We start from the raw sequence: 120,450 nt of genomic DNA, 5'->3' as shown, positions 1-120,450 counted from the left end.
GGATGCCCTGCCTGTGGTACCCGGGAACCAACCTTGGTACCACAAGCAGTGATTTTTATTTGCAGCAGCCAGCTGGCAGGCTGCTGCCGACGATGGTGATCGTGCTACGTAATCAAAATAAGATCCAATAGTTGGGAATCATATGGCAATCATGGCAGAAATTTACTTGTAATTACTATTTTATATTTTTAATATTCTAAGGGTTTAAAGTTTGTTAATATACAAAATCAGATCAAACCACTTGAAGAAGGTTCAGTAATCAACTAAGCTCAAGCTCTAAATCCCCAACTAAATAATTAGCTCTTACAAAGGAAGGCCCAAGCTAAATATTTAGCTCCTATAAAGGAAGGCTTGTCCTTGTAACAAGAAAGTTTCTTTTTTCTTCTTCATCATCAATCATCAATAGGGTCAAGGTATGAAGTGTTCTTGAGCATTTGTACACAAGACACTCGCACTAGCTTTGCCAATCACTTCTACAATGCCTTGCTTGATATTGGGATTCGCGCCTTCATGAGGGACAACGAACAAATCCCGACGGAGCTAATCACTTCGATCAAGTAGTCAAGAATCTTTGTCACGTAATTGTTGGGTCTGATTTTGTAACTTAGCAAACTTTGAAACCTTGAAATGTAAAAGATATAAAATAGTATTTACAAGTAAACTCTTGCCTCCTAATTCTCAATCGTTCGATCTTATTTTGATTATGTGGCATGATCATCATCGTCGGCAGCAGTCAACAGCGGCTGTTGCAAATAAAAATCTCACAAGCAAGACATTCAGCAACTAGACGCTCGGATGGATGGCCTGCCCGAATGCCAAAGATTTGAATCCAAGAAGGGGGTGAGTTTGGCTTTGAATGGGATAGCTAGATTTGTTAGAAATCTTTTTTTTTTATTAAGTATAAATTATTAAGTCTCAAATCTTATAAGAGGCAAGCCTAGGTGTAATGGTTGGTGGACTAGTCTAAGGTCATGACATCGAAACAACTTCTCAACAAAACTTGAAAGACTTGGCTTCCACGAAAGCCTACAAGTTGGAAACTTCGGATAAAAGAGAAAACATTTTGTTGGACAACTAAAATGACCCGTTTTTCTGAGAACTGTGATAATCCAGATCCTCTCCACCTAGGCAGACCATCCTCCAACCCTCTAGGTTTGGATGCCCGTGTACCACGAATAGGTCATGTGTTAGCCCAATCAAGAGGGTGAGGTGACAGAGGAACGGCTTGCCCATCTGGAGAGGAACTGGACTCGATCTATGATAGAAACAAAGTTGACAACTCATTGAGTACTCAATGTGTAATCTCTTTTGTGTATAGTGAAAACTATTCTTTATGATGGTAAACATAGTATTTTGCATTGGTATATATCCACATTAAATCTCAGTATTGCTTTTGATTATTGTGTCTCTATATTCATTATTTCTTGGTGCTTGTTTTAACAATTACATCAATCATCCATGGGTCTCCAAACGTTCTATACATTGACTCAACTCATAAGACTCAGATCACTATAGCAACACCGACCAGAAATCAATATATATATAGCTGATATCCCCCCTCTTCTTGGAGATTGAAATTAATATGTGGGCACGTAGTCAACAACAATCAACTTCTCTGTGGTTGCCTTCAATAGATTTGCGAATTCAACATGATCTGGGTGTACATCATACTCATCAACAGCTTCCATACTCTCGAAGGTGGCTTCAAACACATGCGTGAACCCTCCATGCAGGTTAAATGGGCTTATGTCCTTACCCCTGGTTGATTATCAGAACAATTAACCTAATAAGTATCAAGAAGAAAACAATTGCATAAACACACACATACACAGAAACATGGAGAGGTGTTACCCTTGGAAGGACTTCATGGGCTCAATTAGGTTGACGAGATTTGCAAAGTTCTTAATGATCTCATCTACCTTCTCTGATGGCAGATCATCCTTAAACTTTGCCAGCAAAATGTGCTTCACCAATCCCTTTGATCCCTCCATTTCTTGTGGTTCTTTCAGTACTCTAGTGCTGTATTCTGCTTTGTTCATGATCTCTTGGCGTTCTTTGCATCTCTATATATAAAACAGGCTGGCTATTAATGTCTCCCTGGTGTTTTGCCCAAACGGCATGATAAGTGACTCATAAAAGTATGAGAAATGATGGCAAGAGAATGATGGTGTGCTGGGAAGGGATCTCTCTGTCTTCCCATGGAGATAATTTAGCAAAATATTATTATCATCTAGAAACTACATGTGTATTTCCATGCCATAATTGATATTATTCTTTCAAAGACGAAGCACAAGAGGTTGGTCTTCTCTTTGGAGGGTTCTCCTAATGAGTGTCCAAATACGTGTTAAGATTTAGCGAAATTTTTTTAATTGGGCTCTAAACAAAAATTAACTACCACATATCACAATCCTAAATTGCAGGAGATGAGATTTATAGAGAATGTGAACAAATTCCAAATTGAAGGTAATTAAATCCCTTACTCTTCTTGATTGTTAGAAAAGTCCATCAATGCGGTTATTCTCTACCCTTCATACAAAGTTTTTGAGAAGTAAAAACAGTATAACTATCTACAGGTGAGTTGTCTTTTGAAAACATCCCACAAAGGTTACATTGGCATCCTCTCTCTTGATCTCTTTTTGTCATATAAAATAACCTTCTCTATTGCCTGCCTACATTGTCATTGATGTTCTCCCTGTGTCATTTGTTTATAGAACTCCATTCCCTTATACCATACATCGCCAACAGTATAAAGGATATGTCTCTAAATTCAAATTCAAATTCAAATCCATCGTAACTAGTTCTATTATTGATTGATCTTACCTCCAACTAATCAAGAAGAGTTTGAGTTATAATTAAAGTATCAACAAGTTGAAGTTCAAATTCAGATATTTGAATTGTAATTCATATAATATTAATATACATCTCCCACTCACAAATCTGAGTGTGAAAGAATTCTCTCTCAATCAAACGAATTTCTAACTGCAACTATATCAAAATAACCAACATACTTGTTTGTTTTTCAAAAATAATCATAGCACAAAAACCTGAGCCTATGTTTATTGAGGCACTTCAAACAATGGCCTTATCAAAAGTAAGTGATATGCTCTCATTTCAGGCATGTTTCATACCCAAAAAGATTTGACACCCTCAAGTTCCTATTTACATAAAAATTCCCCAAATTACTTAGGCCAAAAAAAAGAAAAAAATCATCATATAACTATAACCAAGGCATTCATTTATGTGATTTGCAAGTTTCTCTTTGCACTGATTGCATGAGTATTCTGTCCACAGATTCTAATATTTATAAGAGCAACTTTTACCAACATTTTAGCCATGAAATGGTGCCCTGCAAAATATTTTTATTAATTTATTTGAATGTATTGCAAGTTGTTATTTTTATGTCACCTTTTAAGGTATATTTCAGAAGGTCCGACTCTTGAGACTGATTAGGGTGGAGAATGTGCAACAGTTTCATCATCTCAGCTACTTTGTATTAATGAGATGAAATGAGGGTTTATCTTTATGGGAAAAAAAAAAAAAAAAGAAAGAAAGAAAAGAAGCGAGATTATTATGAGGTGAAGTTATAAAGAAAAAAAAAACTGCCAATGCAGGGTTTGTCGACTCGTAAAACCTATACTTCTCACTGAAGAGGTCGTAGGTAGGGGTATAAACGGATCCGATTTGGATCAGATAGGGGTAATATCATATCCGCATCCTATTATATTCGGACGGATTCGGATAATATCCTATCGATTTTCGGTTGGATTCGGATGATAATTGATTAATTATTTTCTTAAATAGATTCTTTAAATGGGTATAAATATATATTGAATTCAAGTTTTTGACTAACCTGTTGGCATCTTTACTATTTTATTTGTAACGGTTAGGTTTTGAAATTTAAGAATTTAGTAATTTTGGTATTTATTTTAGTAGAGAATCTAGAAAAATAGTCATATATCTTAAGTAAAAGGTCTATAAAAATAAAAAAATAAATTCAAATAAGTAACTTAATCGGATAATTTTATCGGACAGATAATAACCGGTTAAAAAATGACATATATCATATCCGCATCCTATTAATAATCGGACGGATTCGAATACCCTAAATGGATGCGGATGCAAATTTGGAAACGAAATTCGGTTATCCATTTACACCCCTAATCGTAGATTTGATCCTTACAATTTACAAAAATACTATGATTGTGATACCTATTTGAAGGATATCAAAAATACTACTTTTTATATATATTCCCTTATACCATTCCCTATTTGAAACTTTTACCATATATTTAGTGATTATATTTTTCAAAGATACTACTTTTTTTTTTCTTAGTAAATTCCGGGAGATTTTGTAATTACAAGGAAAATGGTTCTCCCAGCCGTACTTGTAGGTTACATAAGCATTTATGTATCTCCCATATGATTCCATATTAGAGGATAAAAAATGGATACAGCCAATACAATATATATCGATGCACTTCTCTTCTTTTGTAACAGAACACAAACTCGATTGTGATAAAATTTATAAAAATTTTTAGTATCATCCTCTAAAATTAATGCAAGCCCCTGAGTTATCCAATTTATTAATCAGACCCCTTATAAGATAAAAATATATCAAAAACACTCATGACATTATGAAATCATAACTAAGTAATGATGTGAGCAAGTCAAATATGAAAAAAAGACAAGAATAACTTTAAATATAAAAAATAAAAATAAAAAAGCAAATTGCACTGGCACCCCAAAATGGAGGCCTTAAAACACTGACACCCCACTTTATGTTTTAAAAACAAATAGATCCTATTCTGTTAGAAGGGTTATTACTTGGTTAGTCATATTTTTGCAAAGACTATTATACCCTTAAGTTATTATTCAAGAAATCTATTCTCATTTACCAAAAAAAAAAAAAAAACAGATTAACTTTGTGCATGATTGGGAGTTCAACCGTTTCACTTCTCATTTTTCACTTTTCATTTCTCATTTCTCACAATCATTCAACCGTTTCACTTCTCATTTCTCCCTGTGTGCACGTTGTTTTCAAGTTTTTAGTCGTTATCTTCTTTGGTACTCCGTCCTATATATGCAAATCATAATTGTTATTGTAGGCTGATGACTGGATTTGTTGAGGGATTTCAGATTCTTGACAGTTTTAACCTTAACATGGAAAGAGCTCTATGAATCATGTCTTGCCTTTGCGGGAAGCTTGTAAGGAGTTCTGTTACTATCTTGCATCATTAATAAAAAAGAGGGTTAAAAAAACCCAAATCAATTTAAAGAGAGCTGGTCAAACGATCCACCTGAAGGAACTCATCTATACCTTGAGAGGGTTCCTGAAAGAAATGCGTAGGAGACTCCAATGTTGTTGTTCTCTGCGCCATCCAATCGGCAACCATATTTGCTTATCTATTAGTATGAATAGTGAGGATATTTCCATGCAAATCTACCAACTCTCGAATCGCCACAGTAATCCTTGTCGTCCTTCCTTGATTTTGAGCACTCAACTCTCTATTGATACAGAGGGAGCATTGGCTATGACAAGTTTAGTTTATCATCTGGTTGATTATGGGTGACAACAGGGATTTATTTTTAGTTTCCAATCCTTTTCCTTCGAATGAACCAGAACTTCGAATAGGTTCTTCCGCCTACGATGAAGATCGGTTGTGAAGATTGAAGAACGATTGATTTTTCTTTTTTTCTTTTTTTTCTTTCAGATTTAGTAAGGTCATTTTTGGAATTACAAAAAAATTACTAGTGGGTTAACAGTTTCACTAACATAATGGACTAGTGTGTTTATTGAATGTGGGTGTTAGTGTTTTTTAAACATAAAGTGGGGTGTCAGTGCTTTAAGGCCTCCATTTTGGGGTGCCAGTGGAATTTGCTCTAGAAAACAAAACTTGTTGGACTCTTTTTTTTTGTTGCTCTACTGTTTGTAACTACTTCCTCTTCCATTCATAAATCCTCACAAAGTTCGAAAAAATATACATCGTACATAGTATTTTTATACCTAAGATGTAGGGGCAACATTGAAGATTGATAACTAAAAATTAAGACTAATAGGGTTAGTAATAGAGGATCTATCTAATGAATTGAATAACTTAGGCGACAAGAGGTGGTACTGAAATTTGATTAGGACAATATGATATTCAATATGAGATAATAATTCTCTTGAAATCACCTGGCCGATACAATATTCTATATTGAATTACAAACTCTAGAGTCTTCCTGGATTACAAACTCTAGAGTCCCTTCTAGATACTTTTCATCACTTACGTGATATAGTCGATCACAAACTCTAAGAGTTTTTCTGGTAAGAAAAGTTTCGGAGACGGATACCTTTAAAATAATACAATGCGAATTCGAAACGGTTTTCGACTATCCATCTATTTGCACGGAGTTTTTAACACTTGGCGCGGGGACTCTAATGGAAGTTCTCCAATCCAAACAGACTGAAATTCCCTCCGTAACGCGGAAAATAAATCTTTTTGGTAAGAAACTTAATAAAGCATGTTTCTCTGCAATTCCAGTTATGATATACCTAATTTCATGCTATAAAAAAATAAATGCTTCTAATTTCTTGTTTAAAACTCACTCTCAAAACCCATCACAGTGATCCAAAACTTTGAAAAAACCAGATTCCAGATACCAAATTCCATACTCCATCGATGGCAAGCATCGAGAGCGGAAGAGATGGGCGAGTGCAGAATGTCGAAGAGGAAACAGAGAGTCTTTCAGTCGAGCAGGTATTCAAAAGCAAGGAAATTCCATCATGGAAGCAACAACTGACCATCAGGGCTGTGGTGGTGAGTTTACTTCTGAATGTTATGTTCGCCGTCATCGTTATGAAGCTTAATCTCACCACTGGAATCATACCTTCCCTCAACGTTAGTGCTGGGCTTCTGGGTTTCTTCTTCGTCAAGACATGGACGTCGTTGTTGGAGAAAACTGGTTTTCTCAAACAGCCTTTCACCAGGCAAGAGAATACCGTTATTCAGACTTGCGTCGTTGCTTGCTCCGGCATTGCCTTTAGCGGTAATTCTTCAAACCCAGAATCCGATACCTTGCAATATTTATAATTTTCGTAATAGATTGTTCTCTAAGAAGGTTAGGTGATTCTGCAGTCGCCGGCGGGTCGACTGCAACTCGCCGGAGAGGCTGAAACTGTAACGGAGTGTTCACTCCTGCCATGTCTTTTGTTTCTGGATTGCCGTTTTAGGGATTATTTTGATAAAGTAATTGCTACCTGTGTAAATGATATTTATAGAAAGGATGAAATTAATGCGTGAGCAGTGACTTAGCTGTTCACCACTTCAGCAGTGACTTAGCTGTTCACCACTTCACCCAACAAGATTCTAGGTAAAAAGAAAAGGAAAGAATTATGATTTTCGGATTGTTTGAAAGCACTGTATTTTCTTTTCACCCAAAAAAGAAAAGAGTTTCTAATACTCATAAATAAATTTAAATTTAATTTTCTCAACAAATATTTTACAACTAAAAAATGTCCCAGATATAAAACATGCAAAACAAGACTGAAAAGTGCAATTTCATTTTTGAGTTTCAATCATCCTTTCACTAGGCCTTTTGGATCTGCTGGTTCAATTGCTTCAGTTAAAATCCCTAAGAAGATCATGTATTGCCTATAGGGAATTAATAATGATAATGGAGAATAGTATTCCAGACCCAAAGTTAGATGTGAACTCATCCTATGGCCTGCACGACCTTTTGTTCTGTAAATACTTAGTGTACCTCAAAGAATCCTCCCTAGAGGCTAGTTCATCTGCCATTGTAGGAGTCTTGAATTTCTGCTCCTATTTTAAGACTACACAGATGATGATGCTTTTGGAACCTATAATTGATGAGGTGATGATGAAGTTCCTAGTATTTTTATGGTGGAACACAATTCCTTATGTATGTTTTAGACTTTTGCTTACCTGTGTTTGCTTGCTTGAACAAACAGGAGGTTTTGGGGGTTACCTCTTAGGAATGAGCGAGACTATTGCCAAACAGTCATCAGGCTTTAACAATGCACAAAACATCAAGAACCCATCTCTTGGTTGGATCATTGGCTTTCTCTTTGTTGTTAGCTTCCTTGGGCTCTTCTCTGTGGTACCTCTTCGGAAGGTAATTTTTGGGGACTTATTTTTCAGTTAATGTGAATAGAGAAGTGGTAAGGGGCCAGGGACTTATATCAACTTTGTCCCCAAGGTTGTTCATTTGTGGTTTCTATTGTCAGCATTTGGATGGACAAATCCAGGCTATGGTTGGATCATTCAAGTCGAGAGACTTCTTTTTTTCATTCCTTTTCTTTTCTATTTTGGTTGTTGATCAGGTCATCTGTTATCTGGAAAACTGATGATAATTATAAATGTGAGATCAAATGTATGGACTTGGAATACTTATTTCTCAAAATGATGTAGGTATTTGTGGTTTCTTATGGTTTCTCAGATTATGGTGATTGACTTTAAACTGATCTATCCAAGTGGTACTGCAACTGCACATCTTATCAACAGCTTCCACACTCCACAAGGAGCAAAAACAGCTAAGTAAGGCTTCTTGGCTCGGGCATGTTGAATAAGCCACGGAAGGTTTCTTATCAACTTTTTGTTCAACTCTGTTCAGGAAGCAAGTCAGGACATTGGGAAAGTCCTTCTCATTTAGCTTCTTGTGGGCATTCTTCCAATGGTTCTTCACTGGAGGGGATGGTTGTGGATTCTCTAACTTCCCTACATTCGGTCTCAAAGCCTATGATAATAGGTAATTGAATGTTTTGCAGTTCAAGCATAAGTTGTCTCGTCTTAAGGAATCTCCTGAGAGGTGGAATGATTCCCTCTATCAGATGCTCTGATAACATTGCTACATGCAAAAACAGAACTTATTTATTAGCCACATGGACAGGTGCCGATCTAGACGACCTGTATCATCATCTATGCCCTATGCTTTTGCAATCTGTGTGTGAAGATCCATTTTCTTAAAGATCCCAATGTTTTTTAAAATGTTTAATGTTCTTTTTTTGCTGCCATTGCAGATTCTTCTTTGACTTTTCGGCTACCTATGTTGGGGCTGGGATGATATGCCCATACCTGGTAAATGTATCAATGCTAATTGGAGCAATTCTTTCATGGGCTGTCATGTGGCCTCTCATTGCGGAGAAAGAGGGTAAATGGTATAATGCTGGTCTTTCCTCTAGCAGTTCCCGTGGCTTACAAGGTTACAAGGTAAACTGCTATCTCTATTCTCTAAAATATAAAATACAAACTTGTTCATGGGGAATGCCTACATATTTTAGGTCTTAAACAAACAAGAAGCATTACACCAAGAACCTTGTTTGCAATGATCAGGTTTTAATTGACAAGGGTTCATTTTATATTTCAAGAAAAAAGAGCAGTAGTTTGAAGAGTTGTGATTATCCTATAACTCTTACTTGTATACTCAAGGCCTAGTGTGGTAGCATGCTGTGTGTAGAAGCCCATGGCTATCAGGAGCCAGAGTTCTAGTCTGTTGGATCAGATTTCCACATTTTCCCTCCCCATAGACACTGTTTTATCTTGTCCTTGGCCAACTTTCTGCCAGGAGGTCTTGAGTTAAATCTCCTGGTTCACATCTACCTCTTTCCCCTTCTCATAGAATAGGATAAATTTGGGAAAAAGAACCTCATAGGAATCAATCCAGTTCTAAATAGATCATGCACTGAAATGAAATTTTAACACTCAAATTATTTGATACTTTGCGGTACTTAAATAGTTTGCTAAAATCTTCTTTATCAGTTGCGTACTTATTTTATGTTTTGCACTGCAGATTTTCATTTCTATTGCAATGATCCTGGGAGATGGTCTCTATAACTTTGTGAAGGTTTTTATACAAACCCTCTATGGTTTATATCAACAACTCTATGGAAAAAAAGCTAGAGATCTTCCCATTACCGACTCAGGTGCTCCTGCAATCCCACTTCTCTCCTATGATGATCAACGGCGAACTCAGATGTTCCTCAAAGATCAGATATCTCCATGGCTTTCACTAGGAGGCTATGTTATCATTGCTATCATCTCAATCATAACAGTACCTTTGATTTTTCACCAGCTCAGGTGGTACCATGTCCTTGTCATCTACATCTTTGCACCTATCCTAGCCTTCTGCAATGCATATGGTTGTGGGCTCACTGATTGGTCCTTGGCCTCATCCTACGGGAAATTGGCCATTTTTATCATTGGTGCATGGGTTGGAGGTTCTAATGGTGGAGTTTTGGCAGGCCTTGCAGCATGCGGGGTCATGATGAACATTGTCTCCACTGCTTCTGATCTGATGCAGGATTTCAAGACCGGGTATCTAACATTAGCTTCACCTCGTTCCATGTTTGTGGCCCAAGTTCTTGGGACTGCAATGGGTTGTCTTATCTCTCCTTGTGTTTTTTGGCTCTTCTATAAGTCTGTCCCTGATCTTGGTTCACAAGGGTCTCAATACCCTGCACCTTATGCTACTGTCTACCGCAGCATGTCAATCTTGGGTGTTGAAGGTTTCTCCAGTCTACCAAAACATTGCCTTCAACTTTGCATCATCTTTTTTGTTGCAGCTATGGTTGTGAACCTTATCAGAGATCTGGTAGGAAAGAAATGGGCTAGATTTATTCCAATTCCAATGGCCATGGCTATACCATTCTACTTGGGAGGCTACTTTGCAATTGACATGTGTCTCGGGAGCCTTATACTGTTTGTGTGGGGAAAGTTTGACAAGGTGAAAGCACAAGCATTTGGACCTGCAGTAGCTTCTGGACTGATATGTGGGGATGGGATATGGAGTTTGCCCAGTGCAATACTTGCTTTGTGTGGACTGCAACCACCCATCTGCATGAAGTTCCTCTCAAGGAAATCAAATGCTAGTGTCGATAAATTCTTAGGCTCTTAAGTCATGCAATATTTTTAGCTTGCTTCTGGCTATATTAGAAGTTATCTCTGAACGCTACGTATTATTATAAAGGTAGACTGTAAAGTTTTTAACTTGATATAGTTGTTTCTTTTTTTGTGGGCTAAGTCATAGTTGTTCAATTTATAATACATTAGATAATTGGTTTTCTTTTGTGAATATTTTGAGTGCAATTTATCTTTCATGCTAGATTAATAATTACATACAAAAAATATGTGATTTTCTTCAAAAGGGTACATTTCATTAGCTCTATCTATCACACATTATAGTCAAGAGGGATTGGAAGTTGAAGTATTTATTTGACACCCAGGAAGTTCCACTATGGCAGCACCAGCTAACCTTGAGAGCCTTTATGGTGAGTGTTCTGTTTTGCTTCTTAGTCATGAAGCTCAATCTCACCACTGGGATTATACCTTCCCTTAACGTCTCAGCTGGGCTTCTTGGGTTCTTCTTCATTAAGACCTGGACCAAGTTCTTGCAGAAATCTGGGTTGCTCAAGCAGCCTTTTACGAGGCAAGAAAATACAGTCATTCAGATTTGCATGGTTGCTTCCTCCGGCATCGCCTTTAGTGGTAAGTCCTCAAAACCACCACCTCTATCACCAAATAATCCAACCGGGTAGGCTGTACCCCCATCCCCCCTCCTCTGAAAGGGCTGCCCGTGTACTACGGGTTAGAATTCAGATCATTTTCACCCGGGCAGGCCATGTATCAGTCCAGCCGAGAGGTTGGGGTATGGGGGGACAGCTGGCCACGGGCGAGAGGACTCATCCGGAAATGACCAATTAGGAGCCACTATTGGATGATTGGTAGGATCATGAGTCATGCTTTGGCTCCTCCCCTTGGAGAAATTCTACCAATGAGTGAGTTATAAGATTCAATGAAGTGTAATATTCTAATCCAAAAACATTCATTGGATTTTAGGGGAGGTAGTTGAAGAGACGTGTGAGCATATTAATTGAGCGACTCTAAATTTCTATTTACTTAATTAGGAGACTTATGGAAAGGTATAGAGAATGTAGGAAAGATCTTCATATGGTATTTATGACATAGAAAAAGCTTATGATAGAGTCCCTAGAGCGTTAATTTGGCAAGTACTAGAGAAAAGAGTGTTGCAAGTAAATATATGATATGTTAATGATATGTTGATGGTTCGGTGACTAGTGTTAGACGGGGGGGACAAAGTAATGAATTCCCGATAACGGTTGGGCTACATCAGGGTCAACTTTAGCCTATATCTATTTGCACTGGTAATGGATGAATTAATCAAAGACATTCAAGATGAGGTCCCCTGGTGTATGCTTTTTGCGGATGATATTGTGTTGATTGATGAGACCCAAGGGGGGATTAATACCAAATTAGAATCATGGAGATTAGCTTTGGAATCAAAAGGCTTTAAACTTAGTAGATCGAAGCCAGAATATTTAGTTTGTAACTTTAGTCATGATCGGGCAGATGATGAGGTGGTGATACTTGATGATAAAGAGATTCCTCAAGTGATTGTTTTAGGTACCAAGGTTCAATCATAAGTAAAAGAGGCGATTTAGACGATGAGGCTTCCCAAAGAATTAAAATATGGTGGATGAAGTGGAGAAGTGCGTCCGGGGTCTTATGTGATATGCGTGTTCCATGAAAGCTTAAAGGAAAATTTTATAGGACCGTTGTTCGACCAGCTATGATGTACGGTGCAGAGTGTTGGGCTGTTAAAAAGAATCATATAGATAAACTCGGAGCGAGAAATGAGGATGCTAAGATGGATGAGTGGCAAAACTAGGATGGATAAGATAAGAACGATCATATTAGAGTTGGGCTGGGAGTTGCTCCCATAAGTGATAAGCTTAGAGAAAGTCGTTTGAGGTGGCACGGCCACGTTCAACGGAGACCTATAAATGCTCCTGTACGGAGAAGTGATATAATCCATATTGAAGGAACTAGAAGAGCTAGGGGTAGACCTAAGATAACCTTAGGAGAAGTGGTGAGAAAGGATATGTATAGCTTAGGCCTTGTATCTAGCATGGCCTCGAATAGAACTGATTGGAGGGCAAGAATCCATGTAGCCGACCCCATTTAGTTTGGACAAGGCTTATTGTTGTTGTTGTTGTTGTTGTTGTTGTTGTTGTAAATTTATACCGTCAGATCTGTTGACTAAATCTGAATCGTCTAATAAAATTCTTATTTTTTCTCGGTTAATTAAGATAACTTTTAATCACCGGTTAAAGTTTCAAAATGAAAACAACACTCGATTCTCGCTGGTGGTTAGATTAACGGTTAAATGTCTTCTTCCACTGTTCCTTCTCTATCTCTTCCTCTGTTCCCTCTCCATCTCCATCGGCTCTGAAAAAAAATTTCATCTGCATTCATCAAGTTTTGACCCTTTGACTGTAGTAATTCTTTTGCTATCGTCTTAAAGAAATGGAAGAAAAAAAAAAATTCATCTTCTCTAAAATCTCACGACTCTTTCTTGTTTCTAATTCCATTTTGAAGGATATAAACAAGAGTAGTGCATGCAATAAAGGAAGAAGTGAGAAGCTATGAAGGAATTAGATTCCAACATGGTACCAGGAGTTCAACTACTCTGCTGACTGGATCACGAAGAGACCGACCTCTTTAGAGGAACCTTCGCAATTCTTTCTGGATCCACCCCAAGAATTGGAGGAGATCCTAATGGCGGATAAGATTTGTATGCTTGAGTAGTTTTCTATTTAGGGTTATTAAATCCCGTTTATTTATTATCAAAAAACTTAACTAACCCATAAATAATATGAGAAAAAAATATGAATGTTATTAGATGATCAGATTTAATTTAATAAATCTGACAGTGAATATTCAAAATTGTTTAGATTTAATTTAACAAATCTGACAGTGAATATTCAAAATTGTTCAGCTAACCTATTCACACGTCCGTTCAACTACATTTTCCTTGGATTTATCTTTATCTTACGAATTATCTTTCTTTTGAATTAGGATATTTTCAGTAATTAAATTTTATAACTCATTAAACACTTTTTTTTTTTTGTCAAACTCATTAAACACTTTTTAGTGAAGAAACAAATAATAACTCACTGAACACTACTTAACACGATTTGTTTGCTGAATTGAAGTGGGTTGGAAAAAAGGGGTGAGAAAAAAGAATTTTAAAATTAATTTTTTCATGAAATTCCAAAGTTTTTTTTTTTTTTTTTTTTTTTTGTGAGATGGTTACTATTATTCTCCTATAATATAGATTAATTTAACTTATCTCCCACATTTCCTAAAATTACTTATGCAACCTCCGATCTTGCCTGTAATTACTATTGTCCCCCTTACCGTAAACTTTGTTATTTAAATGATAACATGGCATATTTTATTTATTTAAAATTTTCAAATGAACTCTACGGTTTTATATTACTTATTTACACTATATATTAAATTATAGAGTAAATTGCACTTGCACAAAAAAAAGGAAAAAGAAGGTCTTTAAGCATTGACACCCCCAATTTATGTTTAAAAAGCACAAAGACCTCAAAATTGAATTTTCATTGGATATATTTGTTTAATTTGTACTGAAAACTTTCAGACATTATTTATTATAGGATATTTTTTAAAATAAACAGTGATTTAACTGTTTCTAGTGATAATTTGACAAATATATCTAATAAAAATCTAATTTTGAGGTCTCTGTGTTTTTTAAACATAAAGTGGGATATCAATGCTTTAAGAACTCCATTTTGGAGTGCCAATGCAATTTGTTTTAAATTATATTACCATCCTAAGTAATTAGGAAAATTTTAAACCTAATTAAACAATATTTTTTCTAGTCAAAGTAAAGAAAGAAAAGAAAAGAAAACTCATTTTCAATTTTATATATGTACTTTTCAATTTGGTAATAACAAGAATATTAATTCATAATTTTTTGTGTTATTTTTTATTTTTTTTATTTACTTTTAATGTTATCAATTCTAAGAATTTTTTGCTTCCAAAAATTATTTATTTATTTATTGTCTAATTTGATGTTAATAAATTTAAGAAGTTCCTACTACCAATCTGGTGCTTCTTTTTTTTTTTTTTTAAATCCAAAATTATAAAAATACATGTGTAAAATTATTTTATATGATTTTTTTTCTTTCTAAATGAACATAGTAATATTTTTGGCTTTCTTAATTATAAATGGAAAAATAGATATTAAACATTCAATCGTAATGGTCCCTTCACACTAATAGAATTGAGGGGCCAACAATAATTTCATATATTGAGTTCTTGTAATTTGTGGTCAGAGTGCTCCTCATCAGGAGAGACGATCCGGACTCAATCTCGGTAGGCTGCTTTCTACTGTTGGTATTGCATAAGGGTCTGTTTGGTTACGTGAATCTAGATATTTGAAATCTCTGGAATCACAAATAAGAGATTTCACCCCTACCATAAAAGTGTTAAACATTACTTCATAAATGTTTTTTCAAGATGAATCTATATATTTCATTCCAAAGACTTAGGCTAACCAAACATTTAATTTTACGAACCATGACTCCATAAATTTGACATCTATAGATTTAAATTCTCTAAATTTTTGAAATTTTCAAACTCAAGTAACCAAACAGACCTAAATAATCTCAACCATTGAAATCAATTCTCATATAAGTGTTAAATCAAACTCAACCTCAAACAAACTGAACCAACCACCTGATCGAATCCAGAGACTCTCTTCATCTTCTCCATCAAACTGTTCCTCTTCTGCTTCGCAACATTAGCAAAAACCCTAATTTCGAAAAACGGAGTATTGGTGCCAATCTTTTGCTGTATAATTAATTAAACCCCAACCCTCAAGAAAATCCAACGCCCTACAAATCGATGACTTCACAAACCCAAGATTCAAGAGTTCCAGTAATCACTTACCGTATTCAAATTTCAGATAACTGTTCTTTTGGGAAAACAGCGACCAATCCAAAAGCTTTTGCAAACCCTAAATTAGAATTAGAGATAGAGATAGAGTGATCGGTTAGGATTTTAAATGCATCGATATCTACATCCAGGTGCTGAAAAAGATTAGAAGCGATTAATAAAAGGAGAAGGGGAGTTACAGAAAGAGGAGGTGGGTCGGAATAAATTCTGGGTTGACGAGGAAGTGGGATTGAGAAGCAGAAAGAAACAAAATTGTTGGGGTAATCTGGTAATCTTGTATTATTAGTGATTGAACTGAACCGGTTTCTTTTGGTTCATGTGGTTCAATCCTTATTATATTAGGGCTGGGGTTTTGGTTCGCACAAGTTATGCAACTCGTTTTTTCTGATTTTTGGTTTGCTCTCTGCTACGGGTTCTTGAAGCTTCTTGAGGTTTCGTTCATGGCGTTCGTCTTCGATCTTCTGTATCTATGGTTCTAGGTGGTTGTTGATCATGGAAAGATAGGGCTTCTGATCGTATGAGCAAGGCGATTGTTCGATGGTCTTATGAGAACCAGAGACAGTGTATTACAGGTTATATGTTCCTTGCTGTTCTTCTTCTTTAGTTTGTAATCACCCAAACCTATAGTGGATTGGATTCACACTCGAGTCCCGGAGACGTAGGCTCAAGAGCCGAACTCCGTCATCAAACACCTGTGTCTTCTTCTTCTTCTTGCTTCCAATTTCTTGTTAAATCACGATCGGTTGGCTTGACTAGGTTAGGGTTTATAGGTTGCTTAATTCAGTTGATTCAATAGATAATTGATATGAGGTAATCACCTAATGATAACGCGATTTGAGACCTGGGTACATCGTTGGCATCGAGTGGGTTACCACCTTAGCTCGAGCGTGGTGTTTCGGTTCATTTTTCGTGTGATTGATAATTAGATGGATTAGGGCTTTTGTTTAGTTCCTATATCTAATTCGATTCTATGATCTCATATTGCAATAGGTTAAATTATTGAATCATTTTTCCTGATTATATAATCTGTATATGCTTCTGCTTCTGCTGATTATAATTCGGATAATTCTATTGCTGGTTATATAATCTGTTTTTATATAATTTCAGCAAGTGTTAACCTGTTAAATTGATAACCTATTTTCTTTAATATAGATTGATTTATTGCTTCTTGCTTACCATTAGTTGCTAATAATTTTTTTTGGTTCAATTCCAATGTTAATCTATATGAGGATTGGTGATTCTGATTAGATTACTTTGCTGAATTAATCTCATATGAATATAGGTTGATTTCTGTCATATGTTGGTCATATATACTACTGCTGCTCCTGTATGTTACCAGTAGGTATTCGGTTTTAATTTTTTTTATGACCTGTTTTGACTTTGTAATTGTGATAATCTATGTATGAGATTTATTCTGTTTTTATTAATGTTAATTGATCATGGTTATATAATTTCTGCTAGAATTTTATACAAGGCTGCGGTAGTGATCTCAATTGATAACTTAGGCACTTTATTTGGTTTATATTGGCCTATTGAGTTAATAAATGTTTGATTAAATCTGTGACACATGTATATGAGTAGATAATAAAATTGTGATTGATTAATTGTGTTCATTATATTTTTCGGATTGTTTATGTCGGTATTGTGATTTAATTCCAATATATCTGATTGTATGTGATTTATCTGCTTCAAAGTGGAGTTAAGTAAGGGATTTGGTCTACCGGGGGGAGGGCACTCCTCCCGGTGTGGTTAGTGTAGTTACCACGGCTCTAGTAGAGCTGTAGGACTAGGGAGGGATCCTAGTTACCTAAGTTTGGATACTCCTATGGGGAGTTCCAGGGTAGACATTGAGAAGTTCGATGGCACTGGGGACTTTGGGATTTGGAAGAGGAAGGTTCGAGCTTTAATGGCACAACAGAAACTCCTAAGATCTATAGATGACCCGGATGCTTTCTTTGAAAGTATTGATCCGGTCTTGAGGGTGAGTGATGGAGAATGCAATTGGTTGCATGCTCTGGAACATCACGAGATGGGGTTATCGGGTGTCTTGATGAGGATGACAACACTCCTATTAAAGTTTGGAATAAGCTTGAGCGGATCTATCGGAAAGAATCTAGGTAACAAAATTTATTTGAAGGAGAGGTTGTATGGGTTTAAGATGGACCCTACAATCGCCTTGACAAGAACCTAGATATATTTAAGAGCTGATTCAAGACTTAGCTAATACGGGGAGAGACTAAATTGGAAAATCGGGACTTGTCTATTATCCTATTGAATTCACTTCATAATGATTATCTTGTTGTTAAGAACTCAATCAAATATGCTTGTCAAAACATTTCCCTAGAACAACTGATTGATGCCTTAAAGAATAGGGAGTCTGAACTATTGGCTTCTGGTATGACTAAGGGCAGTGGGGAGAATCTGTTTGTTAAGGGTAAAGGCTCTTACAAACAAAGGAGACCCAAAGGGAAGGGAAAAGTATTTGAAAGTCATGAGAATAACAATAAGAATAATAATGGGAACAACAAGTCTGATGTAAACCTCAAGAGATGCTTCTTTTGTAAGAAAGTAGGACATTTTAAGAAAGATTGTTTTGCATATAAGAGAAAACTGCAAGAAAATGAGACAACTAATAATAATGTGCCTAATTCTGGTGAAATAAACATGTTTGAGGTCCTTTGATGACCTAGGTGTTTTCTGTGTTAGCATAAACCTTGTTTTAAGACCTGGTTGTTTGGTTTTCCATTGGGTGCACACTTTGGTTTATCCTATTTTGTTCCTTTGTTAAAAGGAGGTGGTCTATTTATTTTTAAGGTGATATGCTTGTGTAAGGAAGTTGTTTATTTTTCATAAATCTGAGACAACATGTTTTATGCCTGTTTTTCTATTGGTTAAGATATACCTTGTTGTGTGAGAATTCTTGACCAATTATGCTAGTGATGGCATGTTATGTATTTGTTGTTGTTTTGTACTCTCATGGATGCTTTTATTGGCATTGGTATACTTGTCTTGTTTTTTGTAATGCTAGAGTGGTAATAGGTGGTGTTGAGACTGTTTATTACGTTGGTTACACATGAGGATTCCTATTTCACTTGGTATAGCATTAGATATATCCCTGGTTTTTGGAGAGGTATAGTCTCCATGTGTAGCATGAGTGCTAGTTTTTGACACGGTGTTGTCAAGTGTTTGGAGAGGTTGGTCTCCGGGGGGGAGATGTTTGTTCTCCGGTTCGACATTGGTCCTGGTCTTGACATAGGTGTTGTCAAGAGGGTGTGTCCTCACAGGGTTGGGGTTCACATGAGATTCGGGGGATATGGTTTGTCGGCTTGTATGATTTTGATTTGGGAGTAGTTATTGTCGGTTTATTGAGTTGTCCGGTAGAGAGATGACTTGCACCGTTTATTGATTAGGTTATGTCTTGTTTGCAGTTATATTTTTATGTGGTTATTGAGTCTGGTCTTGTTGGTCAGAGTTGTCAAGTCTTATTGAGTTTACTTCTTTTATCTCTGGTTTGGTTTCTACTCTAGGTGACCTAGATGTGTCTAGTTGTGACTTGTACCCGTCATGTGTAGTGAGTGGGTGAAGAGGTCTTGGTTTGAGTAGTGGTAGTAAGCCAGTGATGGATTGAGGAGTGTTATTGCCTATTTGGTTTGTTTAGAATATTTTCATCTTGTTGGTTAAATGTAAGGCTATTAGAATGTTTGCTATCCTGAGTTACTCTCTTCATTATTTTAATGGGTAATTGGATACTTGTTGTCTTTCTTTACTTTAGTGTGGAAGAAAGAAAGATTTGCAACTTCTTTAGGCATTTTAACAACTAAGTTTGGAAATATGACTTGTTAATGAATTCTGTTGTGATTTCATTTGAATACCCTTGGCATTGATATATAAGACTTGATGGTTGAGTTTTTTGCATTGTATTTGCATTTTAGGTTGACAGTTGCCTCTAGTTTCTCATTTCATTTTCTATGTCTTATATCTGCATCTATGTGATTTACATATTGATTGCATGATTGTATTCCTTGGGGAAGGTTTTAAAATCAGAATTTGAAATGAAAATACATGGATTTGTTAGGAATTTCCTAAGTTTTAGAATCTACTGATTGAGGGGGAGAGATTTATGCTTACTTGTTATGTTTTATATATTTGAATTGTTTAAATCTTTTCTCTAGTTGGTTAAGTTCTCTTATGTATCATATGATATGTTTTAGACTTGACTTGGCTTATATTGTAAGCATTTGTAGATTTATGGGCTGTATTGGCATTGACAATTATGTCAGGATCCATGTTGTTCATCTGTTGATGTTGTGAGGTTCTGTTAATCTAGGTTGGTTTTGGATATCACCATGGATTTCTTGAAATTTATACAAGTCTCTTGTTTAAAGTCTTACTTGTTTTAATTCATATATTTATTATGCTTGTGTTGGCATTAGTAAGTCTATATGGTGGGTTATTATCTTTTGTGGAGATTGTATACTTGTTTTTCCATTTATCTATGGTGTGGTGATGTCCAGGTATGTTTGTGTTTGTTTATTAGGTTTGCATATGTTGCAGTTTTAGGGGAGATGCTGCCCAAATTTTTATAACTCTTATTCTGTTTATCTCAGTTTTGGGATATATGCCTGGTGTGTGCATGTTTGCTCTTCATTGTTGTATGAGTGAGTTATGAGTTATGAGTTATGTTTAGGGTTTTCTCTACATGGTGCAGTCTGTTGCATGGTATATCTGCATGGAGTCATTAGTGTTGCATGGTTAGTGTGTCTAGGTATTTTGCATATTCTTTATTTGTTTTATACTATGTTTTTCTTTTGTCTTGTGTGTGCAGGTATACGTGGACGATGACGGTCGCATCCAATTCACTATAGTTAGTTCTTTGGGGATACAGATTAAGGGGGAGAATGTTGGGGTAATCTGGTAATCTTGTATTATTAGTGATTGAACCGAACCGGTTTCTTTTGGTTCATGTGGTTCAAGCCTTATTATATTAGGGCTGGGGTTTTGGTTCGCACGAGTTATGCAACTCGTTTTTCCTGATTTTGGTTTGCTCTCTGCTACGGGTTCTTGAAGCTTCTTGAGGTTTCGTTCATGGCGTTCGTCTTCGATCTTCTGTATCTATGGTTCTAGGTGGTTGTTGATCATGGAAAGATAGGGCTTCTGATCGTATGAGCAAGGCGATTGTTCGATGGTCTTATGAGAACCAGAGACAGTGTATTACAGGTTATATGTTCCTTGCTGTTCTTCTTCTTTAGTTTGTAATCACCCAAACCTATAGTGGATTGGATTCACACTCGAGTCCCGGAGACGTAGGCTCAAGAGCCGAACTCCGTCATCAAACACCTGTGTCTTCTTCTTCTTCTTGCTTCCAATTTCTTGTTAAATCACGATCGGTTGGCTTGACTAGGTTAGGGTTTATAGGTTGCTTAATTCAGTTGATTCAATAGATAATTGATATGAGGTAATCACCTAATGATAACGCGATTTGAGACCTGGGTACATCAAAAATGGACCATCCCTGCTTTGATTTCACATTAAGAGATCTATAAAACGGGGGATCTTGCTTGCAGAGGACCGTCAAGCAAGACATTCTAAACCATTGGATCGAAATCTCGACCAGAAATCAAATCCGACTGTCCGAAATTTTGCAACACGATCCTAATGCACAAGACTGAAACTTTTTCATTAGTCCGAGCTCGGCCTCCACAAGCAAGGTTTAAAATGTCGGTATTGAGTATCGTAATGATCAGGTGATTCCGAGAGATGTATCTTCTCAAGTATTATATCATATGGACCAATGTATTTTGGTCTAATCAAATAGAAAGACATATTAAACCGTTCAAAAATAAAGAAATGTATCGAAATATATCATATCGATTATATCCAACATATCTAATATGGATACATATCAACTAGTATCATATTATGAATACCTTAAACATTATCCACAAGTGAGTGAGTGAAAGGTGAAGTTCAAGTTTGAAATGAAACCATGTTTGTGGTTTGGTTCAGGTTAAGCCATATTGATTTGGTTTTGTCACTTAAAATGAACTCAATCTGTACATGGTATTTTAATGGCTAGGATTATTTCTTGCCACTCATGCAATCCTAGCACTTGGCAGCAAGCGTGGCACCATGTATACTAGGATGCAACACCCTATTACAATCCCATAAACATCCCAAAAATTATATCAAATTTGGAGTTGCTTCCTTTTCCATTAGAATTGTTAATTGGGTAAAAGAAAAGGCAAATTACAGTCGCAGGATTGCTCGGTTAGTAAACCAACACCTCTTAGTTAAAAGGCACTGGATTTAATTATGCCTTATGGTTTATTATGTAGTATGTCCATCCCCAATACATAAAAAATCACATGTTCCAAAGAAAAAAATGACGAATATAAATAGTTTTATGTTCGATCTTTTGTAATATAAAGGTAGAGGAAGAGAGAAGACAAAATGTTTAGGATTTCAATTTACTAGGGGCAACACCATGAAATCACAAGAGATCAAGGGTAATTTAAGAATATAAAATTATTTTACAATGATTTAGTAGAATATGTTAACGAAGTATACCATTGTGCAGATTTAAAAAACATTTTGAGGTGTTATTTTATCAATGTCACATAGTTTTGAAGGTTTCTCTTTGGGGTGTCCTTGAAAAATTTCCCCTTCTTTAACATAGAGTTATGATGACAAACATTTTTGAATTATCGGGATTAAGAATTTATTTATTTGTTTATTTTGGTTTTTCCCAAAACAGGAGGTTTTGGGAGTTACCTATTTGGAATGAGTGAGGCTATTGCTAAACAATCATCAGAATCTATTGGGGTTCTCTTTATTGTTAGCTTCGTTGGTCTCTTCTCTGTGGTTCCTCTTCGAAAGGTACTCTCTTTTGAGCATATCTCCGAGTTCATGTGAAGAGAAAGGTTTTCCTGAGTTCTTTAATGGTTTACTTCAGATAATGATTATAGACTTTAAACTGGTCTACCCAAGTGGTACTGCAACTGCACATCTTATTAATAGCTTCCATACACCACAAGGAGAAAAACTAGCCTAGTAAGAATCTCTTCTTCACCAGACATACTAAAATATGATCCCTGACCCTGAGTACGTAGTTTCTTTTTAATTTTCCCTGCAACTCTTTTCCATTTCCAGGATGCAAGTTCTTCTTATTCAGTTTCTTGTGGGCATTCTTCCAATGGTTCTTCACTGCAGGGGATAATTTTGGATTCTCTAGTTTCCCTACATTTGGCCTCAAAGCATTTGATAACCGGTAAAGCAAATTGTATCTTTACTTGTTGTGTTACAGATCTTGTCCTAAAATGAGGGAACTCTTTTATACATTGACATTAATTTTCTTTCTTTCTGTGTAAAACAGATTTTACTTCGATTTTTCTGCTACATATATTGGAGTTGGGATGATCTGTCCTTTCATCATAAACATATCGTTGCTTGTTAGAGCGATTCTCTCATGGGGTATCATGTGGCCTCTCATTGAAACTACTAAGGGTCAATGGTATTCTGCAGATCTTCCCTCTGACAGCTTGCATGGCTTACAAGGTTACAAGGTAAATTATTTTAGCTAACATGAATTAAGTAGCAGATCATAACAGTACAAAATTATATGATTTTAATTGACCCAGAAGAACACAATTAGCAGGTTAGGCTTAATAATTGAGGAATAAACTAGAGCTAACACCATAATATAAACTATCTGTAACTCTTACCAATTGGGTACACTCAGAAACTTATTAATCATTTGCCAGAAGGTGTTGCTTATCTAGAACTTACCTTTTGTTGCACTACAGGTTTTCATTGCCATTGCTATGATCCTGGGAGATGGTCTTTATAATTTCATGAAGGTCCTAAGCCGAACTGTCTTTGGCTTGTTTTAGGCAATTTGGTAATAAAAGAATTGTAGGTCTCCCCAATTCTGGTTCCTGTGCTCCCGTCAGCTCACATATCTCCTATGATGATCAGAGGCGAACACAGGTCTTCCTCAAAGACCAAATACCAAATTGGGTTGCAATAGGAAGCTATGTTGTCATCGCTACCATCTCCACCATCACACTCCCTAATGTTTTTCACCAACTCAAGTGGTATCATGTCTTGGTCCTCCATATTTTAGCACCGGCCTTGGCCTTCTGTAATGCATGTGGCTCTGGGCTCCCTGATTGGTCCCTAGCCTCACCATATGGCAAACTTGCAATCTTTACCATTGGTACATGGGCAGGGGCCTCTAATGGTGGAGTTCTTGCAGGTCTTGCAGCGTGTGGAGTCATGATGAACATTGTCTCCACAGCTTCTGATCTGATGCAGAATTTTAAGACTGGGTACCAAACATTAGCTTCATCTCACTCCATGTTTATGAGCCAAGTTATTGGGACTGCAATGGGTTGTGTAATCTCTCCTTGTGTTTTTTGGCTCTTCTACCAGGCTTTCCCTGATCTTGGTATTCCAGGGTCAGAATACCTTGCCCCTTATAGTCTTATCTACCATAACATGTCAATATTAGGGGTTGAGGGGTTCTCAACTCTACCAAAGCACTGCCTTCAACTTTGCTACACCTTCTTCGCCGCTGCTATCCTTGTGAACTCAATCAGAGATGCTGTTGAAAAGAAATGGGCAAAATATATTCCACTCCCAATGGCCATGGTTATACCATTCTACCTTGGAGGCTACTTTGCAACAGATATGTGTATTGGGAGCTTTATACTATTTGTATGGCGAAAATTGAACAAACCCAAAGCAGATGCATTTGGGCCTGCAGTAGCCTCCAGTCTGATTTGTGGAGATGGGATATGGATTTTGCCTAGCTCAATGCTTGCTTTGGCTGGTGTGCAACCACCCTATCTGCATGAAGTTTCTCACAAGGAAAACAAATGCCCAAGTCGATAAATTTTTGGGCTCTTAAGCCAAGCCTCAGATTATTATATTCAGGATATATAATCAATTCCCGTGCAATATTCAAACTCTGCATGTATTCAATCTATATGATCAATTTCCATAGAAGCACCATGGAGGAGAAACAAGTTCTTCTGAACCTCATATGGATTAGCTTAAGTCCTTAAATTGGTGACCGCAGAGATTCTAATATTGCATGCTCTCTATTCTTTATTGCTTCCTTAAATTGAACTCTTTATCTCTTACTTTATACAAAGTATTTATCTTTGTTGCTAGAGAATGATGGTTGAAGAGAGAGAGAGAGAGAGAGAGAGAGAGAGAGAGAGAGGGTGCATGTGTGATAGAGAGAGAGTGTGTGCGAGTGAGAGAGAGAACTTGAATTTACAGATTATATTCACTCAATACAAAGAGTTGTGTACATGGCTTTATATAGTAATAGAGTCATTGTTCATCAATGTTTTAAGACTCTTATAGTTGTGGTTCCAGGACTCTATGTTACAGTGTTTAGATTTACATGAAGATAAGTATTTTAGATTACATAAAATATTGACCAAAGTTTTATACCAATTTGTATCAAATTCTTCTTTGGGTTAGCTAGAGTCTTTGTGAGTACCAATTGTGTGAAGTTTTTCTTAGATGTAGTAGCTAGTGTTTGATCAGTTGTGGAATTCTTGGAAGCAACCCTAGCCACATAAGCTTGAGATAGAGTGACAGCTAGAGTTTTTGTTGATTTTCCAGAAATATCCCTAATATTTTTCAAGAATCAATTCTTTCTTAATTCACAAGAGAACTGATTCTCACCTAACTTCTTTGTACGTATCTCACTCAAAATCACTATAATTAAACAAAAACTTGTTACCATATGTTAATGTCATAGGTCACATCGCTTGCCAATCCCACCTGTTACTTTTCGCTTGAAAATTTAAGGATTTTTTTTACATTTTGTGGGGGCACGCTTTGTATGTCATGATCAGTAGTTTCCTAATAAGCCTCATCACACGAATCCAGATCAACTACTCATCGGTGGAGCAGGGGGACCCAGGATTGGGTGATGAAATCTTTTTATTATTTTATTATTTTATTATTTTATTATTTTTTAACCTGTGGGTTCCACAGAATTTGTGATGGTAAAGCCGTCGTCTATGCTCCCCTGACGGGGTGATGATCTAGATTCTTATCACACATGCTAGTTCGGTGGAAATCAAAATTTTAAGCAATTGTACTAAATCTTTCATGCTTTTTTTTCCCCATATATAGAAAAAGCAAATGCAAATTTTTATGACCTAAAGCAAAATTACCCTTTTAACATAAGATTTCAAATCCATGCCAACTCATTTCAAGCACCCACCCCTCCCCAACCAACCGACCAACCAAAAAACAAATCTCCCCCACCCCCCATCCACGTCGGTTGCGTTTCTGAATTCGTATACCTTTAGTCAGGCATTCACATCACTTACCTAAAGGAAAGTTAAAATATAATATAAAATAATGAAAAGTCACCATCAACTTATGCTGGAAAGTTTCTAGGTTTTAGTGTGTCAAAAATCAACAAAGAAAAAAAACAGAATCTGCTGCTTTTATTTTTAGTTGAGCGGGAAGGACAGATCCCACACAAAAAATAAATAATAATAATAAAATAAAATTGGGAAAGCACAGAGCCTCAGAAATTATTGTGGAGTCCAGTCAAATTATCAACCAATAGAGCATATAACACCCCGGCCCAAATTCCACTTCAAGGATCCTCAAAATTTCAAAACGCAGATCCGAAAATTACATCAATGGAAAGCACCGAGAACCAACCAGAGCAGCAGCAGCAGCAGAAGAAGAAGGAAATAGAGACTCTCTCAATCGAACGGATCTTCGATACCCAGGAAGTTCCACCATGGCAGAGGCAACTAACCTTGAGAGCCTTCGTTGCGAGTTTCATTCTGAGTGTTCTGTTCAGCTTCATCGTCATGAAGCTCAACCTCACCACTGGTATTATACCTTCCCTGAACGTCTCAGCTGGGCTTCTTGGATTCTTCTTCGTTAAGACATGGACCAAGTTCTTGCAGAAATCTCGATTGCTCAAGCAGCCATTTACCAGACAAGAAAATACAGTCATTCAGACTTGCGTTGTTGCTTCTTCCGGTATCGCCTTTAGCGGTAAGTCCTCAAAACCACAACCTCCATTTCTCTCAGATTTCATCCCTGAACTGACCGCTTAGAACTCACTGCTAATACTAGATCCTTCCACTGATGAATGGTACTGATGATGCTGGATGACTGGATCTGATGATCCGGTCGAACCGGAACAGAACCCAAGAACTTTCGAAAATGTATATTTTATTTTAACCTGTTATCTTTTTCAACTCATATCCATCATCATCATCATCATCACATATATATTTATTTTTTTCTCTCTCCTCTTATCAACCACCAGAACCGAATCAAAATTTCTCCTACATTATCAAACATGGAAACTGACAAAAGCTACCCTATCTTTGGGCTAACTTTCTCTCTTGGGCAAAGTATGATTCTTTGACTTTAATACCAAAACTCTTCAATGAAGTGGGCCCACCTTGGATAGGTTATTCTGTATTATTTTCAATCGGGTCCACTCATCACACGCTGAGGCAGGTCATCTTTGAATATTTCCACTAAGAAATGAAGATCTCTGACTGTTGATAAGTGGGTCCCCTAAATATATATAATGACAAAGTATCAAAGTAGGGCCAACTTATGGTTTTAGTCGGTGACTCAAAACCGAGAATTTTCTCAACAATCATTTTCCTTCTAAGAGCTGGTGAAACTCAACTATATAATTGATCTTTTTCGGGATTCCATTTTATTTTTTATGATTTGTCTTCTTTATTTATTTATTTTTGGTAGGAATTTATCTTCTTTAATTCACTTTTCCTGCCGTGGAAAATCATATTTACTAGAAAAGGAGGTGGGATGATCCACCAAGAACTTTGAAACTCCAGCTACAAGAAATGGACCTCACAAATAGAGTATCTTCATATATCTTCTTATTTCTAATACATTTGGATTCCAGGTCCCATCGAATTTAAGAATATTTAGATGATAATGATGTGAAAATCTTATCACCAAATACATTGCTTCTTGGTCTTGTATATCGTATAATTTGTGAGTGCATCACCTTAGCAATATATCAATTCAATGATTGATAAACTCATTGCTGGTAGGGATTTTGCACCCACAACCGTATGATGCACAAATTGGTGGTTGAAGATGCGTAGGCAGTGTTGAACATTGTAATGATAGTACCAAAGATGTAAAGGGCGTACTGTGGGGGTATGGGGAAGGACTTTCTAGGCAGTCTTACCCCTGCTTTTTGCAAAGAGGCTGATTCGAACCCACAACCTCCAGCGCACAATGGAGAGACTCCACCATTGAGCCAGGCCCGCCCTTCGATACTACCAAAGATGTGATGATGGAGAAATCCAAGTATAGCTGTAGTGGAATCCCAACCCCTCATACATATGTACTTAGAACTTCGGTTCTTTTTCTACCCCAAAAAGAAAAAACAACTTCGGTTTGTTGTGTTTCTATGTTAAGCATGCTGGAATTCTTGTACCAAATATTTTTGTTAGATACCTGAAAGAGAAATTTTTGGAGTTCTATAATGGTGGCAGAAGACTTGGATTGTTTAGTTAAAGAGTTTCTACTTGACTTGGAGGCATATTCTTTGTTGCACTGTCTTGTTGTGTAAACAAGAGAGACAAGTGAAATTTGGGGTTTTCAAATTTCAGTTTTTGTTTAAGTGAGATTTCCTCTATAACTTTTTTTTCCATTACATGATGAATTGTCTTCATTGGTATGTAAACCCCATTAAATATGTGTCACCTCTGCTTGAATCTTTTTGTTGCTTCGGGTTTTTTGGCATTTGTGTTAAAAAAAAAATTTCTTTTTTTGACAAAACAGGAGGATTTGGGAATTACCTTTTTGGAATGAGTGAAGCTGTTGCTAAGCAATCAACAGAATCTAACCAAGCACAAAACATTAAGGACCCATCTTTGGGATGGATGATTGGATTTCTCTTTATTGTTAGCTTCCTTGGGCTCTTCTCTGTGGTTCCTCTTCGAAAGGTAATTTCTTGGACATAATCACTCAATTCATGTGAATAAAAAGGTTTATTTGATTCCTTTAATGGTTTCTTTCAGATAATGATCATTGACTTTAAACTGGTCTATCCAAGTGGTACTGCAACTGCACATCTTATCAATAGCTTCCATACTCCACAAGGAGAAAAATTAGCTAAGTAAGAATCTCTGCTTCACTAGACATGGTAAATGATCCGCGGGAAGTTTCTTATTAGTTTTCCATTCAACTCTTCTTTTTCAGGAAGCAAGTCAGGACATTAGGCAAGTTCTTTCTCATTCAGTTTCTTGTGGGCATTCTTCCAATGGTTCTTCACAGCAGGGGATAATTGTGGATTCGATCATTTCCCCACGTTCGGCCTCAAAGCATTTGATAACAAGTAAAGCAAGATTATATGTTTTGTTACAGATCTTGTTCTAAAATAAGAGGGAGATTCTTATGAAGTGTTTAACTTATTTCTTTCTTGCTGTGATGAAACAGGTTTTTCTTTGATTTTTCAGCCACATATGTTGGAGTTGGGATGATCTGCCCTTACATCATAAACATATCATTGCTCCTTGGAGCAATTCTCTCATGGGGTATCATGTGGCCTCTCATTGAAACTGCAAAGGGTAGCTGGTATTCTGCAGATCTTCCCTCTGACAGCTTCCATGGCTTACAAGGTTACAAGGTAAACTATTTTAGCTAAAATGAGTTAAGCAGCAGATCAGCGTACAATATCAGTCATTAAAAGAAAACTCCCCCCTTTCTCCCCCAACAAGAAAGAGAAAAAAATCTCTAGTTCAAACAACATAGGACATGCCTGTATTTTTGAATATTAAACAAACAATCAGCATTCACGGAGAACAATCATTTTAGCTAATAATAACTATGAAATTACATGGTTCCAATTGACCCAAAACAACATGAGCAGGTTGAATGATCTTGAAGGCTTGATAATGGAGGAATCAACTAGAACTAAGTACATTGAGCACCAAAACATAAGATATTTGTATCTCTAAACATTTTTTGTACATAGAGGAACTTCAATTGTTTGTCAGAATCATCTTGATCTTAACACCTACCTTGTGTTGCACTACAGGTTTTCATTGCCATTGCCATGATCCTGGGAGATGGTCTTTATAACTTTGTGAAGGTCCTCAGTCGAACTCTCTTTGGCTTGTTTCAACAATTCAGTAATAAGAAAACTGGAGGTCTGCCCATTTCTGGTTGCTCTGCTCCCTCAAGCCCACATATCTCCTATGATGATCAGCGACGAACACAGATCTTTCTCAAAGACCAAATACCAATTTGGGTTGCAATAGGAGGCTACATTACCATTGCTACCATCTCCACGATCACACTACCTCATGTCTTCCCCCAACTCAAGTGGTATCATGTCTTGGTCCTCTACATCTTTGCGCCAACCTTAGCTTTCTGTAATGCATACGGCTGTGGGCTCACTGATTGGTCGCTAGCCTCAACATATGGGAAGCTTGCCATCTTCATCATTGGCGCATGGGCAGGGGCCTCTAATGGTGGAGTTCTCGCAGGTCTTGCAGCATGTGGAGTCATGATGAACATTGTCTCCACAGCTTCTGATCTGATGCAGGATTTCAAGACTGGGTACCTAACATTAGCTTCACCTCGTTCCATGTTTATGAGCCAAGTTATCGGGACTGCAATGGGTTGTGTAATCTCCCCTTGTGTCTTTTGGCTCTTCTACAGGGCTTTCCCTGATCTTGGTATTCCAGGGTCAGAATACCCTGCCCCCTATAGTCTTATCTACCGTAACATGTCAATATTAGGGGCTGAGGGGTTCTCTACTCTACCAAAGCACTGCCTTCAACTTTGCTACACTTTCTTCGCTGCTGCTATCCTTGTGAACTCAATCAGAGATGCTGTTGGAAAGAAATGGGCAAAATATATTCCACTCCCAATGGCCATGGCTATACCATTCTACCTTGGAGGCTACTTTGCAATTGATATGTGTGTTGGGAGCTTTATACTATTTGTATGGCGAAAATTGAACAAACCCAAAGCAGATGCATTTGGGCCTGCGGTAGCCTCCGGTCTGATTTGTGGAGATGGGATATGGACTTTGCCCAGCTCAATACTTGCTTTGGCTGGTGTGCAACCACCTATCTGCATGAAGTTTCTCACAAGGAAAACAAATGCCCAAGTCGATAAATTTTTGGGTTCTTAAGCCAAGCCTCAAATTGATTGTATCCAAGCTGATCAATTTCCATGTATTATTCAAATTCTCCATGTATTATATAAAGGTAAGCAATGAAGTGAAATTCCACTTCATCAAACATGAAGAGATTGACAGAATCTGTAGCATAGGATACAATGAATGCTTTTGTATGTGCAGATGATCCCGCATACAAGAAAACACAAACATCTTCCCAACACGAATCCAAATATACGCATTTACTACATCAGCCTTCTTGTCTCGTTATCTCCTCTCATCTTCTGGTCATTTGTACCTTAAATTCAGATTTCAGAGTCATTCTGATAAAACCCAAATCCTGCAGTCTTTCAATTCAGGCTAGTCGGAGAGCCATTGCTTAATAGGCAACCTGTGTACTTGAGTTGTCTACAAACCGTTAGATTGGGATTTTCTCATCAGCCTTACGAGTCATCCATTTGTGTTTAGAGCTTAAGGAGAATTAAAAATAATTGTTTGAGTTCTACACTTTTACCGTGTGCTTTGGTGGCGATGTTCATATTGGATCCTGTTTTGAAATTCACATGTACCTGGGTTTTTTTTTATCCTTTTAAGATGTTCTTCTGATTAAATGAGGAAAGACAACATAGACTTACACTATTAATTATCATTTCTTGGAATAGACTCATCAAAAAATTCCTTAAATATGGTTTTGATTAATTGTAAGAGATTGGAAGATCAAGGCCTGAAAGCTGAAAATGCTACAACAGAATTTTGTCCTCCAAAGCCCGAAGAATTGGAAATTGCTGCAAAGGACAACAAATAAAAAAAGTATCGTATGGTAAATCCTGGACAATGTGTGCATTATAGATATTATATGTGATTGTTAGCAGATGATTTCAACTTACCAACATTCACTTCATGTTGCTGCTTCTGGTTTGGAACCGTATCAAATTCCACAAATGGCTCCAGATTCTGTCATAGGTCAAGGAAAACTCGAGTACGAAATCAGTTAGGTAGAGAAAAAGAGAAAAAAAAATTTAATCCAGACTTGAAGGATCAAAGTAAGACATACAAATTGATTTATTGTTGGATGAATCCACCCAGTAGATATGGCTTTCAACACAGCAATGGCTTCTAGGGCCCCAGCAGCACCAAGAGAGTGTCCTATCATAGACTGTTGTTGACAACCAAAAGGTTTAAACCATGCATATTGTGAAGCAACATAAGAATTAAGAACATTAACAAAACTGAAGGCATGCAAAAAAGAATGTTAGAGGAAGAAAAAAGACAAACATGAAGAAGATGGAAAGAGAGAGAACCTTTGTAGCATTTATCTTCATCTCTGGAGAATACTTGAATACTGTTTTTAAGGCATTGATCTCTGCTCTGTCGCCAGCAATTGTCGAAGTTGCGTGTGCATTTATATAATTAACCTAGACAAGTAAAATAAAAGACTAAGTAGATCACAAATTAAACATTATGACATGCAGAGAAGCTGTTTCTCGAATCAAACTCCCGACCACTATGTCTCACAGATGGAGCAACCTTACCATTGTGCCTAAATGGTAGACCATGCATGCTAAAAAGAAATTAGAGTGTTCACCTCCTCTGGTGAGACACCAGCATGCAGAAGGCTTCTTTTGATACATGAAGAAACTGCCAATCCATCAGCTCTCGGATCGGTTAGGTGGTAAGCATCAGAGTTCACTGCACCTCCCAAGTATTCAGCAATAATTGGTGCATCGCGCTTCATTGCATGCTCCAAACTCTCCATCACCTGCATGTTAAAATGTACATAAAATAAACTTATAAGAAAGAGAAAGGGTGTTTTTTTTTTCTATTTAAGATGAAATTTTTCTCTGAAATAAAAAAATTTCAGCTTAAGCATATAAAGAAGAAAGTGCATGCTTAGAACATACCAAAACTCCAGCACCTTCACCTATGACAAACCCATCTCTACCTTTGTCCCATGGTCTTGAAGCAGTTTGAGGATCATTATTCCTCTGTGATAAAGCTCTACAAGCTATAAACCCACATAAGCCAAGAGGAGTAATTGGAGATTCAGTTCCACCAGCAATCATTAAATCAGCCTTTCCTTCTCTAATGTGGTTGGCAGCAGCAAAAAAGCAGTGATTGGAGGTGGCACAAGCAGTTGAAATCGAGTAGTTTGGACCCATGAAACCAAATTCAATTCCTAGCAATGCAGAAGCTGAGCTTGTCCTTGCGAATGGTTCCAGAAATGGATTTTCGATGCTACCTTTCTCTAATAGATTTTGAGCTGCTTTAGCGAAAGCCAAATTCCCACCAGTGCCTGATCCAACAACCACACCAGCTCTCTCCTTGTCCATCTGTGAACACACAATAATGGAGAAGAAGAAAGAGTATTATACAAGAAATTTACCTGTAAAAATGATATATTTAGCATTTAGAAAATAATTGAGTATAAAGTTGAATATTTATAGATGCTAAGATGCCAAAATCTTCTTTATTACAGTTTAAGAAAACAAATAATTATTTAATAAGTAATTTGTTAATTGTTATATTTTGAACTTTAACAAATAAATATCTGAACATGCACTTGTATTCTTCACCTTGCAAGTGAAATGGAACTGAAATTTTATTTACAATAGAAATATTTGAGCTCAAAAGATTGAGCCATGTTATGAAACTGAGCTGGGAAATGAAAGAAAGCTAATTAAAAACTAAGAGTTCACCACCTTAGAAAGTGTATTAGAGCCAAGGCCTGCATCATGGAGAGCCTTTGCACCAGCAACAAGAACATATTTGACATAATCATCAGGCTTCTGTTCTCGTACGTTCTTGATATAATCATCACCGGCGAATCCATGGATTTGGCCGGCGAATTTGGTGGGTAATGAGGAGACATCGAACCCGTCGATGGCACCGATGCCGCTCTTGCCTTCGAGGAGGGAGTCATAGTAGGTATCAACATTGTTGCCAAAGACAGAGACGATGCCCATTCCTGTAATGACCACACGTTTCTTTGGATCCTTTTCTCTCTTGGGAGCAGAACATGTAATTGGAACCACTGATGCAGATGTTTGCATCCATGGCCACTTCTTCATGTTTGCTCTCTTGGCTCCTCCATTGGGTAGCTTGGAGGAGGACTCTCTAAGGTAGGGTTCAATGGGTGTGACTCTGAAGGCTGGTGACTGGAGGGCTTGCATTTTAGCTTTAGCTGATATTGGCTATTGCTGATTTGTGTTGCTAAGGAAGAAGTCATGAAGTTTATACACGTATATATAAACAGAGGTGAGAAATGATAGGACAAAGGGTATCTCACCGTGTGGAGTTCAGATTGCTACCCGTATGGGTTAGGTGGGTACGTGAAGTTTTAAATCTTGTAGAGACATGCATTCCACACCTTCAACGTAGGTCTCATGCGTGCCTTGTGTAAGGTGGTACTTGTGCCACCCGTGCCTACCTGGGTAACTGAGCCTTAGTGCACCCTTGGGCTGGGATTCTCCTATCCAACAGGCAAGAGTCTTTAACTTTTGCCTCTATATATACATGTTTTGGTAATCCTTTGCCTCCATATATTTAATTATGGTAGCCATGGTTGTTGAAGGGTTTACGGGTGTATAACATCACCATTGATGTAGTCTTCTTTTATTAAGGCTTTTTTTTTTTTTATATCAATTCTTATTTTCTATTATGAGGTTTTTTCATTATTTTAAGTTGTTTGGCATCTATTATCAGTTTTATTTTTATTTAAAATAATAGAAAAACTTCCAAAATTCATAATGAACTTTTTTTTCTATTATGAATTATGGTGAGAAATTTATTCTTTTCATTTATGCACAAGTTTACTTAAAATTTTATGGTTAAGATGAGGGTAAATTAGTCAATACACATTTTTTTATATAAAAATTATATTTTTTCCCCCTCTTTTATCACTTGCTCACTACTACTTACTAACAATTTTTTATTTTGACACCAAACTTATTTTTCATTCCATAATTTATTTTTGATAAAATTCATCAAACCATTTTTCATTCTTAACCAATAATGAATTAATTCTTGTACTTATTTCTTTAAAATATGCAAAATAGAGATTGAGAATTGATATAAAAAAGAGCCTATAAGTGTTTTCCACGGATCTACATGATATTGAAGTTTATAGAAAAATGATAACTTCCATTTGGACCCCATTAGGTTTCATTCAAGTAATTTTCTATCCAAACCAAATAAAATGATATTTTGTGTTTGTTTTCTCTCTGGTATTAAGAAAAAAATCAATTAAAGACACATCATTATTTTATAACTAAAAAATACTTTTATATTCTTTCCATGTCTTTTCTTCAACTTACCTAAATCTTGAATAGAGATATGAGACACTAATCGTTTGATATTAGAGCTAGTAAGCTTCTAACTAAATATGCTACCACTTGAAGAAAGGAAATTGAAAAATTATGAGGGTATTTTCGTTATAAAAATAACGATATATCCTTACAACCTTTTTTGGATACCACATAAGAGGCAAATGCTAACTATCATTTTCTAATAAAAATTACCCTAGAAAATAGCTACTATATAACTGGCTCAAAATATATCAAATATAGTACTTAGGGTGGGTTGTGGTTATAGGGGTTGAAGGTAGTATTATACAAAACCTAAATATTTATGTAGGGTCGATTAAGATATTTTAAGGAGTGAGAGTGATCAATATACTCGGAGGAGAGAATGAGAAAACCTAAATATTTATGTAAGGTCGATTAACTTTGTGAAGGTCATCAGTTGAACTTTATTTGGCTTGTTTCAACAATTCAATAATAAGAAAACTGGTGGTCTCCCCACTTCTAGTTGCTCTACTCCCACAAGCCCCACATATCTCCTACGATGACTAGGGGCAAACACAAATCTTCCTCAAAGACCAAATGTCAAAGGAGGCTACATTCCATCGCTACTGATAACCTTTTTGGAGCAACAACTACCATCTCCAACATCACGGTACCTCATGTCTTTCACCAACTGAAGTGGTATCATGTCTAGGTCCTCTGTATCTTCGGGCCAGCCATAGCCTTCTGTAATGCATATGGTTGTGGGCTCACTGACTAGTCCCTAGCTTCGATATATGGCAAGCTTGCCATCTTTACGATTGGCGCATGGGCAAGGGCCTCTAGTGGTGGAGTTCTCGCAGAGTTGTAGGTCATGCAAAATGTGGAGTCCTGATGAACATTGTCTCCAGAACTTCTAATTTGAAGCAGGACTTCAAGACTGGGTACCTAATATTAGCTTCACCTCGTCCCATGTTAGAGTCAACCAATGTACTTGAGATGTCTACAAACCGTTAGATTGGGATTTTCATTTTCCCATCATCAACCTTATGAGTCATCCGTTTGTGATTGGAGCTTAAGGAGAATGAAAATAATTGTTTGAGTTCTATTCTGTGCTTTGGTGGCGACGTTCATACTTTAAACCCTTTAAGATTTTCATTTAATTTATATGAAGAAAAACAAACACAAACACAGAATTACGTTATCAATTGTCATTTCTTAAAATTTGCACACATAATAAAGATCCATAAAGACTTTAGTTGTAAAAGATTGGATCATGATCAACGACTGAAAGCTGAAAATGCTACAACAGAATTTTGTCCTCCAAAGCCGAAAGAATTGGAAATTGCTGCAAAATGACACGAAGACATATATAAAATAAGTATCATATGGTAAATCTTGGCCAATTTGCCTCAGAGATATTATATGTGATTTACGCAGAAGATATCTACTCACCAACATTCACTTCATGTTGCCGCTTCTTGTTTGGAACTGTATCAAATTCTACAAATGGCTCAAGATTCTGTAATAGTTCAAGGAAAATTCAAGTATCAAGTTAGTTAAAGTAAAGAAACAAGAGAGAAGAAAAATTAACGCAGCGATTTAAGTAGTTCTGAATGCACTCTTTTTCTATCCTAAACTAAAGTAATACATACAAATTGATTTATTGTTGGATGAATCCACCCAGTAGTTATGGCTTTCAACACAGCAATGGCTTCTAGGGCCCCAGCAGCACCAAGACAGTGTCCTATCATAGACTGTTGTTGACAACCAAAAGGATTAAACCGTACGGTGAAGCAACAGAAGAGATAAGAACATAAACATAAACTGAAGACATGCAAAAAAGAGTTTTGAGGAAGAAAAAAGACAAACATGAAGATGGAAAGATAGAGAACCTTTGTAGCATTTATCTTCATCTCTGGAGAATACTTGAAAACTGTTTTTAAGGCATTGATCTCTGCTAGGTCGCCAGCAATTGTCGAAGTTGCATGTGCATTTATATAATTAACCTGGACAAGTACAATAAATGAATAAGTAGGTAGGTCACAAATTAAACAATAAAATTAATGTGTGGAGAAATTATTTCTCGATTCTAACTCAAAACCACTAGGTTGTGATGGAGCAACCTTACCATTGCACCTAAATGCTAGACCATGCATGCTTTAAAAAAATAGAGAACTCACCTCCTCTGGTGAGACACCAGCATGTTGAAGGCTTCTTTTGATACAAGATGAAACACCCAATCCATCAGCTCTTGGGTTGGTTAAGTGGTAAGCATCAGAGTTAACTGCACCTCCCAAGTATTCAGCAATAATTGGTGCATCACGCTTCATTGCATGTTCCAAACTCTCCAACACCTGCATGTTAACATATAGAAGCGGATAAATCAAGGAAGACAAACTTTCTTTTCCCCCTAAGATAACAAAATATTTCAGCCCAAGCAACTAAATAAGAAGAAAATGCCTAGAACATACCAAAACTCCAGCGCCTTCACCCATGACAAACCCATCTCTACCTTTGTCCCATGGCCTTGAAGCAGCTTGAGGATCATTATTTCTCTCTGATAAAGCTCTACAAGCTATAAACCCACCTAAGCTAAGAGGAGTAATTGCAGATTCAGTTCCACCAGCAATCATTAAATCAGCTTTTCCTGCCCTAATGTGATCGGCAGCAGCAACAAAGCAGTGATTGGAAGTGGCACAAGCAGTAGAAATCGAGTAGTTTGGACCCATAAAACCAAATTCAATTGCTAGCAATGCAGAGGCTGAGTTTGTCACTGAGAATGGAATCAGAAATGGATTTTTTATGCAACCTTTCTCCATTAGAGTTTGAGCTGCTTTAGCAAAAGCTAAATTCCCACCAATGCCTGATCCAACAATCACACCTGCTCTCTCCTTGTCCATCTGTGAATGTACAATAATGAAGAAAATACTATTATACCACAAATTTTCCTGTAAATAAGATTTTTCTCCTTCAAAAATGTTGAACCTGGATACGGATATTATTAGCATATACACATTAATTGAAAATAAATTTGAATATTTATAGATGCTATTATATGTTAACATCTTCTTTATTACAATTTGTGAAAATAAATAATTATTTAATAAGTTGTTTGTTACATTTATACGATTAACCAGCTCCTAGTTAAAATTGTGCAAATAAATATCAGGCAAGCACTTATATTAGTCACATGGCAAGTTAAATGAAATTAAAATTTTATTTATAATAGAAATCAAGGCTGCTCTTGCCCTAAATTCAGTTCTTCTATTCACATGAATAGAAAAATATTTGATTCGCATAATTTGATTAGTGACACGTGTCAAATCTCAGATCTTCTTCTTCTTTCAATAAATTAGTTAAAATAAAATTTATTACTATAAATCATTGTTTTACCTAATTTGTTTAAAAAAGAAGAACTTGCTTTGAGATTGGACACACGTTAGAATCCAACTTACAAATCAAAAAATTTCTTTTCCATATGGGTAGAGGATCTAAACTCCCTTGCCTTTGTAAAAATTCAACCTAAACAAGTATCTTTGTACTCTCCTAGCCTCTTGATTTAGTAAATTTCCTTTCTAAAGTCTCTGGGCTCAAAAGGTTGAGCCATTTATGAAAGTGAGATGGGAAATCAAAGAAAGTTAAATAACAACTAAGAGTTCACCACCTTAGAAAGTGCATTAGAGCCAAGGCCTGCATCACAGAGAGCTTTTGCACCAGCAACAAGAACATATTTGACATAATCATCAGGCTGCTGGTCCTGGATGTTCTTGATATAATCATCAGCCGCGAATTCATGGATTTGGCCGGCGAATTGAGTGGGGAACGAGGAGACATCGAAGCGGTCAATGGCGCCGATTCCACTCTTGCCTTCGAGGAGGGAATCATAGTAGGTATCAACATTGTTGCCAAAGACAGAGACAATGCCCATCCCTGTAATGACCACACGTTTCTTTGGATCCTTTTCTCTCTTGGGAGCAGAAGATGTTATTGGAACCACTGATGCAGCAGATATTGGCCCCTTCTTCATATTTGCTCTCTTGGCTCCTCCATTGGGTAGCTTGGAGCAGGAGGATTCTCTAAGGAAGGGCTCAATGGGTGTGACTTTGAAGGCTGGTGACTGGAGAGCTTGCATTTTAGCTTTAGCTGATATTGGCTATTGCTGCTTTGTGTTGTGAACGAAGAACTCACGAAGGTTACACACGTATATATCAACAGAGGTGAGAGATGATGGTACAAATTAAAGTTATCTCACCCAGTGGGGGGTTCAGATTGCTACCCGTATGGGTTTGGTGGGTACGTGAAGATTTAAACCATGTATAGATATGCATTCCACATCTTTAAGGTGGGTCTCCCAAGTTAGATCTTTTTCACCAAGTCTTTTCATACGGCTATACATTTACACTCACGAGTGGGGGACCTTACACTCACGGTCCTATTCATGTCAGGACAAGACTGTTGTGTGAGACAATCATATGAGTGCGAAAGTATAACTATATGGACAGACTAGATGGAGAAGATCCAAATTCAAGTCTCATACCTTCTGTAGGGTGGTATTTGTCCCACCTGTACCCTCTCATGCATGGGTAACTAAGTCAGAGTGCCCCAACCCTAAAACCCCCACCATCCCGTCCCAAAAAAAAAAAGATAAGAGAAGGGTCTGTTGCAATTTGCTCCAAACCAGACACTATTTTACCAATTATTTCAGAAACTGAAACTGCATGTATAATGGAGTCATGGGGTTCTGAGCATGTCTGGCAGAATGTCCGGTTACTCATCAGTATTCCTAGTTGTAAATATGGTGTTTGTGTCGTGACAGTGCACAGTTGCCAAGCAGTTGAGGAAGATAAATGAAGATAAATGGTTGACATTCTTGTAAATGCTTCCCATGTGAGTAACTATTGATTAGATTTTTGTACAAAGTTGGGTGATCGTTTGTATTAATGTTGCCCTAAATCAAGAATACCTGCCCCCCTACCACATTAATGGTGGAAGAGATCAAAACAATTTTCTCTTCCTTAATGAGTATCACCCCACACACACATTAATGGAGGAAGGGATCAAAACAATTCTCTCTTCCTTAATGAGTCTCATCCCCCCCCCCCCCCTTCAATTTAACCTATATAAGTTTAGGGCATGATTCATATGCTCTATTGGTAAATCCAAGGTTTGAAATGTGCTAACATTTCGAGTGTCATGGAAGTCTACAACCCTAAATCTCGACTACATTTTGCCGACATTTCAAGGTTATTTCGATCAGATGCCTTCCCTCTTCACTTGAGCACAAGATCCAAGCCTTTTGTGGTGAGTGGGGTTTCAACTTTCAATTAATTAGTCTAGGCGTTATCTCCCACGTTCTTAGCCCAATATGTTGTTGGTTCCCTTGCTTAGCAAAATCTGGATCGCTAACAAGTGTAGGAATAGTAGGGTACAACTAGCTAGAGGAGTTTATTGGTTGATGGTGGAGCCAATTGAATCCAATAAATTATTAGTGAAAAGAAGCAAGACAAGGGAGGAGAAGAAGATAACAATAAGCCGGCAGCGATCAGAAGCAACATTGCTAGCCTACTACTACTTCGGTCTTATCGATCTAGCACGGTAGCACCTCCTATGTCAATCTTCTCGATCTAGCATGACAACACCTCCCATGCCTCTGCTAGATCGATAATCTCCGATTACGAAGGGATTTAGACCACCAGCACATCAATTTCAGAGGTTGAGCAAATCTTTGCAAGAGAAAGAAGATGAGAAACCGTGACAAACAAGAGAGAAAATGCAAAAATGGATTTTAAAACTTCTGATATTTTGAATTTATTGCGATATTTTGAAATTATCGGCAATTTATTGCCAATTTTTGGCAAATCTCGTGTTGCCCCTTGTGTCATGTCAAGTTACACCAACACGGCGATATGTCACCAACATATTGTATCTTAGGCACATCACACAATTTAGATTTTTTTTTTTTTTTTTTTTGGTCAAAATCTGAATACTTGCATTAAGAGAAACAATTAATGCTAGGAAATCTAGAAGAACATAAAGATCTATCAATGAGAAATAGAGGTGGAATAGACCACCATGATTTAGAGAGGGAGTGTCTACAAGCACCCCTAGCAAGGAAGAGGGATAGCCCAATAAAGCTTGCACTATTGGTAAGAATTGATCTACAAACAAGAAACCTCAAGAGATTTGCAAACAAGAAGAGCATCTCTAATAGCTTCAATTTCCATGATTGAAGAGCTTGTAGCTAACCCAAGATGGCATTGGGCTGCAATAAAGGATCCACTAGCATCCCAAACAATGCAACCTCGTCCTCCCTTATTGGAATTGTTGTCCCATGCCCCATCCACAAAAGCCTGAAAAAGATCCAAATCCTCAATATGGGTAGTGGAAGATGGTGGTATAACATCTCTCCTATGCTCCAAATTAGTCACATAGTTAAGAATATATGCACATAAGAAAGAATAGTTAGTCATGGTAAATTGGACACAAACATTAACACCATATTATAATGTCGCATTTCTAGTCTTCCAAATGCACCAAAAAAGAGCACTCTGTAATTTATCTACCTATCTTTATCATCATACCCTTTGAATTTATTTTGAATGGACTCCATCCAATTGTGGATATGGACACCATGAAATTTGAGAGATCAAGACGCAAAGGAGAAAGTTTCCAACATTCACGAGCATGCGGACAAAATAACAAGGCATGTCTCACATCTTCAATTCCATTCCCGTAGACCAAATAAAAGGGGGTCAAAGACACTCTTCTTGTAAAGAGAGTACTACCTATTGCAAGAGCCTCATGAGAAGATCTCCATAAGAAATGTTTAATTTTTGGTAATGTAAGAATGTGCCATATTTTATTCCAAAAAAGTACAAACAAAAGATGACAAAACAATATTACCTTGTGCATCTGCTATAGAGAGGCATTTGAAAATATGTCAATTGAACCCTGAACTTTCCATTTTGGTCTTATAACAAATCCAATAATCCAGAGTATCAATAGCAAGGATTTGGATGGAAGAATGGCCTCAATCTCAAATGGGGCACAGAGGGACTGAAGAAGAGGCAAATTCCATTTAATCAAATCATGAACCCAAGTGGGGCTATGACTTTGAGGGGGGCTACCAATACACTTGAAAGGTAAAGATGGGATCCAAGGGTCTTTATATATGTGTATATTTGAATCATTACTAACAAGTTTCACAAGGTCTTGTTTGAGAACACCCCTCCCGGCAAGAATACTTTTCGAACCCTAAGAACCATAAAAAGGTGCAAAGCAATCTAGAAAGGGGGTGTCTTTGGTGTATAATTAACATGAATAAGCATACAAATGAATCAAAGCAAATTAGTCAATGATAATGTGTCCTCCATTTATTGGAAACCAAATCTAGCAAACCATCTCTAAGTCTCAACTGAATACTCCTCATAACAGATTAAGTAGATCTTAGCCTCTCACATATAAAAGCGCCTAAATATCCTAACCATCTTGGCCTCCTCATGCATAAGAGACCTGGAAATGCATATCCTAGCTGCCTTTGAAAGCCGTTAGCCACAGACAACCAACAACCTCCAGTAATTTTGTTCCATCGCTTAAGGTGAAATTACAATGTCCAATTGATGGAGCAGGGCAGAGCTACATTAGGGCCAAGTGGGGCATCACCCCCTTCCCCTAAAAAAAATATTTTAAAATATTCCATACGCTGTGTGTGGGTGCAAGCATACAAAGCATGGCTGGGTGGCCTTTTTTACTCCCATAGAGTAAGTACTAGTAGTTGTATGATGAGCAAATGTTCTGTGTCTGAAGCATGGTTACCACACCTGCTTAATAAGACCCTGTCAAGGCCCTGCCTTTGGTCCAATCTATGAGTGCAGACATCCTTACAATGGGGGCAGCACACACAATGTTGTAGCCGCTCCCAGACCAGAAGCTTTCTTCTTGTTTTATCTAGTTTCCTCATTTCACTTTCCCTAGAACACCTCCATTGCAACCCTTGAAGCATCAGAACTACCACCATTCCATGCTCATAGTTTTTCAGTTCTGGATCAATTAAGGAGTATTTGAGCATCATTGATGAATCTGCGTACCTAATTCAAGGGCTAATCAGTAAAGCTGAGTTCTTTTAACATACATAGAGTGGCTTCCTCTTCTATTACTTGAAATATTATTTGGGAAAGACTTTCAGGTGGTTATCAGGTGGATTCCTCTTCTATTCCTTCATGTGATTCCTACAATATTTCTTTCTCTGTAAATAGCCTGCAGCACCTTATTCAAAGTTCTATGTTCAGCTTTCTTCAAGTAGTAATATGTTTTCTAGTAACAAGACAGAATTACTTCAGATTTGATATTTGACTTTGTATATGCATCTCTTGGATTCTGGTGTCAGTTCCTGAGAGTGATTAGCTAGAATACCAGTTCTAGTATCACTTCTTTGTATTATAACAGTTCTACACTTCAAGCATCAGGTTAATGGGAGGGCAATAGCGATTTAATGGGTTCAACTAATAATCAGGATGAGGATTTGCCTTCAACCTCTAAACCTGCAATATGAGCAGTACAGCAAGACTATTGCGATTGATAGGAGTTCAAAGGACCTGAAAGTCTGGAATTTGAATCTTCACTCAAACACCATATTAATTCACTAGCAGCAAATGTATATCTCACCTGAAGACAAGCACAATTTCCTGAGAATTGGTCCCAGGTTGGATAATACACCAGAGGGGATTCGGAATTCTTCAGCCCCACTGATTTACATACTTAATCACCACTACATTGCAGTCCCTATTATATACAGGACCAGTGATCAAATCCACAACCTTCATATCTCTACAACCCATTACCTCATTTTTTTAAGTTGGTTTCTAATAGATAATACCTTTAACAGAGGCACATACCACGCATATACTCGCATCCAATTCCCCTGCCCTGCACATCCACCCATCCCTTAAACAATATAGAGAACTGCATAAGTAGATTAACTTGATTTTTAACTAATTCAACTTGTTAAAAGTGAAAGGTCCCAAAGAGATCTGGTGCTGAGTTCATAGAGATATAACCAAGAAATTCTCCAGTAAATCAAATGCAAGATAACTGCCACTACAATTATGGGTAAAAATGGGACTGGTGTCTTAAAAGGATAAAACCATAAAATGAATATGCAGATGTAAGAAACTATCTAGATGGAAGATTCTCTTTTACTTCTAATCGATGAAGAGATTAGCCCCAGACCAAAGTCCAGATTTCAAATAGCTCTAGTTAGGAATACACATGAAATTAGTATCCACAAGTCTTTGTTTATCCAAACTCTTTATGAGCTATTTAAAGATAATCCTGAGAATAGAACCAGAGTCGGATTCAGACATCAATAGCAACACCTATGCTTCTATTTTCAGAAACAAGAGAAATTTAACAAACCCATAAAGTAGAATGGTAAATTCATTCAGTGAACAGTTTTTAAAGAAGCCAAAGGAAAATCACTGGATAGAATATATTTAATTTCTATCTCCTAATTTTACAAGAAAAGTTACAGCACGAATTCTCTTTTTTTTTTTCGGCAGAGCAGGAATTCTATTCTTAACTTGAGAAGGCACAACTACTGCACAACCATTTAATTTTATCTATAGATGCAGTAGAACAGATTTTCTTTATTTCATGTTCCCACTTCTAATCATTCAAGGGAAGTTTTAAGAACAAAACTGGAGTTGAATTACAAGTAATTTAAGAGAGGTAAAGAGATACCGAGGAACCCAATGTCGCCTTTCCCGTAAAGAAAAACAAGCTCATCTCACCAATTATTTCAAAATCTCAGCAACAAAACAATTCCCATCTTCAATTCTCTGAATCATTCCCGAAGAGCTTCATCCTTGTCAAAGGAGTCTGCAGAAAGCCCTCGACATCAAATTTCTTTGGCGAAAGATCATGGTACTTCGCAAACTGTTCTCTTGCCTCCTTGTTTCGATCAAGCATGCTATAAATCACACCTCGGCAGAAATAAGGCCTGTAATCTTCTGGGTCTTCCATGGCTAGTTCTTCGTAACTCATTAAAGCCTCATCAACATTTTTCTGAAGAAATTGAATCTGAGCCATTATTAGCCTCACATCACGCGCTTCCTTACTCTTCTGCTCTTCCTCTGCAAGTTGCAGTGCCTCTTCGAGACGCTTTAGAACAGCCACTCCTTCTCCACAACGGTCCATAAGTATGGCATTCTCGAATAGGGCTTCGAAAGAGAGAGGATTTACCGCCAAAATATCTTCGTAAGCCTTTCGAGCTTCACCTCTCTCTCCCATCTCATTCAACAACCTCGCTATCAAAAACTTCCATTCCACCTCCGACGGTTGAACCTCAACCAAGCGTTTCAGGATCTTCAAAGCTTCCTCGTCTTCTCCGTCTTCGAGTTTCTGTTGTAAGAGAGATTTCAACGCATCAACTGCATCAGAGTGCGACTCAAGAAACTGCGTAAGAGGCGATTCCTTGGTTTCTTCGTCTTCAAACCCCTGCTTCTCCTCCGTCATTGTGGCCGGTGCCTCAGCTTTCGCTGGCAACCCATTAAACCTTCCGAGCGTCAAAGCAGCGACTGTAGTAGTCAAGATGAAAGCTCCAGCTGCGTTCTTGATATTCCGAATAACAGAGTTTTTCTCTCCTCCAGTCGATGAAACGCCATTAGCAGACACCCTAAGTTGACAAGTTGAGGTTTTTCGGGTGGAGAATCGGAGATTCGAAGGAAGCCATTGTTGGGTAATTGGAGATGAATGAGAACCAAAGAGAAGCAGATTGGGTCTTCCGCCATGGGCAACGACTCCTCGGCTTAGAGAAATATCCATGACTTGGGGGATTTTTGGGCGGAGAAGGAAAATTTGGCTTCTTGTCTTTTGGCTATTTAGGGCTGTCGTTTGCCACGCTGCCAGCAGAATTCATTTGCCTTGTAACAATAGCGATAGTAGCGATTACTCCAACACAATCTAATTTTTCAAATCTATAATATTTGCCTTTTTTACCCCGCAAAAAAAACATAATTCATGCATTTTAAGCGTCTAAAATGAACACCAATAGACCTATTCGTTAAGACTTCTAATTTTTTCAAGATCAAAAGGCAAAGCTCTGTCTTATATTTAAATTATATGTAAAATTATCTTTCTGAAGATGCACTCAAATGGCACGTAAACTAACTCGAACAAATCTCAATTTCTAAAAAGAGAAATCTATAACATTTGCTTTTAGTGTATAGAAAAAATGTTCCTCACCATGAAAATGTATACGACATCAAATCAATAATATCAAACAGATTGAACATCAATGCAATGCGAAACTGATATACACCAACTGATATGGACACTAAGATTCTTGAAATAATGCATGCTTGAATGAATCTCATCATCTTGCAAATTTCAACTCAACTGCGCTTCACCTTCTAAATTGACCTGATCAGAAGTATAAGAAAGCATTTGCATGGTTTGAGCTTTAAAAAGAGTATGGTTGTGTGATTCACAGTCGCATTGGGATGAATTTCATCTCTGGTTATTGGACAGTTGAGACTACTGCAACTAGAAACTGGTGAGAGTTGGGACTCATTCAAGGATGACCAAACAATCAAATGGTATTGTTGGAAGCATTTAGAGTTGTATTAACAGCTGAAACACACTTCAATTTCATAATGCGATGCTGTAGGTGCACGACGGAGTATGGTAGAACTGTAAGAACTGTTGGCATGATTAAATTTCAAGGTTTTCCATTTAAGATATACCTACATATTAATTTTATGCAGGACTAACCAGTACAAATCAATTTCTCCAACCAAGTTTTCTCATTCCCCTTGATTTTATCTGTTTACATGCTTGAAGGTAAATCCCTCAAAAGTCCTGTGCTCCTTGCCTCTTCTTTTCCTATGGGCCAAAACAATCTCTTGTTCTGCACAGTGATATCTGGGTTGTATACTTTTTTTTTACCATCCTGTAATCTGTTCCGAGATGTAACTCAGAAGCTTCAATTTGAGGTACATTGTTTCATCAATGAAGACAATCTGTATCAGAGATTTTATGTCACCAGGTTCTAATAAACCAACTTGACCATACCACAATTATAGCTGTATTTCATGAAAATGCTAAAGACATTGTATAAGTAGGAGACATTAAAAAAAAAATTAAATATATGACAAACTTTATACATTTTTTGAACCCAGCAATATTTACAGCAAGAATGGGGAAAACCTAAAGACATCAAACAGCAGCCAAGGGAGAAGGCCATCAAATTCCCAACCTCTTTACACCACATTCTGAGCAAAACTTGGACGTCTCTCTCAAATAAGGAGCCCCACATTCATCACAGAACTTTGCAGGGCTTGTTGGCTGGAAAACAAGCACAAGAGTGTCAGTGATTTTTCTCCATGAGATTTGTCTCTAAACAAAATCTCGAAAAACCACCACCCAAGAACAGAAGAAACATCCATTGAAAACTAAATCTACTAGAACTTCAAATATTAGGAAAGTAAAGCAGATTAAGGTTTTTTTGGTTCATAATACAATACTTCCATACCAACAAAACTTTACCACATGCTACACAATGAAACTGATCAAACGTCAAATTGTTAAAATAGTACTTTTTGTCTAGCAATAGACTCAAGTCACTAAACTAAATACAATGCAGCAAGAATCCAAGAGTTGGGGAGCAAGCAGAAAGTACAAGAAAACCTTCTCTTTGTATATAGATAACCAATTTACTTTCAAAAGTGGGGAAACTAGCCCAAGTGACCTGCTTGGTATAATGGCTCTCATTTTAGTCACTATTTTGCTTTAGCAGTGACTGCTTCTTTTCGACAATGTGGCGCAAGCACCCAATCTGTTTGTTTACATTTTAAACAAAACAAATAAACCATTGCCTGACTATCATATATGGGATCTGCATTACTGTAGATTTATATGCCTGACTATCATATACGGGATCTGAAATACTGTAGATTTATTTATAATTCACGGAGTTTTTGCTGAATGCAACTCAGGAATGTCAGTGGGACTCTAGCCAGTTAACAGAGGTCTTCTCTTCAGTGCACTACTGAAGTTTCATAGACATTTGCTGTCTTTCGAATGCTATAACAAAGAGCTGCCTCTTCCATTCCAAATGGATGCTATTGTTCATTTCAAAGTTTCTATGGACATCTCTATCTTGGGTATTCAAGGAATCATCCTTGATAGCTAAAAAATCTGCTGGTCTACTAATCCCTGATCTAGATCTCAGCCAATCCCACCTAGAATCAGTTCTTCAAGACTACCAATAAATCTAAAAGCACATCTTTACATCCATACCTCACCCTCTTTGTTTTGTTATCTGTTCTTGTCTTCACCAAACACAGATTCCAAAGTCCCAACCCCCATCTCCACCTTCCCTTTATTCTTCTAGTTCTTCTTGTTTGTGTGTCCATGACAGATAATAAGATGCATACCATCTTCCTGCCTCATTGGAAACTTGAACTTCTTGTTGTCTAATCTAGGAAGAATTAGACACCTGTAGCTCTTCTTTTTTGTCTTGATCCAACAAACAACTGGGTGGAGCTAAACCTGCAAATGGATAGCCAAAATCCGCCTCCGAGTTTGCATTCATGTTCATTTAAGGGTGTTTGTATCCTAAAATTTTCTTACCGGAAAATATCTGTATCCGTCCGATAAGCAACCGGACTCGGATTCGGATAATATCCGGATAGAGTAAAGTATTCAACATTTTTTTCTCCTAAAAGGGATGATAATCATATTTGAAAACCGGTAATCAATAACTGGATAATCGAAAATAAAAAATTGCCCGGTTAGGGTAAAGTATTAAAAACTTCTCTCTAAAAAAGGGCTGATAATCAAATTTGGAAACCGGTAATCGATAACCGAAAATTGGAAATTGAAAATTAAAAAAAAAATGGACAATTACCAATCAATAATCGGATAGTTTATCGGATCGGATTATTATTTGATATTCGAAAAAGTTTCAAATTCGAATTCAGATGCCTTCTATAAATTTCTGCCGGATTCGGATTCGGATACTGATGTATCCGAGCTGAATCCGATCCATTTATAGGTCTAGGTGGAGCTTAATGTAGCACTTCTTTGCTCTCTGATTCTTCATAGTTCACTGGAACACATCTCACTAGATTTCATTATCTTGCCTAACAGATGCCTAAGTGTTACATGGACCATATAGATCTAGGCAAAACAATGAGCATCCTTAAATCTTCACAGCAGGGGCAGCTTGGAGCTGAGACAAATGACCCAAATTTGACTGCAGCTCCTACTGCTTTGTATTTTCCCTCTTCCCAAACATTCTTGTCCTGCATAATATTAGATCAGCTGATCCAAATCCTATCTGTCCAACCAACACTCGCATACATGAATAACAACAACAACAAGCCTTGTCTCAACTAAATGGGTTCGGCTACATGGATTCTTGCCTTCCCAATCAGCTTTGTTTGCGGCCATACTAGATACAAGGCCTAAGCTACACATATCCTTTCTCACACTTCTCTTAAGGTTATCTTAGGTCTACCCCTAGCTCTTCTAATTCCTTTAATCTAGATTAATCACTTCTTTGTACAAGGGCATCTACAGGTCTCCATTGAACGTGGTTGTGCCACCTCAAGCGATTTTCTCATAGCTTACCACTTATCGAAGCTCCTTCTAGACAAGCTCTAATATGATCATTCCTTATCTTATCCTTCCTAGTTTTGTCACTCATCCATCTTAGCATCCTCATTTTTGCTACACTAAGTTTATCTATATGATATTTCTTAAGAACCCAACACTCTGCACCATATACATCATAGCTGGTCATACAATGGTCCTATAGAATTTTCCTTTGAGCTTTAAAGGGAAACGTCAATCACAAAACTCACATACATGTATTGGTCAAAAATATTGCATTGGCAACTACAATCTGCCAGATTAGATCCTGATACTCAAATGTCATGCAATGAAGTATGCACTGGAGACAACTTGATTACAGTGCATTACATATCTTGACATATCAGTACAATGAAATGGAAAGTATCTTATAGGTTATTCACATCAATTACAGCTTGAAGATATCATATTCGCTTGCATGCATTATATTGATCATTTATACCAAATTTAATTGAATTTTTTAGGTTGAACTAATTCAGACCTGGTTGCACCTACACATTTTAACCTACCACAAAACCACTTGCCTACTCCACAGAACATGTTGAAAAGACATAAACGTTTATAGCCATTTTAATATCTTAATGCATGTACATTTTCACCTAATTAAATTAGATTTCCATATATTCTTTACATCTATAAGAACATTGATTTGTCTTTCTAGATTGTAGCTGCTACTCCATGTTCTCAAATGTTTCATGCCAATAAGAGATACAATATAAACTTTTCCCCCACCATTGGATCTTTTGCTTCTTTGATACAATCAAGATTTAAGCTCCCAATGGCCAATGACACAGATCAACCACAGGGAATCATCAAATGCAGTATGTTGACTTGAAAACTCAGGATTCAACCACTAAATCCAAGACTCTCCAAAAAGACCTAAATTTTAACAGAAAAAATGGCAAGAACACAAAATAGGAATATTCCATTAATCTACAAACAAATTCCACCATTTCCCAAGAATTATGTCCACGAAGTGAACTCCAAGGGCATTCTTTTGAAGTTTGACATTTGTCCAACTCATACAAAAAGGCCAAACCCAGAGAACAAAGCTCCCGTGTTTAGCAAGATCTGGAATTTATGCTGCCTTATCCAACTAATAGATTCACAACCTGGAGATATTAACTACAGAGAAATCAGATAACTCTTAGGGCATCAAACCATTTACCCATCTGGAGTGGGAGAGTATGATAGACTGCCAATCTCATAACTGAACCTCTGGATCACCACATTTTACACAGAAAAATATGCGCTTATATATGAGTGTGCATGTGCACAGGTGAGAGGGGGAAAAATCATGTTACAAAATAGAACAGAGGAGTAAAGATTATTAGCCAGGGAAACTGTCAACCAAAAATGGGCAAACAAATGTCATTCAAAACACAATGAACTAAGGACATTTTTAAAGGGGATATCCTATTTTAAGGTAAACTAAATTTGAAGTAACTAGTCTTAGTAAATCACAAAATGACTTTTCAATAACTCTAACTAAAATTCCAATTCCAGGCAAGTAAAAGTGACTAGATTAAAAAGAAAATTGTGCATCATTTCTCCCCCACCCCCCCCAAAAAAAAAAGAATACTCACCAGAACATGCAAGCGCCCTCCAACATGGCCTCCAGTGAGGGGTTGCAAGCAGGACATATGTTGTGCCATAGTTGGTGATTGATGGCCATGTGAAATCTCAGGAATGTGTGAAGAAGGTCCACACGGATGTGGATGAGAGAAATGCATCATGTGTTGATTATGTTGAATGGGTTGACTATGAGGTTGGAGTGGATGAAACTGGTTTTGCTGTGAAAGTTGTTGTATGTGATGTTTGGATTGAGAAGGCTGCTGATTCTGCGGCTGCCAAGAGGAAAAAGAATATAAAGCTCCATAATTATGTTGTTTGCAAGTCTATATTTTTGCGACATAAAAGCTTAAGCACCATCCAGTTACCAGTTCTACAATCAACCCAAATAGTATTTGTAACTCCTAACCAAATGAATACAGCACATATTATAGTGTCTAGTTTCTATTTGAATCTTTTCTCATGCCCAAGCATGGTACTACGCATAAATACGTGAATCTGAGAGAACACAATTTCGGTCTGGTTCTCTTGAAAAAATCTGTGTCAACAAGAAGGCCAGGAAAACCACAATTTCTGTCTGCCTATCCACAATTTCCCTTACAAAAATGAGTATCTGAGCTGTCCAGATGACACTGTCCTTTACGATAAGTAAAAGGCCAAAAAGGCAAGGGAAAGCACAATAACTATCTTTCAATGGGACAGAAACCTAAAGGAGTGATTTCCTAGATTTTCCTTACAACGAAAAAGACTCAGCCAGTTGAGAAAAAGTACACTAGGGGAAATTGAAGTTATAGAGAAAGTTCATACTTCATTAAGAGGGCGGAACCCTGAGGTTGTAGCCATTGCACAAGAATTATCTCCACCAGAAAATGCCTGATTGCATTCAGTCATAGGAGAAAACTCAGCATCCTCCATAAAAGTAGTAATAAAACTTGCATGTAAAAGGATGCTACAAGCTTACTGGCAACCCAGGAATGTTGGACACGGAATGAGATGCAACACGTCTATACTTATGCCTGGGTGAGTAGAACTTATAGTCTCGAGCTGAGACAGCTACTTCCTCCCGACCTGTCAACCGTTTGAACCTGGAATTAAGAAAAAGTTGTCACACATAAAGCATAAAGGACATATATATTGAAATAAAATCCATATTCAACAGTATTAATAACTGAACAACAAAGAACAATCTATTTCCCAAAATATAAACCACAGTATGTAATATTTAATGCACAACTTATATATTAGAACAGAGAGATCCTCAGAAATTCAAGAAGAGGGATCTTTAGAGTAAAGACCCTATGCGACCGGCAGCCAGCCATAGTATGAGAATCAGCATGCTCCTCCACACTGCTGAGCATGAGAAAACAAGATAGTATCGCACATAAAAGATCATGGAATAGATCGAGGTTAGTCCTTCACAATCTGGAAGTTCAACAATAACATCTTGATGACTTTCCACCCAAAATCCAGAGCTTCAAGCTGAAAAGACCCTACCAGGGCCATAAACCTTGGAATTGCACACTACCCTAGCAGTCTGGGACTAACACCTCCCCAATGCCTGACCATGTAGCTGAACTCACTGCATTACTAAGACACTATGAACTTACTGCAGTAATATGAACAGCGAAACCATTCTGTCAGACCCAAATTATTTTATGCATCTTCTTATTTCTGCTTCTTCAGAACCAATTTCAGGCACAAATTTTCTCCTTCAACCAGTTACAAGTTATTCTTGAAATAATCTCAAATAACCTATCACATTGCAAATCAATAGATTGTTTAGCCTACAAGTGTAGTCCTATATACACTACCGACCTTTTAATTGCACCTTTTACTGTTCTAAAATGCTCAAATAAGAGAGCAGGCGTTGATGCAATGGTAAGGTTGCTCACTTTTCGAGTCTTGAAACAGCCTCTTTGCAAAAGCAGTTAAGGCTGCCTACATTATGACCCTCCCCAGACTCTGCAGTGGCAGGAGCCATGTGCACTAGGTATGTCTTCCAATCTTTTATTGAATTGAGAGTCACACTGATCTAAATCCAATACCAAAAAAAGAGGCACTCTGACAATTCATCTTAAGAATCATGCAACTCTAATTAGTAGCTAAAGTGATCCCACAATTTCCAAGAATTAAAAGCAATTGAATTTTTCTTGCCTGTTACATGATGCAGCCTCCTCTAATCACCCACCACCCCCCTTCCCAAAAGTGGGGGAAAAAAAGCCCTTCATCATTGTTCTCTTCCTTCTTGCATTGGAGAAATTGGTTTGTACAGTGTTTTCATTGTCCAAAAGGTACAAAACTATAGACTTAGGGAATAAAACCAGCCAATGATTTCAATTCTCAGATTTCTAGCATGCGACTCAGTTCTGATGATGATAGGAGGAACACATCAATAATGTCCTAATACAATACTATGAATCAGGATAAGCAGGGCTTGAGAGGAAAGGCATATAGTGCTCAAACAAATAAGGGTAAAGCCATCGCGAATTAGGGAAAATCCCACATATTATCAGTCTTGGTCATCCTTTCCATCTATCTAAGAATGAATTATATAGCCTTTGTTACGTCTTGTCATAGTGTGGTTTACTTCCAACACCTCAAAACTGGTGGCATTATGCACAGTAACTAAATATGTGTTCAAAATCTCCTCCATCTAAGTGATGTCTCATATAGTTAGCCAGGCTAACCATATTTGACGCATTATTTATGACCATGTCTTCAGGTAACTCTGCGCATACTCATTTGAGTCTTATACCAAACCATAAGTTGTGGGTGAAACTTTGTATTTGATTCCTGAATCGTATCTACAAGCGTAACATAAACACCCCATCCCAATCCAAGACTATTGCTGAAATGATTCTAGAAAAAAACAGACTCCTACATACACCTATTTTGAAATTGATTTGACTTTTACTAACCAAAACCACCAGCCAACTTCCTCCCCTCCCCCACCCTTCCCCCACCCCCAAACAAAAAACAGTTGGGGGACCTCCAAAAGATGCTGTCAAAGCCTAATTTATGCACCAGCAACAACAAACATGACAGGAGGCCCAGACTAAATGATACACAGGCAAAAGAGGAGATTTCTATTTACCATTCTGCATCATCTGTAGGCAAACTATTTGGCTTTTCAACAATAATTAAACCATTGACTACTACAAAACGAACCCGCTTCTCTTCTTGTATTACTAGTTCAGGAAATCTTGTCCTTGTCTCAAGAGATGTTGCCAATTCTCTTCGTTTAAATGTGCACGGTCCTACATAGGAAAATATCATGTCACAATCCAATATGTAAAGAATATGACAATAACTCATAAACGGAGCAGCAAGTAAAGCATAAAAGTATATTTCCAGAGTCATAAACCAAAAGACTCTCCTTCTATCCTTTGCATTAATTACATAAACATGGCCATTTCAATACCTTTCCTTGGGAATTTTTTGGCTAGGCTTCTGTACAAACCTCCAGCTGCTTCAAGGGCAACCCCAATGTTCTTCTCACGAGTGCCATCCAAGGAAGCAAGTCTCATATTCACATCATTTACCAACGTCTCATACAAATTTGCCACATACATCAAGGGCAAGACAAACCTTGGATCACCTTCATATTGGACTTCTTTATGCTTCCTCTTGTTTAGTTTATCTTGGCATGATTGAGCACCATATTCTGACTCAGTGTCGGCCACTTCTATGACATGATCTCGGACAAAATTATCCACAATTATTTGCAAAAATCTAGCTCTTGCCGTTTCAATTGGTACAACATCTGGTTCAACATTCAAAACTAGTCAGTCTGACACACTCAACAGGGGAAAGAAATAATCATCATATCTAGAGAAATCCTCCAAAGAGAATACAGAATAATTTATATCAAACTAACAAAACAAAAATTGCTAATCACCTTCACTACTCAAAATATTGTAAGACGGCCTTGAAGACCCACTATTTTCCAGACCAGAGCGATCTTCTTCCACTCCAACACCATGAAGCGATATAGAACTCCTATAAGATTCATGCAGGCATTCCTGAACCCCATAAAAGCAAGCAAACACTTTCTTTTGTTATCAAGGCAAACCCCTTAACCAAACTTCAGATTACAGTCAACATACACAACCAAGGCCGAGAAATACATATCTAATAAGTAAAATAAAAATTTAACTCAAATTTTAAAGCTTTTGCCACTCAAAAAGATACTAAGTACTAAAGAGTGTGAAAAATCAGAAAAATGATATGTTCCACTTCATTTGAGAGTATTCGAGTTTAAAAGGTACGTAAAAACAGAAGAAAGCTCGAAGAATCAAACTTACAACTGAATTGGAACCATCGTCATTCTCCAAGCTATCTTCTGTCACTCCATCACGATCCACGTCACTAATCCCATCAATCTCCCCTGGCCTACCATCTACAGTGTTGAGATCGTGCAAAGAGCTTCCAATAAATGAATTCGCAGACCTCAGGTTGTAGTGCGACCCAGGGACCCTCGTTCCCATCACTCAAAACAAAAGGACCCCAAAAACCCTAGAAGAAAAAAAAATAAAGCTTACAAAAATTAAAGATTGCAAACCAGCGATCGATAGTAGTTCCCACCATTTCTTCTTCCTCCTCTTCAGAGGAATTCAAGTCTGAAGTATTCTGAAGTCCAAAAAAAAGCCATGAAAGATTTTCCAGTTATCTTCCCGCTTCAGTTTGAAAAACCCAGAAGACAAAGGGGAACACGTCAATTAACAACTATGTTCAGTTCGGTTTTTGCGCGGCAAGAATGACACAGAGATGGAGAGACAGAGAGAAAGAGAGAGAGAGGGTGAGTTCTGAGAGTTCCAAACCTGTGAGGCTCTGACCGTACCTGAGCTTTTGCGTTCCGAAACCAGTTTCCAAGCCTCTCTACGACTTCCACGCCTTCTTCCAAACCGGCAACGATAGCTGATTTTAAATAGTTAAGATGTCATTTTACTAAATTACCCTTACCCTTTTTCAATGGAATATGAAAATCTAAAAAAACCACGTCAGCACTACGATTTCAAAATTTCAAATACTAAAGCCCTGATATGAGTGTCCTTAAATCACACTATATGATTTCTTTTAGAAATCCAATGTGATTCTAATTTCTAACCACCCCACAAAAAAAAAAAAATTCCAATGTGATTATGATGGTAGGAAATTACAAGTATTAAATTTTTTCTTCTCTTTTGATAAAACCAACTGTTCAATTTTAAAAATATCACATATCATCGTGAACCATGCAAGAGATTTACAACAGAAAACTTTAGTTCATGATATACTAATTTTTTACTAAATTTAAAAAAATATATCAAAGTTTGATGAGATATGCATATGTAGAACTCTAGAAATGTTTACCATGTGACCATTCAATCTAAAATGCCATGGAACAAGGGGGAGGGGCGCAGCAAAAATTAAAGTCTTACAAATGGGGATGAGATTATATATTTTTGATATTCTTAGATCTTACTAGCTGGGGGAGCCTTGTATATTAGATATGGTGCAAATAGTCTTTTTATTTTTTATGGAATTGATAGCTTTATATAAGTTAGTGGGAGTGTACTTTTGTATATGGGGCTTTGCTCCTGATTTAATGAGATTTTGAACTCTTAACCTCATACTATAAAGTGTTGATCTTTACTAATTGATCCAATTCTATAAGGTCAAAATAATCTTTTTTTTACATTTGGTCAAATCATTTAAGATTTCATCTGACCTTGATCTATAAGAGAGATCAAATTGGAACTTACACGACAAACCAATGTTGAACCAACTTGATTAACTTTTAGTCTACAATCTTAGTTGAGGATCCCAACTCCAAATAGAATAGATGAGATATCTTCATAAGTAGCTTTACCCCAACAATTTGAAGGCAAATAACAAGCGTGGCACCAGCTTTTCTTGGCAAAACACTACATAAACCACCATCCGTACAGGATAAGCCAGCAACGAAGGTAAGATAGGGAATAAATAAGCTAACGAATAAGCAATAAATAAGCTAACATCGAAAAGCACCATCGAAAGTCAATTCGTTGCTCGATTGAATCTTCTTGTTCATGGATGGTCCTTTCTGTATGCAATGGTCTCGCTCTTTGATACGGAAGATTCCTACCCGACCGGGTCTGACGTGGATGGGGCTCCACATGCTAGTTAGTCGGGAAATATGCCGACCACCCCGACCAAGGCGTAACGTATGCTAGACTAATATAACAACCATTCTCAATGGGGAATGTCAACTCAATCACTGATTGAGCAAGACCAACAACATGGAGGCATAATCTTAGAAGAAACAACAGCCTCCATCGGGTAAACTTACCAAGTACGTAAAAGGTAATACTTACAGTATAAAAAGAGGGACATACCCCTCTGGTAAGGATTGAAGACACTTTGAGCATTATCTTGTGTTGCTTTTACATAAGAATTCTTCTTGCTCATCATCTGACTTAGCCATCCGAGGCGGCTGCCTGGCACACAAGCCGACCCGCATCTAACCTTTCTTACAGGACTCATCGTCCCAAATACGAGAGGAGGCTCAGTCAATCCAAAAGTTTAACTGAGACGCATCAGTTTGGCGTCATCTATGGGAATGACAAATCTTCAAGTCATGGCAAGACAAGGAGGAAATAATGGATGTTCCCGAATAGAAAATGCAGGCGGGAATCAGATTCCCGAAGATCAAACACATCAAGACGATGGAGTCCACTCAACCCGAGTGGAACAGGATCCTCCCGAAGGGAACCTGATCGTTGAAAATCCAAACGGGCAAGGCACATCCCAAGACCCTTAGGGGTATGCTACGGCAGCAGATATGGACGAGCTCCATAAGGGAATGATCGAGATGCAAGGGGTGTTGCGGAGCTTGGTCCATCGAGTTGGAGTTGAGCAAGGACCAAGGCGTAACACTCAGACGGGAAGGCTATTGAGAGCCTTCCAAAATGCAAGAAGATCCCGGCCAAGAGGGAGGATCCCGAAAGGAAGACCTAAGTCAGGCGAGAATGGAGTTAGGCAAAATCGCCTTAGAAGAAGGATGACTGAGGTCGAGCGCAAGTTGGAGGATCGAGACCATGATGAAGATCTGGATGTGGTTGATTGGGAACCATTCTCGGATGAAATCATGAACATACCTCTTCCCCAAAATTTCATCTTGCCAACTCTCACTCCATTCGAAGGAAAGACAAACCCGAAGGACCACATAAGCTACTTCAAATCGGTGATGACTATCCTTGGACGAGAAGACGAATTACTTTGCAGAACGTTCCTGGCTTCACTAAAAGGCCCAACCATTAAGTGGTTTAGCAGCCTGCAGCCGGGATCCATCCACAACTTCAGGGAACTTGCCCGGAAGTTCATAGCCCGATTCAGAAGTGCGATCGGAAGCAAGAAGACGTCTGATAGCGGGCGGAATGAATCCATTTGGGATTTCTTGAAACGTTTCAATGAAGTAACCATTGAGATCGAGGATCTTGATGATCAGGTGGCGTATAACGCACTTTGGAGTGGCATTACACACCAGAGACTTTTGGAAGTCTTACTAACAGATAAGCGCAAAACATACGGGACACTATTACGTAAGTGCCAAAAACAAGCCAATGTTTACGAAGCTAGTGTTTTTAAGGCAATAATTTTGATTCGGGTCCATCCCAGTCATCTTGCACCTTCCTTAAGGACTTTGAAAAAAAACCAAAGGTAAGCAGGGGTATGTGGCTCTCAAACTTGACATGTCTAAAGCCTATGATAGGGTAGAATGGAAAGTGTTACTCAAAATCTTTGAGTTCCTAGGATTTGACCAAAAATGGTGTTCCTTAATAGAGTCTCTAATCTCTAGTGCTTATTTTTCCATCAAATATAATGGTAATCCATATTTCTGGTTCTCAGGAAACCGAGAATTGTGTCAAGGTTTCCCACTGAGCCCTTACCTTTTTCTATTCATAATGAAAGTCCTCTTGAGGCTTTTGAATGAATATAGAAGCCTCAATTTGTTCAAAGGAATCAAGATCACAAGAAGAGCTCCTGAGATTTCTCATCTCTTTTTTACGAATGATACTTTTCTTTTTTGCTGTGCGGAGAAGGAAGATGCTTTGGCCCTAAAAGCGGTGTTAGAACTTTTCTCCGATATTACCGGCCAACAAATTAATTTTGAAAAAAGCGGGGCTTTCTTTAGCAAAAATGTGATGCCTAGCAACAAAAAAATGATATTGTCATCTCTGGGCATCAATGAAATGCGAAGGATACAGGTCTATCTAGGCTCTCAATTGGTACATGGTTGATCCAAAATGAAAAAACCTGATGTTTGTAACCAACAAAATGAAGAAAAAATTGGCACTATGGAAAGTGGCGAGCTTTTCCTTTGCAGGGAGGGGAATACTACTACAGTCAATCCTTCAAGCGCAATCATTGTACCACATGCAATGCTTTAAGTTCCCAAGGATGTTGTGCAAATAAATTGATTCCCCTCGCCAAAAATTTTGGTTAGGGAATCCAACAAAGGAGAAGCAACTAATGCTAATCTCATGGGATCGATGCTGGTCAACGAAAGAGAAGGGTGGTTTGGGTTTTCAGAAAATGGAAGATATCAATAATGCATTGCTATAAAACAAGGATGGAGAATTCTCAAAAACCCTGAAACGTTGTGGGTGCAGATACTAAAGGCGAGATATTTCCCAAATACCACACTTTTCGATCCCAAGGTTTTGAAGAAAAACGGCTCTTGGACTTGGAACAACATCTGTGAAATCTTACCTACCCTCAAAAAAATGGTCTTGAGGAAAGTAGGAAATGGAAGGACTACATCATTCTGGTTTGATCCATGGATAAAAGAACTGATGGATTGATCGTATCTAACACCAAACATAGATCTTTGGGCAAGAAGTGCGTCAGTTGAACAAGTGGCAGTCAACCATCAAAACAGGGAGTTAATCTTTCCTCAACCTTCCCAAGTTTATAGCATTTCCAATCTAGTCTTGAATAATGAACAGGATGAGTGGAGGGCTCTTATTTCTAGTAATGGGGAGTTCTCTGTCAAATTGGCAAAGAAATCCCTATTACAAAGAAGAGAATTGCCAGTATCTCACTCTCTTAAAAGATGGTGGGATTTTTTTTGGAAACTGCCCCTTCATCCCAAATTTAAATTGTTCTTTTGGCGCCTGTTAAATGCAGGGCTTCCAGTGAAAGAAATTCTCACTAAATGGATACCAATGAACCCTATATGTGAGATGTGTGAGTTATGTGAAAAAAAAATGTGGAGTCTTTAGGGCATATTTTTCTGTCCTGTGACTGAACAAAAATAATTTGGGCAGCCGGACCCCTAGGTTTAAGGATTGAAAGACTGATACAGGGGTCTATTATGGATTTCTGCAGCTTTTTTATTCTAAACCCTAGGTTTGGAAAAGATACACAGCGATGGATGGCATTGGTTTTCATAATAACCTGTTATTTTGTATGGAAGGAAAGGAATAATAAAATCTTTAATAAAATCAATCCCAATCCAAGCAAAGTGTTACACAACACAGCTAGGTGGATCCAAGACTTTAATTTATTTCTTCCTAATTATCAAGATGCCTCAAGTAGTGAGACTAGTGTTATAATTGATAAACCAAACACTTGTATTTGTAGAATTTTGACTAATATGAGTCAATTGTCTTTCTTGATATGTGCAGGGGTACATAACGCAAGTTTAAATAGCATTGGATGGAGCGTTGGCCTTTTTGCGAAAGGAAGACTAAATTATGCTAGCACTGGAGGAATAGGGGAAGGAAAGGTAGAAGAGGCCATACTAGTTGGGATCAAGGATGGTTTGGATCAAGCACAGAAAAGGAATATCTTACTGGATGAAATTTGGTGCGATGACAAGAATGTGCTACATCTTCTCTCATTACGGAATCACAACAATTGGCCAATAGCATATGTCCCAATTTTGGTTAACATAATATGTAACATTAAAGACTCTCAACTTAGTGGTTGTAGCCCGCCAATGCTCCAACAATGGTTTAACCATATAGCATACGAATCTGCATTAGACTATCACAACAAAGTGGTTGTAATAGATACAACCAAACTATGTAGTTGTTGTCTTAACTAATATAATATATAGCTTATTTAGCATAAAAAAAATGATAGTATGATAAATGTTGGTGGCTCCCTCTTCTTCATCATGAATGCACAATTCTCATTATTCTTTTTGGTAAACTTTAACTCTCATTAATAGATTTTCTACTAAAAAAAATTAATGAGATTCAAAGAGATGGAGAAGAGGGATTTTTGTTGGCGGCTGCACGGATATCCATCCGCGCAGCCGTCAAAAGTTGACACTGTCGGCAGGTAAAAAAGAATGGTTTGGATTCTCTAAATAGAATTTTATATTTAAAATATTTAACATATTACAATTCTTTATCCTTCAAATATTTTAAATTTACAAAAGCCAATCCCTGCTCATCTCGATGAAAACAGAATCCTAAACTTCATCCGGCCATACAAGTCTAACCCCTCCAACATATACAATAGCATGAAAAAGTCTAACCCCTCCATCTCATTTTTCTTTTTCCAAAACCAAGATTTCACAGTTGAAATCAGAGATGAACTCAGTTTCGGATATCAGAAGCGTGCTCTGGAAGTGCGGTAAACCCAAATGCAATGGCTGCCATAGCCACCCAATTTCCAAATCCAAAGACAAAGCCAAGGGTACCCACAAAGAAAAATCATTCGATGTTCTCACGGATCATCGTTCCATTGCTTGGAAGCTTGTCAATCACAACAAAGGGGGTTCCAAATTTGTGGGTTTGTCGGCGATTGCTGTTTTGAATCAGTTGGGTACTTGAGATTATCAAGATTGTCTACTATAAAGACAAAGAGGAGCACAAAGAGATGCAGTTTGGCGTCGATGATGTCTATTACCCCCAACGATGACTACTCCAATGACAATCTAGAAGAGATTGCCCCTCTCCTAACCACGGCAAAAATGAAAAAAAACCTGTCAATGAATCTTCTTAATGAAATTGAAAAATGATCCTAGTGATCGAAACGCTTGAGTTGTGCTGTAGTTTTTGCTTTGTTATGATTTTTGGGAGAGAAAATAAAAAATAATAAAAAAAAAAAAAACTAATAGCTCCATAGAGCTAACAGATTTCAGATCCTTCTGTAATGCCTTCGACTTGTTCTCCATTGCTTTCGCTCAACCTCCTTTCTCCAACGAAAACATAGGATTTTAAAGAGGGAAGAGGAGAAGAGACAGATTTTAGGATTTTAAAGAGGAAAGAGGAGAAGAGACGGATTTGCGAGTTGAGGGTTTTGATTTCATAAATTAGTAAACCATCTTCTCCCCTGAATCCACCTCAGAGGTCCATTTCTAAAATTCGCTCACAACACTGGACGATTCGGAACGAATCATCGAAAACCCCCATCCAAGGAGGTGCGATTCATCCTCTCACTCAATAAGCACCTTTGTTATTGCCGGCAACGGAGGCAGCGGCAAGGATGCCCATAGAAGCCCATCGGTGGTTTCCGGCGAAGCCAAGGTCAACGATGGAGGGTTAGAGGAGCTTGTATGGCCGGATGAAGTTTAGGATTCTGTTTTCATTGAGATGAGCATGGACTGGCTTTTGTAAATTTAAATACTTCTAGGGACGAATAATTGTAATATGTTAAACATTTTAAATATAAAAAACTATTTAAACAATCTAAACCATTCATTTTTTCTACACTAACGTGTCATGTTCTGACGGCTGTGGATGGATATCCGCACAGCCGCGAACAAAAATCCGGAGAGGAGAGAGAGGAAGGACCAGGTTCTCATTACCGAAAAACCGAGCAGAAGGGATGAACTTAGGGCTGTTGGTTCGAACTAGAGATCATCTCGGATCATGTGATTATTCCGTTTGGTTGTAAAAATCTCTAGATTCATGAAATCTAGAATCCGCTAAAACGTGAACAGAGAGGGTAAGGGGGCCAGGTTTCAAAGGCTTCATTTGCCACCAAATCACGTCGCGTTTGGAGAATCAGTTTCTTCCACAAACCAACATCTATTTCATAAATTTCTCCATGACTGTTAAGGGATGAACTTTAATGAATCCAACAGCAATTATAAAATCTTGAAAAAGAAATCGTATAACAATGAGCTAGGAAGGTTTTAACTTTCCCAAAAAGAGTTGAAAATAATTTTCAACCTATTCTATATTTTTCAGGGTTTTATAAATACACAACGTCAGTTTTATCCAAATTGCTGATATTGTTACCTAATTTTTTGGTAAAATATTATTATATCTTTCAAGGTGAAGTTGAGAGTTCTTGAAATTTTATTATTTTTTTTTTTGGAGAAAATGAGATTTTATATTAATAGAAATAAATAGAATACATACAATAATGCAGGATTATTAGTCATGACCAACCGAGATCTTTTGAAAAATTATGATTGTTGGAGATTTTTAGGAGACTATGGTGGGATTGAGATTCAAGCTAGCAGCAATTACCATTCAGAATATATATGTTAGGATTGCAATTCAAATCTTCATCCCATGTTTTCCTTATATGTATTATCTCATATCAATCCTTTCTTTATTAATTTGATTGTATTACATATATATATGCATGAAGAGATAATAAAAAAATTCACTTCCTTGTGTAGAGAGGATCAGACGTACGTGTAAATAGGAAGAGAAACTAGCAGCTGAAACAAGTGAAAGCGTTGAAAGGGAAGAACAGTTGAAGCTGAAACCCACGCATACATACACAGCCGCTTGTGGCTTTGACAACTACCAGTCCTTCCACCAAGCTCTCTGTCTCCCATGCACGTGTCATTCTACAATTCCCGAAAACTCCAACCAAACTCAGAGTTGGGAACTTGGGATCGTCTCTCTCTCTCTTTTCTGGTTCTACATCTACCCTCTCTCTCAACGACCATCTCACCGCAGTCACAAGTTCACAAGTGAGAAATGGAGTCAACAATAGCTGTGCTTCATCTGCAACAAAGAAAGGAACTGCACTGATTGATCATCCACTTCATATATAAAAGCGCTTATCGATCCAGCCTTCTCTGTCTTCCTCCTCAATTATCTCAAAATGGTTGCAGGTTTAGAACCAATCCAGCACAACGGCAGCGTTAAGTTCTCCTGTGAGTCGAGTGATCATGAGGATCCCTTGAACTGGGCTAAAGCAGCTAAGGAACTCCAAGGCACCCACTATGAAGAAGTTAAGCAAATGGTGCACCGATTCACCCAATCCAACTCGGTGGTTCTCCAAGGCCAAAACCTCAGAATCGCTGATGTTGTCGCCGTCGCTCGTCGTCAACCGGACTTAACAGTCAGTTTAGACTCCACCACCGCTAAGCCACGTGTCGACGAGAGCTCCAACTGGGTAATGGCTCAATCTTGTAAAGGCACTGACACCTACGGTGTTACCACCGGGTTCGGTGCTACCTCACATCGTCGAACCAACCAGGGGTTAGATCTCCAACGCGAGCTGATCCGGTTCTTAAATGCCGGAGTTATCGTCGGCGACGGCAATGAACTCCCCTCCGACATCTCACGCGCCGCCATGCTTGTCAGAACCAACACTCTCTTGCAAGGCTACTCCGGCATCAGATGGGAGATCCTCAACACCATCATAAATCTCATCAACGCAGGCCTGACCCCACTACTCCCCTTACGTGGCACCATCACAGCTTCTGGTGACCTGGTCCCACTATCCTACATCGCTGGTGCAGTCACTGGTCGTCCCAACTCCCGCGTCCGCACGCCGTCAGGAGAAGTAATTTCCGGGTCAGAAGCTCTGTCTCGGGTCGGGTTAGAGAAACCGTTTGAATTGCAACCGAAGGAAGGGCTTGCCATCGTAAATGGAACATCCGTTGGAGCAGCTCTCGGTGCAATCGCGTGTTTTGATGCAAACGTGCTTGCTATATTCTCCGAAATCATGTCGGCGATGTTTTGCGAGGTGATGCAAGGGAAGCCGGAGTTTACCGACCCGTTAACCCACCGGTTAAAGCACCACCCGGGACAGATGGAAGCAGCAGCTGCCATGGAATATGTACTCGCCGGGAGCGCGTTGATTAAAAACGCCGAAAAGCTTCACCAGTTCAACCCGTTACAGAAGCCGAAACAGGACCGATACGCGCTGCGAACGTCTCCACAATGGTTGGGTCCTCAGGTTCGTACACACGTTGTAGCATATTAACTAGTATCGCACGCTACGTGTTCGATTGATGTCCTAAGAGAACTTTTTCTCATTTTCTTTATATTACAGATAGAGGTGATAAGGGTGGCAACTCAAATGATCCAACGAGAGATAAACTCAGTGAACGACAACCCAGTAATCGATGTAGCTCGTGATAAGGCTCTCCACGGAGGCAATTTCCAGGGAACTCCAGTTGGAGTTGCCATGGACAATGTTCGTATTGCTGTGGCGGCAATGGGAAAACTGATGTTTGCTCAATTTTCTGAACTCGTCAATGACTACTACAACGGTGGTTTACCATCGAACTTGAGTGGAGGGCCAAACCCAAGTCTTGATTACGGGTTCAAGGGTGCGGAGATTGCCATGGCTTCTTATACCTCGGAATTGCAGTATCTGGCAAACCCAGTGACGACCCATGTACAAAGCGCTGAGCAGCACAACCAAGATGTGAACTCGTTGGGTTTGGTTTCCGCAAGGAAGACAGCTGAGGCCCTTCATATTCTAAAGCTCATGACTGCCACTTACTTAGCCGCGTTGTGCCAGTCTATCGATCTACGTCATCTTGAGGAGAATCTAAGGCATACCGTCAAGACTGTCGTCGCACAGGTACGTTAACTTGAACAAATTTTAATGGAGAAAGCTTTGAAAGTATTTTTTTAGTAAAGCAAATCTATGTTGATGAAGTGCAGGTAGCGAAGAAGACACTAAATACCGGAGAAAACGGCAAGCCGTTACCGGGTCGGCTCACAGAGAAGAACCTGGTTCAAGTGGTGGAAAGTGAACCCGTTTTCACCTACGTGGATGACCCATGTCGACCCGATTACCCTCTGATGCAGAAGCTCCGACAGGTTTTGGTTGAACACTCACTGGGGGAAGAAGAGACTGGTATGTCACCCAAAACGAGCGTGTTTGGAAGGATCAATCTCTTCGAAAGTGAGCTTAAGGAGCAACTGTGCCCACAGATTAAGATTGCACGTGCGAAATACGATAATGGGACCGCACCGATTTCGAACCGGATCGTGGACTGCCGGTCCTACCCGGTTTATAAATTTATCCGATCAGTGCTAGGGACTGAGCTGTTGAGTGGGACTAGGAAAGTATCCCCTGGAGAACAGATCGAGGCCGTCCATGCAGCAATCTCTGATGGGAGACTCGTGGCACCGTTGATGGAGTGCTTGGATGGATGGAGCCAAAGGCCAGGACCATTTTGATTGGTTAACGACTTAACGTTAACTGTTGTTTTAGTTTTACTAAATTATATTTGTTTTCTCTTAGATCCCATTTTCTTTGAAATAATGTCGTTGGTTTGTAATTGAAATTCTTTGGGATAGTTTTGTTTCTTATTTGGGAAATTTTCACTGCCACCCCTGGATTACCTCCTAAGATCAATAGCACCTCCTACTATTAGGAAATCATAGTTAAGTACTAATATAAGTCATTTAAATGTTACAAAATAACAAGAATAACCTTGAACGAAAAACTATATACTCAACTCATTTCTTTGTTATCTATTGTCCATGATTTTTTTCATCTTCCAATCATAAATTCTCACAAAATTTGGTTATTGGTAACTTAGGTTCTAAGATATTATTGTAAATGAAAAAAATAAAAACCTACTAAAACTAATCTATCTAATGAATCAAATGCTTGGATGTCTCTTATTTTGAGCAACGGAGATTTCTATGTCAAATTGGCAGGGAAAGCCTTGTCACAAATAAGAATGACATCCAAACCTAATACTCTCACCATATGGTGAATTTTTTTTTTTTTGAAATTACCCCTACACCCCAAATTTAAGATTTTCTTTTGGCGTCTTATAAATGCAAGACTACCAATTAAGACAATACTTGCTCAATGGACCATTATCTCCAGTATGTGAGTTTTGTGGAAATTGTGTAAAATATCTTTGGCATATATTTCTTTCTTATGAATGGACGAAGAGGATTTGGGCGGCAAGCCCTCTAGTTTACTTAGAATGGAAAGATTTACGCATACATCCATCAATGAGCTATGCAAATTTTTCATCCTAGATCTTGGTCTTGATAAACCATCTAAGAGATGGCTGGTGTCAATCTTTATAATCACATGTTATTTTGTTTGAAAAGAATGGAACAACAAAATCTTTAATAAGAAGGCCCTAACCTCAAAATAGTTTTTTAAATAACATTTCAAACTGGATCAAAGATCTAAAACTCAAAATATAAGAAACATCAGAAACCACACACATATTGACACAAGTAAAGATTTCTAAATCAAATATTTGTTTTTGTAAAAGTATGACTAACTTGAGTCAATTACCAATCTTGATGTGTGCAGGGGTACATAACTCAAAGTTGAAAAGCGCCGGATGGAGTGTGGGATTATTTTGGGATGGACAACTAAAGTACGTTAGTATGGGAGGATTAGGGAAAGGAAACATCACTGAGGCACTCTTGTTTGGGTTAAATGACGGATTAGACCAAATACAACTTTCAAATCTTTGACTACCTGAGATCTGGTGCAATGAAGAAGTGTTTGATCTATTTTTGCCAATGAAACACAAAACTTGGCCATTAGTTCATGTCCCGATTTTGGTACACCTAACTCTTTGTATTAAGGATATTAACCTTAACAGGTTAAGTCACACCACATTCCAGCAATGGTTCACCTATTTAGCATCAAAATCCTCCGTAAAATATAAAAACACATTAAATGTACTAGATACTACTACTTTTTGTATTTGCTACCCTAAGTAATATTAATCATTTTCTTTTCGTATAAAAAAAAAACTAAAACTAATGGTGTTAATAATAAGGAGTCTGAGTGATAAATTGAACAACTCAATGCCTCCAAAGGCTCTATTATGAGATATGTGTGTTGACGGTAAGTTGAATAATCCCACTTTATGACTAATACTTGAGTTCTTTTGTAGATGTTTTTGTTGCAACCCCTCTAGCCCTTGCTATGCGTGCCACTCCCATCACATCACACGCCTTCTCATGAAGCATTACACCACAACCCTGAAACCATACCCTACAAGAACCTCATTTAAGACAACTTGAAGTTGCCTATTTTGCAATCTTTGTAGGAAAACTTGAATTGCATTTGCATTTAAGATCTGTAAGAACACTGTGACATCTAACATTTACTTTCTATTTATGGAAGGATACCATATTCCTTTTGCTAGTTACCTTTATCCCCCGCATTTCTCGGCATTGGCTGGTTGGTGTTACTAGTGGCTTCTTCTCCCACTCTTTCGGTGCGATGCAAAAATGGTAAGACCCTCACCTTGGGTAAATTCCTCTCATCCCTCTCGACAATCCCCTCCTTCAATGACTATATCTATACATTCACCTAGGGGTGTCAATTTCAACCCAAACCGTTAAACCGGACCGAACCCTGTATGCCCGAACCGTCCTATGGGCCGTTGGCGGGTCCTCGCCACGGTTCGGCGCCCGGCCCGCTGCGGCCGTCGCCCGTTGTCTTTACATAATAAATTAATATTAAATGTATTTTTTGTTTGGATTGTTTATGTAATTATGATCCTGTTTGGTGTTTGGCGTGGCTCGGTGGGTTGGGTTGCTTGTTTAATTTTAACTTTTTAATTTTCAAATTTCTTTGTTTTTTATTTTAAAATTTAAAGTCTTAATTGATATCTACTCTGTCTTATCTATCGTTACTTTTAATTTTCAAATTTCATTTGTTTTATTATTTTAAAATTTAAAGTCTTAATTGATAACTCTTACTCTTGTCTTAATATTTCGTTCTTTTATTTTCATTTCTTTATTTTATTATTTTAAATTTAAAGTCTTATTGATAACTCTTACTCTTCGTCTTCTTTCGTTAACTTTTATTTTCAATTTCATTTGTTTATTATTTTAAAATTTGTCTTAATTGATAACTCTTCTCTTGTCTTAATATTATCGTTCTTTTTTTTCAAATTTCATTTGTTTTATTTTTTATTCAAAGTCTTAATTGATCTCTTCTCTTGTCTTTCTTTCGTTCGTTGTTTCGTTTCGTTTCGGTCTTTCTTTTGCTTTGTGATCGGCTCGGGTTTCTTTCTTTTCCCGTTCTTTCCCGTTGTCCCCCCCCCCCCCGCCCCGTTTGTTTCGCCCGCCGTTGGGCCCGGCCCGCCCTCCCGCACGTTGACACCCCCTACATTCACCCCATTATCATAGTGAAAAGAAAAAAGGTAGAGCACCCTCATGGAAGGAAGTAAACCATTTGAGCCCATGGATGATATGCCATGATATTCCAACCCCTCCTGTGGTTGAGGAAAATAGATTGCTATATGGTTATGCCATTGGCTTTTGAACTAAGTCCATCCTTGCTATTGGCAAAAAATTAACAACTTTATGGGCTTAGTTAGGAGCTTTGTAAGTTTTCTATGCTGCCATTGATTCCTTCAAAGCAACCTTTGTTTTGAAAGAAAGAAGAAACCAGGTATTCTCCCTTTCCCTTGGTGGTTAGGTTTCTCACCCCTCCACTTATCTTTCAAACCAATACCTAAGTTTAGAACTGATGAGATTCTGCCCCCTATTGCTGGTCGAATTCGATTGAGAAGTATAAGCATTGAACACCTTACCTTTAATCATATCTATAATGATGCTACTATACTAGGAAGAGTTGTTGAAGTGCACCTCAATCCTATGGAACTTGGCTTACCTAGTAATTCAACTAGGGTCAAGATAATCCTTTTTTTTTTGCCGACAGGTCAAGATAATACTTGATATCAATAAGAGGGTTGGATTCAAGAATTTTATAAATAATTATGTTGGAATTTGGGTCCCACTGAAATTGCTAAATGAGGTAAAAATCATATGCTTCAAGTGTGGTAAAATTAACCACCTCACAAAACATTGCAATGAGGAGTTTGGTTTCAATCCATGGAGCATATTATCTATTCTTTGTTACTTAAACAAGGCTGGAGACTTCTCAATAACTCAAATTCTCTCTGGGGGAAGATTCTCAAAGCAAGATACTTCTCTAACTCATCTCTATGTGATCCAAAGGTAAAAAAGAAATAGGGATCATGGATATGGAAAATCTTTACTAGCATTCTACCCATACTCAGGAAAATTAGCGATGGGATTGACAAGTATTTCTGGTTTGACCCTTGAGACATACATCAACAGATCATACAATAGGTGAACACAATTTTCTCATTTGGTGAAGGCAAACTACAGTACAAGAAGTCTACCAAACCTACCAACAAAGAAACAGAGAGTTAAACAATTAAACCAGTGCCATTTCAATACCATCTTTCTTATCTCAATCAATTATTTCAATTCACCCATCCCCAACAGAGGGCTCATGGATATCTTTATTATCAACAAGTGAATTCTCGGCTAAACTAGCAGGAATTGTCTTGTCAAAAATGAATAGCCATGACTCACTCCCAACATATTCTCAATGGTGAATTTCTTTGGAAACTACCACTACATCCAAAATTTAAAACTTTTTTCTAGCGTCTCCTAATTGCAAGATTACCAACCAAGATGATTCTATCCAAATGAGCATGAACAACTCCGATCTGCAAATTATGCAACAACAAAGAAGAATTGACTTGGCACATCTTCATCTCGTGTGTCTAGACAAAGAGAATTTGGGCAGCAGGATCCTTGGGGCTCAGATCGAAATTGATTAGCAACAACTCTCTCTCATTAACTTATGCAATTCCTTTCTAAATAACCCTCACTCTAATAAAAATACTAACACTTGGTTCTTCTCTAATTTTATAATAACTTGCTACTATATCTACAAAGGTTTATAACAATAAATAACCCAACCTATTACAAATACTTAATAATGTAAATAGATGGATTAGGGACTTGAAAATTCTCACCAAAACTAATTCTAAATTAACCAATGCAAAAATAACACTACAACCTACTTGTTTCAAATGTTTTCACTCATCTAATGACTTTGGAAACTCACCAATACTTATATGTGTAGGAGTAATCTGATGAACTAGATGGAGACAAATGAAGCGTAGTACTCCTTTGGAATGGCTCATCCACGAATTTCAAACAGGGAGAGCACCAACAAGACAACTTTTGAAACAATTACTATAGACCACTTGGACAATGATACAAAGAGCCTAATTGAAAAATGTACAACTACAATACATTTGGTGTGATCACACATTAGCAAAATATTTCACCATAGGCAAAGAGATCAACCACTTATCTCCCAACCTTATTCCTATTTTGGCAATGATGCTATTGATTACATCTAAGTTAAAATTTTGTAATCTAAGATAGGATGCAACCAAAGAATGGCTACTTAGTTCAACAGATGGACATGTAGGTTTTACTTGCTCTGAAGCTATACCTCATGTTGGATGTAGTTACAACATTTAGCTTTCAATGTAAATTCTTTCTCTTTCTCATAATATATAAACCTTCATTTGAATATGCTATTAGAAATAACGAACATGACTAACACAACAGAAGAAAATCCAGTAGGTAGCACCATGGGCGACACCCGAAAGGAAAGAAATTAGCATTATCTCAATGTTAATTACAAAAACTGGCATTGATTAATACAAGGCTTCCTTACTGTAATGCAGAAAACAGCATCATACAATGGCTCAGTTGGGAGAGCCAATCTAAAGCTTTCAAATGGAAAACAGAATTCTATCGGCTTTTGCAACCATAAAAAATAATCACCACCCCCCTCCCCCTCTCCCCCTCTCCCCCTCTACTAAGAAAACATGACACCGATCTTCTTTGCAAAGTCATCACCATCATCATCATCATCAGAGTAGTCTTCAGCATCCACATTTTCAAATTCCCCACCATCAGCCTGCTCTTGATCATAATCGAAGTTCTCAAGATCGTCACGATCTTCCATTGGATCATCAACCAACGTCGCATCTTCAGTCTCAAGCTCAGTCTCCCTCCGGGCATCTGAATATTCATCTTTGTGATCATCACTTGCCGGGACATCATTGTTTTCAGCAGCTTTCACTAGATCAACATTTAAGGACCCGGATTCTTCCTTAGTACCCAACACAGTCTCAGTCTCTGTAACTGCTGACATCCCTGGGCTGCCTGGGATGATTTCCCCACTCTCTCTTGGGCTATCTGCCTCCCCAGTTCGTGAAACCGTGCTATTCCCAGAAGATGATGTCTTTGCTTCTCTCTTTCTCCGCAAAATCTCACTCAACGGTTTCGGGCCCTCGAAAGAAAGTGAACCTTCAGATTCTTGTCCAACATTTCCATGCTGATTTTCACTGTGTTCGGAGACCCTAGCACTTTTCAGCTCAGTAAATCCTTTTGGACCTGTAAAACCTGAAGCATTACTATCCACCCTATCTTTTCTGTTGAGCACCCCTCTAAAGTCTTCTTGGTCCCGCCATTTATTTCTGTCTTGGTTCCTTCCCTCGTGGTCGGATATTGAATGCCTACCTGGTGACAACCTAGCATGGTTTCTTCCTCTGTCCATTTCCCTCTCCAAATGAGGGTCATGGTGGTTGCTGTCTGGTGAAGATCTCCTAGGAAGTGTGAGTCGAGAATGCAGACGATTGTTTCTAGAATTCTCATGAAGTGTATGGTGTGAATCTCCCCGAGACTGGCCTCGGTTTCCTTGATCCTGAACGTGACGATCACGGGCATCCTTCAAATGAATGTCTTGATGACTGTTAGGGCCAACTGCCAACCTTGAATCACTTACCCTCCTCTGTTTCAATAGCCGATGTCGCAGATCTGACTCGCTAATCTGATCGAGGCTAGCAACTCTATGGTGTCCTCTCTTTTCAGGAATAGATGACCTTTCTGCTGTCCTCTCAGATGAAACCCTGCGCTTTCTAGAAGCTAAGCGATCTTGCATCTTCCCATATGAATCATAGCTACTTCGATCATTGTACGGTTCTTTGTCGTATTTAGCCACTGGATGGTCATGTTCAAAATCATTCCCCGAGTTCAACCGCCTTCTATCATAGCTGGCCGTTCTTCTAGACTCATACTCCCTGAGTCCATTATCAATATGAACATCAAAACCAGAAGAGGATTCCCTTAAGAACTCATCAGCCCCTTTACCATTCTGAAAAAAGCGACCATTAAATGCCTGAGCCTGGCGACTAGGCTGGGGCTTACCGTTCTGAAGAAAGCCATCATCAGCCTGAACTTGGTGACTATGCTTGGTCTTACCATTCTGTGGAAGGTGATCATCAAATGCCTGAGCCTGATGATTATGCTGAGGCTTACAATTCTGAAGAAAGCATTCATCATATGCCTGAGCCTGGCGACCATGCCCGAACCTTGGAACTGAGTTCCCACCAGCAACAGAAGGAACATTAGATTTTATGTACTTAGGACACTCATCATCCAATGCATTAAGTGGCACTATTTTTCTCTTAACTACACCATTTTTTGGCTCTGTGGTTTCACTAATCAGAACTTGCTTAGGCGGTAGTGGAACTTGAACCATCTTTGCAGCGTTTTCTACAGAAACCTTCTGTTGAGTACACTTTTGGAGGCTCATAGAAGTCTTTGTCAGATTCTGGGGCTCAGAAACAATTGTAGGAACTATTGATGTCCATTGCTGTGATGATGGATTATTAGTGGGCTGTAGGCCATGGAAGAAGGTGCATTTGTCACCCTTCAAACAAAACCCCTGCTGAAAGTAATGGCACGGAATATGTTGTTTATCTGTGCTATAAGCAGCAGCATGACCTAGAGGCACATGTGATGCTACATTTTGCAAAGGTGGCATTGAGGAGTTCCCCACTGAAGGTGCTCCTGGGGTTCCTATCAAGCCATCAAGTGGCTGCAAACAGAATATTAGGCATCAAATCAGGTCAAAGTAAAAGATAATACAAAGAATTAGAAACCACAAGTTCATTTGTCCTTTTCAACCAAAAAGAAATAAGACACAAAGACTTACCGGGTGCCGAAATGTACATTTTTTATTCAAGCAATTACCATTCATCCAGAACCAGCAATCCCTAGGATTCATCCTGGCAGCTTCACTATGTCGATATTCACATTCATTTCCCTAGAAGAAAGGAAACAAGGAAATTGAAGGGTTATAAGGACAACTGCTGATAGATGGTTAAGTAATTCATAATGGCTTTGTGCCATAAACCAGAATGATTAACACTCATTGAAATGTTTCAACAAAAGAAAACTATCAGATAGACCGATAACTTTCTAGGCCTTCTAAGACATAAAAAAAGACACAATAATTCATCTAAGCGCACGGCCTGCAACCAAAAGCTCTAAAATTACAATTTGGAAACATTATGAGAAAAAAAGAAAGAAACACAATACAAGTTAAAGGGAATGTAATACAATAAATCATTCCAAGTAGTCACAATATTTCCAACATCGCTGTGATTCTACAATAACACGAAGGTGTCTTTTACAAAGTCAACATCCACTTCAGTTCCTCAGGCAATTAGACATACGTAAAAGAAACCCAATCAGCGATTAGTTATTTAGGTTTATCTTGCAAGCCATTTATCCAAATGCATAAACTTGGAAAAAGCTAAAACATGCATACATACACTTAAGTATCAGTTGAGCTAAGTAAACCAGTTCAGCCATTCAAGACTGCATGCAAACCAACTTAAAAATAAAACTAGATTGCTTAGGCTACAAACAATTACAACATATTGTAATCCTAACAATAACATATCCTTCATTAATACCACACCATCTAAGAATTCACTCCACTCTTATTTAAATTTGGAGAACTTGAGCTGCCAATGTGGACATATGGGGTTCAGGTATGAGGGAAGGCCACTTTATTCAGACATGCCTAAAGTCTGAACCAACTTAAAATAAAACTCACAAAACCAAGCAAAAGCAAGCCTCATGTATATTTTTCACTGCGGGATTGCATGCCACAGGCTCATCAAAAAATAATCGAAACGTCTGCTCTTATCCCCAATTAAAAAGGGGGGATACAAATGAAAACTGTCACTTCCTAGTGAATGTCACATTCATTAACCATATTCACTTTACCATATATGTCTGGATGATAACTTATCCTAAAAGATGCAGTGCCCTGTCATAATTCACTTTTCACCATCAGGATTTAACATCAAAATGCCATTTTAGAAGCTAAAAATAAAAAAAGCTTCAAAAGAAAGAAATTCCATTAAAAACAATTTGCGATGACACTCAAGAAGCTTGGCCCCTAAATTCTGAGTATTCCCATAAAATTAACCTCATAATAATATTTCAATTTCACATGCCACTATATCCTAATTTGACAAGTGAATTCAGAGTTCCCATAGGCAGAATTCCACCCAATCACACATGGAAAAACAAGCCGAAAGATTTTTCTTTTTTAAGATAGAAAAAAGATGTTCTTTTTACGTTGTTTCTTTTAACATAGATACTTGTATAAATTTGTCTTACAGGAGGGCCAACAATCCTATATAATTATGCTTTGCAATAAGCAAGGAAGGAAACACCATTTAAACATGTTCAGATGAACCAAAGGGAGCAAATCAGATGATGACGATGAATCTTGATTTCAAAAAAAAAAAAAAAAAGGAAAAGAAAAGTCCGCACAATGATGAATCCAAGCTCATGGAGACCAAGGAAAGCTCTCTTCTGAAACCATAGAATAGTTAGATCCAACAGTATTGTAGTCAACCATTTTCTCCGACCAGTAGCAACCAGAACAGTGTAATCGACGTAATCCCCACTACAATTCATATCTCTTCTGCAACGACAACTAGACACAGGATAGAAGACATTCTACCAACTTCCCACAACCTTAATCGACTTATTCACTAACCCGACTTCAGATTTTCCAGTTACGATCAACGTAATTCAATCAAAGAAAGGGGGAGCAGGAAAGCAACAAAAGAGACAACAACGCTACCTTCTGTATTAGAGATCCAAAACAGAGCGGATTCAATATTCAATTAAAAGAAACCGTTAAAAAGAAAAACCCTAACAAACAACAACATTCAAAAACTCATATCAAAGAGTAGACCACGCACCTTTTTGCAGGTTAAAGGCGATGCCAAGAAATAAACACAATCCGTAGTCCTTTTCAGAGACTCTTCCTCAACCGTCGCCACAGACTGGCCTGACTCCCGAGACCTCAGATCCATAACCACTTAGCACCGCCGGAAAAGGAGAAAAAAAACCCTCGATTCCAAATCCAACCCGTGAGACGACCAAAGGGAAAGGAAGGAGATGAGAAGGGGCAGAAAGGAAAGAACGAAGGTGAACGCAAAAAGGGGGTTTTGAGGCTTTGGAGAGCGCACTGTCTCTCTCTCTCTCCCTTCGAACTCGACCTCGCACAAGAAAAAGAAACTTCTCTGACAATCGCACTTCCTATTTATTGGTTTTGTTTGTACTCATCTAGGTCTGCCAATCTCAGAAAAACGGATACTTTGCTGTCGAATCAGCTACCGGTAAAAGGCATCTTAAGGTAAGACTATGATCAGAGCAGATCCAAATTAGTAACAAATCGAGCAGAAGTGAATAAACGGATTCTTCTTTGCCACAAATAATAATTAAACAAATTTACACGTATCTCTTCTAAGATAATGTAATTTACACCTTCAATCATAAATTCTTCAATTTTACAAATACGCCCTCCCTCTTTTCATTGTAACAAATTACACCTTTACCCATAAATTTTTGTATAAATTGCACAGATACCAAAAAATGGAAGCTTTAAAGCACCGATACCCCATTTTATATTTGAAAAACATAGACACTCCAAAACCATTAAATTAATTTATATATTTTAATACAGATATTTTTAGAATTGAAAGAAAAATAAAGAGTGATTTAATGGTTTTCAGTGACAAATTGGACTAGCTTATTCAATGAAAATCTAATATTGGATTGTCTATATTTTTTAAACATAAAGTGGGATGTAGTGCTTTAGGACCTCCATTTTGGGGTGTCGGTGCAATTTGCTCTAAATTTTTTTATTTTTATAAATATGGCTTCCGTCATTTCAATGTAATGTGTTAGTGTGATATGAGATATGAGATATGAATATTTATGATATGTTCTATTGGGGGTTGGAATTAGATATGAACCCACCCCTCATCATGTCACAAGATAGCAAGTTATTTCGAGTTCTCCAACGAAAGAGATATACATCGAACGTAACCGTAAATATTATTATTTCTATACATTTATAATTAGTTGGGCAGGTTAAAGAAAAATTTATGCACCAAGAACCTAAAAGGGAGGAGAAGGAAAAGGAAGATCCTAGGAATAGGCAATATGTCTATTTTGGCAAATTTGCAATAGACCAAGCAAGTAAATAGAATTTTGTTCTCAACTCTAATTCTTCACAATTTTCTCAAATTAATGAAATGAGGATTACTTTTATTTGATTTTTTTTGTAATAGCTACCAACTTGTACGAATATTGAAATCGAAATTATCATTTGAAGAGGAAAGCCCTAATTTGATGACACTTCAAGTAGCCAACCAGTACCATAGAACATAAGCCATATCATAATATTTGGCAACTAAAGATGTTGTGTAAGGTAGCTTTCTGAAAGGGAGATTAGGGTGTTATGACGAATTTACCCAAATTTTGCTGCTTTGTTTTATTATACTCTTAAGGATAACTAGTTACCACCATGGTTTGAAACTCTGTCAAATTTCACAAGATTTCAAATGTTTAAGGGTCTGTTTGATTACATGAATTCAGAGATTTCAAATCTCAAGAATCTCTAGATTCATGAATGGAAAATTTTTTTATTCTACCCTTCGTTTGGTTGAAATCTATTACCCTCTTATTTTATTTCCTAAATCAAATTATCTTTAGTTATTAGCCAACATCTTTTTTTTTAATTATCAAACAATTCCCATTCGTTTTAACTTTATAAACATACATTTTTATTTTATTTGTGGTGTTATTCTATTTTAATATTTATTTTGTTTTGATTTTATCTATTGATTTCGATTACTATTAAAGCTGTTAAATATTTTTTTTACCGCATTTTATCGATAAAAATCACGTCGACCAAATAATTTTTCAAAATGAATCCAAAGGGGGGGGGTGGGGGGGGGGGGGGGGGGGGGGGTTTTGTGTTTGTTTGGGGGGGGGGGGGTGTTTTTTTTTGTCGTTTGGGGGGGGGGGGGGTTTTTCCCTTTTTCAAAATGAATCCAAAGGTTAACCATACAATTAATTTTATGAATTATGACTCCATATATTTGAAATTTCAGACTCATATAACCAATCAGGCCCTAAAGTCACGGCAAAAGATACCATAAACCGAAATTGAATTTTATTGGAGTTTCGATGAACTTTCTTCAAATTTTGGATATTTTACACACAAAACCTTGAAACTAAAAAAATTTATTTGAGATCTCGATACACTCCCACTCACCGGTCAATACGTTGATATAACCCAAAGAGTAAATTCCACGGGCACCCCAAAATAAAGGCCTTTAAGCATTAACACCCCAATTTGTGTTTGTGCGTAAGAGTAAGAAAAAGGTGAACAACACAATCGTCTTCATTGAATGCCCAGATGAATGCCCTTCACCAGTGAGGTAGAAAACCATTAAAAGCAAATCAAATCAATTTGGCTCAGCTGACTGGGTTACTGATTGATTTTCTATATTTGATCATTTTAAGTTCAACAAAATTTCAGCGTAAATGCTTAGGACACCAGAGAGATTCTTGTCTCCATCTTCTCTTAGCTTTCCCTTTTTGTCAATGAAACCAAACCAGAGAGCATTTCACGGCTTTCAAAACAACCAAAAGAGCTCAATATCACTCCCTCTCTCTGCGCCATCTCAATCTAATATAAGCTGTTGATGGTATTATAGAAATGAAGGAGAAGGAGAAGTTGAAAAAACAAAAGGTGTTCGGCTTCAAAGAGTTTGGATTTTGTTCGTGGTAAGGAGTTGCTGGGTGAGCTGCCCACTTTGAGTATCAGAGGCCCCTGCAACTATTTCGTCCAACTCTGCAACTTTTTCTCTACAATTTCTCCTATAATTGGATTCTCTGCAAGCCCTCCATTCACAAAGTTTACTACATATACTAATGAGCAATATTCTATTCGATTTATTATTGTTGGAAAAGGCTCTAATTGTCTCTACCACGATTTGGGTTTCGATGGTTGTATTATTCTGAACCGGATTGGCCACTTGGAGAGGTTAAAACCTGGAATTTATAGAGTTGGAAGTGGTTTTCCATTTAATAGGTTAGGCGTTCAGTGTTGTAATGAAGGGTTTGGAGGCCTTGAATTTGTTGGGGGCATACTTACTTAGGACTGTTGGTGGTGCTGTCCACATAAATGCAGGTGCCAGTGGATGTTAACATACCAAAAGAACAAGAGAGAAGAACAGGAATTGTGGCTCAGAACATAATGCACAACAAGTCTGATAAAGAAGGGTAGTTGAAGTCTTTTCTCTCCATCATACATAAAGATCTTGTGATCTTTACAATTGTAAAACTAACCATTCTAAGGAAATTGTACTCTTGTGTTTTTTCAAACTAAACTAGAACTTAGACTGTATTTTTGTCAGTGCTTTATAATTTCCATTTTGGGTACCAATACAATTTGCTCCAACGTAAAATTGAATTGCCATGAATATGAATTTATATGGAAGCATGTTTAGATGTGCAAAAATACCATATTTAACTGAATAAACACAAAAACAAGAATACAAATCTAGAAGGCCATTGTGATTTATATTTTATTTTTAAACCAAAATGATCAAGGATATCATGTGATGAGCATCTATGATTACTTTATCAATACTCAAAAGGTAGATCTCCCTCTAAATATTTAGTGGAGGGGTGTGAAGATAACTCAATCTCATACTTTGATGCTAGAGATCTCAACTCGTGTAATGTTACACAACAATTGATAGGTTTCGAAGCCTTTCTCTATTGCACCTAAAAAATATTCAACTAAATTATTAACAAGCAAGTTTAAAAACTTTACCCAAGCCCAAGGACCAGGGTGGGGTGTGGTGGGTTGGGGAAAAAAGGCGTGGACTCTTTGGACTTAATGCCTCAACAATAAGAACCTACCACCACTATATCTAGAAGCGCATTCACTGTATCTATGCTTTTCAATACCTAGGTCAAAACAAGCAACAACGTATCGGCTGATACGGTATGTGGTTACGGCATAATCGGTACCAGATCAGATACCATGGAACCATGATTCGGAGATCATAATGGAAAGATAAAGAGGTAAGACTAGGCGAAATTCAGCTACTACTTTAGTGGTTCAGAGTTTTAAGGCTGATGAAACTAATGCAATACAAACATATTGGCAGAGAAATTAAAGGCACCGCAGGTATATGCTAACCATGCATGTGTTGTGCATATTTATGCCACATCAGAATCACAAGATTCACAACACGTGTTCAAAGAGTTCATCATCTCTAACTTCACCTTATACAACTATATTAGTGCTCCAACGCAGCAACGCTGACTGCTCCTGGAAAATCTGCACCAAGTGAAAACAACTTCAATTCAAATGCAGTTAATTTGTAAAATAAAGCCACCAAAAGGGTTTGCCTTAAATTCAAAAGCAAGCTATGTATGATCAAAGAACCGGAGGTACTCTACCCTCAGATCAAGGGCATCAGGAAATTCAACCTTCTTTCCTGTATGAATTAATGCAAGTCTAACCCAACATGATAGCACCCCAAGGGATTTCATTAAGTCTGAAATAGCAACCAGATTACTGAATTGAGAGACCAAAACAAATAAACAATTCAGCAGATACCACTTTCATAAAATGGAGTCTCCTTTGTTATGGATGGTGCTCAGCTATAACACTTTCGAGCCTCGATTTTCTAAGTATCTTGGATTGTTGCAATCATATAAGACACTCGTTAATGTAGACATACATGGAAAGTTAAATGAATGTAAACTCAATTTAATTATAACCCTGACACATTTTTGGTGAACGTGTCCCTACCAAGGAAAACAGTGAAGCATTTGGAGGGGTGGGGTAGCTGACCCCAATCATTCCTAAATCCTCTCAGTTATCTGACACGAAAACAATTAAGGACACCCCTGAATAAGGTCTAAAGATAAGCAAGTCAGTTCCATCTGTGGCTATACTCAAGATTTATTTAGTACAGACTTTATGTTTTACTGGAGATCACCAAGTGCTCTGGCCAAGTGGCTATAGTATTAGCTTGATACAATGGATATGGATAATCATGCAAGTCCCATGAGAAGAGTATTATTAGCCAAATGCTTTTAAGATTTAAAGCAAAAAACAAAAAAGATCATCACCTAGACAGCTAAAGAATGTGTTAGGTCATACCCTCGTGTCATTTTCAGCAGCCACAGAGCTACCAGGAAAGCCCAGATGCTAGGTTTTGACCATCACCACTACCATTGCTTAGCCTTTGACCACTATTCGAGCTTAGGGCCTCAGCCCCATGATTTCCTAGTTTCTTGACATCCTCAGGTGAAAGAATCTTGATATACCAAACGTTATTTACAAACGCCCTGCACAAATAGCCATCCATTCCATCAGTCTAAAGACAAAGTAAGATTTCCCAGGACAAATTATACATCTAGACCTATCACCATTTACCAAAACATCCAAGAACAAATTACTATTCTGTAGCCAACAAGAGATCTGTAACACATTAAAATGCTTCAATATTGAAGCCATTTCAAACACCATCAATGTGCCCACCCTATGCCTGTCTCTCTCTCTCTCTCTCTCCACTCATATAAAGGACCAACCTGCCCCTCTCATCCCATCTATTGGTCAAGGCAGCCCAAATACTTGGATGGGGCCACATATATTTCAAGTTAGTCTTCTGACAACTCTTAAACAGGTGGTACTTACTCCCAAGGATCATCTCCAAGGAGAAGGATATCATTCTCCCTGTCGACGAATACAAGCTGCCAGCCTGATCTTAAAGGGTCATCCAGTAGCCCCTCAATACCAAACATCTGACCAAGCGCCTCTCTCAGCTCATGGTAGCTGTTGAAGCGGGTGATGTCCAGTGACCTCCCAACTGATCCTGATTTGTAGACCTGCATAAATATCAAACAGCATCATCAAACTAATCACATTATAACTGAACCTGAAATGAGAACAGCGCTCCTGCTCACCTTCACAAACGTTTTGGCTTGTGGGTCAATTTGCCCCACAGTATGCAGCAAATCAGAAGAATCATCCATGCAACCATACAAAGGACTATGAACGCCAGAAGCTCCAAAAGGAATTGAGGACACATCAGCATCAATCGAAGAGGTAGCTACATTTGGCACTGAAGTGGGAAGCAGAAGCTCTGATGAATCAATATTAACACCAAAAAGTGTATGGGTCTGGGGATCTGTACTACAGCTGTGAGCCTCCACAGAGCCATCTTTTCCAGTAAATTGTGGAACACATACAGAATTACCAAAAGCATTGGCTTGTGGAAAGGCAAATTTTGGCATCCAGGGCTGCTGTTGTTGCTGGTCACTCAGCATGGACTGACCAATTCTTGAGAAATTCAGGAGATTGCCAGTCCCTTCAGAACAAAGTGAACCTAACACACCCTGCATAGACGTAGGGTTTATTGCAGCAGAAAAGGTAATGTTTGAATCTGTAAAATCTGTTTTCTGGCATAAAGGAGCAGATGAAGTTTGCTGCTGATGGAGACGATCATTTGCCATCTGAAAAGCTTCGTGATATGTTTGTTGCTGCGGTTGTGGTGACTGCTGCTTCTGCGGATCTCTCAGTGGCTGCAGAAGTTCTCGAGGCTGGTTCTCAGCTAAATTTTGGGCTTGTGCATGCACAATCTGCTGTGAAAGTGATTGTTGTATCAGCTGCTGCTGCAACAGCTGATTAGATCCACACGACTGTTGCTGATACTGGAAAGGCAAAGGCTGTTGAAATTGCATATAGTGTTGCTGTTTCAGAGGATCACCACTTCTTATTTCCTGCAAGGCTGATGCTGCAAGGGCCTGGTATTGTTGATCATGTTCATTTCCCAGCAGCGGTAGATCAAGCCTCCGCTGCATCCAGGAGCCCACACCAAATCCCTGGAAATTCAAAGATTGAAGACTTCGCTCTCCATTATCCCCTCTCAGCCACATGAGGGCATTTGCCGCATCATCCTTACCATCTAAAATGGAACAGTAACAAAAACAACTATAGCAATTGCCTGATATTTGCACTGAATAACAACATTATTGGTGACGACTTAACAATTGCACTAACTTTGGTGGCCAATGAGACAGCTCTAGTCATGCTGATAAACCATTTACAGCTCAATCTAATCATATATGGTGATCAGCAGAAACCATTTCTTGTCGTTGGTAAAGAAGAGTCTGGTTCCAAATTGGTTGACCAAGTTCCTGAACCTTGGTACTTGAATTGTTATTATTATTATTATTATTATTATTATTATGGAGGGGGGTTGAGTAAGTTATTAAAGATTCAAACTTCATGCTCAAGCCTCAAATAATTGCACAAAACTAACCCAGAAACTGGGACAACTATGATTTCAACTAATTTTTTTTCCTCTCTTTTTTTCTTTTCTTTTTTTTTTTTTTTTTTTTTTTTGGGTGGGGGGGGGGTGTTTGAAGTACAAGATTCAAACTTTACACTAGAATCTCACATTATTGCACAAAAATAATCCAAGGCACTGGTAGCTCAGAAATTTCTCCTCATCAACAAAAAGAGCACACTGCTCAGAGAAATGTTAAAACTTTTGTGCTGCAAGGATAAATGCCTGGGGTTGAGTCTTAAGATCTGCGACTTTGCTAAAATGGCAAAAGTTAGGACCAACTCCAAACTCATCCTTCTAGGAGCCCACGTATGAAGGCCAGAACTAGGTAATGGCTATTTAGAGAAAGATACCAAAAAGTAAATACAAAAAGGTTATAGAAGAGTACTTATTCATCCCAAAAGAAAGTACTTACCATGCAAAGAAGATATTCCAGGATGCCAAGATTGTTTAAGCCTTAGTGGGAACAACGATGGATACATTGGAAATGTAGTTAAAGGCTCAATTTCCCACAAGGAAACTCTTGGCTGTCTCTCACCAGCAGTTGATTCATCCCAACCAACCTATCCATTTAAAAGTCAGACGTTAATTATGAGCACTACTATTAAATTTTATCGGAAGTACAAATTCTATATATGAAAATAAAATTCCCAGCTCAAACAGATCCCTGTAAGATACCACAACACTAGCTAGCGTCTCACGGCATGACTAATAATTTGGATGGTGTCCAACTTGACACAATCCAAGCTCATTAAGGACTCACAGAGAGGCAACCATGATTTATCCATTGCAATGGGGTGGAATAGACTAAGTGAACAAAATAATAAAAAGTAATATGATTATGAGCTACTAGTGAGCAAGTCAAATAATTGTCATTTGGGAGATCTCACAGCTCAAAATACTATTTTGCATTTGCCTGATCTGCAACAGCCAATATCTACCTCTACTACAAATGTTTCCAAAGTGACCCTCAAATCTCATAAGTACTATTTTTCTATTTACCGAAAATTTTCAGAGACTGTCAGACCAGCAGCTGCAAAGATTTGAGTATCAGGATCAGAATGGCAAAGGACTATGCTGATACCAATACCAGACCAGTTGTACAAATACATGGGGGACAAAATAGTTAGCCCTATATTTCAGATGGGCTGTGCTAAATCCTTCAGCAATCGACCCGCTGAACAACCCACCCTTGATAGTCCACACTTTGTATCAACCCAAAGAGCAAATTCAATTGAAAACAAATGAGTGGTCAAAAGATTAATGCTCATGGTCATTTAAACTTCAGAGCAATGGGATTTGGGATACAAACATGTTTATAGCTTCAAAAGACAATAATACATAGAATAACTTTACCCCCTAAAGGCATGGAGAGGATCTTTAACCTTAACACTATAGGGTAACCTATTGATTTATGCTCTAAGGAATCCAAGTGATATTTCCATCAAGGATGATTTCAAATTTCCAGCAAAAGAGGGGAAATATTATATTTAGGGATCAAGTATACCAGAAAATTATTGAAAATGCAAACCTCAGAGAAACAGTGACATCACAGCCCAGTCACTTGTCAGTAAACCTCACATATGTCACTCACTCAGGGATGAAGTTGTTTCTGTGGGTGGGTTCAGCGTAATCACTAAATTACATTCAGCATAAAAGACACCATTTACATACGTGCATCTATTTTTCTCCCTAACAGAAATCCACTTTGGCATTATAGACCACACTGCCCAGTACATAGACAGAAGCTAAGTATTAATGACAACAGTTGAACATCCACTTTGGCATCATAGACCACACTGCCCAGTACATAGACAGAACCTAAGTATTAATGACAACAGTTGAACAGTAGCATACAAAACTTTATGCTATTTTGAAACAATATAATGCACATGCATATTTACCTTGACTGATCGCCAATGAGAGTGTGGCCAACGAACAGGATCTAGATCACCTATCCCAGTTATCGTGCCCATGTACCTAAATTACACAAGGTTGTATGAGAAAAAATAAGTGTACTTCATTAACCAATGTTTTCACAATCAAAGCAGAGATCCATGAGTCACCAGCAATTGCACTTTCCACTTCAAATAATCCAATCAAGATCAAAGAGTTGGAAGGTGATCACCTTGCCCGAAAAAATAGATTACTTATTTAGGATGAGTATGTACAACTTACAACAACAACAACAACAACAATAAGCCTTGTCCCAACTAAATGGGGTCGGCTACATGGATTATTGCCCTCCAATCAGTTCTGTTCGAGGCCATGCTAGAAACAAGGCCTAAGCTATACATATCCTTTCTCACCAATTCTCCTAAGGTTATCTTAGGTCTACCCCTAGCTCTTCTAGTTCCTTCAATATGGATTATATCACTTCTCCGAACAGAAGCATTTATGGGTTTCCGTTGAACGTGGTTGTGCCACCTCAAACGACTTTCTCGAAGCTTATCACATATGGGAACAACTCCTAGACCAATTCTAATATGATCATTTCTTATCTTATCCATCCTAGTTTTGCCACTCATCCATCTAAGCATCCTCATTTCTGCTACACTAAGTTTATCCATATAATTCTTTTTAATAGCCCAACACTCTGCACCGTACATCATAGCTAGTCGAACAACTCCTATAAAGTTTTCCTTTAAGCTTTCATGGAACACGCATATCACATAAGACCCCGGACGCACTTCTCCACTTCATCCACCATATTTTAATTCTTTGGGAAGCCTCATCGTCTAAATCACCTCTTTTACTTATGATTGAACCTTGGTACCTAAAACAATCACTTGAGGAATCTCTTTATCATCAAGTATCACCACCTCATCATTTGCCCGATCATGACTAAAGTTACAAACTAGATATTCTGTCTTCGATCTACTAAGTTTAAAGCCTTTTGATTCCAAAGCTACTCTCCATGATTCTAATTTGGTATTAATCCCCACTTGGGTCTCATCAATCAACACAATATCATCCGCAAAAAGCATACACCAGGGGACCTCATCTTGAATGTCTTTGGTTAATTCATCCATTTCCAATGCAAATAGATATGGGTTTAAAGTTGACCCTGATATAGCCCAACTGTTATCGGGAATTCATTACTTTGTCACCCCACTGTTCTAACACTAGTCACCAAACCATCATACATATCCTTAACTATATCTACATATTTACTTGAAACACTTCTTTTCTCTAGTATTTGCCAAATTAACGCTCTAGGGACTCTATCATAAGCTTTTTCTAGGTCAATAAATATCATATGAAGGTCTTTCCTACAATCTCTATACCTTTCCATAAGTCTCCTAATTAGGTAAATAGCCTCCGTTGTAGATCTTCCAGGCATAAACCCAAATTGATTTTCCGTAACTGTAGTTAGGTGTCTCAAACGGGTTTCAATTATTCTCTCCCATAATTTCATCGTATGGTTCATCAATTTAATGCCACTATAGTTATTGCAACTTTGAATATCTCCTTTATTTTTGTAAATTGGAACCACGACGCTTCTCCTCCATTCATCTGGCATTTTCCCTGTGCTCATAATCTTATTAAACAACTTAGTCAACCAAACTAGTCCATGGGTTCCTAAGCTCTTCCATACTTCAATTGGGATTTCATCAGTATGTACAACTTAATCTGGGCCATAATATCAAGCAACAAATGGCTTAACCACCACAGCACAATTGCATGGTTGAGTTCGCATATACAGAATAATCTGCCTCAAAACTGTGCAATGTTATTTCATACATCAAAGCTTTACTTCATTATTCAAACAGCAAAGCCTGAAAAATTCAATTGTTGGGAAAACTCATTTTAAAGAATTCTTCCATCCCTGTTGCATCATATGGAATAAATATGTACCATACATGGACTGTATTTTAAATCCAACCACTACTGTACGCTCTTACAGTCTGGAACTTTCAAACCTCTACTCTACCACTTGGCACACTGTTTTAGAGGATATTTTAACTAAGCATGCACCTTGGACTTTAAGAGTACTTACCACAAAACTTGGCCCCATTCAAGCTGGCCAGAGGCAGCCAATTCAGAAAAGTTACAACCCAAAAAAGATAGTAACAATGAAAACAATCTGCAGTCTGCAGGGTGTTTATTTCCCCTAACTGACTAAAATTAAGTCCATTAATTAGCATTTCATTTGTCTAATTTCGAAGGTTGAAGAGGCAGATTCTGTATCACATTTTTGTCCTATTTCTCTTGCCAACCTTACTTTACATGCTGATACCCAACAAATACCAATAGATTTAAGTTAGTCATCGATAGATTCCTCACTCATAATCAACCAGCTTTTATTCCTGGTTGGGATATTACTGATAATAGCCTTCTTTGTCATGAAACTGTTGGTCGTATAAATTTTGATATCCTTAAAGCTTTTGATTCTTCGCTACTTCGTTAGGTTATATTCCTTAACACCTTTCCAAACATGAAATTCTCTTCTAACCAAGGTTCAGAAGCTAGTCTCAAACAGCAATCTCAATCAGGTCAAGTTTTTCACTGGCTGAGCTTGTGCACATTTTCCCGTTTCAGTAGAGAAATAGATTTAGTTGGCTCAAAAACTTAAAAGGAAGTTGTTTTGGGCTTTAGTATACTTATATTCATATTCAAATCATAAAAGAAAAGCACCTATTTTGGTGATTTGATTTTGGATCCTTTGTTAGTAGCAAATGACATGCTGAAGTTCCCTGTTCAATATCTTGTTTTGAGTGCTATAACACATAATTATGCAATAAATATGTTAAAACAGATAATTAATTACTGAAGAAATAGTTAAAGACTAAAATTTTCTACCACAAACCACAAGATATGGTGAAGTGTTCCTCATTCATACTACATATACACCAAACCCAACCATATTAAATAATACAAATCATAGACACCTAACTAACCTATCTTTCCAAGTCTCAACTCCCAAGTGCAACAACAATACCATACGAGTATGTAAACACCTACTAAGGCGGTCAAAATTTTGCTGAGGTACTCAAAATATTGGAAAGTTTAGTTCAATTATCCAAAAATATGCACTTCTTGCCTTGCATGTCATTGTCTTGAGATGGTTGAGAACTTTTAGCTTTATGAGGTTTTGCAGAGTTTTGAACTATTCTCCGAACTTCATTAACTGGATCCATTGTAAAGTCTCTAATGCTCATTTCCCGATCCTTGTTAATGGTTCTCTCCAGGGTTATTTCGAGTCTACGGTGATTACTCAGAATTTTAAACAAGGCAGTTCAGGATGCCTTTAACATATATCAACTCCCAACTTTAATCTTATAAAAATTCTTAAATCCTCGGTTTTCTTGCTGAAGTTTTTGAAGATTTGAAGCTCAGCTAGCAGACATTCTGAGTATTCCAGAAAGTTATCTCCTTGTCATTTATTTAGGACTTCCTTTGATTTATCAAAGCTCTATGCTTAATATTGTTCCACTATGTTTGATAGTTCAGAAGAGAGGACAATTATGGACAAGATTATCTACTATGCTGGTCATCTTTTACTCATTAGATGAGCTATGCAGAATTATATTTGTTATACTGGTGTTTTTAGGCCTTCCAAACTTACATTATTTCCAAAACTGAACCCATTATGTCTTTTTTCCTTGGGACTCCTTCAGAAGTCTAATTTCTCCCATCCAATCAGTTCAAAGAATGAGGGTGGTTTTGGCCTTTGTAGAGTGAGGAATCTAACATTGTAGGAAACATTAAACTTACCTGGAAACTGTAAAAACAAATAAACAACTCAGCCTTATCCAACTCAATGGAGTTGGATGCAAGGATATCTTTGCCCTCCAATCAGCTCTATTTGAGGTTATCTATATATGAAGCCTAAGCCCTTCTCACCACTTCTCCTAAGGCTATTAATGTATGTCAATAGCCTTTTCAGTTCCTTCAATATGGATTAAATCGCTCTCTGTATGGGAGCATTTAATGGCCTTCTTTGAACATTGCCATGCCACCTCAACTAACTGTCTTGTAGTTTATCAAGTGTCAGATCTACTCCTAAACCAGCCCAGTATTATCATTCCTTATTTTGTCCTTCTAGTTTTGCTACTCATCCATATCAACATCCTCATTTCTGCTACAACAGTTTATCTATATGAGGCTTCTGAGCTGCGAACATTATGCATCATACATCATATCTAAAAATTATGTCTAGGAGGGAGGTCGTCTGGACAAAGGGTATATTCCTGATACCTTAAGTCTATCTCCATCTCAACTGTCACTTGCCTTTCAGATGCAACTTGAGTTTAGGCAAAATCCTTAAATATAGACACCAAGTCAGAATTTGAGCATCAACAATAGCTATGATACATATTTGTGGCTTGACAGCTGGAATCCTAGTGTTGTGCTCAAATTTGATATATGGTGACAATATTTAAACTGAACGGATGATGTATCAATGATGGTATCTAGTGCCCTAGATGTTCCAAAAACCTATTTAAAGTCTAAAACATTCTCTTTAACTCTTTTAGGAGATCTATGGGCAGTGGCCTTGATCCAACGGAGTCCAAATTCTTCTAAGAAATTCACCTCTAACTCCACCCGGCATCTGATTGGAACTAGATCTGAAAGAGTTCCTTGGTATAAAATTTTCAGGTTTAGATCCAGTATTCTTTGACCTTCCTTTACTGTGTGCTTTGCTTTGATCTTATCTCTTGCTAGTCACTACCACTGAATTTGATAAGTTGATTTCATACATATTATTTTATATGATTAATTTATTATATTTCCATGTATTTACAATTGTTTTATATCAATTTACCCTAATATGATATGAAAATGAATATGTTGCACCATTTCCTTTAATTTCTATAATTTTGGTGATTTTATATATTTCCTAACAAATTCTAATAAAGATTTATTACTTTTACATGTAGGAAATTATCAATCAAATCTGGGTATTATTGCAAGAGTCCTACCTCAAGTCAAAAACATAAAGAGAATGAGTCCTTGCATGCTTCTATGTTTTATTTCCTATTTAGGATTTGATCAAAGAAGGGAAAAGAGGAAGAAGAATCCAATTCAAATAAGAAGGATAGAAGAATCCCGATTTTGAGTGTCTCTGTCCAGTTTTGATCAAGATCTTCATCGGATGGTCATATGGTGTCCGATCGAGCTGATTTTTGGAGGAGAGCTTCACGACGTCTTGGTCTTCAAATCCAACGGTGGGATTACGCATTGGAGATCTCTAAGTTAGTCCGATTTATACATCAAAACACTCCTTGGTTAAGTCAGATAAGAACTCTGAGTTTGATTCAAACTCTTTGTTTAATTAATCTATAAAAGGATAGCAAAGCCAAGGAACTGGGGGAGGACGTTTTTGGAGCTTTGGAAGAGCGGAGAGATCGAACCAGGAGACATTGGTTGGCTTTGGAGATCTGAATCTTGGGAATAAGTTTTTCTTGATCTTCTTTCAATGTTCTTGAACTCCTCTGTAATGTTTTTAGTTTCTAGTATGAACTAATTTAGTTTTTCTAGGGATCAGATGTAGCCTATCTTTGAATTCCCACTCTTGACTTCATCAATATAATTTTGAATATTGTTTCCCTTGATTGAGTTTTTACTTCTATTCTTCATGCTTTTGATTAATTGGCCACTAATCAACTGATTTGTTAATCATAATGAACTGAGAGGGGATTTATGTGTTTAGTTCATTAGAGTAAAAGCCATGAATTACATGTAGGATAGAGATATACTTACATGGTTTGTGTAGTTGTTACATGGGAATCCACAGAATTTAATGATTTCTCACTTGTTGTAACCCACATAGAAATATAGTGGGTTAGCAATTGAGGGAATTTCTATTAGTACTCGAGAGAGACTAATAGATATGAAAGGGAATCTCGACTATCAATCAGGAAAATATTTCTCAAATTATAAAGAGGGAGAAAAGGGTGGGAATGCTTAGTTATGGTGAGATCTGACCCCTAGGTCTTTAGCAATTAATAATCTCAATTTCAATTTCAATTTGCATTATAGTCTAGAATAATTATCTTCCTTATTATTTGTTCAAATAAAATTGGTATAATTAATTTGGTACTTAATCTATAGTCTTCGAGGGATCGATCTTTTATCATTATATTACTTGTTACGACAGCGTACACTTGCGTTGTACTTTTTCACAACAAGTTTTTGATTGAATTCTTTCTCGAAAGAAATCTGTCTATCTCAAAAGGTTGCAACACTTAGAACTCGACTTTGTGGAGCACCTCTTTTCTTTCTTGCTTTTTCTTCACTTCTGTCTTTGTATCATTCTGTGTTAGCTGTTTTTCTCGCTCCACTAGTTTTGCTCTATCAACCTTTATATATGGTTTATTCCTATACTAGTCATGATGTTGCATCAAGTAGTTGACTCTTTTGTTTCCCTTGCTTGGGGTCCAACAGTTGGAAAGTCTTTTTGACTTTTGTTCTCTGCTTTATTCTTAATATTTTTTTATTCATTAAAAATACAATAATAATAGTAACAAGAAAAATTATTATTATTACCCACTAAACTCATACTTTCAGGTGTGACTACCAAATATCCACATATGCAAAAAATCTAAAAGCAATATTAGCTATCAACCATGAAGTCCAAAGATCTAATAAGGCTAATACCGGCGAACACTAGATTCTTCAGTCTCAAAAAGCATCCGGAAACGCATCCCCACAGAAACACGAGTATGAAACACCGCTTTCGCATACTTGGAGAGGGGTATAACAAACTCTGATGGACTTGCCCTGAAAAGAAAAACGATGAATCAGTAAGGGAACAAAGCAACAGCAGAAACACTGAGCAAAAGAAATATGGAAATCATTAGCTACCTTGGATTATAAAAAACTGTGAAACGGCTATTAGTGGCATAAGCATGTGCTGCAGCAGCAAGCAGACCTATATGCATGCTATCACTTGATAAAACAGATGAAGGCATTACAGTTTGTGAACGATTGGCCCGGCGTATCCCCAATAACAGCTGATTCTTTTCATTCCTTAATTGAGGTCAGGAGAAGAAAATAATGACCAACGGAATATCCATTAGCATTGCCTGGAGGATTAAAAATTCACATAAAAAAATGGTATTGGACAGTACCAGATGAAAAGAACAGAATCTCCAGCAACAAGTCTCTTGGCGCTGACAAAGACACTCCACCCTGTGGTAAGAAGATGCCTTTTGGGCTGTCCTGCATGATGAGCAGGTGAGTTAGATGATGTATATATGAGTTAGATGACGTACATATGTAAAGTCAGAAACTATAATTTTTACATTATATGCTTCAAATATTAAAATCCTCTCCGAAGTACCCTACTAGCAGACCACAAATAAGTGAACTTTCAGCTAAAATGCATAAATAATCCTATCTACAATGCTTTATGAGTGAACTACAGTATACAGACAGTAATAACCAACCAGATGGTGAAATACACAGGCAATGATGCAGGAAGAAACACATTCATTGAAAAGAAGAATCAAACTCAGAAAGTCCTAAAAGATGGCACCGACAGGTGAGGTACTCAGAAGTTAAATCTGGAAATATAACTTGAGCAAGACAGAAAGAAATACTTTAATATTGTGAGATAAGGGAATGCTAAAAGACATCTTTCTAATGTTTTTTAATTCTCAAATAATCAATCAAATCTGCTCTCTAGGGTGTCAAATTATTTTCTAAGATTACAAGCTCACAAACTGATTGCAACAAGTACTTCAACAGGAAATTTTGGTCTACTCCCATCACATTAATAGTTGGAGAAGTTTCCAAGAGAAGAAAATGATTTTTTTTCCTCCCCTAGCCAAATACTTCAAGTGATCAATACTAATATTAAACGCCGAATTTACGAACCTTACAAGTATTGCACTTTTTTTAATGAACCTTACAAGTATTGCACTTTTTTTAATGAACCTTACAAGTTCGGTAGATACAAAAATTCACAGCATCAGCCAATCCAGAGCTAACTAAACTGGCCACATGTGTCCAAACATACAATGAAACGATAATAATATGGAAGGTTAATTCAGCATTGACAAGACAGCCAATAATGGCATCTGGAAATCACATGGTTAATTAATAAGACATAATCACTGTCCTAAAAAAGAAGAGTTATTTTTTGTAAAGGACTCTTTAACCAACACCTCGCAAAAAGACTGCCCTCTCAACATCAACATAGAGACTTCAAAGTAGAGGCTCCATAACTATCACAGTTCTGCTACCTTCTTGAACATAATACAAATGTTTGTTGTCTATTAGTCTTAAAAACTCAGCAGCTGCTTGAAATTTAGATTACAGTGCAGAGTTGAAACCAAAATTTGGTCCCGTCATTCAGTTGCATGCCCTCACACTTCTTTGCCAAATCCACAGCATAAAACAGTAGGAAAAACATCAGCAATGGGATATCAAAGAAACATGACCTTCCCAAGGCAGCCCCCCAAACTAGACACTGCTTTGAGAATTGAAATCATGAATAGTGGCTACGATAATTTGCATAGTCTAGTGTATGGTTTACAATAACTCGTGGTATCCCATTAATTGGAGAGGCAATAGTTAGCTGCAATTAGCCAATTACTCCTAAGGAAATATCTAAGTGGCAATTTAGACTTGACTAACATTTTGGCAATTCAGCACCATGAAGAGCAAACAAATTCAACTCAAAAGCATTAAACTGAGTGGAGAATCAATGCACAACCATTACATTAGCAACAATTTATTTGAGCACAAGCTTTTTATACTAGAATATAAAAACCCTGGTAGGATAGAGATGCAAGAATTTTGGGGTAGGTTGGATGATCATCTCAAATTTGGTTCCGACATGTCTAGACATCCTCACTGCAATTGTTAATGGGGTAGGAAATTTCTTCTTTTCGCCCTTCTTCTAATAATCTTATAGGAAATAGAATTACAGAGAAGAAGACATCAGTAAGTACCACAGAAGAAAATAGAGTAGGGGGTATTAAAGTCATATGTTTATCCCACGGAATGTAGGCAGCTGTAATCTCTATGGGTCACTATTTTTGGTCCACTCTTAATTGACAAAATGACATAATGTTTTATCCCTATATTCTTAAAACATGCCAGAAGAATAAAGTGTAAAACAATTTGGCGGGCTTAGTTTAAGAGAAGTATTCTCACCAACTGACAGAAAGGAAAGGAGGTTCATGGGCACACCTATTAGAGGACTGATAAATACTCTAAAACTTACCTCGAAAAATATGTCTAAATTTCCACTCAATATCATGAAGATCTCTAGCAATAAGTTCCTGGGCGGGTGGCTGCTGAGAGAAGTCCTGAAAAGATTTTTTGAAACTAATAGTGAGAAATATATAACATAGCTAAGGATCAACTATTATAATCAACATAACTGAGCTCGCATGCTAAAAGCCCACCAGTGGGGGAAACACTTTCTCAGCAGCACGCCGAGGAACTGAGAATCCGCCATGAGTACTGGTATCACTTGCAGTTAGAGTCTTGCAGAAATAATTTGTTGGCTGCTTGCTTGGGATTCCCAGGTCCGCAGGTAGATAAACATCCTTCCGCTCCTGCTGAGCGGAAATTTAAGAATTTTCAATTTAGAATAAAACACCATATCAATCGCAAGGTGAAACATTGAATCCCAATAATTAAAACCCCAACTCGTGATTACCGGAGACAAAGGTTGTAATGTCATTTGAGCGTAAACTTCATCTGTCTCCACGTCCGCCTGAAATTCCACCACAACAAGCGTTGATCAAACTCATATCCAACGTTAACCACCGACGAACCAACAGTAGAACCAAACACAGAACTTACATGCATGATAACATCATGAAGTTGACAAATTAATTGTGGAGGCAAATTCGGATAATTCGGTATATGCACATCAACTTCTTTGTTCGTTGAAACTGCAACCTGAGTGCAGAAAGAAGTCAAAAGAAATTTCTCAATTGAACGCACAAAAAAAACAAACAAAAAAAAAAAAGGGAACGAAAAACCGATCTTTTACGTGTACCTGTTCACTGTGCCCCTGAGGAAAGTAGACAACACGGCTGCCGACCGCTGGTAGGGACACAAGAGGGCCAGCACAAGCATGCCAAAGCTCCGAATTCAAACATCGTTTCTCCCCTTTCCAAAAACAAAGCAAAATTAGAAGATATTATAAGTTCCAATTCGAAAAATGAGGTTAACTGAGAACTATTCAGTCTTCGATTAAAGACAAGAAGAAAATTTTTGCACAAGAAGCATACCGCCTTCTTGACTCGGCTGACCCATCCCCGCAGTCGAAAGCTTCATTTTCGGAGAAAATCTAGATTCAACAGAGCTGAATAGAAGAAATGAAGAGCTTAAACATCCTTCCAAACCTACTCCACTGTGACATTCCTGTTCAATCCTAAAATCAGAAAATTCTTCTACAACTAGTTCAGTCTCAGAACCCTCAATCCTAGCCAAAATTCATCATTTTCTTCTACCAAACTTCTGCATTACACAATCCAGACAGAAATCTATCATCACCGAGACAAGATAAACTAGATATTTCCAGTAGAGTCTAGCTAAATTTCATGACTTGCTCCATAAAATACACAATCAAATCACTATCACTCTTTCTCTCTCTCTCTCCATCTCCTGAACCACCACAGCTTAAGATCCCACGCAAGCCTTGAAACTAAATCCAAAAACCTCAGAACTCTTGAAGCTGACTTCACTAGTCAATCTAGAATCCCGTCATCCACAAGGCTACAACCAAACTTGGAACACCGGAAAACCAAGCATAATCGAAACAAATATCAAACTCATTCACAAACTTAGAGAAGATCGCGCGTTTCTTCACCAACTCCGAAACTACAAAGTAAGGGAAGGAAAAAAGCGAGACAGAGGGACATCAACAAGGACTTGGCAAAAGCTCGTCTCCCGAGTCGCCATGAAACAGCTTTTTCACCTCTGCAAGATTTTAGAGAAAGAGAGAGAGAGAGAGAAAGAAAAGCTTTGAGCTTTATTTCCCTTTAAAAGCCTATCGCTATCTCAAACAGAAGAAACACAGAAGGTAGTGAGAGAAAGTTGGAGGTGAGAGGGTAGAGAGAAGTGAAGGAAAGAAAGGGACGGGACGTAGTTAGTTCAGGTAAAGATTAATCTTGACCGTTCGTAATTTTCGTACATTGAGAATATGAACCGTTGATTTTACTGATACCCTGACTGATATGACCAGGGGCATGTGCGGGTGCATATATTAGTGGTCATTGTCAGAGTACGGAATGAGAAGGAAAGGAAAGCGTGTAATAAATTGATTTTTTATCTTCGAAATTAAGAAAATGGTAACTCAAAGATACGCATCAGTGACCATAGATCTTCAACGTAGATGACGATTTATATTGTCCGGAAATGATAAAATAGACCATGCTCCACATTAATAATCAACTCCATAGATCGAAGGTCTTCAAATAAATTTTTTTAATAAAATAATATTAACAAGTTTTTTTTTTTTTTTTTTTTTGCCAACCACGGTTTTATAAACCGGTGGTTCGACCCGCGTCGCGCACCTGGCTGTGGTGAGTGAGGGATTTTTATTTGCAGATTTTTTGCATCCACAAAAATAAGATCGAAGGGTTCAAAATCAAATGACATGGTTAATATATAAATATTATTTTTATTTTTAGTAGGTTTAAAGTTTTTAATTTACAAAACCGATCTCTGGTTCCGTTCTCACGGCTTCTTCACTTGGACCAATCCACCTGTCAATGGTACAAGTTATAATATTTTAATTCTTGCAAGTTTTGATTTATTATACAATAAAAAAAAATCTTCTTTTAAACTCATCACAGAATTAAAGAATATGTAATTTTATTTTATTTTTGAACTGAATCTTGACTACATCCTCAATAAATAACTTTATATATATAATTTTTATTTTTGTAAAAACTTTGTATGTATAATTTATCATTTAAATAGAAGGTAAAGCTTTTGTCCCTAACCCCTAAGAAATTCAAACCCTTAACCTCATGGTTTTAGAATTGTTCAACTAAAAAATATATGATTATTTATATATATCAACCCTTCCATCAAATATCATGCCCTTGCATGTGAGTTGGGGTATCCATCCTCCTATCAATATGAGGTTGGACGGAGTTGAGATTGCATAGAATTGAAGAAAACTTGAATTCATTTTTGAGCGTTCAAATTACCACCAGATCAGTTGTTTGATGGCACAAAGGGATGCACACTTAAATGCCAGAGGGAATCCTCACGGGTGGGGATAGAATTGAAGAAAACTTGAATTCATTTTTGAGCGTTCAAATTACCACCAGATCAGTTGTTTGATGGCACAGAGTGGAATGCCATCAAATGCCAAAATCTAGGTTTGTTTGTTTAGCTATGACAAGATAATAGGGAAGCCACCCCTCCACGATTTAGGGCCAATATTGACTTCTTCTTTTTTTTTATAGAACAATATTGACTTATTTGACAAAGCAAATTATCTCATCTCCACTATTTTTCAAAGTCCCACCATTCTACATAGGACTTAAAGAAATAGAGAAAAGAATAAAAAATTATATATTATTTTATTTGACATGGGGCTCTTTTCTATTCTCCTATCCCACTATTGATGGATCTTACTTTTATCTTTTATACCCTTTTTTCTCTTGCAATCTTTTATACCCTTTTTTTCTCTTGCAAATAAATGGTCAGTAAAACTTTTACCCTAACATAAAGAGTAAAATTGTGCAAATTAATCCATGATGTCAAAAAAAGAAAAGCCATCCTATTTGAAGGACAATACTTGAGAAACAACTATATGAACAATTCAATAATTGAGAAAACAACTATCAATTCCTTGTTGACATCTGACGAATACTGAGCTAATGGTACAAACAAGTGAACAACATGAAAAGAATAGGGTAGGTACTATTAGATTCAGAATCATAAAATAAATCAATATTGTTATTAGTATGGGTGGTAACCAATGCTATCTTTGATTGTTCAATTTAATGATTTAAATGAGTTTCCTATTTTTGCTCCAAAATTTGACTGTGGGCCAACTAGTTCATTATATGACCAAGCATGGTTCCTAAAAAACAAAGAAAGTAAGCGTGGGTCGCCTCTAAAGATGGGAAGTTACCTCCAATGATTAAGTCAGAATCTGGTGAACACAAATCCTCATAGAGAGGAGTAAATGCTCCAGGAAGACAAAGATGAATGTCTCTTGGGTATTGCAAAATAATAAATGACCAGAGTCTTGTTATAGACTTATCCTAACTCGAGTAAAGTATTGGAATATATATCAAGTTCATACCTCTGAGGTGGCCAAAAAGCATCGCAGCCCTTAGATCTTTTTGTTCCAAATGAAGGGTTGAGGTGGCTTTTGATGGGTAGCTTGATCAACAAGCCAAGAGCCCAATCTTCTTGAAGAAGCTTCAAGATAGCTATATCAAATCCCACTGGTTCAGGTGGTCAGATTCACATTGATGTGGATGTGACAACAGTCCCTTACTTTGGCAGACAAAACGTAAAGGTGCAATACTCGAGAAAGTCCTAAGCGAATGAGAAGCTTCCTCGCCAGCATTGAGCATTTAATGAATCTCAGTACATTCAATGATAAAATTAATGCACTAATTGACATCTAAATGAAAATACGCTGAATCCTCTTGCAATGTTACTTTAGTCGAGATATAACTTGTTGGGCGCTTATTCAAAGATCATCCAAGAAGTCTACTACGACCGCTGGTTGTCACCATGAAGTACTCTTCTCAAAAAGTATTTTTTATGAAGAAGTGCCCTACTGAGAAGTGCTTTATGAACCCTATGAACTGGGACTGAGCCAAACATACTGGTCTGTGTGGTCCACTCAGGTCCAAGAGGCTTAAACCATAATGTTTATAGCATTGGCCCCCTAGTGTTTCTAGCCATTCTTGGTACAAAGAGTAAACTATTGGGAAATCATCTGAAGAAGCACAAAAGTTGGCCGAGAAGTAGAATCGTACCCCAAGAAGTGAGAGGGTCTTGATAAGCATGCATTTAAAGCATTAATTGATCTGATAGTTACATCAGTTAATGGCCTACCTTGTAATAATGTGCATGATGCTCAGAGCGTCCACCACATTACCACGTTTCTTGAATAATGAAACGTCGAAGGAATGGAAACGTTGTTCATTGATGATTGTGGATCTAAAGAGATTTGAGCTGTTGATTTCAAATTTGCAATGCTTATAAATTGAACAACTTCGTCTTTTCTTCCTTTTCTCTGCTTATTGCAACTGCGAACTCTACAAATTCCTTTGTTGAACTAAATCTCCTGCAAAGCATTCTTCTTCCTTCAACCTCGTAAGTTTTCTTCAGTAATTGATACTAGTGGGTAGGAAGTTAGTGAAAAAGTACGATTCTTACGGAAACCCAAACCCTAGAGTTCCTCTGGAGCCCTGGAAGGATGTAGAAATCAATGGAGACCCATTAGAAGGTAGGTTCCCCTCGTCTTCTCCTTCTCCTGACCTAGCCTCTAGTTCAAGAAGTGAACAGAGAGTTCCCATGCATGAAGGTGCAACCCTTGGAAATACTACTGAGGGAGAATTAATCCGTGAAATAGATTTTGAAATCCCCTTAGATAGTATGCATTCTTCTTTTTCTTCTAGGTCTGGCCCTCTTTACTTTCCCAGATTATTTTGTCCCCAACACCTTCAACTGATGAAGATAGCCTTTAGAATTTTGGTTGATTTCAAACTTAGGCTCCCAGGTCCCTACGAGAGAGCCATCATGCTGAGAGAGGGGGAATTCCCCTTATACTTTTATTCCATGCTAGGAGGCATGAGAGTCCCCTTCCATCCACTAGTGCTACAAGTTTTGAACCACTTTAACCTAAACCCAAGGATTTTGGCTCCAAATGGGTGGAGATGCCTTGTAGGTTCATAAGGTACTACCACAGTATGGATGTTGAGTGTAACCTGAACATCTTTAGATGCATTTTGTACTTAGGACCATAGAAAGAGAGGAGTGGTTTAACTTCAGTAGGCGGGGAACCTACAGTATCAAGTTCTATGTCCTTGAAGATGAGACCATACCTTCAAGCAACAAGGGATGGAGAGACAGGTACATTGCTTGTCTTTCACCTCAGGAGTATTTTGAAGAGAGTGAACGTCAAGCCTAACCTAGATCCAAGAGACATGTCTCTTTATGAGATGTTTGTATAAGGACGGGGGGGGGGGGGGGGGGGGGGGAAGAGATAGGTCTCTTTATGAGATGTTTGTATAAGGATGGGGGCTTCTTGTCTATGGCAGGGAGATGGACTTCGATGCTCCTCTATTACTCTTGAAAATCATGAACGGTGATCCCCCTGTACCCTTCTTTCATTAGCTTTATTCATGTCTTTGCTCATATTTGTATTGTGACTGATGTATTCATGTTGTATGCAGATCCAAAGATGGCATTCAATCGCAAAGCTCTCCTACAAAATTATAAGGCTGCACAGGCTACAGTGAGGAATGAGTGCGAGAAGACCAGAGGTTCTGGATTTGGGCCAACCCTCCTAGCCTCTGCATTGCCAAGTCCTGTAGCAAGGGTCCCGCTTGAGTCTGAGATGAAGTCCTTGGATGAGATCGCCAGGGAGGTCAAGGAGGAGACTGCAACAAGGGCTTCTTCTAAAGGAAGGAAGTCTATTGCTCCTGCTTCCCGAGAAGGTGGTTCTCAGGGTCCTACTCAGGCTGGGGCCCAAACTAGAAACTTAATAATGAGGGTTTTCGGACCTACAAACAACAGGGTTTCCGGGTCAAGGTTAGGGTTGGGTTTCACCCTCACACATAGACTTGCCTACAGACAGACTTATGTCAGACCAACTGTGAAAGTGGAAGATTAGGTGAATAGCTCAATTGGGTGGAGTGGATCTGGACTCCATTCCCAGAGGAACAATATCTTGGATTCAAAATCATGTAACTATGACTGATATTATTTTGAGTCTTTTTATGGATTCAACTTCAGTGCTGCGCATTATGCGCAACATTGAGCTATGCATTATGCGCAACACTAAGCTGTGTGTGGCCACGATCTCCTTGAGTGGTCAAGGTTGAAATCTCGATCACTCATTTTACATTTTCTTTTGTTACAGGTCGGTATGGTTGAAAAAGTAAAAATAAAAAAAAATGCAAATCGGACAGTCCAGATTTCATCCTCAATCATTTATTTCATCTTCAGTGTACGCAGCTTAGTGATGCACATTAATTGTGCAGCGCTAAAGCTCCATCATTTTTTTTATGCACCTTGGGAATCAACCAACACGGCAGACCCCTTCGGAAAAAAATAGACCCTCCAGTCCTCCACCCTTTCAACTTAGTTTGTTTTAAATTGGTTGTCAGTTTTCCTTCTATAAATTAAACTGCTTCCTCTGGTCCCACATATTATTTTGTGTAATGGATGACAACAACCGAGTAATTTCTATTCGAAAAAGCATTTGACTTTTTATTCAATCACCTTCTGAATCTCAGGTTCCATTCGTTTTATGCTAAACAGAAAAACCAAGACAATGGCCGTAGTTAACTCAATTTACCAGAAAAAAAGGTAATAGTTAATTCAAAAGAGTAGGAATAACTTATGAATCCATTAAATTTTTTATTTTTTTATTACTTCTTTGAAGGGGTGTAAGGAACCCACCAGGCCATACAAGGGTCCCACATAAAGGCAAAGAAAGAGACTCAAAGGGGCCTTTAAAAAAAAAAAAAAAAAAAAGAAGAAGAAGAAGAGAGAAGTAAAAAAGACTTCATCCAAACAAAGAACAATGGAGAGAGCAAGGTAAAAATACAAGGATCAAGAGCAAAGAGGAAGAAATATAGGATATGAATAAGTTGAACTTTTATTTAGTTCTTGATTGTATACCTTTGGATCTGTCACTTTAGTAATATTTTGATCTAGTGCAGGGTTGCTCGTTTGTAACACTAATACTGATTCTTGTTTATCAATATGAAATTTTATCAAGATGAAAACATGTATCTATACCGAAAATTTTGCTTACAAACACATGGTTGGGGAGGATTTTGGTATATTTACTTGTCAAAAGATAAATAAGATTTTAGCAATACAAGATAAATAAAGTTTTTAGCAAAATTACAAGACTCTATTTCTTTTTCATATTTATTTCTATACATATTTAATATCAAATAATTATCAAACTAATATAAATCAAGAACAAAAAACTTAAATATTGATATAGGCATGGAAGGTCACTTAATATATTGACCCAAAAAACTAAAATAAAGAATAAGTTAATAAAATAAGTGTTCCCCTACAATCTTCATTTCATGTTTCGATTAGAAAACTATCATTTTCCCACTGTTTCCATCCAACCAAGTGTCTCTAATAAAGTCATTTTTTGATGTGTCCAAATGACTAATGCTTAGAGTTTGAAAGGAACTTGAGATAAAAATATAACTAATGCAAGAGGCTTCCAATACTATAAAAGTTTGCAGGTAAGAATACTATATATGGGCCATACTCTCCTCATTTCATTTCTCTCTCTTTCTCTGACTCTCTCATTAAGTAGTTGAGAGATCAAACAAGAGAAGTAACATACTGATGTTCCCCAGGATGTCCTACTTGATTTTGACCCAAAAGAGTCACTAAGCCACCCTATATCAAAAGGGTACACATAGAGCTTTTTAACATGAGATACAAATATATGTATGTAAAATCCATAAAAATTATTTAAGCAACTTTTGCATATTTTTTATTCTTGTTTGTAATTGATCTAGTCGTATCGATTAGGGTTTTATAAACAAGGGTGGGGTATATGTTAAATGTGGGGAGACAAAAATTCGCCCAGACAGACCTCATTGATTTTACTATCTCGATATTTAAGATTATCATCACTTTCGTGTTACAAGCATATCCGACCATTCAATAATATTTAAATACAAAATTTACTTATAAGTGTGACACGACAAGGTGTGCATATGTATGATAAAAGATGACAAAGAAAAGTCACTAGTTAGGTCCCACGCCAAGAAAAAAGAGCCACTCCTTGAATCATGCATTTCTAAGAATGTTACCCCCTTAAGGACTCAAGTAACAAAGATTAAGGACATAATAAGCACTAAGGGCCCTCTTAAATCATTCAACTATTATATCAAATTTTGAAAATTTGCTCACAAGGAAAAGTGAGTTGTTCTCATAATTCCCCTACAAATAATTAGGATTCAATAGGCTTGTATGATAGAGCTCAAAAAAGAGTGTAGACATAGGGACCCATTTGAGCAAACCATCTGGCTGAAATTCCTTTTTGGAGTTTTAAGGACAATTCATATGTTCTCACAAGCAAACAACTCTGCAACAAGTAACTCACAAGTGAAACTTCATCTAGATTCTTACTCCTTACATAGATTAATGAAGATGTTTCTTTGCTTATCTGTACCACAAGATGTTGGAAGTTGGAACAAGATCTTTATGAGTTCATGTGGCTCCCGCACTTATTGATTTTTCTTATTTATATTCTCAGTGATTCTTTTACTGCGACAAAGCTGCTTGACTTAATAAGTGTTCTTCGTTTTAAGGAGAATCAAATCTTAAATTCTATAAGAAACATCTCAAATAGACTGAGAATAGTTTTGTAGAAAGAGGGTAGGATTTATAATCACCAATAATTTGGATCTGACCCCATAAATCAGATTAGATCAAAAAAGGAATTCAAATTCAAAGAAAGAGAGTGAAATGAAGAATAATGACCTTTGCTTGTGGGAAAAAAGGAGATCAGGTAAATATGAAAAGGTAGTCAAAGTGTTGATGACATTTATGGTAATGAACCCAAATTAAAGAGGACTAAGGTTTGGTTGGAGATAAAGAGATACCATGAAATATGAACTGTGGAGTGTGGCTAAGATTTCATAATTATTTGAGGGCCCATAAAGAGCACTCCCAAGAGATGCTTTTTTTTCTTCTGCAAGACATTTTTATATTTTATAAAATAATTCATATTTATTTATATTTACTTTATTCAGTTAGTTATTACTTTGTTCAAAAGTGATGAATGAAGATTTGTAGAAAAATTTAGAGACAACAAAGCATGCCCACAAAGTGAACAATGCAATAAGATAAAAAAAAAAAAGTGCGATATCTTGATACCGAATCCGATTTTGTTGCTTTTTTTGTTCTTAAGGTCAAGATCAAAATTTCACCTTATATTTAAATTATATATTAAAGTTATTTTTTAAAGATACTATTCAAGTGCATAAGCTGGATTCGTGTTCAAGTGCATAAGCTGGCCCAAACGAATCTTAGGAGAGACGTGAAAGATTGGAAGTGAGATTTAATTAAGATTCTTTGGTTTTGTTTAAACAGGTGTCATCATTCTGGATGGATTTGTAGGGGAATTACAGATATGAGAACTACATAAAAATGCAAGGACAGACTATTCTAAAATGTATGTTGAGATACCAAAACTTCAAGAACATTGAAGTCATAGATGGAAGAAAGTGTAGAAACTGAGAGACAATGAAGTTTTCCATATTTTGTATATGAGAAACAAGTGTCAAGATTTGGAACTAGGGACCAAGGTCACCAGCTTTTCAGTTCACCCTTTATGGAACAGAGAGAAACAGGATATGGGCTACCTTCCCATCATACTGGTTGGCACTTCTGTGGTTTTGATAGCTACAGCATTGGAAACGTGTTTAGGTAGTGAAGGCCATCTTTTCTGGGCATGAAAAAGAGGAAAGAAACCGACTCTTCTGTTCACCAAATATCATTTACCAAAACAGGGGATGAAAACAGAATTTTGCCAAATTTACAGTTGAATAGTCTTTGATCAGATTCAATAAGATGCCAAATGGGCAATTTACATTGAATGATGTTTTTAAATAACTAGATTAATCAAATTAAGAAAATCAAAATCAAGAATAATACTTTTGAATTGAAAAGCAAAAAAGCAAAGCATCTTACTTTAACTGGGAAACATTAATCTGACATGTGATCTATTGGGTTGGGTCTCTAACAATTGGGTATAAATCAAATTAAATCGCTTGTCCTGTTTTCAAAGAAATCTTTTTCGTTTCAATCCTTTTTCTGATTAGGTTCCAACCTTTAGGGTTCAGATGTCAAGATCTGGAGCCTTAGTTGCCAAATTTGTGTAAACAACTAAATCATTTTTTCACAGAGAGATGTCTCGTGTGAGAGTTTATATTGTTAATGTCCAGTTCAGTAAAGAAAGCCCAGCCCAGAACCGAGCAAATAGCCTGTGGGTCTCCAGCCTCTCCATTGAACATAGCAACTAGCCTACCTGGAGCTGGCAGCTTACCCAACCCCTGTACCTTCTCACAAGCATAGAATTTTTCAGAAGTTCAAACCCAAAAAGTACTCTCTGCAGAGAACCAAACATGACACGTGTGAAATTCAACCCCAGCCTCCCTTCCGTCCGTTCTGTCCTGTTTGCAGTTTTCATTGAACAGAATTACTAGATAAAAGCCAAGCATGAAGCTGAGAATTCACAACCAATTTATGAACACCAGTTTCAACAAACATCTGAGAGACTTTATTTATAACTACAATGCTTTTTCTTTGGGTGAATAAAGCTATGATGCTTATATGCATGTCAAAAAACAACATAAAAGGAACATATACTTTGGTGAAATGGCCCACACTGCTCCAAGGGATAAGGACAGGAATTCATGCACACCAATTCCAGCAGGAAAAGGACATAGGTATGCGGCCAGTTCTCCTGACATACTCTGCTTGTTGCTCAGTTTTTGCAGCTTGTCGGTTTCTCCTTGCTTCGGCCTCTGCTCGCTTCTCTTCAGCTTTATGTCTTGCTGCTGCAAGCTTCTTCATCAACCTATCATGTGCCTGGGTCCTCATCTTTTCCACCTCAACCTGAAAAAAGATGAAGTGTGTTAGTATGGAATGATGCATAAGTTCTGAAACTAAAGACCCACCTACATTGATTTTTGGTAATAAGCATGGCAGAAAGGTAGTCCTGTACACCCATTTAGATCACAGCCCAAACTAAGGTTTGACAGGCGTTTGATTGAGATCACGCAGAACATCTCCGTCTATTTTTTAACTCTTTCACGAACTCTTATCAGGGAACTTCTAAACCATTTAGATAATTAAAAGTAGAGGTATATAAGAGTTTGATAATGGTTTGGTCATGTTTCTTATTTTATCCCTCTCAACTGATTTCCTTAGTTTTAAATATGGGGACACAACATGGGGAGAGATAATCATGAAAAGGAGAAATGGAAATAAATTTGTTTAGCACTACCTGAGCATTTGGATAAGATTTAGTTCAGCATAGTTCTGAATGTGCAGAAATCTATTGGTTTTCACTTCTATATTCCCAAGAAGAGCATCATGCCTTTCAGAAACTAAGAAAGCCTTCCATAGGTCTTTTGGGACAAAGAGACTTTTAACATGTTTGGTTTACTAGAATTGGTCAGTCAAATATAAACTTATCCATGTCATAGAATATTTTCCATGAAAAAGTTTCCTCTGCTAAGTTTCTACTGGAAATTTGAGATGCATGCATTCAGCCCCATAGTCCAGTTAGATTATTTAACCAGTTTAGGACTAGAGGGATCAATTACTATCACTTTTCTAGACCTGAATAACACCAATGTTAGGGCTGATAAAATGAAGCATTTAGGGTTCACTGAACACACAACATCATAAAAAAGTCAAACTCCATCCATAAAAATAATAATAGAAAAAAGGAAAGAAAAAAAAAGAAGAAAAACCTCAAGAAACTCCACCTACTGAGAGGCAGTCCCCCTACACCAGATTCAATTGCTATAGTTGTTCAAATTATGAAACTAATTCAGGACTAGAGGTCAATTAACATTTCTTTCTAAACCAATTTTATCCAATGTCTTACACCCATGATCAAATGATCAACTAAAATTATCTTGCTTCAGCAAATTTTGAACAGCATGCAACTTCATAAAGAAGTAAAAACTCCTTCCAGTGGGGAAAGGATCAACACCAGAGACTATATTTATTCCTAGGACGAGAGTCCAAATGTGGTTCATAAAAAGTGCACAGAATTCAGTATAAATGGTATATCATGATTTCCATACAAAGATTCTTAAAAGGAGAAATTTTGGGATATTATTCAAAATCATGAAAATACCTTAACTGAACTCACCATTGTAAGCATCACCTGTCAACTTGGTAGTGCATAGCAGCTATTATAAAACATTCATTCAGACAGGAAGCCATCAAGCTAGGCAAGTAACATAAAGTACCTCAATTTTCCTTATCTCAGCCTCTGTCTTTGCTTTTTGGTGATTTTCCCATGCTTGTATTTTGATCTCTTCACGTTTGTACCTGAAAAACTTTCACCACAATTCCTCATCTGATAGACTGAAAGCACATAGTGGGACGAAACAATTAAAAGAAGGAATGATTGTTTGCAACAACTCTTGACATAGTGAGAGAGATTTCTCATGGGCTGATGGTTCCAACTAAGTGGAGAATCAAACAGTGATTCTAGCAAGTAAGCAACAGCCAACTTTTTGAAATTTAGATCAAGTAATTTAACCTGGCCATAAACTTGGCTTTTTCTGCTTCCTCCCAAGCACCTGCATGACTCTCAATTATACTTTTGGCTTGTTGATTCATGGGGACAATTTTAAGTGAAGTAGATGCATCCTTATCCTCCTCATCCTTGCTTGCCCAAGCAGCAATATTTGTCTTACCAAGCTGAGTTCCAAGAAGCATTATCTCTCTCCTTGTTTTCATTTGTAGTTCCTTTTCTGACAACTCTTCTTTGTTAGGATCTGGAGGGCAGTCTAATGTCTTAACAGGAGATGAAGCAGGTGCAGCTCGTCCAGGAGTTGATGGCCGAGAAGAATACGGGCTGCGTGTTGGGGTTGTTGCTCTTACAGGAGTTCCAGTCCTGGAAGGCTCTTGGCTAGCAATAGGAGTCATTTCTGTTCCCATATCCCTCATAGACACAGACCTAACTGTAGAAGCTAGAGGGATGAATGATGAGGCACTATGTGCTGATATAGATGAATCATGCTGGCTCAGGCTAACTGCACAAATGCAATGCAAGAAAAATATTTTTTAAGTTCAAAACTTTAATGAAGATCAAGAGTCCATAAATTATATTTTTCATATCCAGTTATTCACACTGCTTCAACTAAGTGAACTTTGGATCAGTGCTAAATTTTCCTAAGTTATCAGATCATTTCCCAAATTTGACTGGGAGGTTTCCATAACAAAAGAATAAAATCTCTCTACTTCATTCTTTTAGGAACAAGAATAAGTTATCCACTCTGACTGCCCTCCACTGCAGTTGGTGTTCACAGGGCAGTCAAAGAAGAAGTTCGGACTAGTACCCAAGTATCGGACATACTTAATGGTATGTGATGTACCTTCCGGTACAAATACCTAAATTTACTCTATGATATTGATAAGGTACCTGAACATTAAATTTATCCGGTTGATACATGACCCTACATGATCAAAATATGGTTGTTACTCATCAACTGACTTGATACATATCCTTTTAAACTATAGAATTTTATCCATGACAAAAAAGCTCTTACAGATATCTCCAGTAAAGCATTATAATTTTCTTTTTCTTTCTCTAAAAGTCACCTTGATTCTGTTCTTCTATTGCCAAAAGCAACTCAGTAATGTTGATTACATCATTGTCGAGAGTTCAAATCTTGCTATTGAGGATTGAAACCAAAATTTCACAAGAACATTATCTAAGAAAGCTTAATTTTTTTTTCTGCCAAATGTTATTTTTAGCAATGATTTTGCGATGGATAACCATGTTTTGCATGATCAATTGAGTGTACCTGTCTCATCATACTTTATACTTTTTTTCACACACAATTATAAATTATTTATTTTATGCATTTTAACTTTGCTTTACCTGTAATTCAGAGCATTTCCATATCTTTCTAGCCCATGTCTATCTTGTCTCTCTGATATAATACGATACTTCTATTCAAATCACCCTTGATATGATACAAAATGCCAAGACTTTAAACTTGCTTGTAAGAGACCCTAAGACAAACAGCTGAGGAGGGTCAGTGGTATCTGTTTTGACATGCCTTTTTGTCATCATGAGCTGACATACTCTACATAATGAATAACTAAGACAAGTAAATAATGGGATGGTATTTGGGGTGGTGTAAGATGAGGTACAGAATTGGAACTCAGATAAAATGTCTCAACCATTAGCAGGCCAGGGCTTGCAAAAACTGTGAAGATGTTGTCATTGCCATATATCCATGCAGAAAGTTTCACAGGTCAAATGCATTTCCTGACGTGGCAATATGAATTAAATGGTTGATCAAACTTAAGCAACTGAAATGACAGGTTTGTTCAATAAATGGTGATCATAGGATTAAGATGTGATGCAAAATTGAAATGTGACTGATCCATGGACTGCATTACCCATCAAGCAACAATTGTGACCAGATCAACCCTGTGTGCATGGCTAAAATTGGTGGACCATAAAGGGAAGGAAAAGGCACTGGTTGTGAACGTGAAAAGAATTACTCCATGCATAGTATGTGCTGGGGGCACAGGTTCAACACTACCTAAGAAGATAAAAGCTCCCCTTTGTCAGTTGTCCCAGAGATGGGATACAACATTTACTGGGTTACACATATGGCTTTAAATCCAGTTGCACTTACAGACTTTATTAGGGCTGGCCAGGAGTATCTATTTACCCATTTTCCTACATTATGCTACCTAATTTGTACGGTAAGGCTGAAGATTTCTTACCCTATAAGAAAATTTGGAGAACCGGGAGTTCTCCCCTTCCCCCATTACCTATCTAATAAGTCACAATGGACAAAATAATCAAGTTCATATCATTATATAATTGAACACATATATAACCTTATTACCAAAAAGAATGTATTGGCATTTCCCATAGTTCACATTGACCAAGTGGTCATAATCAATTAGCCATAAAACTAATGCCTATTTAAAAATCCTTATTTCCCAGGCACAACATCTGAAATCTTTACCCCATGAATGATGCTTTACGCAACACATTAAGTCGTTGGGAAATGAAAATTGTACACGTCTATAGGCTAAGGATACATCAAATTCTTACCCAACCATAAGAGGAAAATGAAAAACCCTGAAATCGCTAAGAAGGTATAGATAAGGCCATTACATGATTGCTGCCTACCCATTGGCATTCCGACCTTTAATTTTTTTCCCTGCCTTTAATGGTAGATGGCCAAAAAGCTATACAAGGAACAATACTTATTGACGAGGGAAGGCATTGTCAGGCAAAACCAGATATATTTACAAATTTCATATTAATTCTCCTAGGACATTTTCCAACTGACAAAACTTAAACATACTGTACCATATCATATGAGACTGGGACAAAAAATGCGTTTTTCTCTTTTTGGTAAAAAGAAAATGGGTTTTTGAAAATCCACTTTCTAGGGAAAAGAAATTCACATTTTATTTGTTTTAGGGAGAAACAAGATCCTTGCAGTAGGGTACAGTTAATATGTAGCCATGATTGCACACAAGGAGCCACGGACTCCAACCGCAGAACACTTGATTATGAACTGGGTAACACATTAATCTAACGGTAGCATGTGCTGCACAGATACAAACAAGAACAACAATTAACAATTTTGTAACTTAAAGTCAGCATATGTTAAAAAGAATGAATTTAGGTCTGTCTCATTAGCAATGTTTTATGTTTAGGAACTGTTGCATGGGAATTATGCAGGATTGACACAAACAGCAAATGAAAATGTGTATATACTCAAATTAAAACAATATGAAGAACAGTTTGTCAGAGACTTAGAAACTTGCTTACTTGCTGAATCTGAAACAATGCTCTGAACTGTAAGTGGAGGCTTAGAATATGGTTCTGCAACTGGATATGTATCTGACATCCAACTACCAACTTTTTGTGCCCCAACTTCCTTCTTGGAACTGCTCGGATCAATACATTTGGTATCAACATCTTCAAAAGCAACTGATTTTTCATCTGGAACTTCAAGTACAACCTTAGTAATGGATGGTCGACTTCCATACCCAAGCGAACTAGTTTTCCGAGATCCAACCGGCTGACCACCAGGCAGTTGCGATATCCCACTCTTAGGCTGGTTAGGTGCTGGGCTGGCAATCCATTTCTGAGCATCATCCCACTTAGAAGGGGCTGGTTTAGAGAATGGAGCTAAAGGCACTCTGTGGGAGGCCCTCTCAGCCTTCTGAAACTCAAATGTAGCGGATGGCACAATCCCAACCTCGTGCCCACTATCATAGTCTAGAGAACCATCATCTTGGAATTTCACTCTCAAATTCGCTAAAGAATGGTCCTTTAATCTACGGTCACTAGCCATATCAAAAGCTAAAGTGTCTGCTGTTGTTGGAAGAACGTCTACATCTTTGCAATTCTGAGAAGTACCAATCCCTAGAGGAAATAAATTTACCATAAACCCATGAACCAAATATACATAGAGACATTAAAATAAATGGAGCCAAAGGCACGGTTGAGTTTGCAAGCCTTGCCCAAAAAAGAGTTTGCAGCCCTAACAATTTTTCACTGAACCTACAAGAATCAAACAAGAAAGATAGAAGTTCCAAAATTCTAACCTCTGTCATCCATCTCACTAACTCCAGATCTCTGAGAACTAGTAGATTCTAGCTCTTCCACTTGCTTCCTCTTCTTCTCAATCCCCAGAAGCATACTCCTTAACTTGCCAGGAGAAAATCCTCCCCCCTGCAGAGACAAAAAGGAAAACTGAATACCCTCACCTCATAAAACAACAAAACCCAATGTTCCCCGTTCCCAAGCTTGATCCCACAAACTTCAGACTACAAGAGATAAATCTTAAAATTACGAGAAACCCAATAGTCATCTCCCAGATCCTGGAACTATAATTCCTCCGCAAACCCCATTGCCGGGTTTACCCGTTCCAGTTCCTCAAAATTAAGACTGAAGAGGGCAACAAGAAAAGAAAAACAAAAAAAGGAGTCTTGGCAGAGAAAGCTATGCAAAAAACGGGCATCTGAAAACTCAGTTGCAGAAGCATTGGGAGTAGAGAAAGCAAAGACATCAAACCAAGCAAGTGCCATACTGCTATATTCGATTATTCACAGAAAAAATTTGAAAAAGACAGAGAAAGAAGGTAGAAGAGACAAAGAGTACAAGCCTGAGGTTTCTCTATCCTTTCATAATCCATCTGAGCTTCATCAATAAGGACTCAATGGTTAGAGAGATTCTCTGCTACTGCAGCTGCTCTTGTTGCAGTTCTTTGGTTGTTCTGTAAACAGATTTTTATCTTTCTCATTTATACTTTACAGTCTCCGAGTTCTGCTCTGAGTCATTTAAGCTGGAACTGCCAAGAAGAAAAGAACACTCAAAGGAGCACTTTGAGTAATTTACAAGAAAAAATGTACGCTTCCATTAGCCGCTAAGGCACATCTTATGGATAAAAGACAATTTTTTTTTTTTTTGGTAAACCGCACTTTATTCAAAAGCAGAACGGTTATGGATAAAAGACAATTAAAGCATAGTTGTAGTTGTTAGTTGTTACTAAGGAAAGCATTCAAGATTTGGCCACCAAACACTACCTTGATTAATGAGTCTCATTTTTTGGTTTTTTCTAGGAAGTTACTTCCATTTGAAAGGAGGACCTTATGTGGGATCATGTTTGGAACCATCAGCATAGAATCATTTTTCCCAGAATTTCGATCCCAATGATGCATTAGCATTGTTTATGTTCGGTAATTAAATTTATTCTTTTGTGATCCTTTTTAGGAACACCTTTTGTAGAATACTTGGGCACAGAATTATAGGAGCTTTCAAATTTGAAAGCAACTTTCTTATTTTATTAAGAATTTACAAATTAATAATTTTATACACACGATTTAATCTTCTCCTCCCTAAATTTTTTTTTTGCCAACACCGTTTTGGGATACCTTACATAGAGGGAAAAGTCACCGTTTAAGGAGATTTGAATTCTTGATCTTTTATTTAAAAATTTTGATCTTTTCCAACTAAACGAACTATAAGAATTCTTTACATGATTAATGTATCTTAGCTAATTTATATATAACTCAACTAATTATGTAGTGAAGGAAAAGAACTTGTATTTAAGGTGGATCCCCCAAAGTGGGGGAAGCTTGGGGAAAGGAAGCACTGGCTGGGGGACTCATATCAGGTCCATTTTCTTGTCAGAAATGGACCAATGGACCATCCATTTTCTTGCAGATATGTGCCATGTGTCCCAAGATCACTCATTTGATGTAATTTATAAATAACTTTCAACCATTTGATGTGATGTTGGAACACATGATACACGAAAATGTTTGATCCATTTATGACCCAGATAAATTTTCACTGGTTGGGTTTCTCCAATTCAACCCTGAATTCCTTTACCATAGTGTAAGCCCAATTTAGTCTTCATGTTGGGCTGAGATATCTGAACTTTAAGCCCTGTACAGCCCAGCTAAGCACAACCCAACCTTGACTGTAGGTCAGCTATGAAGGAGTGTATATGTCCTTAAAAATTTTAACGTTGGATTATTCACTATTTGATTTGATCGATGAACCAACTTAAATAAAACGGTTCAAAAGCTTCATAATCCAACGGTTAGAAGTTTTTAGGGGACGGGTGGCGCTCATTTGTAGTTGGCCGATGGATGGCAGCAACTCTTGGCATTGTAGAGGATTTGAATCCATATTATTAAACCTTTTTTTTTTAAGTAAATTAAAGATTCGTTTATCTAAGAGGTTAGGCTCAGTTGGCAAAGACCAAACCTGCTCATGAATAAGACCCAAGGGTCAAGTCATCTTGGAGCCAAAATGAAAAATGACCACTGAAAATTAGAGGTCATTTGAGGATAAAAATTCTTCAGGAAGGTGCAAGTACTCAACTATAGTGAGCCAAATAATGAAAATTGGCCTGATTCCTCAGTGTATATATAGAGAGAGTCGATCAATTACTTACGCAATAATCTCGTCTAAATTCCATCTCTGCTTCATAGGCACAAGGTAGAGATGAGCTTTTTTATGAACAATAAGACTTGCTTCTTCATCCATGTCAATATCTTCATTCCATTAGGAAAGCCCCAATCAAAGGTATACAAAAGGTTTGCAAGTATGAGCTCAATCGTTGAAAGACCCATCTACACTTTTGGACAACTTCTTTGACCTGCTCCAAAAGGCAAATACTCACAATGTGTGTGTTCCCTTGTAATCAATCGAGCTATCCACAAATCTTTGGCATAAATCCTTTTGAGGTCTTCCACTATTTGGGATCTCTCTCTATTGCATAAACATTCACTTGCACTCTTGTTTTGGGGTAAATGTCATATCCCTTAATAGAAAAATGGTTCATGGTTTCTCTTGGGAGCAATAGAGGTCTTGGACTCGGAATGGGACGAAATTTGTCCTGTTGATCCGATACGAGCTTGTGAGAAAGACTCAGTGCTTTGCGGTGATGGACATCGTTTTTTCGCGTTTCGGGGTCATTTTGGGCATTTTACTGTTTTCAATGACATTTTCATAATTTGATGTTTTTTTTTTTTTTGTTTTAGGGTTTCTTGGCACTATAATCATGTTTTATAATATCATATTTTGTGTCTTTTTTAAGGCAGCTGAATATTTTTGTTTCTAGAAACGTTGAGAGATAGAGTTCACCTTTATCAATCTATCATTCTGTTTGGCCTTGATTCTTTGTCATTTCAGCATCATGGAGGATGCAATCTTAGAGTCTCCACCACCATTCTAAGGTATTTAAGTTGATCGATAACTGCTTCACCAATCTTTCCTTTCTTTCCAACATTGCTTCTAACCTCAGCTTGTTTGCCCACACAATTGTGACCACACTAGTATCTATTCTAGCAAAATTATATTCTAAAGAAGAAAAAAAAAAGTTTATCAATGTTAGAACAAACACTAAGAAATCATGAATTGAATTGAAATCGAAATAAAACAAAAAAAACACTGAGATTTAACATGGTTCACACACACTAATATTGTGCGCTGTCCATGGCCGAAAAAGAACTTTCTATTATGTAGAAAAAGAAAAGAATAGGAGAATGACATTATAAGAAGTCTGACCTAAAACTTGAAAATCCCCAAATATCTCATTATAAGAAGTCTGACCTAAAACTCGAAAATCCCCAAATATCTCAATATGATTTGATAGGAGAAAGTAGGCTACATATATAGATTTTAATCCGGTAAACAGGTTGATCCATCGGGTCGACCTGAAAGGCCCAAGCCTTTTACTTCGATCCATCATAGATCTCTCAAATTGGGTCATGTGGGTCACCCACCAAAAATATGTCGGTGCTGATCCATTTACGAAGTCAGATACAAGAATTTGGGTGACAACAAAACAATTAATAAGTCAAAATATGAGGAGAGAGCTGAAGTAGGAGATAGGTTGCTTACGATAAGGATTGCTTTTTTGTGATTTTTGGTGAGAGGAGTTGCACTTGTCTTTTGACTTTAAATCTGTTCTTTCTAGGGGTGTCAATTTGCAACCCAAATTGTTAAAATCGAACCTTAATAGGTTGTATTTGGGCTGAGGGTGGCACAACCCGCACCAGCTTGAACTCAAACCGCAACCCATTTTATAGTTTTACATTAAATATTGTTTGAATCATCGTATTACCACTAGGTAGTTGGTATAGACTATTGAAACAATTGAACATGAATTTAATGATCAAAGAGTCATTTTACTACTTGTAAGGGACAATTAGTAGGGTTAAGTATGTATGTTCAGTTGAATGTACCAAGTTTATTTAAATTAAGTAAATATTTATCCAATCTAGAGGTATTTCTTTTGCATACAAACTAAATACCAACCCAAAAAAAGAGAGGCATTTCATAGAAAGGGAAAAAAAAATCAACATTCTCACAAAACAAGAACCCGATTTCAAGACAATCAATCATAACATAAGTTGGAATTTGAAAGGGTTTTTGCTTTGAGGATTTGTTTCAAGTGGAGCTTGAGGAATGAGCTTGTAGTTTCTATGTTATTACTTAATATCTGGGTTCTTGATTTTTATAAGGTGAGTGGGATTTCTACAACATGTAATGACTTTTCATTTTTTAATTATGGAAATTGATCAATAACAATTTTGATTTCCATAGAATTTTGGCTCTTCTCTTAGGATGCTTAACTTTTTCTTTTTGTTCTTTTCTTCCACACCATAAATTGTTAGCCCAAACCGTTAGTCAACCTAAGTATAGACCGTTAACCCAAACTGTTAGTTAGTCTGAACCCAAATTGCACCAAATCAAAATTGGTTTTAAACCGTTATTTTTCTAATGGGCTGTGTTTAGACTGGGTGTTTTTGAGCCCGAAATCGTTAAGCCCAGCCAGAAACCGCCCCAAACCGCACCTTTAACATCCCTAGTTCTTTCATTTTTTAGATGCTTATCTATCACATCTTGGTAGAAATCATCAAATCGTGAAAAGCATTTCACAAACCTTCCATGGAGTTTACTAAATCTGTCTATGATCCATCCTGCATATGGGAAAAAGTCTGTGTAGGAAAAACTTCCTAACATAGCTATTGCTTCATTAATAGCCTCTCCTAGTCTGCTATTATGAAATCCACTTTCCTTGAAGCTTTTACCTAGAGCTACCCTACAAACTACATCAGTAGTAAGCTTAAAGTGCATCTCACTTGGATCAATGGGTGTTGAAGAAGGACTTTGAAATTGAGTCAATCATTGAAGCAACTTCCATTTCTCTAGTGTATTGAAAAGATTGCACCTTCTTGATGCTAAAGACCTATAGAACAAATACCTTTCTCATCTCCCTCAAGTAATTAGTGTAAGGCGCAAAAGCAATATCTAAATTGTTGTGTGAGAGCCTTCTAGGACCCATCAAGTTAGGTCTACTGCAACAATCAAGATCATGAAACTTCAAGATGAGATTACAAGTTTAGGAATGCTACCAAGTGGCTATGGTTTAGGGTTTAAACAAAAGATTGCTTAAAGCATTACACCTTGAGTATTTAGTTTGGAATACCTAGGCCATTGTTTTCAACTAATATTTATATTAACAACACTAGGTTCTATGGTTAATTTGACTATCACATAAGGCCTATTATACCGTTGGATCTTAACCAATCCGATGGCCTATATTAGGACAAAAGTTAGATATAATGCAAATACCTCAAGAGATACCAAGTCAAAAAGGGATTTTTATTTGTCGCAGCCTTGCTACCTATAGCCAACGATTACGATTTTGCCACGTACACAACAAAAGATCTAATAGTTATAAATAAAAATACGGGGACTTAACTATAAATAAAATTTTTGTTTCACTTCTTTAAACTTTATATTTATCAAATTTACAAGATTACGTCCGTGACTTAGGTTATATAGTTATACGAAGAATCGATGTTGAGATTTGAAGAAACTCATTCCCATCCATGAAAATCCTTAGTAACCTTGGATGAAGGACCCAAAATCTAGCGTGGTTGAAGTAGATTGCTGGTGGAAAACACCAATTTGAAACGGCGACCGTGATAAATCCTAGCTTAGATCTTCATGTTCTCGCCTCCCTTGTTCGGGCTCTCGCTTGAATCAAAACCTTTATGCCTTGATAGGTTTTCGACTCAATGGGTAAGGGTGAATCGTTGATTCTTGAAGAAAAGGGATCGCTGATTCTTTTGAAGAAAAAAAACTCATTGTTTGGGATCTCGGATAACTTGTTTTAGTGACTTTAGTTTGTAAATTTGCAAAGATACAATCTTTGAATATAAAAATAAAAAGATGTATTTACAAATATACTCTCGCTAATTGATTTGAGACGATTGGATGATTTTTCATATACATGGCACAATCTTGATAGTCGACCTGCATGCGTGCAGCCGCTACTACAAATAAAAATCCGACGAAAAATTGATATTATAGAGTGCAGAGCCCTATCTGGGTGGTGATGGTTACCTAATGATGGTAGGAAAACAGGGCAATCAGGCCCTAAATGCAAGAAACGATGCAACTTCTATTATATAATAAAAATAAAAGTAAAAATAAAAATAAAAAGACAAAACCCCTAAAAATTAGGGTTTGAAGACAGAGCCCTCATGCGAGGGAGAGCCGTGGCAGTACCTCAATGAGATGTAACCTAAGTTGGACTTTTCTAATCAATTCACTGTAATCATGCTATTGTCAAAAAGGTGATCATGAAATTTCTCTTTTTGTTTTAATCTTTTCAATATATCAAATCATGACAGTACTGTAAAAACTGGAACAACAAAAAATATATAAATAATAATAAAAACAAAAAAGGAACATTCAAAAGCAATGCTATTTTTATTTCAATATTTGTGACTTTATGAATATTTTTTAACTTACCCACTTTATCGTGTGCAGGGTAACTTAAACAATTTCTAAATAGGATAGATAGAAATCATGGAATGTGGGTTTTTTTTTTTGGTTGGAGATGTCCAATTTGTAAACATAAGAAAAGTTGACTCTGGTATAATAGAAGATGCAAAGGCCTTCGACATTATCCATGATATAAACAAAGCAAAAGAATTTAGGAGTACAAATTCAAGAAATTTGATGTCAGGAAAAAGAAGTAATTACCATGTTTTAGTGCCAAATAACAACATATGGCCCCTAAAGTTGATACCCTTTTGACTGAAGTTATTAGAATGACTAGGAATCTTAAACTATGCAAATTTCAATCCCACATTCTGAAACAATGGATATTAGATCTAATTCCCCTCTAGTACTTTGGAGAGTACTTATAGGAACAACTTTGCTTTCTACTGTAATTGTATGCACTAGTTTGAATGAATGAATGTTGTTTTTCACATAAAAGAAAAAAACTGTCAAATCAAAGATATGCAATTTCCATTAGATTAATTTATCCACCTTTTGATTTCTTTCTTTCGAATGCCAAGAAGGAAGCAAGAATTGATTGATTATTTAGCTTAATTATATCATTCTTCAAAACGAAACAAACAAAATTTATCAAATAAGAGAGTGAATGAGTCACTTACAGTCGTACAGAAGGGTTACTCACAAATCAATTGAATCACAAACGGAATTGAATCACAGACGGCTTGTGGCAAAACCTTCAATCACTTGCGAACAACGTTCGATCGCTTATCAATTGATTAACTTGAGGAATGATGAGGGATATACCTAATGCTTTAAGATTGTTAGGGTTTAAGGTTTAAACAAAAGATCGTTAAAACAATATACCTTAAGTATCTAATTTGGAATACCCATACCGTTGCTTCCAACTAATATTTATAATGATAATATGACTAGGTTCTATGGTTAATTGGACTTTCCCATAAGGCCCATTACACTTTTGGATCATAACAGATCCAATGGCCTATATTAGAACATAAGTGGGGGTATAACTCAAATATCTTAACCCTAAGTTAAGTATGATTCAAATACCTCACACAAGTTGCAGAAGCATGGTTGCACCATAGCCTTGGAGAGTTGCCATAGAGAATGGTGAGGGAGCTTGCCAAGTTGGTTAAGTTACCTATGATGGGAACCGTAGGAGGGCT

At 37.4% G+C, this 120,450-nt stretch overlaps 11 protein-coding genes and 3 pseudogenes across 16 annotated transcripts; 4 read left to right on the top strand and 10 right to left on the bottom strand.

Moving 5' to 3' along the window:
• Positions 1-1,577: 1,577 nt before the first annotated feature.
• LOC149012877 (stress-response A/B barrel domain-containing protein HS1-like) lies at positions 1,578-1,991 on the bottom strand. Its single transcript, XM_089160286.1, has 2 exons — positions 1,852-1,991; positions 1,578-1,758 (listed from the first exon to the last, which is right to left on the bottom strand). Exons 1-2 carry the CDS (start codon positions 1,989-1,991, stop codon positions 1,578-1,580), a joined length of 321 nt encoding a protein of 106 aa, XP_089016412.1.
• A 4,581-nt stretch (positions 1,992-6,572) lies between these two features.
• LOC149012876 (putative metal-nicotianamine transporter YSL7) lies at positions 6,573-10,962 on the top strand. The gene is made up of 6 exons (XM_089158791.1): positions 6,573-7,029; positions 7,955-8,118; positions 8,443-8,540; positions 8,617-8,751; positions 9,023-9,212; positions 9,793-10,962. The coding sequence occupies exons 1-6, from the start codon at positions 6,663-6,665 to the stop codon at positions 10,894-10,896; spliced, it is 2,058 nt and encodes a 685-aa protein (XP_089014917.1). The 5' UTR covers positions 6,573-6,662; the 3' UTR covers positions 10,897-10,962.
• A 304-nt stretch (positions 10,963-11,266) lies between these two features.
• Positions 11,267-24,696, top strand: LOC149012875 (putative metal-nicotianamine transporter YSL7; annotated as a pseudogene).
• A 1,620-nt stretch (positions 24,697-26,316) lies between these two features.
• LOC149012874 (putative metal-nicotianamine transporter YSL7) lies at positions 26,317-31,372 on the top strand. The gene is given in 7 exon segments (XM_089159044.1): positions 26,317-26,831; positions 28,614-28,777; positions 28,853-28,950; positions 29,034-29,061; positions 29,063-29,169; positions 29,271-29,460; positions 29,872-31,372. Coding segments are annotated over 7 exon segments (2,058 nt in total). The 5' UTR covers positions 26,317-26,464; the 3' UTR covers positions 30,976-31,372.
• Positions 31,373-31,677: 305 nt separating this feature from the next.
• LOC149012873 (3-oxoacyl-[acyl-carrier-protein] synthase I, chloroplastic-like) lies at positions 31,678-34,130 on the bottom strand. Its single transcript, XM_089159045.1, has 7 exons — positions 33,660-34,130; positions 32,862-33,290; positions 32,546-32,719; positions 32,262-32,375; positions 32,015-32,116; positions 31,848-31,914; positions 31,678-31,745 (listed from the first exon to the last, which is right to left on the bottom strand). The coding sequence occupies exons 1-7, from the start codon at positions 34,128-34,130 to the stop codon at positions 31,678-31,680; spliced, it is 1,425 nt and encodes a 474-aa protein (XP_089015171.1).
• A 2,390-nt stretch (positions 34,131-36,520) lies between these two features.
• Positions 36,521-39,375, bottom strand: LOC149012872 (3-oxoacyl-[acyl-carrier-protein] synthase I, chloroplastic-like). The gene is made up of 7 exons (XM_089157674.1): positions 38,908-39,375; positions 37,715-38,143; positions 37,424-37,597; positions 37,136-37,249; positions 36,896-36,997; positions 36,696-36,762; positions 36,521-36,588 (listed from the first exon to the last, which is right to left on the bottom strand). The coding sequence occupies exons 1-7, from the start codon at positions 39,373-39,375 to the stop codon at positions 36,521-36,523; spliced, it is 1,422 nt and encodes a 473-aa protein (XP_089013800.1).
• A 1,894-nt stretch (positions 39,376-41,269) lies between these two features.
• On the bottom strand, positions 41,270-46,124 carry LOC149012871 (Protein prenylyltransferase superfamily protein). Its single transcript, XM_089159989.1, has 2 exons — positions 44,982-46,124; positions 41,270-41,593 (listed from the first exon to the last, which is right to left on the bottom strand). Exon 1 carries the CDS (start codon positions 46,062-46,064, stop codon positions 45,072-45,074), a length of 993 nt encoding a protein of 330 aa, XP_089016115.1. The 5' UTR covers positions 46,065-46,124; the 3' UTR covers positions 41,270-41,593; positions 44,982-45,071.
• A 357-nt stretch (positions 46,125-46,481) lies between these two features.
• On the bottom strand, positions 46,482-56,359 carry LOC149012870 (PPR containing protein). Of its 4 annotated transcripts, none has more exons than XM_089159601.1 (9): positions 56,308-56,359; positions 55,772-56,096; positions 55,366-55,489; positions 54,889-55,230; positions 54,562-54,724; positions 52,429-52,552; positions 52,275-52,340; positions 51,482-51,742; positions 46,482-47,585 (listed from the first exon to the last, which is right to left on the bottom strand). In XM_089159601.1, exons 2-9 carry the CDS (start codon positions 55,952-55,954, stop codon positions 47,484-47,486), a joined length of 1,365 nt encoding a protein of 454 aa, XP_089015727.1. In that variant the 5' UTR covers positions 55,955-56,096; positions 56,308-56,359; the 3' UTR covers positions 46,482-47,483. The 4 variants fall into 4 exon arrangements, with proteins under 4 accessions (XP_089015727.1, XP_089015729.1, XP_089015728.1 ...); XM_089159603.1 differs by having other exon boundaries at positions 55,772-55,982; positions 56,308-56,356; XM_089159602.1 differs by having other exon boundaries at positions 56,288-56,352.
• A 7,960-nt stretch (positions 56,360-64,319) lies between these two features.
• On the top strand, positions 64,320-67,040 carry LOC149012869 (phenylalanine ammonia-lyase-like). Its single transcript, XM_089159692.1, has 3 exons — positions 64,320-65,594; positions 65,691-66,227; positions 66,311-67,040. The coding sequence occupies exons 1-3, from the start codon at positions 64,512-64,514 to the stop codon at positions 66,830-66,832; spliced, it is 2,142 nt and encodes a 713-aa protein (XP_089015818.1). The 5' UTR covers positions 64,320-64,511; the 3' UTR covers positions 66,833-67,040.
• Positions 67,041-72,286: 5,246 nt separating this feature from the next.
• Positions 72,287-76,893, bottom strand: LOC149012868 (zinc finger CCCH domain-containing protein 32-like). Its single transcript, XM_089159689.1, has 3 exons — positions 76,564-76,893; positions 74,490-74,600; positions 72,287-74,372 (listed from the first exon to the last, which is right to left on the bottom strand). Exons 1-3 carry the CDS (start codon positions 76,675-76,677, stop codon positions 72,306-72,308), a joined length of 2,292 nt encoding a protein of 763 aa, XP_089015815.1. The 5' UTR covers positions 76,678-76,893; the 3' UTR covers positions 72,287-72,305.
• Positions 76,894-80,556: 3,663 nt separating this feature from the next.
• LOC149012867 (auxin response factor 12-like) lies at positions 80,557-97,042 on the bottom strand. 3 transcript variants are annotated; one of them, XM_089160274.1, is made up of 15 exons: positions 96,234-97,042; positions 95,999-96,111; positions 95,800-95,898; positions 95,654-95,710; positions 95,397-95,552; positions 95,213-95,297; positions 93,111-93,201; positions 92,845-93,009; positions 92,638-92,760; positions 85,938-86,013; positions 84,449-84,596; positions 82,649-83,649; positions 82,380-82,570; positions 81,843-82,030; positions 80,557-81,011 (listed from the first exon to the last, which is right to left on the bottom strand). In XM_089160274.1, the coding sequence occupies exons 1-14, from the start codon at positions 96,277-96,279 to the stop codon at positions 81,871-81,873; spliced, it is 2,511 nt and encodes an 836-aa protein (XP_089016400.1). In that variant the 5' UTR covers positions 96,280-97,042; the 3' UTR covers positions 80,557-81,011; positions 81,843-81,870. The 3 variants fall into 3 exon arrangements, with proteins under 3 accessions (XP_089016400.1, XP_089016401.1, XP_089016402.1); XM_089160275.1 differs by having other exon boundaries at positions 95,397-95,549; XM_089160276.1 differs by lacking the exons at positions 95,654-95,710; positions 95,800-95,898; positions 95,999-96,111; positions 96,234-97,042 and having other exon boundaries at positions 93,111-93,196; positions 95,397-95,542.
• Positions 97,043-106,388: 9,346 nt separating this feature from the next.
• LOC149012866 (uncharacterized) lies at positions 106,389-113,352 on the bottom strand. The gene is made up of 6 exons (XM_089159298.1): positions 113,097-113,352; positions 112,537-112,663; positions 111,755-112,354; positions 108,482-108,977; positions 108,186-108,267; positions 106,389-106,815 (listed from the first exon to the last, which is right to left on the bottom strand). The coding sequence occupies exons 1-6, from the start codon at positions 113,124-113,126 to the stop codon at positions 106,612-106,614; spliced, it is 1,539 nt and encodes a 512-aa protein (XP_089015424.1). The 5' UTR covers positions 113,127-113,352; the 3' UTR covers positions 106,389-106,611.
• Positions 113,353-114,892: 1,540 nt separating this feature from the next.
• On the bottom strand, positions 114,893-116,254 carry LOC149012865 (cytochrome P450 71B23 pseudogene; annotated as a pseudogene).
• A 972-nt stretch (positions 116,255-117,226) lies between these two features.
• Positions 117,227-117,839, bottom strand: LOC149012864 (cytochrome P450 71B36 pseudogene; annotated as a pseudogene).
• Between the last annotated feature and the right edge of the window lie 2,611 nt (positions 117,840-120,450).

The sequence above is a fragment of the Hakea prostrata genome, chromosome 6 (assembly GCF_041222555.1).
Source record: "Hakea prostrata isolate BN-2017 chromosome 6, UWA_Hpros_2, whole genome shotgun sequence".
Taxonomy (NCBI): domain Eukaryota; kingdom Viridiplantae; phylum Streptophyta; class Magnoliopsida; order Proteales; family Proteaceae; genus Hakea; species Hakea prostrata.
Note: the sequence above shows the minus strand (reverse complement) of the source record. Positions and strands in the feature narration are given on the sequence as shown.

Bases quoted from the DNA above. Each gene is read 5' to 3' on its own strand.
- LOC149012877 (XM_089160286.1), bottom strand. From the start codon at position 1,991: ATGGAGGGATCAAAGGGATTGGTGAAGCACATTTTGCTGGCAAAGTTT. The intron at 1,759-1,851 runs GTAACACCTCTC...ATAATCAACCAG, and splicing joins CCCATGAAGTCCTTCCAAGG to GGGTAAGGACATAAGCCCAT.
- LOC149012876 (XM_089158791.1), top strand. From the start codon at position 6,663: ATGGCAAGCATCGAGAGCGGAAGAGATGGGCGAGTGCAGAATGTCGAA. The intron at 7,030-7,954 runs GTAATTCTTCAA...TTGAACAAACAG, and splicing joins CTCCGGCATTGCCTTTAGCG to GAGGTTTTGGGGGTTACCTC. The intron at 9,213-9,792 runs GTAAACTGCTAT...TTTGCACTGCAG, and splicing joins GTGGCTTACAAGGTTACAAG to ATTTTCATTTCTATTGCAAT.
- LOC149012873 (XM_089159045.1), bottom strand. From the start codon at position 34,130: ATGCAAGCCCTCCAGTCACCAGCCTTCAGAGTCACACCCATTGAACCC. The intron at 32,376-32,545 runs GTGAACACTCTA...TTACTTGTCTAG, and splicing joins CTGGTGTCTCACCAGAGGAG to GTTAATTATATAAATGCACA. The intron at 31,746-31,847 runs GTAAGTTGAAAT...TGTCCTTTGCAG, and splicing joins GCAACATGAAGTGAATGTTG to CAATTTCCAATTCTTCGGGC.
- LOC149012872 (XM_089157674.1), bottom strand. From the start codon at position 39,375: ATGCAAGCTCTCCAGTCACCAGCCTTCAAAGTCACACCCATTGAGCCC. The intron at 38,144-38,907 runs GTGGTGAACTCT...GTACATTCACAG, and splicing joins GCTCTAATGCACTTTCTAAG to ATGGACAAGGAGAGAGCAGG. The intron at 36,998-37,135 runs GTTCTCTATCTT...TGTCAACAACAG, and splicing joins TGAAGATAAATGCTACAAAG to TCTATGATAGGACACTGTCT.
- LOC149012871 (XM_089159989.1), bottom strand. From the start codon at position 46,064: ATGGATATTTCTCTAAGCCGAGGAGTCGTTGCCCATGGCGGAAGACCC.
- LOC149012870 (XM_089159601.1), bottom strand. From the start codon at position 55,954: ATGGGAACGAGGGTCCCTGGGTCGCACTACAACCTGAGGTCTGCGAAT. The intron at 52,553-54,561 runs GTAAATAGAAAT...TCTTAATTCCAG, and splicing joins CCTACAGATGATGCAGAATG to GTTCAAACGGTTGACAGGTC. The intron at 47,586-51,481 runs GTGAGTATTCTT...CTTGTTTTCCAG, and splicing joins GAGGGCGCTTGCATGTTCTG to CCAACAAGCCCTGCAAAGTT.
- LOC149012869 (XM_089159692.1), top strand. From the start codon at position 64,512: ATGGTTGCAGGTTTAGAACCAATCCAGCACAACGGCAGCGTTAAGTTC. The intron at 65,595-65,690 runs GTTCGTACACAC...TTTATATTACAG, and splicing joins CACAATGGTTGGGTCCTCAG to ATAGAGGTGATAAGGGTGGC. The intron at 66,228-66,310 runs GTACGTTAACTT...GATGAAGTGCAG, and splicing joins TCAAGACTGTCGTCGCACAG to GTAGCGAAGAAGACACTAAA.
- LOC149012868 (XM_089159689.1), bottom strand. From the start codon at position 76,677: ATGGATCTGAGGTCTCGGGAGTCAGGCCAGTCTGTGGCGACGGTTGAG. The intron at 74,601-76,563 runs GTGCGTGGTCTA...CCTTTCTTCTAG, and splicing joins CGCCTTTAACCTGCAAAAAG to GGAAATGAATGTGAATATCG. The intron at 74,373-74,489 runs GTAAGTCTTTGT...TTCTGTTTGCAG, and splicing joins AATGTACATTTCGGCACCCG to CCACTTGATGGCTTGATAGG.
- LOC149012867 (XM_089160274.1), bottom strand. From the start codon at position 96,279: ATGAAGCTTTCGACTGCGGGGATGGGTCAGCCGAGTCAAGAAGGCG. The intron at 95,553-95,653 runs GTAATCACGAGT...ATTTCCGCTCAG, and splicing joins CATTACAACCTTTGTCTCCG to CAGGAGCGGAAGGATGTTTA. The intron at 82,571-82,648 runs GTGAGCAGGAGC...ATATTTATGCAG, and splicing joins AAGCCAAAACGTTTGTGAAG to GTCTACAAATCAGGATCAGT.
- LOC149012866 (XM_089159298.1), bottom strand. From the start codon at position 113,126: ATGGATTATGAAAGGATAGAGAAACCTCAG. The intron at 108,268-108,481 runs GTTAAATTACTT...AAAGTTTTTCAG, and splicing joins AAAGCCAAGTTTATGGCCAG to GTACAAACGTGAAGAGATCA. The intron at 106,816-108,185 runs GTACTTTATGTT...ATCTTTTTTCAG, and splicing joins CTGAGATAAGGAAAATTGAG to GTTGAGGTGGAAAAGATGAG.